The 144,179-nt window shown below is 44.4% G+C and overlaps 5 protein-coding genes and 1 pseudogene across 7 annotated transcripts in view; 4 read left to right on the top strand and 2 right to left on the bottom strand.

The window, feature by feature from the left end:
* The window catches only part of LOC129813061 (protein Daple-like), a 98,683-nt gene extending 62,496 nt beyond the window's left edge, over positions 1 to 36,187 (bottom strand). Inside the window, exons 1-3 of the mRNA XM_055865209.1 lie at positions 35,766 to 36,187; positions 30,783 to 30,883; positions 19,640 to 19,748 (exon numbers count right to left, since the gene is read on the bottom strand). Coding sequence (XP_055721184.1) covers positions 19,640 to 19,748; positions 30,783 to 30,883; positions 35,766 to 35,927 — 372 coding nt within the window. The 5' untranslated portion in view covers positions 35,928 to 36,187. The remainder of the gene's footprint in view (positions 1 to 19,639; positions 19,749 to 30,782; positions 30,884 to 35,765) is intronic.
* A 35,584-nt stretch (positions 36,188 to 71,771) lies between these two features.
* Positions 71,772 to 77,040, top strand: LOC129813059 (stathmin-4-like). Of its 3 annotated transcripts, none has more exons than XR_008753109.1 (7): positions 71,772 to 71,874; positions 73,507 to 73,567; positions 73,662 to 73,754; positions 73,991 to 74,196; positions 74,475 to 74,666; positions 75,079 to 75,280; positions 76,453 to 77,040. XR_008753109.1 is itself a non-coding variant. In XM_055865207.1 (7 exons), the coding sequence occupies exons 2-7, from the start codon at positions 73,555 to 73,557 to the stop codon at positions 76,459 to 76,461; spliced, it is 531 nt and encodes a 176-aa protein (XP_055721182.1). In that variant the 5' UTR covers positions 71,772 to 71,874; positions 73,507 to 73,554; the 3' UTR covers positions 76,462 to 77,040. The 3 variants fall into 3 exon arrangements, 2 of the variants coding, with proteins under 2 accessions (XP_055721182.1, XP_055721181.1); XM_055865207.1 differs by having other exon boundaries at positions 75,079 to 75,096; XM_055865206.1 differs by lacking the exon at positions 76,453 to 77,040 and having other exon boundaries at positions 75,079 to 76,351.
* Positions 77,041 to 77,059: 19 nt separating this feature from the next.
* LOC129813060 (interleukin-17F-like) lies at positions 77,060 to 80,642 on the bottom strand. The gene is made up of 2 exons (XM_055865208.1): positions 77,929 to 80,642; positions 77,060 to 77,571 (listed from the first exon to the last, which is right to left on the bottom strand). The coding sequence occupies exons 1-2, from the start codon at positions 78,159 to 78,161 to the stop codon at positions 77,337 to 77,339; spliced, it is 468 nt and encodes a 155-aa protein (XP_055721183.1). The 5' UTR covers positions 78,162 to 80,642; the 3' UTR covers positions 77,060 to 77,336.
* Positions 80,643 to 94,609: 13,967 nt separating this feature from the next.
* LOC129813057 (interleukin-17A-like) lies at positions 94,610 to 100,890 on the top strand. Its single transcript, XM_055865204.1, has 3 exons — positions 94,610 to 94,663; positions 95,010 to 95,173; positions 100,490 to 100,890. Exons 1-3 carry the CDS (start codon positions 94,613 to 94,615, stop codon positions 100,719 to 100,721), a joined length of 447 nt encoding a protein of 148 aa, XP_055721179.1. The 5' UTR covers positions 94,610 to 94,612; the 3' UTR covers positions 100,722 to 100,890.
* Positions 100,891 to 106,617: 5,727 nt separating this feature from the next.
* LOC129813376 (membrane progestin receptor beta-like) lies at positions 106,618 to 107,212 on the top strand (annotated as a pseudogene).
* Positions 107,213 to 113,525: 6,313 nt separating this feature from the next.
* si:ch73-204p21.2 (uncharacterized) lies at positions 113,526 to 130,955 on the top strand. Its single transcript, XM_055865203.1, has 7 exons — positions 113,526 to 113,685; positions 115,758 to 115,899; positions 128,100 to 128,166; positions 128,434 to 128,503; positions 128,617 to 128,730; positions 129,034 to 129,123; positions 129,244 to 130,955. Exons 2-7 carry the CDS (start codon positions 115,766 to 115,768, stop codon positions 130,011 to 130,013), a joined length of 1,245 nt encoding a protein of 414 aa, XP_055721178.1. The 5' UTR covers positions 113,526 to 113,685; positions 115,758 to 115,765; the 3' UTR covers positions 130,014 to 130,955.
* The last annotated feature ends 13,224 nt before the right edge of the window (positions 130,956 to 144,179 follow it).

Here is a 144,179-nt window from a genome sequence, read left to right as displayed (position 1 = left end):
CCAAGCGTCACATCTGGAGGAAACCTTGCACCATCCCTAAGGTGAAGCATGGTGGTGGCAGCATCATGATGTGGGGATGTTTTTCAGTTGCAGGGACTGGGAGACTAGTCAGGGTTGAGGCAAAGGGGAACGGTGCAATGTACAGAGAGATCTTTGATGAAAACCTACTCCAGAGCGCTAAGGACGTCAGACTGTGGCGACAGTTCACCTTCCAACAGGACAACAACCCTAAGCACAGGCAAGACAATGCAGGAGTGGCTTCGGGACAAGTCTCCGAATTTCTTGAGTGGCCCAGCAAGAGCCCGGACTTGAACCCAACCGAACATCTCTGGAGAGCCCGTAAAATAGCTGTGCAGCAACGCACCCCATCCAACTTGACAGAGCTTGCGAAGATCTGCAGAGAAGAATGGGAGAAACTCTCCAAACACAGGTGTGCCAAGCTTGTACAGTGGCTTGTGAAAATATTCACCCCCTTGGCATTTTTCCTATTTCGTTGCCTTACACCCTGGAATTAAAATATAGTTTTTGGGGGGGTTGTACCATTTGATTTACACAACATGCCTACCACTTTGAAGATGCAAAATATTTTTTGTGAAACATACAAGAAATATGACAAAAAAACTAAAAACTCGAGCATGCGTAACTATTTACTTTGTAGAGCCACCTTTTGCAGCAATTACATTATTCTTGGGGTATGTCTCTATAAGCTTGGCACATCTAGCCACTGGGATATTTGCCCAATCTTCAAGGCAAAACTGCTCCAGCTCATTCAAGTTGAATGGGTTCCGCTGGTGTACAGCAATCTTTAAGTCATACCACAGATTCTCAATTGGATTGAGGTCGGGGCTTTGACTTGGCCATTCCAAGACATTTAAATGTTTCCCCTTACACCACACAAGTGTTGCTTTAGCAGTATGCTTAAGGTCATTGTCCTGCTGGAAGGTTTGAAGACCTCTATCCCAGTCTCAAATCTCTGGAAGACTGAAACAGGTTTCCCTCATGAATTTCCCTGTATTTAGCGCCATCCATCATTCCTTCTATTCTGACCAGTTTCAAAGTCCCTGCCGATGAAAAACATCCCCACAACATGATTCTGCCGCCACCATGCTTCACTGTGTGGATGGTGTTCTCGGGGTGATGAGAGGTGTTTGGTTTGCACCAGACATAGCGTTTTCCTTGATGGCCAAAAAGCTACATTTTAGTCTCATCTGACCAGAGTACCTTCTTCCATATGTTTGGGGAGTCTCCCACATGCCTTTTGGCAAACACCAAACATGTTTGCTTATTTTTTTCTTTAAGGAATGGCTTTTTTCTGGCTACTCTTCCCTAAAGCCCAGCTCTGTGGAATGTACGGCTTAAAGTGGTCCTATGGACAGATACTCCAATCTCCGCTGTGGAGCTTTGCAGCTCCTTCAGGGTTATCTTTGGTCTCATTGTTGCTTCTCTGATTAATGCCCTCCTTGCCTGGTCTGTGAGTTTTAGTGGGCAGCCTTCTCTTGGCAGGTTTGTTGTGGTGCCATATTCTTTCCATTTTTTAATAATGGATTTAATGGTGCTCTGTGGCATGTTCAAAGTTTAGGATATTTTTTTACAACCCAACCCTGATCTGTACGTCACAACTTTGTCCCTGACCTGTTTGGAGAGCTCCTTGGTCTTCATGGTGCAGCTTGCTTGGTGGTCCCCCTTGCTTAGTGGTGTTGCAGACTCTGGGGACTTTCAGAACAGGTGTATATATACTGAGATCATGTGACAGATCATGTGACACTTAAAAAGTCCACCTGTGTGCAATCTAACAAATGCTGTGACTTCTGAAGGTAATTGGTTGCACCATATATTATTTAGGGGCTACATAGCAAAGGGGGAGAATACATATGCACGCACAACTTGTCCGTTTTTAAAAAGTATTTTTAATTTCACGTCACCAATTTGGAGTATTTTGCGTATGTCCATTACATAAAATCCATTTAAATTCCAGGTTGTAATGCAACAAAATAGGAAAAACGCCAAGGGGGATGAATACTTTTGCAAGGCACTGTAGCGTCATACCCAAGAAGACTCCAGGCTGTAATCGCTGCCAAATGTGCTTCAACAAAGTAGAATAAAGGATCTGAATACTTACGTAAATGTTATTTATTTGTATTTTTATAGATTTGCAAAATTGTATAATAACCTGTTTATGCTTTGTCATTATGGGGCATTGTGTGTTGATTGATGAGGAAAAACAATGTAATACATTTTACAATAAGGCTGTAACGTAACAAAATGTGGAAAAAGTTAAGGGGTCTGAACACTTTCCAAATACACTGTAAATGTGCCCATTTGAGGATCTGATAGTATTTCTGATTGGCTTAACGCACCATCTCTAATGAGCTGTGGAGCTTCTCAAAGTAATGTTTTCACCTCACACAGCAAGCCAATTAAGTCTGTTTATACATCCTTTTTTTAGTCATTCTCAATGAACTGTCCAGCTCTCTCCCTTTCGATAAGCACTCAGCGTGAAAAGGGAAAAATGTCATGCTCTGATCCGGTGGAAACGTCAGAAAGATTACTTCTTATCCCTTGCGCAAATAGCCTAGAGCTTTGTCTGTCCCAAGCTCACTGGCATGGGAAACTCTGAAGGCCCAGAATATTTCATACAATGTTGCAAGATTGCTAGAGCAAGCTTTGGCCAGACCCAAGTTAATAGTTGATACAATGTTTCAAGTTTGTTGCAGACAGGCCTTGTGTAGCCAATGTGATTTATAGGATATTTATTTTTAAATCAGGATATTTTCATCCTACAGGCTGCAATGTTTTGATTTGTTGGCTTTATGTAGTCTATTTTTATATAGTTGGCAATAGAAGTTAATTTTTAGGTTTGTATCATTGTCATTTAGATATCATTTTGATTAACCACATGACCACGAGTGAGATACGAAAACATTATAAATTAAACAGTTCCATGAAAATGTGCATAGGAAAACCATAACTGGCAAGCAGATCAATAGAAATGGTAAGATAAATGGTCATTCCACATGAGAAAGGACTCCTTGTGTAGCCTATTACCGGCAACTTCAGGAGAGTAAAGCCAGATTCTGAGAAAGCCAGTAGGAGTGGATGTAGGATGGTCGGGTCAGGTTATCTTGATCTCAGGCTCCCTCGACTCATGTGTCTTATTTCATCAAACAGTGCGCTTAAAGCATCAGACAAGCTCAATGCACATATAGTTGATTTTAGTGTGTGTATATGAAAACATTTCGACCAAGATTTTCATTTAGGCGGGGACAGCCCTAGCTGTGTTAAGCCAAACTTTACTCCATAACTAAATGTAGGCTTGCATAAACAAATGGGCTGAGTACTTATGCAACGACTCGATTTTAGTGTTTCTTTAAAAAAAATCTTAAATATATATATATTTTTTTCTTCCACTTGACAGAGTATTTAGTGTAAATTGCTGACAAAGTCAATCCATTTTACTCCCACTTTGTAACACAAAATGTTAAGAAATCCAAGGGTTCTGAATACTTTTGCAATACACTATACCTTAGACATATAGATAATTGAAGCACACACGCATGCACGCTCAGAGAGGAACAGCTCATGAGCTTCACCAGCAGCAGATTTCAGATAAAATGGAAAATAAATGTGTTTATGCAACAAATAGTGCATTGTGTCGCTTTGAATCAATTAGTTTCTCTAATCAAACAGAATTGTTTCAGACTAAAACGTATCGTTCCTATATCATATCGGAGCCCATGTATCTAGATACTAGATATGTATCTAGATACTAGATATGTATCTAGATACTTATCAAAATGTCTTGAAAGGGAAATATGTAGGTAGGAGCATCCTTTAACAGCCATTTCCACTCTCAAATCTACCTTTGTTGTAAATATGGAAGTAGGGAAGAGAAAGTTACATTTTGGAAACATCGTTGAGAGGAATGGCTATGAAGAACTGTTAGGTGAGAAGGTCAAAGTAAGACCTCACTGGCAAGAAATGTTGGACATTTCCCTTTGATGTCAGGGTCCATTTCCTCTTCCTCTGTTGCTATGCAGAACACTGCAATCTAGGAAACCCATAGAAATTCATTTTTGTTAAGTTTGATAGACTTCTGGCTTGATGTGTTTTGGTGAGAGATAAGCTTGTTCACATTAAGCTCAGAGAGGAGATGTAGACCGAGTATTTCAAATCCAAAATCATTAGGGTGAGATGACTTACCACTACAGATAAAAGTGAAAGGTAGATGAGAATCTCCATCACAGATAAAAGGAGAAAGGTAGATGAGAATCTCCATCACAGATAAAAGGAGAAAGGTAGATGAGAATCTCCATCACAGATAAAAGGAGAAAGAGGAGTGCTCCAGCCACACACCCCCCCTCCCTCACCAAGATCAAGGAGACAACAGCGGCAGGGTGGGTAGCTCTGCTCCGCTCCAGCGCTGGGCTCAACACAGTAACGTCAATCAGAGCATTCCCACAGGCCACACAGCCCTCAAATTGGCCACCCTCTCCCGTATCAGCACAGACCATGGAAACAGCAGGACTCCTGCTTCCATCCACTCTGCCTGGGCTGCTTCAAAGCACCACTTCTATACATACTAATTTGAGTAATTAAGCGAAAGCAGAGACAAATCTCATTCAACAGACATTTAGTTATTACACTTAAAATACAGAAATTCAATTCCCCATTCTATTCCAACGTATTGTAGTTGTTCAGTGTAAACAATGGGCTGTATATACAGAGCTCAATGAGCAGGTATTATCAGAGGTGACAATACTGAACAGTTTTCCTGAGGAGAAGGCAACACTAGTCTATAGTAAACATTGCTGCTGCAGTTGTGTTACGGGAGCCCTTCAGTGTTCTGCTCTGATACTATGGGATGATGCCCCACAGGCACATAGAAGTCTGCTAGCAGCTAGTCCTGAGCACCAGACTTCTGCAATAGCCTGGGGACACAGCTGGCGAGCTAGAGGCCCTTGAAGGTGTCACAGCTATGAACAGTCTGGCGATATGCCCAACCAGCACCCTGCAACCAACTGCTGCCACCCTAACTACCTAAACAAACAGCAGACAGAGGATATCCGGCTATACTGGAAACATAAGGACCAGACTTACAGGGAAACACACACTGGCTACCTGGGTTGTTTTTGTCACATTAGACAGAACAATTAATGAAGCATGCTAAAAAGGTCCAGGTCCCTCAATATGATTCAGGTTTTGTTCTGAAATGTGCATAATATTCTGTATAAAGATGTAATCAAATCAAATTGTATTTGTCATATGTGCCGAATACAATGTGAAATGCTTACTTACAAGCCCTTAACCAACCATGCAGAAAATAGAGTTAAGAAAAGATTTACTAAATAAACTGAAGTAAAAAATAAATAAAAAGTAAGAATAAAATAACAACAATGAGGCTATATACAGGGGGTACCGGTACCGAGTCAATGTGTGGGGGTTAGTAGAGGTAATTTGTACATGTAGGTAGGGGTAACGTGACCATGCATAGATAATAAACAGCGGGTAGTAGCAGCAGTACAGAGGGAGCTCAATGTAAATAGTCCGGGTGGCCAGTTGATTAATGGTTCAGCAGACGTATGGCTTGGGGGTAGAAGCTGTTAAAGAGCCTTTTGGACCTCGACTTGGCGCTCCGTTACCGCTTTCTGTGCGGTAGCAGAGAGAACAGTCTATGACTTGGTTGACTGGAGTTTGACAATTTTTGGGTCCTTCCTCTGACACCGCCTAGTATATAGGTCCTCAGAGTTGTATATCATTTCTGTGAAGACTGTTTGTGAGAACAATGTAAAAAGGAAAAATAAACAAGGAGATTAAGAATGATACATACATGTTTTGATCCAGGTATTGGTTGAGAGGATGAAGTCATCATGTTCAGTAAAATCACAGAGACTGGATAAATACCCATAGTAGAACAGATCAGTCTGGTGAGGATTCCAATATATTAAATGTACCAGTGACCCATTTAGAGAAAACACCCTACACCCCCTTTGGTCTGACCTCTAATCCAGGCTTGGATCAATAACACAAATCACCAGCTATGCACACTCACTGGTGGAGCTCAATCGCATGGGCTGAGTGTGTGTGTGTGTGTGTGTGTGTGTGTGTGTGTGTGTGTGTGTGTGTGAGAGAGAGGGCAAAGAGAGAAACCACTATTCAATTCCCTCCCATGTTCAAGGCCCATCCACCTTGCTAACTGTCCCACTGCACAATATTCTCTGTTGGGTAAACACCCACCATTCCCTTCCCAGAACTGACTACACATCTGTAAGCAGTAAGCACTCATACAACACTTCTGTATGTACACATTTTAACATCGATATTCAGTGAATGCTTCTGAAATAATACAGAAAGCTTCTCTGCAGTGCACTGAGCATTCCATCAGCAGAGCTTCAGTGGCTGTGTGATCAAAGCTTCACAATTCTGACCACACCGTACTGAATTATTTCTCTCCTGGGCTCCTCGGTCTAGTCTACAGGTATCTCACCAACCACAGGGTATTACCTACACTATATAAAGTGGTACATTCTGTACTAGCAGCTTCATTAAATAGTACCCGCAAAACACCAGTCTCAACGTCAACAGTGAAGAGGCGACTTCGGGATGCTGGCTTTCTAGGCAGAGTTCCTCTGTCCAGTGTCTGTTCTTTTGCCCATCTTAATCTTTTATTTTTATTGGCCAGTCTGAAATATGTATTTTTCTTTGAAACTCTGCCTAGAAGGCCAGCATCCCGGAGTCGCCTCTTCACTGTTGATGTTGAGACTGATGTTTTGCCGGGACTATTTAATAAAGCTGCGAGTTGAGGACTTATGAGGCATCTGTTTCTCAAACTAGACACTAATGTACTTGTCCTCTTGCTCAGTTGTGCACAGGGGCCTCCCACTCCTCTTCTGGTTAGAGCCAGAAGTTCTGGTTAGAGCCAGAAGTTTGCACTGTTCTGTAAAGGGAGTAGTACACAGTGTTGTACCAGATCTCCAGTTTCTTGGCAATTTCTCGCATGGAATAGCCTTCATTTCTCAGAACAAGAATAGACTGACGAGTTTCAGAAGAAAGGTCTTTGTTTCAGGCCATTTGTTGCCTGTAATCAAACCCATAAATGCTGATGCTACAGATACTCTAGTCTAAAGAAGGCCAGTTTTATTGCTTCTTTAAAATCAGCACAACAATTTTCAGCTGTGCTAACATAATTGCAAAATACTTTTGTAATGATCAAATTAGCCTTTAAAAATTATAAACTTAGCTAACACAACGTGGCATTGGAACACAGGAGTGATGGTTGCTGATAATGGGCCTCTGTCCGTCTATGTAGATATTCCTTTAAAAATCAGCCGTTTCCAGCTACAATAGTCATTTACAACATTAAATGTTTACACTGTATTTATGACCAATTTGATGTAATTTTAAATGGACAAAAATGTTTGCTTTTCTTTCAAAAACAAGGACATTTCTAAGTGACCCCAAACTTTTGAACGGTAGTGTATATATCGTGAATTGTCCATAAATCTGAAAAGAAAAATTGTAATATGATTTTCAGGCCATATCGCCCAGCCCTAGTGTGTGTGTGTACACTCCTGTGTGTGTGTGTGTGAGAGAGATCCCTCAGAGCCGATACACCCACCACTAGGCCTACCAACTCACCATTCAGTGTGAATGCAACAGCAGGCTGAAAAAAGGCATTCCTCCCTCCATGTTAACCCCACCCCCACTACTCTTCTCTCCTTTATTGACAGAGTGATGACACATCTCCTGAACTCCCCCTCCCCTCACCCTTTCCCCAACCCCTACTGTCCATTTAAGGGATGTAGTCTTGTGGAAACATCCCCTTCCCAGCTGTTCCATTCTCCTTTGCTGAGTGTGCTGTGGAGGTCTGGGGGCTGGGGTGGGTGTAGGGCTGAGGCTGACTAAGACAGGGTGACATGACCAAGCCCTTATGAGTGGGGAGTGTGGAGGTCTGGGGGCCGGGATGAGCATGAGACTAGAGCTGACAGGGATAGGGTGGCATGATGACCAAGCCCCTCTGAGGGTACAAGCAGGACTCTCCCACACACCCATGTTCCTACAGCCTTGTGGCAGCCAGGCTGCTGATATTCGTGCCTGTATCACTGCTTCTATTGCCTTGTGGCAGAAGACCCCTTTGAAGATCTATGAACACAGGAAGCAGTCACTTCTCCACAGGATGTGTGGAAGACCATACTAATGTGCTAAACCTTCTTCCAATTTCCCTAACGTTGTTCTAATGTTTGGGACCTATGCCACAGAGGACATGTTGGCAGCAAATGTTGTGCTAAAGTAAAACAGATGCCTCTCCATTACAGTTAAATAACAGACATGGCAGAACCGGCCCATATGGCAATTAAACTGTGGAGCCACGCAGACAGACGTCGTCCACTTAGCAATCTGGAGCAAAGACAAAGAGTGAGATCACGGAGATACCACACCAGACCGCTCACCCAGCCATACAAACAAAAACACACTGGCTGCCTGTGGCCTGAAATAACTTCGACAATAACTCACTCAGTCAGGATGTGGACTGGCTGAATCTAGACTAGACTAGAGGGTGTTCCTCACGTGTCTCACATGCAAACCTCACCAGACATGTTGCGTGCGCGAGCATTGCAAAATAAAAGTACACATAAGTAAAATTTTGCTCACGTGTGTGAAGGAGCGTCTGCGTAGCCAAGACCTAAAACAGAACTTGGTTCTATTTGAGATGCTCCACGCGCTTCAAGTTCAAGCCTCATTAGATATGGAAAATACAAATCCACATGGATGCTTGAAAGATAAACAAGGAGCTATTACTTAGTTTTTAATTAACTAGGTTTCCCTTTTTATTTGAGGATTAATCTGAGTAGAGAAAACACACGATTTTGTTTGACTCCGGGTCAAAATTCTACAAATAACTAGGGAAGGGAGTTTGAAATAATTTCACGATTCAAATAGTATCATACATTTTTGTAGTATATCTGGATATTCAAAATACACGTGGCTTTTTAAAAACATACGTTTTTAACCTGATCACAGCTGCGCGAAGGAGAGGCTGGTGCTCTATTGCTGCAGCTCTCATCTGTGTGATCAGATGGAGGGAGAACACGACTACAGTCATAACAGTGTTAACTGGAGTGGCCTAGAGAAGCTAGCTAGGCTTCGAGGCCACATGCTGTGCTTTCTCCCCAACCCCATTTAGATAAAACAGCCTACCCGTTGGCTGCTTGTTGTAACCAACTCGTCATTTCACAAACTTTTAAATCCGTCATTGTATTCCATCTTGCATTGCATTAATGAACTCTCACTCCACTTGCTACACATTGAGCCGCTTTGATTGGCCAACATACTCAATTAATAATTTGACATGTCATGGAATATCATTGTATGTAACAATGTCACATGGATATTTTAATTTAACAATTTGACAAAGAACCAGCTAAAAATAGGACCACATGCATGGCAGGTAAAATATACAACCCAGGACAAACTAGTTAGCAACTTTTAGCTAGCTAGTTACATTTCCATGAGTGTCTGTGTTTCGACCTGCCCCTAAATTAATATAGTTGGTTTCGATATTTTAACATGCGTGTCATGATCAATCTAGTGTGGATAGACAAAATCCTTATGCGTGCAATGGCGTACGCACGAGCATGGCCCGTGTAGTCAGCATGTCCGACCTGGGGTTCTTTATACATGTCGGATCAGACATGAGCCTCAACTATCTAGAGAGGGTTCTCCGTGTCTCCCAGACTGATGATGGAGCATCATTACAGAGATCACCATAAATGACTTGGATTAGTGTCTTGGAGACAATGGAAAAAATCTCAAATGCATACTTCTCGCATCCTCTCCTTAAAACCCATTGGATGAGAAAGCCAGAGGTCTCTCCCCTGACCACCTTCTCCAATGGGTTTTGAGGAGGAGGCGAGAGGATGCAATTGAGATTCTCCCACACGACCTAAGAACCTCATTCATCAGTTTCACACAGAGACAAAGCTGTCTTTAAAACCAACCAGTTGTGACGACCCTCCCACTCTGTCTGCCATATTCTCTCTCTTTGCTCTTGTTTTCCTTATTAGGATGTCGGTGGGTGGAGCAGGGAGGGTCGTCAGCAAAATGGGACACCTGGGCCCAGGTGTGTCCTGTTATAAATACACCTCTTCCCCATTCATTGAGGAGACTGTCTCCATGCAGATTTTGGTTGTGGCATTTTTTTTTGTGCCCGTTTTGTTTGGGCACCTTTCAACACCCCTCATTATCACATCTATGCATGCAACCACTCACTCACACTACATTCACCATTGTTCATAGGTCACTTCAGTTATTACATCTTTTTTGTTATTCCTTCTTTTTTTCAAGCCGGTTTGTGACAACTCACTTTGTCATATGACTACATTGGCAGGAAGAGGGGAACCAAGAGTAACACCAGGGCGTGAGACTGAGTTGTAACTCATAGGAAAGCAGGTGAAGATTGAAGGGCACAAGAGGGTGTGTGATGTGCATCCTGAGTGGATGCAGGGCAAGGAGTGGGAGATGTGTAGAAACCTGCTTTGGGTGCTCTACGTGTCCTGTGCCCCTTTGCAGGATGGGGCCGTGCTTCCAGAAGTTCCATGACATGTTGTAGGCTAAATGCAAACACTAAAGTGACAGTGTGAAATATGAATGTCCTACAAATCTTTTGTCTCTGAACAGTTGTTTTGTATCTTCTCTCTGTCTCTAATACTTGTTATAGTCACTGAATTGTTGTCAAAAGTAGGCTACTATTTCAACATTTTGTCAGGTCTTGTCTGTAATTATTATTATATATATATACACTGCTCAAAAAAATAAAGGGAACACTTAAACAACACAATGTAACTCCAAGTCAATCACGCTTCTGTGAAATCAAACTGTCCACTTAGGAAGCAACACTGATTGACAATAAATTTCACATGCTGTTGTGCAAATGGAATAGACAAAAGGTGGAAATTATTGGCAATTAGCAAGACACCCCCCAAAACAGGAGTGATTCTGCAGGTGGTGACCACAGACCACTTCTCAGTTCCTATGCTTCCTGGCTGATGTTTTGGTCACTTTTGAATGCTGGCGGTGTTCTCACTCTAGTGGTAGCATGAGACGGAGTCTACAACCCACACAAGTGGCTCAGGTAGTGCAGTTCATCCAGGATGGCACATCAATTCGAACTGTGGCCAAAAGGTTTGCTGTGTCTGTCAGCGGTGTCCAGAGCATGCAGGAGCTACCAGGAGACAGGCCAGTACATCAGGAGACGTGGAGGAGGCCGTAGGAGGGCAACAACCCAGCAGCAGGACCGCTACCTCCGCCTTTGTGCAAGGAGGTGCACTGCCAGCGCCCTGCAAAATGACCTCCAGCAGGCCACAAATGTGCATGTGTCTGCTCAAACGGTCAGAACCAGACTCCATGAGGGTGGTATGAGGGACCGACGTCCACAGGTGGGGGTTGTGCTTACAGCCCAACACCGTGCAGGACGTTTGGCATTTGCCAGAGAACACCAAGATTGGCAAATTCGCCACTGGCGCCTTGTGCTCTTCACAGATGAAAGCAGGTTCACACTGAGCACATGAGCACATGTGACAGACGTGACAGAGTCTGGAGACGCCGTGGAGAACGTTCTGCTGCCTGCAACATCCTCCAGCATGACCGGTTTGGCGATGGGTCAGTCATGGTGTGGGGTGGCATTTCTTTGTGGGGCCGCACAGCCCTCCATGTGCTCGCCAGAGGTAGCCTGACTGCCATTAGGTACCGAGATGAGATCCTCAGACCCCTTGTGAGACGTCTCTTGATGTACTGGCCTGTCTCCTGGTAGCGCCTGCATGCTCTGGACACTACGCTGACAGACACAGCAATCCTTTTTGCCACAGTTCGCATTGATGTGCCATCCTGGATGAACTGCACTACCTGAGCCACTTGTGTGGGTTGTAGACTCCGTCTCATGCTACCACTAGAATGAGAGCACCGCCAGCATTCAAAAGTGACCAAAACATCAGCCAGGAAGCATAGGAACTGAGAAGTGGTCTGTGGTCACCACCTGCAGAATCACTCCTGTTTTGGGGGGTGTCTTGCTAATTGCCCATAATTTCCACCTTTTGTCTATTCCATTTGCACAACAGCATGTGAAATTTATTGTCAATCAGTGTTTCTTCCTAAGTGGACAGTTTGATTTCACAGAAGTGTGATTGACTTGGAGTTACATTGTGTTGTTTAAGTGTTCCCTTTATTTTTTTGAGCAGTGTATATATATTTTAATAGTCTCTGAATAGTTAGCATTTTTATGTTGTTAAAGACGTAAGTATCGTTGTCAAAGTCTACTTTGTGTGGGTTTTGAAATACTTCCAGAATATTGTCCTCTAGTCACATTTTGGATCATAATACAAAAATGTTTAAATATTTATCAGTATAATTATACTTGGTGCAAGTTAGTCAAATTTACTACAATTTAAATACTGTAGGGTTTTTTGAGTGTTCGTGTCTACACAATGGAAGACAAAATGAGTTACTCCTATTGGCATGAATGTGGTGTCATTAAGAGGTTGTGCTCTTAAACTAAGTTAGCTAAAAAAACATTTTGTTTAAGATCTGTTTAAGACTACCAAGAAACACCCTGTGTGACCCTGATGTATCCCACGCCATTCAGGTACTCTCCCTCTCGCAGACAAACGTTACAACGGTCAACAAACCACTAGGACTCGTTATCTACAGCACAGGAATGTAAAAAAGTCGAACTCCAAGGCCTTGTTTTTGTGTTTCCCATGGCAGAAATCTCAGGAGGGCGGTTTCCTGTACTCTGGGTGAGGAGACATTCAGGCTTCAGGAGGTAAGCGAGCAAGAAGAGGGGAAGAGGGGTGTGGTAGATTTAAAAAAATCCAGTGGCTCTTGTCCTGATCTCTAGAGCTTTACAGATGTTTTGCTAACAGTGAGCAGGTTGAGAAACTGAACACCGCTGGGAACCGGGAAAGCAAGCCATTTGGGCACCTGCAAAAAAAGGAGAGAGGAAGGTTGTGTAGAGCCAGGAGGCCAGCTCAGGGATGCCCCTCCCTCTGCCCCAAGCTGCAATGCAGAGCAATACACTCCATACTGTGCCAAGCTAGCCAGACAAGCCAAAAACCGTCTGCCTAATGCGTTTGCTGGCTAGGCTGTTTTCAAAAGATGAATGCCTGTGCCATATGTAGGTCCACTTGCATGTTGATATGACCATAACATATACACCAACCTACACACAGCACAGGGGATATATAAACTCAGCAAAAAATTTCTGAAAACTTAACATGTGTAAGTATTTGTATGAACATTAGATTCAACAACTGAGACAAACTGAACAAGTTCTACAAACATGTGATTACCAGAAATGGAATAATGTGTCCCTGAACAAAGGGGCGGGGGTCAAAATCAAAAGTAACAGTCAGTATCTGGTGTGGCCACCAGCTGCATTAAGTACTGCAGTGCATCTCCTCCTCATGGACTGCACCAGATTTGCCAGTTCTTGCTGTGAGATGTTACCCCACTCTTCCACCAAGGCACCTGCAAGTTCCCGGACATTTCGGGAGGAATGGCCCTAGCCCTCACCCTCCGATCCAACAGTCCCAGACGTGCTCAGTGGGATTGAGATCCGGGCTCTTCGCTGGCCATGGCAAAATTGACATTCCCGTCTTGCAGGAAAATACGCACAGAACGAGCAGTATGGCTGGTGGCATTGTCATGCTGGAGGGTCATGTCAGGATGAGCCTGCAGGAAGGGTACCACATGAGGGAGGAGGATCTCTTCCCTGTAACGCACAGCGTTGAGATTGCCTGCAATGACAACAAGCCCAGTCTGATAATGCTGTGGCACATCGCCCCAGACCATGACGGACCCTCCACCTCAATCCCACTCCAGAGTACAGGCCTCGGTGTAACGCTCATTCCTTCGACGATAAATGCAAATCTGACCATCACCACTGGTGGGACAAACCGCGACTCGTCAGTGAAGAGCCAGCAACGGTGAGTTTGTGCCCATAGGCGACATTGTTGCCAGTTATGTCTGGTGAGGACCTGCCTTACAACAGTCCTACAAGCCCTCAGTCCAGGCTTTCTCAACCTATTGCAGACCATCTGAGCACTGATGGAGGGATTGTGCATTCCTGGTGTAACTCGGGCAGTTGTTGCCCTCCTGTACCTGTCCCGCAGGAGTGATGTTCGGATGTACCAATCCTGTGGAGGTGTCATTACACGTGGTCTGCCACTGCGAGGGCGATCAGCTGTCCGTCCTGTCTCCCTGTAGCGTTGTCTTAGGCGTCTCACAGAACGGAAATTGCAATATATTGCCCTGTCCTCATGCCTCAGGCACGTTCACACAGATTAGCAGGGACCCTGGGCATCTTTCATTTGGTGTTTTTCAGTCAGTAGAAAGGCCTCTTTAGTGTCCTAAGTTTTCATAACTGTGACCTTAATTGCCTGTAAGCTGGTTGTGTCTTAATGACCATTCCACAGGTGCATATTCATTAATTGTTTATGGTTCATTGAACAAGAATGGGAAACAGTGTATAAACCCTTTACAATGAAGATCTGCGAAGTTAATTTAATTTTTTCAAATTATCTTTGAAAGACAGGGTCCTGAAAAAGGACAGTTTCTTTTTTTGCTGAGTTTATTTGGTACAGATCTTTCCTTAAGTTCTAGACCTCAGCTGAATCTGGTAATGAATGGCGTGGCTGTTGAACAAGTTCAGGAGACTAAATTACTTAGCGTTACTTCAGATGGTCAAACATATATAGATTCAATGGCTGTAAAGATGGGGAGAGGTCTGGCCGTAATGAAGAGATGCTCTGCTTTTTTTTGACGCCACACTGCAAAAAGCAAGTCCCACAGGCTCTAGTTTTGTCTAATCTTGATATTGTCCAGTCATGTGGTCAAGTGCTGCAAGGAAAGACTTCGTAAAGTTGCAGCTAGCCCAGAACGACACGTTTTTTCCTTAATTGTAATCAGAGGGCTGACATAATTACTATGCATGCCAGTCTCTCTTGGCTAAGATTTGATGAGACTGATTGCATCACTACTTTTTATAAGAAACTGTTAAAATCACAAATTATTTGCATAGTCAACTTACATAGACTTATCCAACCAGACATGCCACCATCTTTTCAGTCCCCAAATCCAGAACAAATTCAAGAAAGCGTATACCGTAGTATTATATAGAGCCCATATTGCATGGAATATCCTTCCATCTCATTACTGAAATAAACAGCAAACCTGGTTTGAAAAACCAGACAAAGCAACACCTCGCTGCACAACGACTCTCCCCTGCTTGACCTAGATAGTTTGTGTATGCATTGATGTAGGCTACATGTGCCTTCATTTTTTAAAATGTATTTCTGTCTTTGAGCATCTCTTATCTATTGATGTTCTGTATTGTGTTTTGTGTGGACCCCAGGAAGAGTAGCTGCTGCTTTTGCAACAGCTAATGGGGATCCTAATAAAATATCAAATACCCCGCACACTGACTCGGTACCGGTACCCCCTGTATATAGCCTCGTGTTACTTTTTATCATTTGTGTTTGGTAAATATTTGAATTGTTCTTGACCTGAGCTGTTGGTTAAGGGCTTGTAAGAATTTCACGGTAAGGTCTACACTTGTTGCGCATGTGACAAAGTTTGATTTGATACGTCAGATTATGGAGTCATGTTACAGTGAGGGGGCACTGCCTGACTCTCCAGACAATAGCTGGGGTATGAGGAGGGAACCAAATAATTCTGCCCCTCCCGCCGTGTTCCCATTGTCTGTGTTCTGGTAGGACACTTTATGGTGCAGCACAGAGTGTAATTTGGGAGCTAATCTAATTTGGGGAGAGAATAGAAGGGGTGAGTCAGGGTGACAGACACAGATGATCCCTGTGAGTGAATAGGGGCCCTGCCTGCTGTCTGACCTACAGTGTGTACTGTCTATAGGGCTCAATGGGATGAGAGCAAGTCATCATAATATCTTCACATTCCCGTCTCCCATTTCTGGATGGAATTGAAGCACCAACAGCCGGTCTGGGTGGCTTAAGCAAGGAAATATGAGACAGACTTTAGCCTGGATTTAGGTCTAAACCTATGCTGGTATATGTATTAGATTTGGCAGTTATTGTTAATCTTGGATGGGATGCCACGAGGAGGACCCCATCCCTTGCCACACGCACAAATAGGGTCACATTCATTCTACACACACACACACGGCTGGCCTTTCAACTTGTAAACTGGTGTTTTAAGCGTATCATCAATCCTTACGGTGCATAGCTTAAAGCATTTATAACAGCATAGGGTCTAGATGAAAGGGAAAGATAGTACTTTTTGGTCAAGTTGCCAGGTCACCACCACTTGTAGTGTATAGTTAGGGGTTTGTGTGAGGGATTGTAACCCTGCCTTCTAGGCCATGCTTTCTCTAAGCATGTCAGACGTAAGCTGGGTTTGGTAAAGCTGTGAAACAGTTTTCGGTTTAACTCAACCTAGGCTCATTATCAAATAAATGTCCTATGTGACTAATACCCATGCACACATACCTGCACACACACAAGACTGGTGCCTTAGAGTTCTGGTTAACAAACAACCTCAATAGAGAAGTGATAGGTTGGTGAGAGATTAGTCATTATACTGCCCTCCTACCAAAATCCTTCACAACTGAGGAGTGATCTAACAGCATCCCAAATAGCACACTGTTCCCTACATAGTGCACTAATTTTGACCAGAGTCCTATGGGGGAATAGGGTGCCATATGGGACACACCCATTATATTACTTAGCAACTGTAACCCTCCCTGTCACAGCGACTAACCGTTTCTCTCAGACAGTGGCACACATACAAAAGGCCATTCTGCAGTGACCATTTCTTATCTACCCAGGCCTTCTGGGCATGCACTTGTGTGGTCATAACTCCTTTTCAATGGAAACTTGTGATCAGATCATTGTCCAGACCTCACTGAACTAACACAGGCACCCTAAGGGGATAAATGGGGGGGATGGAAGAAGAGAGGAGGCCTGTAACCAGAGAGCTGCATGATCATTCCATGGTCATTTGCTATGTATTATGCTGATTGCCATAGATCCATCTAGTCAATCAATGTCAGGGTCAATATGGAATCATGGTAAAGCACAATCAGATCTGTGTGACATATGATGGTTAATGGCAACCTGAGGTTAAAAGGTCAATGAGGTTGTTTCTGTTCACTTGCAGCTGTGTCCTGTCCTCTACTCTGCCTTATCTAACTGCGTAAACACAAAAACAGGTAAGATCCCCTTTGCACAGCTGGCATTTACTTATATTGCCTTGGCTCCAAGTCAGAGCAGGTCCACCAAAGTCATGGTGCAGTGAAACATGGGTGCCGAACCACCTAGAAAAGTCTGAGCCTTTAGGGTAAAACACTGGGGTAAATCCTCAGTGGAAATACATCAACAAAAGGGAGTTAACAGAGTTTGTGTGAAAGCAGATCAGGCAGAGTAGAGGACAGGACACCACTGGGACCAATTTAAGATCAGTCGTCTGAAACTTATGGAGAGATGCATCACGAGCACACTCACAGACGAGGCTGTGATGGGTGTTAAAACAAGAACCAGGGACGGCGTGAGCGTATCAGGGACGGCGTGAGCCAGTACAGGACTGGAGTGACTTATACCAAGAGTGTGCAAAGCTGTCATCAAGGCAAAGGTGGCTACCTTGAAGAAACTCAAATATAAAATATTTTGATTTAAAAAAAAATGGGGTTACTACATGATTCCATGTGTGTTATTTCATAGTTTTGATGTCTTCACTATTTATCTACAATGTAGAAAATAGTCAAACAAAAAAAGTTTTTTTTTTTAAATGGAATGAGTAGGTGAGTCCAAACTTTTGACTGGTACTCTATACTAAATAGTGTGACATTTGTTTTGATTTAGAATGGACCATAATCATGCACCAGTATTGAAACGGGCACGGGGAAAAAGTGTTGGTCCCATGTTTCAATGAGCTGAAATAAAAGATCCCCAAAATGTTCCATATGCACAAAAACCTTCTCTCAAATTATGTGCACAACTTGTTTACATCCCTGTTAGTGAGTATTTCTCCTTTGCCAAGATAGTCCATCCACCTGATAGGTGTGGCATATCAAAAGCTGATTAAAATGGCATGATCCTTACACAGGTGCACCTTGTGCTGGGGACAATAAAAGGCCACTAAAATGTGCAGTAGTTCACACAACACAATGCCACAGATGTGTCAAGTTGAGGGAGAGTGCAAAAAAAGTAGTAGTTCTTAATTGAATTAAAAAATAAGTTAGTTAAAATAAAGTAAAATAATTTAAATACAGTAAGACATTGTTAGTGTGGCAAAAAAAAAAGTAGATCCACTGTAGATTATTTCACATTGATATCACAGTAGCAGAGTAGCAATGTATAGTTACATTAATTTAACAAAACAGACAACCTTATTAGTGTTAGATATGTAATACTGACTGCAGGAATGTCCATCAGAGCTGTTGCCAGAGAACTTAATGTTAATTTCTCGATCAATATTATTGGCAGTACGTCCAACCGGCCTCACAACCGCTGACAACGTGTAACCACGCCAGCCCTGGACTTCCACATCATGTGTGGGATGCTCTGGAGCGACGTGTACGACAGCGTGTTCCAGTTCCGCTAGGCACAGACATTGAAGAGGTTTGGGACAACATTCCATAGGCCACAATCAACAGCTTGATCTACTCTAATAGTGTTCATACCAAATTAGGACTGCTTTTCTGGTCCACGTCCTACTTTTAAGGTATCTGTGACTAACAGATGCATATCTGTATTCCCAGTCATGTGAAATCTATAGATTATGGCCTAATGAAATTGACTGGTTTCCTTAAATGAACTAATATTTTTGTTCAGTGTAGTTGGGAAACCGAGGAGACAAAGGAGGAATGTTGTTGAAAGAGGTCAACCAAGAACCAAATGGGTCCCTCCTCTCTGCCTCACGGTGTGTGTGTGTGTGTGTGTGTGTGTGTGTGTGTGTGTGTGTGTGTGTGTAGTGGATTTCATCCACTCAATTACAGTGGATAGAAAGTGTAAGCCTTTCCTCAGGAGGACTAGTAATCATGATTCATAATGAAACTCTACTTGTCTTCTCCATCTGAAGATGGAGAGAGAAGGCCTTTCCTCACACTTTCACTTTTTCAAGATTACTTTAATTACAGGTCATGAGTAAAACAGACTACCATTGTTTTCAGTTATGCAAAGATTTCTGATGTAGGCTAATTTTCATTAATTACGGACCTACCCGCCACAAATATTGCAAACATTTCAACATCACAACATCACAACATTTTCAGTCATTAAAACACATTGATTTTAGTAGTTGTTTGAAAATCGAGATATCACTGGAAGGACAGCAGACAAAACAATAAGGAGAGAAAGAGATACCTCCAGGGTAACTACCACACCTCAGTAGCCAGGCCTAATCACCATGATCAGGACGCACACACACACGACACCGCTGTCTGATCACCAAGACCACACACACACACCTTCTGACTCTACCCGTGGACAATGTGTAAGTGAGTGAGTAAGCAGCTATATTTTCAGTTTGATATGGTGAGCATCATTCAAAGTGATCAGGAAAAAAGGAAAGATGCGTGAGGTGAGTGGGAGGGAAGTGGATAGAGAACTGGGCTCACCTGGTAGTAGTTCTTGACGTGCCTGATTACAATGTTGAGGTTCTGGATTCGTAGGTTCACATCATTGTTCACATTCTTATTCACTCTCTGGTTGGTGGGGCTGGGGTCTCTGGATAAGACGAGACAAGAAATGACAACCTAGTTTACAACAACTTTTTTAACCACAAAAACAAATAAACTACAGGATTTTCCTTCACTAAGTATTATTTTGGCTATGCATATTTTCTCCCAAAAGCTGCTTAGTCTGGCATGTGGGACTATTATGTATTTAATCCTATAGGTTCCTAGGCTATAAGACTTTCTTTTTATGTACACCAACTCTAGTGAATGAGTTCTTTTAAATCAAATATCCACACAAAGGAAAATACTAGATTACTTTTTTGGGGATTAGGCTATACTTTAGAGCGGAACGACATATACATTTTTTTTATTTCACCTTTATTTAACCAGGTAGGCTAGTTGAGAACAAGTTCTCATTTGCAACTGCGACCTGGCCAAGATAAAGCATAGCAGTGTGAACAGACAACAACACAGAGTTACACATGGAGTAAACAATAAACAAGTCAATAACATGGTAGAAAAAAAGAGAATCTATATACAATGTGTGCAAAAGGCATGAGGTAGGCAATAAATCGAATAATTACAATTTAGCAGATTAACACTGGAGTGATAAATCATCAGATGATCATGTGCAAGAAGAGATACTGGTGTGCAAAAGAGTAGAAACGTAATTAAATAAAAGCAGTATGGGGGTGAGGTAGGTAAATTGGGTGGGTAGTTTACAGATGGACTATGTACAGCTGCAGCGATCGGTTAGCTGCTCGGATAGCAGATTTTTAAAGTTGCTGAGGGAGATAAAAGTCTCCAACTTCAGAGATTTTTGCAATTCGTTCCAGTCGCAGGCAGCAGAGAACTGGAAGGAAAGGCGTCCAAATGAGGTTTTGGCTTTAGGGATGATCAGTGAGATACACCTGCTGGAGCGCGTGCTACTTGTGGGTGTAGCCATCGTGACCAGTGAACTGAGATAAGGCGGCCCTTTACCTAGCATAGCCTTGTAGATGACCTGGAGCCAGTGGGTCTGACGACGAACATGTAGCGAGGGCCAGCCGACTAGGGCATACAGGTCGCAGTGGTGGGTCGTATAAGGTGCTTTAGTAACAAAACGGATGGCACTGTGATAAACTGCATCCAGTTTGCTGAGTAGAGTATTGGAAGCTATTTTGTAGATGACATCGCCGAAGTCGAGGATCGGTAGGACAGTCAGTTTTACTAGGGTAAGTTTGGCGGCGTGAGTGAAGGAGGCTTTGTTGCGGAATAGAAAGCCGACTCTAGATTTGATTTTGGATTGGAGATGTTTGATATGAGTCTGGAAGGAGAGTTTGCAGTCTAGCCAGACACCTAGGTACTTATAGATGTCCACATATTCTAGGTCGGAACCGTCCAGGGTGGTGATGCTAGTCGGGCGTGCGGGTGCAGGCAGCGAACGGTTGAAAAGCATGCATTTGGTTTTACTAGCGTTTAAGAGCAGTTGGAGGCCACGGAAGGAGTGTTGTATGGCATTGAAGCTCGTTTGGAGGTTAGATAGCACAGTGTCCAGGGAAGGGCCGGAAGTATACAGAATGGTGTCGTCTGCGTAGAGGTGGATCAGGGAATCGCCCGCAGCAAGAGCAACATCATTGATGTATACAGAGAAAAGAGTCGGCCCGAGAATTGAACCCTGTGGTACCCCCATAGAGACTGCCAGAGGACCGGACAACATGCCCTCCTATTTGACACACTGAACTCTGTCTGCAAAGTAGTTGGTGAACCAGGCAAGGCAGTCATTAGAAAAACCGAGGCTATTGAGTCTGCCGATAAGAATATGGTGATTGACAGAGTCGAAAGCCTTGGCCAGGTCGATGAAGACGGCTGCACAGTAATGTCTTTTATCAATGGCGGTTATGATATCGTTTAGTACCTTGAGCGTGGCTGAGGTGCACCCGTGACCGGCTCGGAAACCGGATTGCACAGCGGAGAATGTATGGTGGGATTCGAGATGGTCAGTGATCTGTTTGTTGACTTGGCTTTCGAATACCTTAGCTAGGCAGGGCAGGATGGATATAGGTCTGTAACAGTTTGGGTCCAGGGTGTCTCCCCCTTTGAAGAGGGGGATGACCGCGGCAGCTTTCCAATCCTTGGGGATCTCAGATGATACGAAGGAGAGGTTGAACAGGCTGGTAATAGGGGGTGCGACAATGGCGGCGGACAGTTTCAGAAATAGGGGGTCCAGATTGTCAAGCCCAGCTGATTTGTATGGGTCCAGGTTTTCCAGCTCTTTCAGAACATCTGCTATCTGGATATGGGTAAAGGAGAAGCTGGGGAGGCTTGGGCGAGTAGCAGCGGGGGGGGGGGGGGGGGGGGGGGCGGGGCGGTTGGCCAAGGTTGGAGTCGCCAGGAGGAAGGCATGGCCAGCCATTGAGAAATGTTTGTTGAAGTTTTCGATTATCACGGATTTATCAGTGGTGACCGTGTTACCTAGCCTCAGTGCAGTGGGCAGCTGGGAGGAGGTGCTCTTGTTTTCCATGGACTTTACAGTATCCCAGAACTTTTTGGAGTTAGAGCTACAGGATGCAAATTTCTGCTTGAAAAAGCTGGCCTTTGCTTTCCTGACTGACTGCGTGTATTGGTTCCTGACTTCCCTGAACAGTTGCATATCGCGGGGGCTCTTCGATGCTATTGCAGTTCGCCACAGGATGTTTTTGTGCTGGTCGAGGGCAGTCAGGTCTGGAGTGAACCAAGGGCTATATCTCTTCTTGGTTCTGCATTTTTTGAACGGAGCATGCTTGTCTAATATGGTGAGGAAGTAACTTTTAAAGAATATATAATATGAAGTTAATTCAGAACACGCTGACATTAGAGCTGGGACGATTATCGACACCAACTACCACTATTAATACTTGACAACTTTTACTTCACTACATTCCTAAAGAAAAATGTACTTTTTACTCCATACATTTTCCCTGACACCCAAAAGTATGTGTTACATTGTGAATGCTTAGAAGGACAATAAAATGGTTTAAGTCACACACTTATCAAAACAACATCCCTGGTCATCCCTACAGCCTCTGATCTGGTGGACTCACTAAACACATACTTCTTTTGTAAATGAGGTCTGAGTGTTGGAGCGTGCCCCTGGCTAGCCGCAAAAATATAACAAAATGATGCAGTCTGGTTTGCTTAATAAGGAATTTCAAATGATTTATACTTTAGCTTTTGATATTTAAATATTTTATCAATTACATATGATACTTAAGTATATTTAAAATGAAATACTTTTACTCAAGTAGTATTTTACTGGGAGACTTTCACTTGAGTCATTTTCTACTAAGGTATTTTTACTTTTACTCAAGTATGACAAATTGAGTACTTTTTCCCACCACTGCCAATCACTTATTGCAGCCATTTTGCTGATACCGTTTGTTGTGTTAAGTGTTAAGTTGTGTTAAGTGTTACAACAGAAAAGTTAGACATGAAATACATTTGCTAATATGGGTGATTGTTAATGGGACAATTGATGGCTACAGCCATCAAACTAGTAGTAGTTTAAAGCATCACTAAAAAAGTGGTGCACATTAATGTTAAACATATCGTTCTATTTATCATTATCGCATCAATTCAGGCAATTTATCACAACATAGATTTGTTCATATCGCCCAGCTCTAACAGACATGATTTCATTCTTTCATCGAAACAAGGAGGCCAAGAATACCCGATTGTTTTGTTGAGACTTAATAATTATTATTATTAATGCACATGACTTTTAGGAATGGCATTGTTAACCTACACAATCTGGAAATACACATCAGGGTCCCCACAGGAGAGGGTTCAACCCTCAAAGCCAAACATTTAAAATACATTGACTTGACTTTATCCAAATGTTATGTTACAGCCTTACTTGAAAATGAATTAAATTGTTTGTTGAAGCACCTTTGGCAGTGATTACAGCCTTGAGTCTTCTTGGGTATGACACTACAAACTTGGCACACCTGTGTTTGGGGAGTTACTCCCATTCTTCTCTGCAGATCCTCTCAAATTCTGTCAGGTTGGACGGGGAGCGTTGCTCCACAGCTATTTTCAGGTCTTTCCAGATATGTTTGATTGGGTTCAAGTCCGGTCTCTGGCTGGGCCACTCAAGGACATTCATAGACTTGTCCTGAAGCCACTCCTGCGTTGTCTTGGCTGTGTTCTTAGGGTTGTTGTCCTGCTGAAGGTGAACCATCTTCCCAGTCAGATCCTGGGCACTCAGAAGCAAGTTTTCATCAAAGATCTCTCTGTACTTTGCTCTGTTCATTTTTGCTTCGATCCTGACTTGTCTCCCAATCCCTGCCGCTGAAAAACATCCCCACATCATGATGCTGCCACCACCTTGCTTCACCGTAGTGATGGTGCCAGGTTTCCTCCAGACGTGACACTTGGCATTCAGGCCACAGAGTTCCATCTTTGCTTCTCATGGTCAGAGTCCTTTAGGTGACTTTTGGCAAACCCCACGCGGGCTGTCATGTGCATTTGGTCAGAGCATTTGGTCAGAGTTGCTTCCATCTGGCCATTACCCTAATTTGGCCTGATTAGTGGAATGCTGCAGGGATGGTTCTCCTTCTGGAAGGTTCTACCATCTTCACAGAGGAACTCTGGAGCTCTGTCAGAGTGACCATTGGGTTCTCGGTCACCTCCCTGATCAAGGCCTTTCCCGCCGATTGCTCGGTTTGGCCGAGTAGCCAGCTCTAGGAAGAGTCTTGGAGGTTTTTTGATACCCTTCCTCAGATCTGTGCCTCGACACAATCCTGTCTCGGAGCTCTACGGACAAAACCTTCAACCTTATGGCTTGGTTTTTGCTCTGACATGCACTGTCAACTGTGTGACTTTGTATAGACAGGTGTGAGCCATTCCAAATCATGCCCAATCAATTACATTTACCACAGGTGGACTCCAATCAAGTTGTAGAAACATCTCAAGTATGATCAATGGAAACAGGATGCACCGGAGCTCAATTTCAAGTCTCATAGCAAGGGGTCTGAATACTTATGTAAATAAAGTTCCTGTTTTTTATATTTAATACATTTGCAAAAATCTAAAAACCTGTTTTCACTTTGTCAAATTTAGAATAAGGCTGTAACGTAACAAAATGTGGAAAAAGGGAAAGGGTCTGAATACTTTCCAAATGCACTGTATATAGTGTAAAACTTTTGACCATAAGGGTCCATTTCAGACGGAGCCCCGGTTCCTGGCTAGGCTGGGCTGCATGGAGGGCCTGCTCTGGATAGGCGTTGTTTGTGCCAACCTCATTTACATAATGTTGTGGGCACACCATGCAAATACTGCCAAGCTTGGCTCTGTATTCCAGTAGGTCTCTGAAAGGGCTTTAGTTTAAAAACAAGGAACAGTTTTTTTATTCAGGTCAACTTGTGTACCGCTTGCCTTTAGTTCTACCTTTACAGCCTTCTCTGACATGACCCATGCCCATTTCCAGTTCCCACTGGGCAGCTGGGAAAGCAGCACAAGGTCTGTATCCAAAACGCCCCTCAGAGTAGGAGGGCTGATCTAGGTTCAGTGCTCCCCTGTCAATCTAATCTTATGTATTATCTAGAAGGTAAAGCTTATCCTATATCAGCAAAACTAGAATACAGCCCCCAAGCATGCTTGAGTAGTGGAGAAACATTCCCATGACAAATAGAATGTATCTGGAAGAGTCAGAGGGGTCTTTAATCACATACAGTATGCACCCTCATGTACATATAAAGCTGAGAACATTGACACACATAGGAGGTCTGTGTACACATAGGAAATCCATAAGCTTGCATGTTGCCATGCAGTAGGGCAGGCTATAGCAATGGCCCTGTGGCTGATTATGGAGTCTGATGAGGTCTGGTGGGTAATAAGAATAGGCAGAGGGGCTGTGTGTGTGTGGAGTGAGTTCTGCTGCTGGAAATGCTGGCCTTGAGGATTCCAGCTCTCCACTCATCTATGGAATAGGTTTAATGTAAACAGCTCAGACACCTGTGTGCATTCGCCAGAGAGGAACTAGGCTATACACTGAGCGTTAAAAACATTGTCACCGCTGCTCTTTCCATGACAGCTTTCACCTGGATTCACCTGGTCAGTCTATGATACGTTATTGATGTCACTTGTAAATCCCCTTCAAATCAGTGTAGATGAAGGGGAGCAGACAGGTTAAATAAGGATTTTTAAGCCTTGAGACAATTGAGGGGGCCTGTCCGGTTAGCACAGCTGGGAGCAACACAAAGGGACAAACACTAGGCACGAGAAGAGAATGAGGGAAAGAAGAGAAGTGGAATTAAAATAGAGAGGAGAGAGAAGTGGTAGCCCATGTCAGAAACCATCACTTGAATTAGTCAAACTAAATAAATGAGCACATAATTGGAATATAACTGTTGAACTTGATTACTTTGAAGTATGTCAATGAAGTAAAGAGTGTCAACACTAAAGAACTTGTGGTTTATGTGATGGAAGCAGACCGAACAACACAAATACACCTGCACTTCAAGATGTCAATTGGAAAAGAAGATGTATGTCAAGCTGTTCAATGCAATAGCTCAAGAGAACAGTAGAGTCAGACCTTCTGGATTTACTTTTTCACAGGTTGAATTAAGCTTCTATGACACAGTCACAGCATTACAGGGAGTTTCTACACAAAGTGTAAATGTTCACTGACTGCACAGGCTCAGCCTGCAATTCAGAGTAGGCATAAATAGATACCCTTTGAAGTTCCAGAGCACAGGATGTGGTTCAAACCCTGAGACAGGTTTAGAGAAAGCCTGAGACCTGTGACAGGTTTAGAGAAAGCCTGAGACCTGAGACAGGTTTAGAGAAAGCCTGAGACCTGAGACAGGTTTAGAGAAAGCCTGAGACCTGAGACAGGTTTAGAGAAAGCCTGAGACCTGAGACAGGTTTAGAGAAAGCCTGAGACCTGAGACAGGTTTAGAGAAAGCCTGAGACCTGAGACAGGTTTAGAGAAAGCCTGAGACCTGAGACAGGTTTAGAGAAAGCCTGAGACCTGAGACAGGTTTAGAGAAAGCCTGAGACCTGAGACAGGTTTAGAGAAAGCCTGAGACCTGAGACAGGTTTAGAGAAAGCCTGAGACCTGAGACAGGTTTAGAGAAAGCCTGAGACCTGAGACAGGTTTAGAGAAAGCCTGAGACCTGAGACAGGTTTAGAGAAAGCCTGAGACCTGAGACAGGTTTAGAGAAAGCCTGAGACCTGAGACAGGTTTAGAGAAAGCCTGAGACCTGAGACAGGTTTAGAGAAAGCCTGAGACCTGAGACAGGTTTAGAGAAAGCCTGAGACCTGAGACAGGTTTAGAGAAAGCCTGAGACCTGAGACAGGTTTAGAGAAAGCCTGAGACCTGAGACAGGTTTAGAGAAAGCCTGAGACCTGAGACAGGTTTAGAGAAAGCCTGAGACCTGAGACAGGTTTAGAGAAAGCCTGAGACCTGAGACAGGTTTAGAGAAAGCCTGAGACCTGAGACAGGTTTAGAGAAAGCCTGAGACCTGAGACAGGTTTAGAGAAAGCCTGAGACCTGAGACAGGTTTAGAGAAAGCCTGAGACCTGAGACAGGTTTAGAGAAAGCCTGAGACCTGAGACAGGTTTAGAGAAAGCCTGAGACCTGAGACAGGTTTAGAGAAAGCCTGAGACCTGAGACAGGTTTAGAGAAAGCCTGAGACCTGAGACAGGTTTAGAGAAAGCCTGAGACCTGAGACAGGTTTAGAGAAAGCCTGAGACCTGAGACAGGTTTAGAGAAAGCCTGAGACCTGAGACAGGTTTAGAGAAAGCCTGAGACCTGAGACAGGTTTAGAGAAAGCCTGAGACCTGAGACAGGTTTAGAGAAAGCCTGAGACCTGAGACAGGTTTAGAGAAAGCCTGAGACCTGAGACAGGTTTAGAGAAAGCCTGAGACCTGAGACAGGTTTAGAGAAAGCCTGAGACCTGAGACAGGTTTAGAGAAAGCCTGAGACCTGAGACAGGTTTAGAGAAAGCCTGAGACCTGAGACAGGTTTAGAGAAAGCCTGAGACCTGAGACAGGTTTAGAGAAAGCCTGAGACCTGAGACAGGTTTAGAGAAAGCCTGAGACCTGAGACAGGTTTAGAGAAAGCCTGAGACCTGAGACAGGTTTAGAGAAAGCCTGAGACCTGAGACAGGTTTAGAGAAAGCCTGAGACCTGAGACAGGTTTAGAGAAAGCCTGAGACCTGAGACAGGTTTAGAGAAAGCCTGAGACCTGAGACAGGTTTAGAGAAAGCCTGAGACCTGAGACAGGTTTAGAGAAAGCCTGAGACCTGAGACAGGTTTAGAGAAAGCCTGAGACCTGAGACAGGTTTAGAGAAAGCCTGAGACCTGAGACAGGTTTAGAGAAAGCCTGAGACCTGAGACAGGTTTAGAGAAAGCCTGAGACCTGTGACAGGTTTAGAGAAAGCCTGAGACCTGTGACAGGTTTAGAGAAAGCCTGAGACCTGTGACAGGTTTAGAGAAAGCCTGAGACCTGTGACAGGTTTAGAGAAAGCCTGAGACCTGTGACAGGTTTAGAGAAAGCCTGAGACCTGTGACAGGTTTAGAGAAAGCCTGAGACCTGTGACAGGTTTAGAGAAAGCCTGAGACCTGTGACAGGTTTAGAGAAAGCCTGAGACCTGTGACAGGTTTAGAGAAAGCCTGAGACCTGTGACAGGTTTAGAGAAAGCCTGAGACCTGTGACAGGTTTAGAGAAAGCCTGAGACCTGTGACAGGTTTAGAGAAAGCCTGAGACCTGTGACAGGTTTAGAGAAAGCCTGAGACCTGTGACAGGTTTAGAGAAAGCCTGAGACCTGTGACAGGTTTAGAGAAAGCCTGAGACCTGTGACAGGTTTAGAGAAAGCCTGAGACCTGTGACAGGTTTAGAGAAAGCCTGAGACCTGTGACAGGTTTAGGGAAAGCCTGAGACCTGTGACAGGTTTAGAGAAAGCCTGAGACCTGTGACAGGTTTAGAGAAAGCCTGAGACCTGTGACAGGTTTAGAGAAAGCCTGAGACCTGTGACAGGTTTAGAGAAAGCCTGAGCCATATCATTTTGTCAGACAATGTCTGGGCAGTCGTTTTGCCAGAAAAGCAGCCATTTCGGTGTCAGAGCAAACTCTCTATCACATAATCATTATGTGAAAAAGAAAACATACTTCAATATATTCACATACATTTCCCCCCTCAGTGAGATGGTTGTGTTCACTGTTTTCAGTAGACAGACAATTCATCTCTGAGCTCAAAAGTTCTGACGCTGTGAGGGCCTCTTAGTCCTAACCAAACAGACAAACTAAATCAATATACCTAAAAATGACAAAAACAAATAAACTGTAAAAATCAGTGTTGTAAAAATACTTTAAAGTACTACTCCAGTATTTATGCTGCAGTAGTTTATGTGTCGGGGGGCTACGGTTAGTTGGTTATATCTGAAGTACTTCTCCTGTCTTATCCAGTGTCCTATGTGAATTTAAGTATGCTCTCTCTAATTCTCTCCTTCTCTCTTTCTTTCTCTCGGAGGACCTGAGCCCTAGGACCATGCGTCAGGACTACCGGGCATGATGACTCCTTGCTGTCCCCAGTCCACCTGGCCTTGCTGCTGTTCTAGTTTCAACTGTTCTGCCTGCGGTTATGGAACCCTGATCTGTCCACCGGACGTGCTACCTGTCCCAGACCTGCTGTTTTCAACTCTTAATGATCGGCTATGAAAAGCCAACTGACATTTATTCCTGATTATTATTTGACCATGCTGGTTATTTATGAACATTTTGAACATCTTGGCCATGTTCTGTTATAATCTCCACCCGGCACAGCCAGAAGAGGACTGGCCACCCCTCATAGCCTGGTTCCTCTCTAGGTTTCTTCCTAGGTTTTGGCCTTTCTAGGGAGTTTTTCCTAGCCGCCGTGCTTCTACACCTGCATTGCTTGCTGTTTGGGGTTTTAGGCTGGGTTTCTGTACAGCAGTTCGAGATATTAGCTGATGTACGAAGGGCTATATAAAATAAACTTGATTTGATACTTAAGTATTTGGGGGGGGTCTCTACTTTACTATTTATATTTTTGACCACTTTTACTCCACCACATTCCTAAGGAAAATAATATACTTGCTACTGCATATATTTTCCCCTGACACCCAAAAGTACTAGTTACATTTTGAATGCTTAGCAGGACAGGAAAATTGTCTAATTCACACACTTAAAGAGAAAATCCCTGGTCATCCTTACTGCATCTGATCTGGCGGACTCAGTAAACACAAATGCTTTGTTTGTAAATGATGTCTGAATGTTGGGGTGTGCCCCTGGCTATCCTAAATGTAAAAAAAAATAGTTCTGTCTGGTTTGCTTAATATAAGGAATTTCAAATGATTTATACTTTTACTTTTGATACTTAAGTATATTTAAAACCAAATACTTTTTTATTTTGACTCCAGTAGGATTTTACTGGGTAACGTTCACTTGAGACATTTTCTATTAACTAAGGCATCTTTATTTTTACTCAAGTATGGAAAAAGTACCTAATATTCACCACTGGTAGAAATGATAGTGTGAATATAGTATGAATATAAGTCCATTATAATTTCTAAACAGCTTCATTTTCATAAAAATTTCAACACATTTTCTTCCATCACAGTTTCTTGACCATCCAGCTCGATACTAATCACTAGACAGTCAGGAAGCATCAAAAATAATGAAATAAAACTACAACTAGAGGGCCTATATTTTGCCAATTTTCAGTTCAACCTTCTGGACCTCGTTGAAGACCAAATGTGGCCCGTGGGGGAAAATGAGTTAGACACCCCTAGAGGTGTGCAGACAGACACAAAGAGAGACTTTAGGATCACATTGACTCATGAGGGGCGGGAAAGGAGGTAAAAGAGTGAGTGAGAGTCCAGTCAGTGAGCCATGATGGCATGGGGAAGGTTTCTGAACAGTCAGATACCAGGGGAAGCCATGCCAGGATGAACACAGTCAGATACCAGGGGAAGCCATGCCAGGATGAACACAGTCAGATACCAGGGGAAGCCATGCCAGGATGAACACAGTCAGATGCCAGGGGAAGCCATGCCAGGATGTGGTTACGAAAGGAGGTAGATTGAGGCCACACACTCACATGTGTGTCATGATTTTGTGCAGGAAGACCCCATCCACCAGATCCATGAACATGGAGAGCTTGTCCTCTGAGCCAGAGCCCAGTGGTCCAAAGGTCTTCACCTGCAGAGAGAGAGGAGAGAAGGAAGACATGAATGGAATACTAAGAGCTCAGCTCAACTATGAAGAGATGGGTCACATCTGGTTGTTAGTACTTTCAGTTTCCAAGAATACAGACACATTTCCTGCTCTGACAGCCATCAATGCCATATACGTCTAAGACTGAGCACGTAAAGATATTTAGACTGTAGATATAGGAGCCAGGAGGTACTGTAGGTGGGAAAAGGGGACACCTAGTCAGTTGCACAACTGAATGCATTCAACCCAAATGTGTCTTCCGCATTTAACTCAACACCTCTGAATCAGAGAGGTGCGGGGTGTTGCCTTAAATCAACATCCACGTCATCATCGCCCGGGGAGCAATTCTTGTTGGGGGTTAATTCCTTTGCTGGCTCGGGGGTTTGAACTAGGGATGCACGATATATCGGTGAGCATATCGGAATCGGACGATATTAGTTAAAAACGCCAACATCGGCACGATGTCTAGTTTAACGGTGCAAAACTGATGTCAAAGCTGACGTGCATACCTATATAACGTAGATAGATGACGTAGGGACACCACATAAAATGTAGCACTACACTTGCAACACAGCATTCCTAACCTAGCCCACAATGTCTGCTGTGTGGATCGACCAGTCAACAAGTCGAGCAGTCTTTTGAAAGAGTAAGAACATTTCAGCAAGACAACTCAAAAGCGAAATCCATTAACGCCAAGATAATGGAATTCATTGCCCTTGAAAATCATCCGTTCTCTGTCTTGGGTGATGTTGGCTTTCGCCGACTGGTCGAGCACCAGTACACAGTACCAAGTACGCTATTTTTCAGATGTTGCCTTTCCGGAGTGATAAAATAATTTATATGTTGAAAGATAATGATAAAATAATTCCACTCTGAAACCTTATAATTGTATGAAATTGATTAGAATCATAAAATTATAATGTGATGATGTGTGTAGTTTTAGTCAGAATTAGATTAAACAATGTATCTTTATAGTGGAAAAACACAGACTGTCTGAGCATGGCGTAGCTTAGGATTTGAACTTGTATGTGTGTGCCGAAGAAAAAACCCAGAGAACAATTAAACTGTGTTTGAACCAACCTGACTAGGCCTCTGAGAAACTTATGATAGCATAGGGAGTACCTCTCAACGTTTCCCTAATCTCGGGGAATGGAACTGTCGGCTGGGTAGTGATACACAGTGGTGAGAACTATGGAGAAGGATAAAACTCACCTACTGTTTGTGTGGAAGTATGTGCGTAGGATACCTACTGTTTGTGTGGAAGTATGTGCAGCTATAAAATGGATGTCTTTGTATAATGGACTTCAGAACATTCTCATGAATAAACATTTTGACTATTGTAAGCTGACTCGTCTGCTTCATTCAACCAGAATCTTACAAACTCTGGGTTGCAGACTGAGTAGATTAATTGAAGTTTATGAACATTGATAACAAAATTCTCATAACAGGAGTTACACAGTATTAGCGTCACTGCTATCAGCTTCATGACTGACGTTTGGACCAACGATATCAGCCCCATGAGCATGCCGAGTCTGACAGCATAGTGGGTCTTCGAGGATTTAGTACTGAGGAAAGTAGTATTGCATGCTCATGAATGTGCTGTTCTCATACCGCAGCTGCTATTTCAACGGCATTTGAGAACATGTTTGAAACATGAACACACTAGCTAGCTCCATTCTAACAACTGACTCAAGAAATAAGCTCATCAGCTGCACCTGCAGCAGACGTGATACCCTCTGTCATGGCATTGAAACGCCTGCTCAACAAAACTGCCGACAGGCTGTGAACAAGCGATTCAGGGGCATTCTCTCTTTACTGTCACCACCATGCTCGATGCTATGTACAAGGACCGCTACTTCGATGCAGACAAGAAACAGGGTTTACGTGAAATGTTAGACACAGCTGGACAAGATGGAAATGGACACAGTGACAGTGCGCACCGAGGAAGAGAGGCCACGGACAGACAGAGCTGAAACTTCACTGCTTGACATGTATGATGAAATCCTGGTTGAGAATGAAACGACTGAACAAACAAACAACGAAACAGCAAGTAAGTGAAAGAAATAGGTTTTGATTATGTTTTACTGGTAATGGGACATATGTAAATGCCGACAAAATAACTTTTGGTCAGTGGGGTGTGTAACCTTTTAACTAGGCAAGTCCGTTAAGAACAAAATCTTATTTATGACGGCCTACCCCGTCCGAAACCCGGACGATGCTGGGCCAATTGTGCACCGCCCTACAGGACTCCCAATCATGGCTGGATGTGATACAGCCTGGATTCGAACCAGGGACTGTAGTGGTGCCTCTTGCACTGAGATGCAGTGCCTTAGACCACTACGTCCATGTGTGTGTGTTTGATCTATTTAACTGTACTAGAATGCTTAAAAGGACGCTAAAATGTAAAATATCATTATTGACCAAAAATGTGACATTGGTGCATCACTAGTTTGAACCAGCGTTCTTTGGTTACTGGTCCACACTCTTAACTGCTATGCTACCTGCCGCCCCTGAATCTGCTGTTATCAGTCTAAGGTGGGTCAGGGCTAGCAGAAAGGATGCCTGAGCCCAGTGAGAGAACACAAAGACCGTAGGAGAGCAAGTTAGGGAGGAAAAAGCAGCCGCCAGTCCAATTGACTGGCCAAACAGGAGGGTCCAGCCAGGGACCCTGACCCCCACCTGCTGCCATTACCCTGGGCCTTTCAAATGATGCTGTAGGCCTGCCATTACACTGGTCTACTCAAATGATGCACTCTCCCACCATAGCCTGGTGCCATACTATTTGTGCTAAAAGCATAGCCTGGTGCCATGGTGTATGGTACTGTAGTCGTTGACTGTCATAAATGTGCTTAATCCATAGCCTGGTGCTCTACTGAATGTGCTTTAGCCATAGCCTGATGGCACAGTGTAACCCTATGTGCTGTAGCCAACACTCCTACCATTGTCTGTCATACCATGTATCCACGTGGCCATTCCATGTATCCACGTTGCTTCATGTGGCCATGGCATGTATTCCCGTGGCTTACCAGTCAAAAGTTCAGACACACCTACTCATTCAAGGGTAGAATAATTGTAGAATAATAGTGAAGACATCAAAACTGTGAAATAACACATATGGAATAATGTAGTAACCAGTGTTAAATCCAAACATTTTTATCAAATCAAATTTTATTTGACACATGCACATGGTTCGCAGATGTTAATGCGAGTGTAGCGAAATGCTTGTGCTTCTAGTTCCGACCATGCAGTAATATCTAACAAGTAATCTAACAATTTTATATATTCTTCAAAGTAGCCACCCATTGCCTTGACAGCTTTGCACAATCTTGGCATTCTCTCAACCAGCTTTACCTGGCTTTTACAACAGTCTTGAAGAAGATCCCACATATGCTGAGCACTTGTTGGCTGCTTTTTCTTCACTGCGGTCCAACTCATCCCAAACCATCTCAATTTCTTTGAGATTGAGGGATTGTGGAGGCCAGGTCATCTGATGCAGCACCATCACTCTCCTTCTTGGACAAATCGCCCTTACACAGCCTGGAGGTGGTAGCCATGCTGGTTAAGCATGCCTTGAATTCTAAATAAATCACTGACAGTATCACCAGCAAAGCACTCCCACAGCACCACACCTCCTCCTCCATGCTTCATGGTGAGAACCACACATGCAGAGAACATCAGTTCACCTACTCCACGTCTCACAAAGACATGGCGGTTGGAACCAAAAATCTCAAATTTGGACTCATCAGACCGAAGGACAGACTTGAGATGTGTCGGTTACTTGAACTCTGTGAAGCATTTATTTGGGCTGCAATCTGAGGTGCAGTTAACTCTAATGAATTCAACCTCTGCAGCAGAGGTAACTATGGGTCTTCCGTTCCTGTGGCGGTTCTCATGAGAGCCAGTTTCATCATAGCGCTTAATAGCTTTTGCGACTGCACAAACTGACTGACCTTCATGTCTTAAAGTAATGGACTTTTTATTTGAGCTGTTCTTGCCATAAAATGGACTTGGTCTTTTACCAAATAGGGCTATCTTCTGTATACCAACCCTACCTTGTCACAAAACAACTGATTGCCTCAAACGCATTGAGGAAAGAAATTCCACAAATGTACTTTTAAACAAGGCACACCTGTTAATTGAAATGCATTCCAGGTGACTACCTCATGAAGCTGGTTGAGAGAATGCCAAGAGTGTGCAAAGCTGTCAAAGTAAAGGGTGGCTACCTTGAAAAATCCCAAATATAAATATATTTTGATTTGTTAAACACTTTTTGGGTTATACACAGTTCCATTTGCATTATTTCATAGTTGATGTCTTCACTATTATTCTACAATGTAGAAAATAGTAAAAATTAAGAAAAACCCTGGAATGAGGTGTCCAAACTTTTGACTGGTACTGTATATTGAAAGCAGTTGTTTCCACACAGGTGTTTATTAAGCAACTCATGTCCAATCATGCTTATGGTCATGTATAAAAATGCCCAGTTGCTCATTATTTTGGCTGCCATGACTAGAAGATATCAGTGACTTTGAAAGAGGGGTCTCAAACGAGGGTAGGGTGTTTAAAGTGTGTGTCAGTCACCAGATCAACCCAACTGAAATGGGAGATTCTGGATCAGTGCTTGAGATAGCGTTTTCCACCGCCATATGATGGAATCGCTCGTGGAATAATGGTATTGCATCCCTTCAATAGAGTCAGTTACTCTGCTACTGTATGTGAGAAACAGAAAAACGAACAAGTGAAACATCACCAGGACTGGTTTAGGAGATGGACCAGTTCAAAATGTAATACATTGGCTAACAGTAGGTTACTAGGACACACCAACACACTTGCTCTGAGTGCACTACATTCAGTCTAGGCTACTTACCCACACCACCAGCGGGGTATCCATGAAGTTTTCCATCAACTCTGACACTGTAATATCCATTTTAAGAAACTTCACACAATTCCTCCCAGTTCTTAAATCCGAAAATTTGTGGTCACCGCCCAAACCTTCGCAGTAACTCGTTCTTCTCAAGGGACCTTGCATGCCTGGTCAAGACGGACCAATGCCGTGAGACATCGAAGATAAACGACACGTTGTTGGGGCTCTACACATAACAAATCATCACGGCGATATATAGTTTCCCATGACCGAAAAAATACTGTGCATGTCACAGTCTTTCAAAATGTTGATTGCGTTTTCGAAGTTCATCTTAAACAGTAATAAAAGCAGAACGAAGTAAACGCGTTCACACTTGCATCAACACTTGTTTCACACACAGCAAAACCTAACTAGTGGGCGCATCATCCAACCATCCAACTATGAATAGCGCACTTCAGTGACAGCATGGATAGCCAATCAAATATGGTATACGACCCCAAACAAAGAACAGCCAATCCACGACCCCAGAAAACTGAACAAAACATTAAATATTTTAAATTGCCCAAGAGTACTCTCCACTGTCCAGAACCAATAACTGCAGTTATTGGCTATTGAGAATGGGAAACACTCTTTTCATTACACTTCGGTAATGAAGTGACTTTTTCGTAGCAGGCTAGGACACTGAGGTTAAAGTTAGAAAATGCTCTCCTAACCTGCTACGAAAATCCCTGAAGACTGTGTCCATCCCTATTGAGTGTGTCCCTGTTGAGAATATGTCAAGCAGAGGTTCTGGTAGAAATTTGGTGTCATACATTTCCAAAAATGTAGGTGTATCACACTCATCACAGCAGCAAAATAATACATGAAGGGCACACAAGACTTTTGATTCCATAACAGTGACAAAAGAACATCCTCTAAAAGTTTTCATTCTTTCCCAGACATATTTTAGGAAAACCATTTTCAAAATGGAACACAAACAATAGCAGAATAGGACCTTGCACATAAGGGGATAAACGTATTGGACGGTACAGAAGAAAAAATCAATTGTGTGAGTACATAAAACCATAATTTAGTCAACCTACCAGAATCGAATTGGAAGCACTGCTGCTATACTTTCATGTGGTGTCCATGGTGCATCTCACTGTTGCCCCCACTGTCCCGAGGTTAACATGTCAGCTAGTTTAGTAGAAGCTGTGCCACTTGGTAAGCAGTCAGTGTTATCAATAGACAATCAAATGGAAAACAAGGAAAAGAGTTGCGCTTTTACACTCACATTATTTAATGCAGTTCTCACAATGTATTAAACAACGGAGATAAAAAAAGAAAAAGTCACATTGTAACTTATTTACATTTTTGTTTCATTATATTTTATTATCAACCAAAGAATGTGTATATATATATATATATACACTGCTCAAAAAAATAAAGGGAACACTTAAACAACACAATGTAACTCCAAGTCAATCACACTTCTGTGAAATCAAACTGTCCACTTAGGAAGCAACACTGATTGACAATAAATTTCACATGCTGTTGTGCAAATGGAATAGACAAAAGGTGGAAATTATAGGCAATTTGCAAGACCCCCCAAAACAGGAGTGATTCTGCAGGTGGTGACCACAGACCACTTCTCAGTTCCTATGCTTCCTGGCTGATGTTTTGGTCACTTTTGAATGCTGGCGGTGCTCTCACTCTAGTGGTAGCATGAGACGGAGTCTACAACCCACACAAGTGGCTCAGGTAGTGCAGTTCATCCAGGATGGCACATCAATGCGAACTGTGGCAAAAAGGTTTGCTGTGTCTGTCAGCGTAGTGTCCAGAGCATGCAGGCGCTACCAGGAGACAGGCCAGTACATCAGGAGACGTGGAGGAGGCCGTAGGAGGGCAACAACCCAGCAGCAGGACCGCTACCTCCGCCTTTGTGCAAGGAGGTGCACTGCCAGTGCCCTGCAAAATGACCTTCGCGTTTATCGTCGAGGGAATGAGCGTTACACTGAGGCCTGTACTCTGGAGCGGGATCGATTTGGAGGTGGAGGGTTCATCATGGTCTGGGGCAGTGTGTCACAGCATTATCGGACTGAGCTTGTTGTCATTACAGGCAAACTCAACGCTGTGCATTACAGGGAAGACATCCTCCTCCCTCATGTGGTACCCTTCCTGCAGGCTCATCCTGACATGACCCTCCAGCATGACAATGTCACCAGCCATACTACTCGTTCTGTGTGTGATTTCCTGCAAGACAGAGATGTCAGTGTTCTGCCATGGCCGGTGAAGAGCCGGATCTCAATCCCATTGAGCACGTCTGGGACCTGTTGGATTGGAGGGTGACGGCTAGGGCCATTCCCCCCAGAAATGTTCGGGAACTTGCAGGTGCCTTGGTGGAAGAGTTGGGTAACATCTCACAGCAAGAACTGGCAAATCTGGTGCAGTCCATGAGTAGGAGATGCACTGCAGTACTTAATGCAGCTGGTGGCCACACCAGATACTGACTGTTACTTTTGATTTTGACCCCCGCCCCTTTGTTCAGGGACACATTATTCCATTTATGTTTGTCGCATGTCTGTGGAACTTGTTCAGTTTATGTCTCAGTTGTTGAATCTTGTTATGTTCATACAAATATTTACACATGTTAAGTTTTCTGAAAATAAACGCAGTTGACAGTGAGAGGACGTTTATTTTTTTGCTGAGTTTAAAATGTAGAAAAGAGTAAAAATAAAGAAAATCCATTGAATGAGTTGGTGTCCACATTTTTGACTAGTAATTCTGTTCTATATATTATATAACAAGACATAAAATGGAACACTTAACATTACATAGTCTCTCGTGTCAGCTTAACGAGTATCTGATTTGGTTATGGGTGTTGGGATTACCTGGGATAATATTCAACATAATATTTTTAACAACCACACAACCACTTACCAACAATTCTACATATTCACACACATAAAGGACTCACCTACTTGCGTACACACCTACATACTGTACATCCACAGCTCAGTTTTTTCCCTCTGCTATAGCTTTTTCTAGTTGTAGATAATATAACATCACACTCCAGTTCAAAGTATGGGGCTAAGTTAATTTCAGGTTTTGGACTATGATTTTTGACAAAACAAAGACAATTAAATGTTGTCTTGGAAAAGACACAAGCTTTTAGTGTTACTCTAAGTAATTTTTTTATTCAACTTAGTTGTGAGTGCTGTGGTGACTGAAGGCTTCACATGCTTGATAATCCTCTCCTACAGTCAGAGCAGTGTTAAAGGCTTCTTCTATCCTGTACATTTAAATTTACATTTAAGTCATTTAGCAGACGCTCTTATCCAGAGCGACTTACAAATTGTACTATCTGATGATTGGTTAGTTTACATGACGCAGTGATGGTATCTCTGATGTTTTCACTGGTGAACTTTGAGCATACTTAATTGAAAGATACTCACCTATCAGGAGTAAGGGCTTTTCTCCAGTATGTATTCACAGATGTTTTTTCAGGCTACACTCTATTGACAAACTCACCCCACAGTCAGAACAGGAGTAAGGTTTCTCTCCAGTTTGTATTCGCTGATGATTTTTCAGGCTAGACAGTTTTGAGAAACTGTTCCCACAGTCAAAGCAGGAGTTAGGTTTTTCTCCAGTATATATTCGCTGATGTATTTGCAGGCTAGACTGGTGTAAGTATCTCCTCCCACAGTCAGAACAGGAGTAAAGTGTATCTCTCAGATGAGAATCTTCGAGTACTCCAGGCAAAGCTATGGTGAACAAAACAAATGTAACAATTTGTTGCCAAATCATATTAGTATCATAATGAGATAATATCTACCTCTATCAATAAAATGGGGATATAGTAATTTGGTCAAAATATTTACCCCCTCTTGTTAAGGCCTGCTCTTACCTCGATAAACAGTTTTCCCTCCTCCTCTTCAGCTTTAATAACATTCAGCCCCAGAATTTGAATGCAGTCTTCCAGCTTCACTGATGCCATCTCTGGATCCTGCAGTGCACACTGGGCTCCACTGTTACAATCAGGACCCAATAGGTTTGGGTGTGGGAGGAGAGCAGCAGGCTGAGTTTGTCTTCACCACCCTACACCAAAGACTATATAATTACATCCTGGATTGAATTGAATTTATTTTGGGTAGCAGACATATACAACAAAATGTACAATGTGGACACAGAGGATATCACTTGAAATTAATTGCACATCATACCGATCCTTCAAATAAATACACCTGACCAGAAGTAGGGTGCACAAGGGGCAGTGGAGTGGTTTCTCTTACTTAGACAACCTTGTCCAAATGAAAATCTTTGCCTGCTTATTAAAGCTAATTTACTTTTTCTTTGCTTGATCTCCAAGGGGAGGCTATTCCAGAGACAAATGCCCGTATAGAAAAACATGCTCCTCGCAGTACTGTTTACTCTTGGGATTTTACAAGACATAACACTAGCTCTGGTATTGTGGCTGTGTTGGTTATAGACCATATCCATGTATCCTGGGGCACAATCATTTAAGATGTCAAACATATGATTAAGTTTAAGTTGGTCCACTCTGGATTCCAAATCTCTTTAATAGAGAGAGGTCTCAAATATCCCTTTCATTTGTATCCCCTGTAGCTTTAGAATTGAGGCAAAGTTGGTTCCCGTTTAAGTCACGGCTTTGTCCATGTTCGCTTGGGTAAAAGAAATTGGTCCGTGAATGCTCTGAGTACACCTCCTGATAATCTGTCTGGCCCCGCAGCCTTGTGAATGTTGACCTGTTAAAAGGTCTTGCTGAAATCCACTACAGAGAGAGTGATAACAGTCATCTGGAACAGTTGGTGCTCTCATGCATGCTTCAGTGTGGCTTGCCTCAAAGCGAGCATAAAACGCATTTAGCTTGTCTAGTAGGCTCACGTCATCGGGCAGCTCGCGGCTGTGTCTCCCTTTGTAGTCCTTAACAGTTTGCAAGCCCTGCCACATCTGACAAGCGCATACCAAAAGGCAAAAGGCCTCCTGCGGGGACAGGGACTGGGATTAAAATAAAAATACATTATAAAAAAATATAGGACAAAACACACATCACGACAAGAGAGACAACACACCACTACATAAAGAAAGACCTAAGACAACAACATAGCATGGCAGCAACACATGACTACACAGCATGGTAGCAACACAACATGACAACGACATGGTAGCAACACAACATGGCAGCAGCACAACATGGTAGAAGCACAAAACATGGTACAAACATTAATGGGCACAGACAACAGCACAAAGGGCAAGAAGGTAGAGACAACAATACATCACGCAAAGCAGCCACAACTGTCAGTAAGAGTGTCCATTATTGAGTCTTTTGAATGAAGAGATTGAGATAAAACTGTCTGAGTTTGAGTGTTTGTTGTTGTTCAGTGTAGGTTTCAGCAAATCTGTGAAAAAAAGAAGATGTGAACCAGTGTGGTATAAGTGAAGAACGTGGGTTGAGTATATGGGATATGGTACAGCTAAATTATGGACACATCATTTGATAGATTACTGTTACACGCCTTGCGCAAAATAGTAAGCAGCATCTGGATATGTATGCAGCAAAAGTTCACTATTCACCTTCTGCTACCATTTTTGTCAAGCCATCCACACATACAGTTTGATGCACACATTCGATAAATCAAATGTATGCACCACACCGAACACATTGTAACTACCTCTGCAACGCAATGCTGCAAGGGAATGAATGTACTTCTGGTGTACCAAAATGCAAAACCGGTCGTGTGATCGAAGCGTAATGGCAATAACCAGAAGTTAACTTTGGTTAAGTGACTGATTTTCTGACCTATGGTGGCGGTTTAGCTTTAAAATACGTATCTTTGCGTTGAAACAGGTTGGGTTGAAACAGCGAATTCAGGGATAGTTGACTTCTGTAAAACGGCCACCCAGTCAACATTAAATAACTTCATCATAGGGTTAACATTAGCCTAGCTATAGTAGTTAACCTTAGCTATTCTAGCTCTTGCTAAATTCGTTTTGTTGGCCAGACAAGCAATGTTACCAATGTTAAGTTAACAAATCACGTTTTTTCACAAAACAAGTAACTTTAACAGATGTTATGGCTGAGCCGATTGCTTACTTGTCAGTTTGTGAAGTCGACCGTTCCCTCAATAAAAACTGTGCACATAAAAACGCAGGCTCGCATATCTCTTCACTGAGTGCGACCGCAAGGGGCCACTGAAGGCTGATTTCAGGCTCTCAGGGCCCAAGGGCCCCACTCAGTCATGTTTGCTGGGATGGTTTGAATGAGGTCCGCAATTCCAGTCCATATAATACAGTATAATACAGTAATAGACTACATTCCACACTCAGAAATATTAGGCTACTGAAGCTTGTTTCATTTATATACCCAAGAGAGAAGGTGGATAGTCTTAAAACCTGTTAGGCTGGCTGGCCCGACACCGGTACACTTATGACAACATCCAGCTCAGGTGCAGGGCGCGAAATTCAAAATCTATTTTTTTTTAATATTTAACTTTCACACATTAATTGGGGATGGGGGCGCTGTTTAGACTATTTATGCTAATGTGGCTAATTTTTTAAACGGCTTCCCACAAAATCCTTGATCGTACAATATGCATATTATTATTATTATTGGATAGAAAACAGTCTATAGTTTCTATAGGAGTTGAAATTTTGTCTCTAAGTGGAACAGAGCCCATTCTACAGCAATTTCCCTGACATGGAGTCAGATTTGAGAAACGTTGGCCACTTTTCTGAAGTCATTTAAAAGGGCTCTGTCGTTGCTATGACTATACGGACACTTCTTACGTCTTCCCCTGGATGCCTTTACGTGATGACGATTCCAACGGGCTCGATTGCTCGTTCACAGGCCCTACAAATGAAAAAAACCTTTAGCTAGCAAGTCTTTTCTTGCTGCGTAACGCGCGTGGAAGACACCGACCCTCTCCTGTTCCAAGCGTTAGTTTAGCCTGTTATATTTCTCCGGTCATCTTTTCACTCGTTATAGGAGTTACAAACATCACAAAGTAGTTAATTTAAAGCGTTTTATAGCAATTTATATCCGTTTAGTGCGATTTTGGGACATTTATTTTTGCAACGATGTGAAAAGTTGGGCACGCTTTTCAGTTCATCCCGAACGTAGTTGACATTTCCACATGGCAAGAGGACAGCTTTCCACCAAAAGACGATTTCTCCCAAGAAAGGATCCTTTGCCCAAGATACTGATGGAAGAACAGCTCAAGGTAGGACATTTTTATTATGATAAATCGTGTTTCTGTCGAAACATTTTAGTGGCTTAGGACGCCATGTTTTTTGACGTAGCTTCGCTTGGCGCAAACTGTATTGAAAAGTAAGGATAAATTAAAAAATGTAATAACGCAATTGTATTAAGAATTAAATTGTCTATCAATCCCTGTCCACCCTATATTTTTTAGTCACGTTTATGAGTATTTATGTATAAGAGTAGATCACTGTCTAAGTGGCGCAAGGACGTTTTCTTTACCAGCTTGTCTACATTTCACATTGTCTAACCGTGATTTTGGTGGCTAAATATAAACATTTTCGATCAAACTGTATATGCATGTTGTAATGTGATGTTACAGGAGTGTCATCGGAAGAATTCTGAGAAGGTTAGTGAAAAAATTAATATCTTTTGGCGATGTTGACTTTTATCGCTCACTTTGGCTAGAATCAATGCTGGGCTGCTAATTGCTATGTGCTAAGCTAATATAACGATTTATTGTGTTTTCGCTGTAAGACACTTAGAAAATCTGAAATATTGTCTGTATTCACAGGATCTGTGTCTTTCGATTCGTGTATGCTGTGTATTTTTACGAAATGTTTGATGATTAGTAGTTAGGTAAACACGTTGCTCATTGTAATTATTCTAGTCCATTTGTGATGGTGGGTGCAATTGTAAACTATGCCATATACCTGAAATATGCACTTTTTTCTAACAAAACCTATCCCATACCATAAATATGTTATCAGACTGTCATCTAATGAGTTTTTTTGTTGGTTAGGGGCTATAAATATCTTAGTTTAGCCGAATTGGTGATGGCTACTGGTGTTGGTGGACAAATAAAAGATGGTGGATTATGCTAATGTGTTTTTAGGTAATAGATGTACATCTTTACATATTGTGTCTTCCCTGTAAAACATTTTAAAAATCGGAAATGTTGACTGGATTCATAAGATCTGTGTCTTTCATTAGCTGTATTGGACTTTAATGTGTGAAAGTTAAATATTTTAAAAAAATATTTTTTTTGAATTTCGCGGCACTGGTTTTTCAGTGGGTGGGTGCCGCTAGCGCCACGCTGATCCTAGACAGGTTAAGTCCAATACAGCATTTGAAAGATAAACATCTTGTCAATCCAGCCAACATGTCCGATTTTTTAAATGTTTTACAGAGAAAACACCACATATATTTATGTTAGCTCACCACCAAATAAAAAAGAGGACAGACAAGTAGAAGCAGCCCAAGTAGGATTCAAGTAGCATGCACAAGCCAACCTAACTAACCTAGAACCAACCTAAATAACCTAGAAAAAACTACCTCAGATGACAGTCCTATAACATGTTACACAATAAATCTATGTTTTGTTAAAAAAATGTGCATATTTTAGCTATAAATCAGTTTTACATTACTGCTCCCATCATAGCTACATCATAGCTACAGCCTGAAATCGCACGGGAGTAGCCAGAGAAAATACAGACACCAACGTCAACTACTAATTACACCTCATAAAACATTTCAGAAAAACATATGGTGGATAGCTAATGAAAGACAAAGATCGTGTGAATAGAGCCAATATTTCCGATTTTTGAAGTGTTTTACAGCGAAAACACAATATATCGTTATATTAGCTTACAACATTAGCTAGCATACGGCAGCATTGATTCTAGTCAAGCGCTAGCATAGCACAGTTCGACAGATATATGAAAAAGCATCCCAAATTGGGTCCTTATCTTTGTTGATATTCCATCAGAATGTTGTAACGGGGTCCATTGTCCAGTACAGTCTTTAGTTGGGTTCCAGAACGAACTATTTCCCTCTTTGGTTAGCAAGCACAATGGCCGTGCGGCGCTAATCTGTCTTTCTTCAAAAAATTCTTCCGTCGCATCACGTCTAAAGTCCAGAATAAATTGCAATAATATAATTAAAGTATATTGAAAAAACATACTTTAGGATGATTTTGTGACATGTATCAAATAATATCGTAGCCAGAGGTCATATTCACCTTTAACGAGCGTATTCCAGGAGCCGAGTCCAGGTTCTACCTCGCGCCCAGAAAAAAAATTAAACTGCGCAGGTCTCACTAGAAGATGTTGTGTTCAGTCCCTGGAAGAGATATTCGACTGCTTTTTGCTCTCACTTCCGCATTACACCCAGATGAAGGCGTGTGACGTGTTTCTACGGTCCTAAGTGACATGCCCTTCTATAGACAAGGTCTTAAAGAGAGACATAGCATTTTGGAAATCTCAATTCTGGATAGGAAATGGGCTGTAAAAATAGTTCTGTTCAACTTAGAGAAATAATTCAAACGTTTTTAGAAACTATAGACTGTTTTCTATCCAATAGTAGTAAATATATGCATATTGTAAGATCAAGGATTTCTTAAGAGGCCGTTTGAAAATGTGCGCATATTTTCCAGTTTTTTCAATATTCACCCTCCAGCCAGAAGAGGTTTTAAGTTCCTAAGCCTACATATCAGTGACAAACTGAAATGGTCCACCCACACAGACAGTGTGGTGAAGAATGCGCAACATCGCCTCTTCAACCTCAGGAGGCGGAAGAAATTTGGCTTACTATTATTACTGTAATAATACTATTATTATTTATTATTTCCTACATTTAGTAGGCAATTTATCAACTATAGTTAGATAGGTCTACATGCAGCTTCTCTTCTGTCATAACTTGTTGCTCCAGAAGACTAAATAAAGTAGTAATCTAGTTAACACTGGTAAAGTTGTCTGTTTCGTTTAGGGACCGGGGAGAAAGCTCATTCAACATAAGCATTCTCATTCACACCCAGTATAGCTCTAAATATATATAATTAGCTCATTGAACAATATGTATCATTTTGGCAAGTATGTGACTTTTGAGATTTATTAGTGTTTTCTGTTGAAAGAGTGAAGTATATATATAGTTTTCAAAACATATGACAAGTAAAGATGATAGATTACTAAAAAAAACTTGGAAATACATATCTACAAGCTTCAACTAAAATATAAACGCAACATGTTACAATTTCAAAGATTTTACTGAATTAGTTCATATAAAGGGAATCAGTCATTTGAAATACATAAATTAGGCCCTAATCGATAGATTTCACAAGGCTGGGAATACAGATATGCATCTGTCGGTCACAGATGCCTTAAAAAAAAGGAGGGGCTTTGATCCGAAAACCAGTCAGTATCTGGTGTGACCACCATTTGCCTCATGCAGCGCGACACATCTCCTTCGCATAGAGTTGATCAGGTTGTTGATTGTGTCCTGTGGAATGTTGTCCCACTCCTCTTCAATGGCTGTGTGAAGTTGCTAGATATTGGCGGGAACTGGAACATGCTGTCGATCCAGAGTATCCCGAACATGCTCAATGGGTGACATGTCTGGTGAGTATACAGGCCATAGAAGAACTGGGACATTTTCAGCTTCCAGGAATTGTGTACAGAGCCTTGCAACATGGGGCTGTGCATTATCATGCTGAATCATGAGGTGATGGCGGTGGATGAATGGGATCACAATAGGCCTCACGATTCGTCACGGTATCGCTCTCGATAAAATGCAATTGTGTTAGTTGTCCGTAGCTTATGCCTGCCCATACCATAACCCCACCGCCACCATGGGGAACTTTGTTCACAACTTTGATATCAGCACGGTCTGCCATCTGCCCGTTACAGTTGAAACCGGGATTCATCCGTGAAGAGCACACTTCTCAAATCAAATCAAATGTTATGGTCGCATACACATATTTAGCAATGTTATTGCAGGTGGAGCAAAATGCTTGTGGCATTGTGTTATGTGACAAAACTGCACATTTTAGAGTGGCCTTTTATTGTCCTCAGCTCAAGGTGCACCTGTGTAATGATCATGCTGTTTAATCAGCTTCTTGATATGCCACACCTGTCAGGTGGATGGATTGTCTTGGCAAAGGAAAAATGCTAACTAAAAGGGATGTAAACAAATTAATACACTAAATTTGAGAGAAATAAGCGTTCTGTGCGTATGGAACATTTCTGGAAATTTTCTGGGATCTTTTATTTCAGCTCATGAAACATGGGATGAACACTTTTACATGTTAACAATATTTTTGTAGACTATAGTTTCTCTCCTGTATGTTGTCTACTCATGTCACAATGGAGAGAATCCCTAACACTCCCACAGTGAGAGCACGGTTAGAGCTTCTCTCTATTGTGGACTCTACTGTGTACTGTCAGCTCACCTGATGCTGTAAACCTTTTTCCACAGTCGGTGCATTGGTGGGGCTTCTATTCTGTTTGTGACATTTTATGCCGTCTTAACCTGTACCGTGATGTAAAACTCTTGACACTAGTCGCATGCTATTCTTTCATCCGTATGTTTTCGCTAGTGTTTTCTTACATCTTCTGAGCTAGTAAGCAACCTCTCACAGTCATTGCAGTGATAAGGTTTTTCTCCAGAATGCACACGCTCATGTAACTGAACGTGTCCTGCAGATCGGAAACTCTTTCCACAATGAGCACAGTGGTAGGGTTTCTCTCCTGTATGTCTTTACTCGTGTCTTTATATACTGCCTTTTTATGAAAAAAACCTCCCACAGTGAAAGCAGTGGTAGGGTTTTTATCCATTGTGCACTCTACTGTGTACTGTCAGTAGAGATGCTCCAAATCTCTTTCCACAGTTGGTGCATTGGTGGGGCTTCTCTCCTGCATGTGACAATTTATGCCGTCTTAATCCTGAATGTGATTTAAAACATTCTTGACACTGGTCACATGCTATTCTTTCACCAGTATATTTTCTCTGGTGTTTTCTTAAATCTCCTGAGCTAGTAAACCTCATCTCACAGTCGTTGCAGTGATAAGGTGTATCTCCAGTATGCACACGTCCGTGTAACTGAACTTCTCCTGCAGTTCTGAAACCCTTACCACAATGAGTACAGTGGTAGGGTTTTTCTCCAGTATATATTTGCATGTGTTTCACTAAGGGTCCTTTAGATGAGAAAGTTGAGTCACACACAGTGCAGTGATAAGGCCTCTCTCCAGTGTGTAGAGAGGCATGTGGACAATAAGATGTGCAGACATAGTAAAGCATTTCCCACATTGAGAGCAGGAAAAGAGCCTCTCTCCAGTGTGTGTGCACTGATGTATTTTTAAAAGGTCCTAATGTTGAGAAACACTTCCCACAGTCAGAGCATACGTGAGGTTTCTCTCCAGTAGGAATAACCTGGTGTGTTTTATTATTATTATTTCATTTTTTAGGTGATTTTTAACCCCCTTTTTCTCCCCAATTGTTACTAGTTACTATCTTGTCTCATCGCTACAACTCCCGTACGGGCTCGGGAGAGAAGAAGGTTGAAAGCCATGCGTCCTCCGAAACACAACACAACCAAGCTGCACTGCTTCTTAACACAGTGCGCATCCAACCCGGAAGCCAGCCGCACCAATGTGTCGGAGGAAACACCGTGCACCTGGCGACCTTGGTTAGCGCGCACTGCGCCCGGCCCGCCACAGGAGTCGCTGGTACGCGATGAGACAAGGATATCCCTACTGGCCAAACCCTCCCTAACCCGGACGACACTAGGCCAATTGTGCGTCGCTCCACGGACCTCCCGGTCGCGGCCGGCTGTGACAGAGCCTGGGCACGAACCCAAAGTCTCTGGTGGCGCTGCGATGCAGTGCCCTAGACCACTGCACCACCCGGGAGGCCACCTGGTGTGTTTTTAAATGACCAAGATGAGTTTTCCCACAGTCAGGGCAATGGTGCGGTTTCTCTCCAGTATGTGTTTTCTCATGTGATGTTAGCCATCCTGATGATGGGAAACTCTTCTCACATTTAGAACAGTGGTTGGGATGCTGCTGTCCTGTATGTGTCTTGATTATGCTTGAGCGCTTTTGATGAAATTAAACTAATTTCACAATCAGGGCAAGAGTAAGGTTTTTCTCCTGTGTGGATCCGTTGGTGTGATTTTAATGCTTCTGAGCCTCCAAACCTTTTACAGTGGAATGGCTTCTCAAAGTATGACATTGAGTAAAGCTTCTCCCACAGTCAGAGCAGTGGAATGGCATCTCTCCAGTATGAACTCTCCAATGTTTTGTTAAACCTTGTGATGTCGATAGAATTTTCCCACAGTCAGAACAACAATATGATTGTTTACTTTTGTGAATATTTTGGTGTCTTTTCAGTTCTACTGAAGTAGAGAAGCTCTTTTCATTCTCAGGCTGACGTTGGCTGGAGCTCAGTCCTATATTAATTCAATGGACTTGAGTTAGACACAGGAGAAGATCATTCAGTTGTTTTGTCTTTCCCTATCTCATAACTTTGGAGAAAATGTGATATTATATAGAGTTATTGTTTATGATTCAAAACCAAACAACATAATTAAATACATACCCCTAGGCTACAATTTAAAAGTATGTATGCATTAAAACGCTGATTGCCAAGAGAATGTGCAATGAGACAATTGTTATGGCAGCAGGATTGCCCTTAACAAATTATATTTCCCCACACTTTCTACCGAGTATTACTGCACACACACACAATCGAAAACTTCAACAAACATTTCTCAATGGCTGGCCATGCCTTCCACCTGGCGACTCCAACCTTGGCCAGCAGCCCCGCCCGGCCCGCTGCTACTCGCCCAAGCGTCCCCAGCTTCTCCTTTACCCATATCCAGATAGCAGATGTTCTGAAAGAGCTGGAAAACCTGGACCCATACAAATCAGCTGGGCTTGACAATCTGGACCCCCTATTTCTGAAACTGTCCGCCGCCATTGTCGCACCCCCTATTACCAGCCTGTTCAACCTCTCCTTCGTATCATCTGAGATCCCCAAGGATTGGAAAGCTGCCGCTGTCATTCCCCTCTTCAAAGGGGGAGACACCCTGGACCCAAACTGTTACAGACCTATATCCATCCTGCCCTGCCTAGCTAAGGTATTCGAAAGCCAAGTCAACAAACAGATCACTGACCATCTCGAATCCCACCGTACCTTCTCCGCTGTGCAATCCGGTTTCCGAGCCGGTCACGGGTGCACCTCAGCCACGCTCAAGGTACTAAACGATATCATAACCGCCATCGATAAAAGACATTACTGTGCAGCCGTCTTCATCGACCTGGCCAAGGCTTTCGACTCTGTCAATCACCATATTCTTATCGGCAGACTCAATAGCCTCGGTTTTTCTAATGACTGCCTTGCCTGGTTCACCAACTACTTTGCAGACAGAGTTCAGTGTGTCAAATCGGAGGGCATGTTGTCCGGTCCTCTGGCAGTCTCTATGGGGGTACCACAGGGTTCAATTCTCGGGCCGACTCTTTTCTCTGTATACATCAATGATGTTGCTCTTGCTGCGGGCGATTCCCTGATCCACCTCTACGCAGACGACACCATTCTGTATACTTCCGGCCCTTCCCTGGACACTGTGCTATCTAACCTCCAAATGAGCTTCAATGCCATACAACACTCCTTCCGTGGCCTCCAACTGCTCTTAAATGCTAGTAAAACCAAATGCATGCTTTTCAACCGGTTGCTGCCTGCACCCGCACGCCCGACTAGCATCACCACCCTGGACGGTTCCGACCTAGAATATGTGGACATCTATAAGTACCTAGGTGTCTGGCTAGACTGCAAACTCTCCTTCCAGACTCATATCAAACATCTCCAATCCAAAATCAAATCTAGAGTCGGCTTTCTATTCCGGAACAAAGCCTCCTTCACTCACGCCGCCAAACTTACCCTAGTAAAACTGACTATCCTACCGATCCTCGACTTCGACGATGTCATCTACAAAATAACTTCCAATACTCTACTTAGCAAACTGGATGCAGTTTATCACAGTGCCATCCGTTTTGTTACTAAAGCACCTTATACGACCCACCACTGCGACCTGTATGCCCTAGTCGGCTGGCCCTCGCTACATGTTCGTCGTCAGACCCACTGGCTCCAGGTCATCTACAAGGCTATGCTAGGTAAAGTGCCGCCTTATCTCAGTTCACTGGTCACGATGGCTACACCCACCCGTAGCACGCGCTCCTGCAGGTGTATCTCACTGATCATCCCTAAAGCTAAAACCTCATTTGGACGCCTTTCCTTCCAGTTCTCTGCTGCCTGCGACTGGAACGAATTGCAAAAATCTCTGAAGTTGGAGACTTTTATCTCCCTCAACAACTTTAAAAATCTGCTATCCGAGCAGCTAACCGATCGCTGCAGCTGTACATAGTCCATCTGTAAACTACCCACCCAATTTAACTACCTCACCCCCCATACTGCTTTTATTTATTTACTTTTCTGCTCTTTTGCACACCAGTATCTCTTCTTGCACATGATCATCTGATGATTTATCACTCCAGTGTTAATCTGCTAAATTGTAATTATTCGATTTATTGCCTACCTCATGCCTTTTGCACACATTGTATATAGATTCTCTTTTTCCTACCATGTTATTGACTTGTTTATTGTTTACTCCATGTGTAACTCTGTGTTGTTGTCTGTTCACACTGCTATGCTTTATCTTGGCCAGGTCGCAGTTGCAAATGAGAACTTGTTCTCAACTAGCCTACCTGGTTAAATAAAGGTGAAAAAAAAAATATATATAAAAAAACACAGTAAAATAGTGAAATAATCAAAACCTCTTAAACCAAAATGCAACTCACGAAGAGGAATTGAAACCTCAGTGTCATCCTCCACTGTCTTGCATAGTTTGAAAGTGGAACCCGCTCCCAGGAGTTTCCTGCAGTCCTCCAGGCACACGGAAACCCATTTGATAGTTGGAAATGATCGATTGGCTTTAGGCTGGTGGAAAGGAGACACCTCCTGTCCGGAGCTGCCAGAGTCGCCCTCCTGTCCGGAGCTGCCAGAGTCGCCCTCCTGTCCGGAGCTGCCAGAGTCGCCCTCCTGTCCGGAGCTGCCAGAGTCGCCCTCCTGTCCGGAGCTGCCAGAGTCGCCCTCCTGTCCGGAGCTGCCAGAGTCGCCCTCCTGTCCGGAGCTGCCAGAGTCGCCCTCCTGTCCGGAGCTGCCAGAGTCGCCCTCCTGTCCGGAGCTGCCAGAGTCGCCCTCCTGTCCGGAGCTGCCAGAGTCGCCCTCCTGTCCGGAGCTGCCAGAGTCGCCCTCCTGTCCGGAGCTGCCAGAGTCGCCCTCCTGTCCGGAGCTGCCAGAGTCGCCCTCCTGTCCGGAGCTGCCAGAGTCGCCCTCCTGTCCGGAGCTGCCAGAGTCGCCCTCCTGTCCGGAGCTGCCAGAGTCGCCCTCCTGTCCGGAGCTGCCAGAGTCGCCCTCCTGTCCGGAGCTGCCAGAGTCGCCCTCCTGTCCGGAGCTGCCAGAGTCGCCCTCCTGTCCGGAGCTGCCAGAGTCGCCCTCCTGTCCGGAGCTGCCAGAGTCGCCCTCCTGTCCGGAGCTGCCAGAGTCGCCCTCCTGTCCGGAGCTGCCAGAGTCGCCCTCCTGTCCGGAGCTGCCAGAGTCGCCCTCCTGTCCGGAGCTGCCAGAGTCGCCCTCCTGTCCGGAGCTGCCAGAGTCGCCCTCCTGTCCGGAGCTGCCAGAGTCGCCCTCCTGTCCGGAGCTGCCAGAGTCGCCCTCCTGTCCGGAGCTGCCAGAGTCGCCCTCCTGTCCGGAGCTGCCAGAGTCGCCCTCCTGTCCGGAGCTGCCAGAGTCGCCCTCCTGTCCGGAGCTGCCAGAGTCGCCCTCCTGTCCGGAGCTGCCAGAGTCGCCCTCCTGTCCGGAGCTGCCAGAGTCGCCCTCCTGTCCGGAGCTGCCAGAGTCGCCCTCCTGTCCGGAGCTGCCAGAGTCGCCCTCCTGTCCGGAGCTGCCAGAGTCGCCCTCCTGTCCGGAGCTGCCAGAGTCGCCCTCCTGTCCGGAGCTGCCAGAGTCGCCCTCCTGTCCGGAGCTGCCAGAGTCGCCCTCCTGTCCGGAGCTGCCAGAGTCGCCCTCCTGTCCGGAGCTGCCAGAGTCGCCCTCCTGTCCGGAGCTGCCAGAGTCGCCCTCCTGTCCGGAGCTGCCAGAGTCGCCCTCCTGTCCGGAGCTGCCAGAGTCGCCCTCCTGTCCGGAGCTGCCAGAGTCGCCCTCCTGTCCGGAGCTGCCAGAGTCGCCCTCCTGTCCGGAGCTGCCAGAGTCGCCCTCCTGTCCGGAGCTGCCAGAGTCGCCCTCCTGTCCGGAGCTGCCAGAGTCGCCCTCCTGTCCGGAGCTGCCAGAGTCGCCCTCCTGTCCGGAGCTGCCAGAGTCGCCCTCCTGTCCGGAGCTGCCAGAGTCGCCCTCCTGTCCGGAGCTGCCAGAGTCGCCCTCCTGTCCGGAGCTGCCAGAGTCGCCCTCCTGTCCGGAGCTGCCAGAGTCGCCCTCCTGTCCGGAGCTGCCAGAGTCGCCCTCCTGTCCGGAGCTGCCAGAGTCGCCCTCCTGTCCGGAGCTGCCAGAGTCGCCCTCCTGTCCGGAGCTGCCAGAGTCGCCCTCCTGTCCGGAGCTGCCAGAGTCGCCCTCCTGTCCGGAGCTGCCAGAGTCGCCCTCCTGTCCGGAGCTGCCAGAGTCGCCCTCCTGTCCGGAGCTGCCAGAGTCGCCCTCCTGTCCGGAGCTGCCAGAGTCGCCCTCCTGTCCGGAGCTGCCAGAGTCGCCCTCCTGTCCGGAGCTGCCAGAGTCGCCCTCCTGTCCGGAGCTGCCAGAGTCGCCCTCCTGTCCGGAGCTGCCAGAGTCGCCCTCCTGTCCGGAGCTGCCAGAGTCGCCCTCCTGTCCGGAGCTGCCAGAGTCGCCCTCCTGTCCGGAGCTGCCAGAGTCGCCCTCCTGTCCGGAGCTGCCAGAGTCGCCCTCCTGTCCGGAGCTGCCAGAGTCGCCCTCCTGTCCGGAGCTGCCAGAGTCGCCCTCCTGTCCGGAGCTGCCAGAGTCGCCCTCCTGTCCGGAGCTGCCAGAGTCGCCCTCCTGTCCGGAGCTGCCAGAGTCGCCCTCCTGTCCGGAGCTGCCAGAGTCGCCCTCCTGTCCGGAGCTGCCAGAGTCGCCCTCCTGTCCGGAGCTGCCAGAGTCGCCCTCCTGTCCGGAGCTGCCAGAGTCGCCCTCCTGTCCGGAGCTGCCAGAGTCGCCCTCCTGTCCGGAGCTGCCAGAGTCGCCCTCCTGTCCGGAGCTGCCAGAGTCGCCCTCCTGTCCGGAGCTGCCAGAGTCGCCCTCCTGTCCGGAGCTGCCAGAGTCGCCCTCCTGTCCGGAGCTGCCAGAGTCGCCCTCCTGTCCGGAGCTGCCAGAGTCGCCCTCCTGTCCGGAGCTGCCAGAGTCGCCCTCCTGTCCGGAGCTGCCAGAGTCGCCCTCCTGTCCGGAGCTGCCAGAGTCGCCCTCCTGTCCGGAGCTGCCAGAGTCGCCCTCCTGTCCGGAGCTGCCAGAGTCGCCCTCCTGTCCGGAGCTGCCAGAGTCGCCCTCCTGTCCGGAGCTGCCAGAGTCGCCCTCCTGTCCGGAGCTGCCAGAGTCGCCCTCCTGTCCGGAGCTGCCAGAGTCGCCCTCCTGTCCGGAGCTGCCAGAGTCGCCCTCCTGTCCGGAGCTGCCAGAGTCGCCCTCCTGTCCGGAGCTGCCAGAGTCGCCCTCCTGTCCGGAGCTGCCAGAGTCGCCCTCCTGTCCGGAGCTGCCAGAGTCGCCCTCCTGTCCGGAGCTGCCAGAGTCGCCCTCCTGTCCGGAGCTGCCAGAGTCGCCCTCCTGTCCGGAGCTGCCAGAGTCGCCCTCCTGTCCGGAGCTGCCAGAGTCGCCCTCCTGTCCGGAGCTGCCAGAGTCGCCCTCCTGTCCGGAGCTGCCAGAGTCGCCCTCCTGTCCGGAGCTGCCAGAGTCGCCCTCCTGTCCGGAGCTGCCAGAGTCGCCCTCCTGTCCGGAGCTGCCAGAGTCGCCCTCCTGTCCGGAGCTGCCAGAGTCGCCCTCCTGTCCGGAGCTGCCAGAGTCGCCCTCCTGTCCGGAGCTGCCAGAGTCGCCCTCCTGTCCGGAGCTGCCAGAGTCGCCCTCCTGTCCGGAGCTGCCAGAGTCGCCCTCCTGTCCGGAGCTGCCAGAGTCGCCCTCCTGTCCGGAGCTGCCAGAGTCGCCCTCCTGTCCGGAGCTGCCAGAGTCGCCCTCCTGTCCGGAGCTGCCAGAGTCGCCCTCCTGTCCGGAGCTGCCAGAGTCGCCCTCCTGTCCGGAGCTGCCAGAGTCGCCCTCCTGTCCGGAGCTGCCAGAGTCGCCCTCCTGTCCGGAGCTGCCAGAGTCGCCCTCCTGTCCGGAGCTGCCAGAGTCGCCCTCCTGTCCGGAGCTGCCAGAGTCGCCCTCCTGTCCGGAGCTGCCAGAGTCGCCCTCCTGTCCGGAGCTGCCAGAGTCGCCCTCCTGTCCGGAGCTGCCAGAGTCGCCCTCCTGTCCGGAGCTGCCAGAGTCGCCCTCCTGTCCGGAGCTGCCAGAGTCGCCCTCCTGTCCGGAGCTGCCAGAGTCGCCCTCCTGTCCGGAGCTGCCAGAGTCGCCCTCCTGTCCGGAGCTGCCAGAGTCGCCCTCCTGTCCGGAGCTGCCAGAGTCGCCCTCCTGTCCGGAGCTGCCAGAGTCGCCCTCCTGTCCGGAGCTGCCAGAGTCGCCCTCCTGTCCGGAGCTGCCAGAGTCGCCCTCCTGTCCGGAGCTGCCAGAGTCGCCCTCCTGTCCGGAGCTGCCAGAGTCGCCCTCCTGTCCGGAGCTGCCAGAGTCGCCCTCCTGTCCGGAGCTGCCAGAGTCGCCCTCCTGTCCGGAGCTGCCAGAGTCGCCCTCCTGTCCGGAGCTGCCAGAGTCGCCCTCCTGTCCGGAGCTGCCAGAGTCGCCCTCCTGTCCGGAGCTGCCAGAGTCGCCCTCCTGTCCGGAGCTGCCAGAGTCGCCCTCCTGTCCGGAGCTGCCAGAGTCGCCCTCCTGTCCGGAGCTGCCAGAGTCGCCCTCCTGTCCGGAGCTGCCAGAGTCGCCCTCCTGTCCGGAGCTGCCAGAGTCGCCCTCCTGTCCGGAGCTGCCAGAGTCGCCCTCCTGTCCGGAGCTGCCAGAGTCGCCCTCCTGTCCGGAGCTGCCAGAGTCGCCCTCCTGTCCGGAGCTGCCAGAGTCGCCCTCCTGTCCGGAGCTGCCAGAGTCGCCCTCCTGTCCGGAGCTGCCAGAGTCGCCCTCCTGTCCGGAGCTGCCAGAGTCGCCCTCCTGTCCGGAGCTGCCAGAGTCGCCCTCCTGTCCGGAGCTGCCAGAGTCGCCCTCCTGTCCGGAGCTGCCAGAGTCGCCCTCCTGTCCGGAGCTGCCAGAGTCGCCCTCCTGTCCGGAGCTGCCAGAGTCGCCCTCCTGTCCGGAGCTGCCAGAGTCGCCCTCCTGTCCGGAGCTGCCAGAGTCGCCCTCCTGTCCGGAGCTGCCAGAGTCGCCCTCCTGTCCGGAGCTGCCAGAGTCGCCCTCCTGTCCGGAGCTGCCAGAGTCGCCCTCCTGTCCGGAGCTGCCAGAGTCGCCCTCCTGTCCGGAGCTGCCAGAGTCGCCCTCCTGTCCGGAGCTGCCAGAGTCGCCCTCCTGTCCGGAGCTGCCAGAGTCGCCCTCCTGTCCGGAGCTGCCAGAGTCGCCCTCCTGTCCGGAGCTGCCAGAGTCGCCCTCCTGTCCGGAGCTGCCAGAGTCGCCCTCCTGTCCGGAGCTGCCAGAGTCGCCCTCCTGTCCGGAGCTGCCAGAGTCGCCCTCCTGTCCGGAGCTGCCAGAGTCGCCCTCCTGTCCGGAGCTGCCAGAGTCGCCCTCCTGTCCGGAGCTGCCAGAGTCGCCCTCCTGTCCGGAGCTGCCAGAGTCGCCCTCCTGTCCGGAGCTGCCAGAGTCGCCCTCCTGTCCGGAGCTGCCAGAGTCGCCCTCCTGTCCGGAGCTGCCAGAGTCGCCCTCCTGTCCGGAGCTGCCAGAGTCGCCCTCCTGTCCGGAGCTGCCAGAGTCGCCCTCCTGTCCGGAGCTGCCAGAGTCGCCCTCCTGTCCGGAGCTGCCAGAGTCGCCCTCCTGTCCGGAGCTGCCAGAGTCGCCCTCCTGTCCGGAGCTGCCAGAGTCGCCCTCCTGTCCGGAGCTGCCAGAGTCGCCCTCCTGTCCGGAGCTGCCAGAGTCGCCCTCCTGTCCGGAGCTGCCAGAGTCGCCCTCCTGTCCGGAGCTGCCAGAGTCGCCCTCCTGTCCGGAGCTGCCAGAGTCGCCCTCCTGTCCGGAGCTGCCAGAGTCGCCCTCCTGTCCGGAGCTGCCAGAGTCGCCCTCCTGTCCGGAGCTGCCAGAGTCGCCCTCCTGTCCGGAGCTGCCAGAGTCGCCCTCCTGTCCGGAGCTGCCAGAGTCGCCCTCCTGTCCGGAGCTGCCAGAGTCGCCCTCCTGTCCGGAGCTGCCAGAGTCGCCCTCCTGTCCGGAGCTGCCAGAGTCGCCCTCCTGTCCGGAGCTGCCAGAGTCGCCCTCCTGTCCGGAGCTGCCAGAGTCGCCCTCCTGTCCGGAGCTGCCAGAGTCGCCCTCCTGTCCGGAGCTGCCAGAGTCGCCCTCCTGTCCGGAGCTGCCAGAGTCGCCCTCCTGTCCGGAGCTGCCAGAGTCGCCCTCCTGTCCGGAGCTGCCAGAGTCGCCCTCCTGTCCGGAGCTGCCAGAGTCGCCCTCCTGTCCGGAGCTGCCAGAGTCGCCCTCCTGTCCGGAGCTGCCAGAGTCGCCCTCCTGTCCGGAGCTGCCAGAGTCGCCCTCCTGTCCGGAGCTGCCAGAGTCGCCCTCCTGTCCGGAGCTGCCAGAGTCGCCCTCCTGTCCGGAGCTGCCAGAGTCGCCCTCCTGTCCGGAGCTGCCAGAGTCGCCCTCCTGTCCGGAGCTGCCAGAGTCGCCCTCCTGTCCGGAGCTGCCAGAGTCGCCCTCCTGTCCGGAGCTGCCAGAGTCGCCCTCCTGTCCGGAGCTGCCAGAGTCGCCCTCCTGTCCGGAGCTGCCAGAGTCGCCCTCCTGTCCGGAGCTGCCAGAGTCGCCCTCCTGTCCGGAGCTGCCAGAGTCGCCCTCCTGTCCGGAGCTGCCAGAGTCGCCCTCCTGTCCGGAGCTGCCAGAGTCGCCCTCCTGTCCGGAGCTGCCAGAGTCGCCCTCCTGTCCGGAGCTGCCAGAGTCGCCCTCCTGTCCGGAGCTGCCAGAGTCGCCCTCCTGTCCGGAGCTGCCAGAGTCGCCCTCCTGTCCGGAGCTGCCAGAGTCGCCCTCCTGTCCGGAGCTGCCAGAGTCGCCCTCCTGTCCGGAGCTGCCAGAGTCGCCCTCCTGTCCGGAGCTGCCAGAGTCGCCCTCCTGTCCGGAGCTGCCAGAGTCGCCCTCCTGTCCGGAGCTGCCAGAGTCGCCCTCCTGTCCGGAGCTGCCAGAGTCGCCCTCCTGTCCGGAGCTGCCAGAGTCGCCCTCCTGTCCGGAGCTGCCAGAGTCGCCCTCCTGTCCGGAGCTGCCAGAGTCGCCCTCCTGTCCGGAGCTGCCAGAGTCGCCCTCCTGTCCGGAGCTGCCAGAGTCGCCCTCCTGTCCGGAGCTGCCAGAGTCGCCCTCCTGTCCGGAGCTGCCAGAGTCGCCCTCCTGTCCGGAGCTGCCAGAGTCGCCCTCCTGTCCGGAGCTGCCAGAGTCGCCCTCCTGTCCGGAGCTGCCAGAGTCGCCCTCCTGTCCGGAGCTGCCAGAGTCGCCCTCCTGTCCGGGGGCCCGCTGTGAGGGTCCCCAGTCCTGGGTCGGCGGCGAGGGTCCCCGCTCCAGAGGTGCCACCTAAGTGGGCCAAGATTAAGGTGGAGCGGGGTCCACGTCCCGCACCAGAGCCGCCACCGCGGATAGATGCCCACCCAGACCCTCCCCTATAGGTTTAGGTTTTGCGGCCGGAGTCCGCACCTTTGGGGGGGGTACTGTCACGCCCTGACCTTAGAGATCCTTTTTATGTCTCTATTTTGTTTGGTCAGGGCGTGAGTTGGGGTGGGCATTCCATGTTGTGTTTTATGTTGTCTAGTTCTATGTGCTTGGCCGGGTGTGGTTCTCAATCAGAGGCAACTGTCTATTGTTGTCTCTGATTGAGAACCATACTTAGGTAACCTTTTCCCACCTGTGTTTGAGGGTAGTTGATTTCTGTTTTGTGTCTATTACCTGACAGAACTGTTTCGTTTTTGTTCTTCCTCGTTGTTATTTTGTTTAGTGTTCAGTTTTGATTACATTTATAACATGAACACTTACCACGCTGCGTTTTGGTCACCTTCTTCCCAGGACGATCGTTACAATATGTTCGTCAAACGAGAGATCAGGGTCCAGAGTAACGCTGAGGTCCTTCACAGTTTTATTTGAGACGACTGTACAACCATCACGATTAATTGTCAGATTCAACAGAAGATCTCTTTGTTTCTTGGGACCTAGAACTAGCATCTCTATTTTGTCCGAGTTTAAACGTAGAACATTTGCAGCCATCCACTTCTTTATGTCTGAAACACAGGCTTCCATGTAGGGCAATTTTGGGGTTTCACCATGTTTCATCGAAATGTACAGCTGTGTGTCATCCGCATAGCAGTGAAAGTTAACATTATGTTTCCGAATGACATCACCAAGAGGTAAAATATATAGTGAAAACAATAGTGGTCCTAAAACGGAGGCTTGAGGAACACCGATATTTACAGTTGATTTGTCAGAGGACAAACCATCCACAGAGACAAACTGATATCTTTCCTACAGATAAGATCTAAACCATTCCAGACCTTGTCTGTGTACACCAATTTGGGTTTCCAATCTCTCCAAAAGAATGTGGTGATCGATGGTATCAAAAGCAGCACTAAGGTCTAGGAACACGAGGACAGATGCAGAGCCTCGGGCTGACTCTATTAAAAGGTCATTTTAAAAACGGTCACCTTCACAAGTGCAGTCTCAGTGCTATATGGGGTCTAAAACCAGACTGAAGCATTTTATATACATTGTTTGTCTTCAGGAAGGCAGTGAGTTGCTTTTTCAACAGCTTTTTCAAAAATGTTTGAGAGGAATGGGAGATTCGAATATAGGCCAATAGTTTAAAACACAATCTGAGTCAAGGTGTGGCTTTTTCTGCCACTTTTAGTGAGTTTGGTACACATCCGGTGGATAGAGAGCCGTTTATTATGTTCAATATAGGAAGGCCAAGCACAGGAAGCAGCTCTTTCAGTAGTTTAGTTGGAATAGGTTCCAGTATGTAGCTTGAATTGTTTAGAGGCCATGATTATTTTCATCAATGTGTCAGGAGATATAGTATTAAAAAACGTGAGTGTCTCCCTTGATCCTAGGTCCTGGCAGAGTCCGTAATTTGCTTTCTAATGATCATGATATTTTCCTCAAAGAAGTTCATGAATTTATCACTGCTGAAGTGAAAGCCATCCTCTCTTGGGGAATGCTGTTTTTTAGTTAGCTTTGCGACGGTATCAAAAATACATTTAGGATTGTTCTTATTTTCCTCAATTAAGTTGGAAAAATAGGATGATCGAGCAGCAGTGAGGGCTCTTCGATACTGCACAGTACTGTCTTTCCAAGCTAGTCGGAAGACTTCCAGTTTGATGTAGCGCCGTTTCCATTCCAATTTTTTTGCTTCAGAATTTGGGTATTTTCTGTATATCAGGGAGCTAGTTTCTTATGACAAATGTTTTTTGTTTTTAGGAGTGCGACTGCATCTAGGATATCGCGCAAGGTTAAATTGAGTTCCTCAGTTAGGTGGTTAACTGATGTTTGTACTCTGACATTCTTGGGTAGGTAGAGGGAGTCTGGAAGGGCATCTAGGAATCTGGGTTGTCTGAGAATTTATAGCACAGCTTTTGATGATCCTTGGTTGGGGTCTGAGCAGATTATTTCTTGAGATTACAAATGTAATAAAATGGTGGTCCGATAGTCCAGGATTATGAGGAAAAACATTAAGATCCACAATATTTATTCCACGGGACAAAACTAGGTCCAGAGTATGACTGTGGCAGTGAGTAGGTCTGGAGACATGTTGGACAAAACCCACTGAGTCGATGATGGCTCTGAAAGCCTTTTGGAGTGGGTCTGTGGACTTATCCATGTGAATATTAAAGTCACCAATTTTTTTTATATTATCTGCCATGACTACAAGGTCCGATAGGAATTCAGGGAACTCAGTGAGGAACGCTGTATATGGTCCAGGAGGCCTGTAAACAGTAGCTATAAAAGTGAATGAGTAGGCTGCATAGATTTCATGACTAGAAGGTCAAAAGACGAAAACGTCGGGGTTTTTTGCCAATTGAAAGTAAAGTAAATGTAAAGTAAATGTTAGCAACACCTCCGCCTTTGCGGGATGCGCGGGGGATATGGTCACTAGTGCAACCAGGAGGTGAGGCCTCATTTATTAACACAGTAAATTCATCAGGCTTAAGCCATGTTTCAGTCAGGCCAATCACATCAAGATTATGATCAGTGATTAGTTAATTGACTGTAACTGCCTTGGAAGTGAGGGATCTAACATTAAATAGCCTTATTTTGATATCACAATCTCTTTCAATAATGGCAGGAATGGAGGAGGTCTTTATTCCAGTGAGATTGCTAAGGCAAACACCGTCATGTTTAATTTTGCCCAACCTAGACCGAGGCACAGACACGGTCTCAATGGGGATAGCTGAGCTGACTACACTGACTGTGCTAGTGGCAGGCTCCACTAAGCTGGCAGGCTGGCTAACAGCCTGCTGCCTGGCCTGCACCCTATCTCATTGTGGAACTAGGGGTGTTAGAGCACATTCTATGTTAGTAGATAAGATAAGAGCACCCCTCCAGCTAGGATGGAGTCCGTCACTCCTCAGTTGCCGGACAGGACGGAAACCGCTCTGGGAATTCACCATAAGGCTAATAGTGACTTTGAAACAGTTTAATGTCTGTGATAGGAGAAAACTTAAGATGGATCAACAGCATTGTAGTTACGCCACAATGTTAACCTAATTGAAAGAGTGAAAGGAAGGAAGCTTATAGAGGATAAAAATATTCCAAATCATGCATCCTGTTTGCAATAAGGCACTTAAGTAATACTGAAAAAAATGTGGCAAAGAAATTCACTTTTTGTCCTGAATACAAAGTGTTATGTTTGGGGCAAATCCAATACAACACATTACTTAGTCCCACTCTCCATATTTTCAAGCATAGTGGTGGATCGATCATGTTATGGGTGTGCTTGAAATCGTTAAGGAAAGGAAAGTGGGATACCTAGTCAGTTGTACAGCTGAATGCCTTCAATTGACTTGGCAGTTGAAATAAAAAATGGAACAGAGCTAAGCACAGGCAAAATCGTAGAGGAAAACCTGGTTCAGTCTGCTTTCCACCAGACATTGGATGATTAATTCACCTTTCAGTAGGACAATTACCTAAAACGCAAGGCCAAATGTACATTGGAGTTGCTTACCAATAAGACAGTGAATGTTCCTGAGTGGCTGAATTACAGTTTTGACTTAAATCTGCTTGAAAATATATGCCAAGATTTGAAAATGGTTGGCTAGCAACAACCAATTTGACAGAAAAGAATAATGGCAAATATTGTACAATCCGGGTGTGCAAAGTTCTTAAATACTTACCCAGAAAGACTCACAACTGTAATCACTGCCAAAGGAGATTCTAAAATGTATTTACTCAGGGTTGTGAATACTTATGTAAATTAGATATTTTCTCAAAACATGTTTTCACTTTGTCATTATGTGGTATTGTGTGTAGATGGGTGAGAAAACAAAGCTATTTAATAGATTTTGAATTCAGGCTGTAACACAACAAAATGTGGAATAAGTCAAGGGGTATGAATACCTTATACACTTCCATTCATTTTTTCAACTGGTACCAGGGGACCATTCGATGAGTCTTGTGGGGCCTGTGGACATCCTAGAGCAAAACAACCAACATTGGATGAGAAAGCCAGAGGTCCCTCCCCTCTGACCTTCTCCTCCAATGGGTTTTGAGAAAGAGGCGAGAGGATGTGATGAGTATGCAATTAAGATTCTCCCCAGGACTACAACCAATATATTCTTTATCATATCCAGATACCATACAGTGCCTAGTGAAATTCTTCACACCCCTTACACATTTGTCATATTTTGCTGACTTACATTTAAATCTAAAAACATTTTTACACTCCTGATCTACACAGCCTACTCCACATTATCAAAGTGAAAGAAAGAGATTTTTTTCTCATATCGATAAAAAATATAATAAGTCTTGATTGTGTAGATCTTTCACACCCCAGAGTGAATACTTGTTTGAAGCACCTTTGGCAGCAATTACAGCTGTGAATCATGTTGAATAAGATTCCACCAACTTTGCACGACTCTTTCAGCAACATACACTGAGTATACAAAACATTAAAGACAGACTGACCAGATTAATCTAGGTGAAAGCTATCATCACTTATTGATGCCACTTGTTAAATCCACTTCAAATCAGTGTAGATGAATGGGAGGAGACAGGTTAAAAACTTCTTGTCTATAAGGGGGCGCTGTTTTCACTTTGGAAAAAATCGGGCCCAAATTAAACGGCCTCGTCCTCTGTTCTAGATCATACAATATTCATATTAGTATTACTATTGGATAGAAAACACTCAGAAGTTTCTAAAACTGTGAATTATATCTGTGAGTAAAACAGAACTCATTTGGCAGCAAACTTCCATACAGGAAGTGAAAAATCTGAAAACGAGGCTCTGTTTCAGGGCCTGCCTATTCAACTCGCTTTTATTTATCGTTATGTATGCAATTCATACGCCTTCCACTAGATGTCAACAGGAAGTGGAAGGTTGAATGGGGTGTCTAGCTTGATCTGAGGCCGAATAAGAGCTTTTGGAGTGACAGGTCCGGTAATTTCTTTGTCTTCGACGGCGCGCGGGGAGCTCAACATTGTCTTCTGAAAAGCGTTCGGTGTACACGCCAATATCTCCGGCTCTGATTTTATTTGATACATATGATAAAAACATCATAAAGTAGGTTTTTTCAACCGAGTTTTATCAGTTTATTCAACGTTTATTGGGACTTTTGGAGTTTTCCGTTCTTTGCGCCAAGAGAGGATGGGAATGTTAGCAACCTTGGCTAGCATTGTGGCGCGAATTCGACAGAAGAAATGGACATTCTAAAACCAAACAACGATTTATTCTGGAAATAGGACTCCTTGTACAACATTCTGATGGAAGCTCAGCAAAGTAAGAAAACATTTATGATGTTATTTCCTATTTCTGTGTAATATGTTGATGCCTATTCTCCGCCGTGTTGGTGAGCGCTGTCTCACAATAACCCAAGCTGTATGTTGTGGTAAAGTTATTTAAAAAAATCTAACACAGCAGTTGCATTAACTTCTTGAGAATACAGGGGGTGCTGTTTTTGCATTAGCATAATTTCCTCTACAGATTAAACTGCCTCTTATTCAATTATTGCTCTTACTATATGCATATAATTAATACCATTGGATAGAAAACAATCTATAGTTTCTAAAACCGTTTCAATTTTGTCTCTGAGTGAAACAGAAGTCATTTGACAGCACTTTCCCTGACCAAGAAGAACTATGCAAGATGTGTATGCTCGCTTCAACGCTCTGCCTATATATGGTCACGCCACCTATGACCCGAAACACACTTCATTCGTCTTCCTCTGGGTGTCAAGAGGACGTCAGAGGAGAAATTTTTTGTTTATCTTGTACTGACGTGAAATAAGACCTATTTCTTTGGCGTGACCGACAACTTCCGGTTCTCTGAATCGCGCGATTTGGAAGTGCGATTGTCTACAGTTTTGCTGCCGTTACGGATGAAAACTATCTCCGTCTCGAAGTTTGTTTGATACATGTGACCATATCATCTTAATGTATGTTTTTTCAATATAGTTTAATCAGATTATTTGAATTTTTTCGGGAGTTTTGCCGTGTTCCGTTCTGTGAGTTTTTTTACTTTGGACAGAACCGTGCCAGTCGACCAGTACCTATGCTAAATGAAGAGGGAAAGTTGCCATTATGAATGGATTGAACGACTCATCAGGACTAAGGACACCTTGATCAACATTCTGATGAAAGATCAGCAATAGTAAGACCCAATTTACGATGTTATTTCATATATCTGTCGTGCATGTGAACTGGTCGGCGGCGCCCAGCTGGTTCTGGCTGGCGTGGCTATGCTAATTTAGCGCTACATTTTGTTTTCGCTATAAAACATTTAATAAATCAGAAATATTGTTTGGATTCACCAGATGTTGGGCTTTCAATATCTGTACGCTGTGTATTTTTTCTGAAATGTTTTAAGACAAGTAATTAGTTATATGACGTTGGTCTCTGTAATTGTTCTGGCTGCGTCGGCACTATTTCAGATTGCAGCTGCAATGTAGAACTGTGATTTATACCTGAAAAATGCACATTTTTCAAAAAAAAACTATGCTATACCATAAATATGTTATCAGACTGTCATCTTATGAAGTTGTTTCTTGGTTAGTGGCTATATATATTTTTATTTAGTCGAATTAGTGATAGCTACTGACGCAGGAAAAAACTGTTGGAGTAAAAAAATTGTGTCTTTTGCTAACGTGTTTAGCTAATAGATTTACATATTGTGTCTTCCCTGTAAAACATTATAAAAATCTGAAATGGTGGCTTTATTCACAGGATCTGTATCTTTCATTAGGTGTCTTGGACATGTGATTTAATGATATTTAGATGCTACTATTTAATTGTGACGCTATGCTAGCGATGCTAATCAGTGTGGGGGGGGGGTGGGGGGTGCTCCCGGACCCGGGGTAGGTGCTCGGTAGAGGTTAAGAACCAGTGTATCTTTCATTTGCCATACAACAAGTATTTTTATGTAAAGTTTATGATGAGTTCTTTGGTCAGATTAGGTGAGTGTCCAAAATATCTCCGGACATTCTGGGGAATTGTTGCTACGTATTCACAATGTATAACCACGATTTGCAGCTCTAAATATGCACATTTTTGAACAAAACATAAATGTATGGTATAACATGATGTTATAAGACTGTCATCTGATGAAGTTGTCCAAAGGTTAGTGATTAATTTTATATCTATTGCTGGTTTTTGCTAAAGCTATCTTTGCGGTGAATAAATGTGATTGTGTGTTTGGCTATTGTGGTAAGCTAATATATTTCTATATTGTGTTTTCGCTGTAAAACACTTAAAAAATCTGAAATATTGGCTGGATTCACAAGATGTTTATCTTTTATTTGCTGTACACCATGTATTTTTTCATTAATGTTTTATGATGAGTATTTATGTATTTCACGTTGCTCTCTGTAATTAGTCTAAAACTATGATTTATACCTCAAATATGCAAATTTTTCAAACAAAACATAAATGAATTGTGTAACATGTTATAAGACTGTCATCTGATGAAGTTGTTTCTTGGTTAGTGACTAATTATATCTATATTTTGTCGGTTTTTTGAAAGCTACCTATGCGGTGGATAAATAGCGTTGTGTATTTGGCTATTGTGGTGAGCTAACAAATATATATTGTGTTTTCGCTGTAAAACATTTTAAAAATCGGACATGTTGGCTGGATTCACAAGATGTTATTCTTTCATTTGCTGTATTGGACTTGTTAATGTGTGGAAGTTAAATATTTCTAAAAAATATTTTTTGAATTTCGCGCTCTGCGAAGGCAGCGGAATGTTATGGGTGTTCCGCTAGCGGAACCCCGGGGCGAGAAAGGTTAAGACAAGGTCAGTCAATACAGAACATTTCAAGAACTTTGAAAGTTTCTTCAGGTGCAGTCACAAAAACTGGCTTTCATGAGGACCACCACATGAATGGAAGACAGAGTTACCTCTGCTGAAATGGATAAGGTCATTAGAGTTTACCAGCCTCAGAAAATGCAGCCCAAGTAAATGCTTCAGAATTCAAGTAACATACACATCTCAACATCAACTGTTCAGAGGAGACTGCATGAATCAAGCCTTCATGGTCGAATTGCTGCAAAGAAACCACTACTAAAGGACACCAATAATAAGAAGAGAATTGCTTGGGCCAAGAAATACGAGCAATGGACATTAGACCGGTGGAAGTTTGTCATTTGGTATGGAGTTCATATTGGAGATTTTTGGTTCCAACTGCCATGTCTTTGTGAGACGCAGTGTGAGTGACCGGATGATCTCCGCATGTGTATTTCCCACTGTAAAGTATGGAGGAGGAGGTGTTGGGGTGCTTTGCTGGTGACACTGTGATTTATTTAGAATTCAAGGCACACTTAACCAGCATGGCTACCACAGCATTCTACAGCAATACACCATCCCATCTGGTTTGCGCTTAGTGGGACTATCATTTGTTTTTCAACAGGACAATGACCCAACACAACTCCAGCCTGTGTCAGGGCTATTTTACCAAGAAGGAGAGTGATGGAGAGCTGCATCAGATGACCTGGCCTCCACAATCCCCAACCTCAATGAAATTGAGATGGTTTGGGATGAGTCAGACTGCAGAGTGAAGGAAAAGCAGCTAACAAGGGCTCAGCAGATGTGGGCTACAAATTCGCTCCCCTCACAGCTCGTGGGCTACAAATTCCGCTAGACACAGAACAAAAACAGGATATGGAGAGTGGCAGAGGAATTCACAGCTGAGCAGGAAAATGCCAAAACGCCTACAAGTGATCACGTCTACAAGGAAAAAGCCAAAGCTGTATGAGGAGGATGGTGTAACTACAATCTACAGAAATCTAGTTTGCACGACAAGTTGACACAACTGAACTCTTTTTGGGGACTAGAGAATGCGGTCAAATGTCATATAAGCTTTTGTCTGTGCACAACATAGCGGACATATCTTTTTCATGCAATAACATTAACTTTGTGCTTCCTATTTCATGCATTAACTTGCCTTCACGTTTAATTTCTCACGTTGTAACAAAGACCTAAGCTTTGTTTTCAGTGAAGAGGATATATCTGTGGTGTCCAATGACGACATGCATTCTGCAAGATGACATCATTATATTGTCCCGCTGGCATATTAGAAATATGAAATAAGGTTTACGTCATAGAATTGATTTCATCTGATTTATCGTTAAGGTAACTTTGGTCCAGCAGTCTCCCTTAGCCGGATGACTCATGCCGCCAGTACAATATTGAGTCTTACCTTATGACATAATACTCTGGGTTTGGAGTGTGAGGAGTTTAAGTAGATTCAGGAAGTGTGTTGACCTGGCCCTCTGGAATACAGCATATCATCCATTCGTACTGTATCTGATGGAGATGAAAGGAATGATATGCATTGCTGCGGCATACATATTACATATTACTTCTGTTCTGTCCTCTTCTTCTATTTCCTGCCCTAGGCTCTTTCAGATAATAATTTAATTGATTGAAACCCTGAATTCTATTGTCACTGCAGAGCTGTATAATGAGAGAGAGAGAGGAATAATGAAGACAGTCTAATGAATAGTGGATGGAGTTTGGTATGGGTGAGTGGTCAACAACACGGGACTGAAGCAGTGAGTTCATCATCCCACTACACAGAGGCTCGCTACAGACCGACAAGCCCCCCACACCATCTCCCCAAACAGCACTTATAGATTTACTGCAGACCTCCCCACCCCTTCACACAAACAAGAGACTTGTCCCACCATACCAAGCTAAATTAATATCTTTATCGTAAACCTATGTCCCCTTTGTGCCAACCCCTTACAAACATGTTATAGCACTGAAAACCTCTGTCCCCCTTCTCCCCTCACAACCCTTATATAGATTTACTGTTAAACCACGTGGGTCTCCACTCCACCCCATGCAAACATGACTGTTGTTGCATCATCTGACGTCTGGTGTATATGATTATTACGTTTAAATTAAATAATGCCTATCTTTCCTTGTGACATTGTCCTCATTGTTTGCTGTGTCATTATGTGATCTATGTGGATGAGGGGTCAGATACATGCACTGCATCTGCAAAGATAAGAAGAAGCATCCGTGATTGGCTGGAAATGACATAATTGGAGTGTTACTGGTGATGATTAGGCTTTCCTTGCAACACATCGTCATCGACCCTAGCCTCCTCCTCTTCCCATCCCCCTCTCCCCCTTCTAGGAATGTTTATGTCATTGTTTTACACTGAATAAATGTGTATGGGTTTCCTCTGTCACTTCTGCAGGGGTAAGACTGCATAGTCCAACGCAGTGATAGACAATGGAGATGTGTAATAAAAACAATATCATCCATCTTCTCGCCATCAATCTCTTTCTCTTTCTTGCCTCCAATTCTGTGGCTCTGTTCTTCCGCACATAACCGCTCCCACTCTCTTCCTCCCTCTCTTTCTTTCTTTCTTTCTTTCTTTCTTTCTTTCTTTCTTTCTTTCTTTCTTTTCTTTCTTTCTTTCTTTCTTTCTTTCTTTCCTTCCTCTTCTTTCTCTCCGCATCCTTTGAAATGCACTGTATCTCTCTCCTCTGCTCATAACCCACACAGGCGCATTCTCTCATCAGCATCCAAGCCTCATCCCCTCCTCTCTCTCTGTCTCTCACATTCTCCCCTCTGCACACGACTCTCCTGCTGGCATGAAGCTGCATGACATCATCTGGGCTGGTGCAAGCAGAATAGGAGATGAGGACACCGTGTGTGTCGGCACCCTCCCTTCTTTGCACCCCCAACACTGTGTGTCTAATTACAATGCACCTTGAGATGATAAAACCACCTCTCTCTACTGCGTGCTGTGTTAATGGGTTTGATTCATTTGCCTCCTGAATCCCTGCACTCTGCAGTGCCTGCCCTCCACCCCTGCTTTACAACACTCATGTATTATGACATCATTCGAATGCAGCCGACTTCTCGCCCTGAGGGCACAATCATCAATATTAATGTTGCCTGCTATTGATGCTTGTTAGTCTTCACACAGAAATGTAGGTTTAAATTTTTAGATATTTTAATTGATGTAAATTGGTGGATGGCTCAGGTTCCTTTCATCCTATTGTATCAAATTCTCCCTCTTTATCTCTCATATCCTGCCTTGATCTGTTTTCTCTCCAGCTAGTCTCTCCCTGTTTGTGCTGTGAACCCTGAGTGATGACATGGTCATGCTGGGAGTCTGTGTTCCTGATGTGACTGGGATGTTCTTAGAGCACTTAGTGTTCTGTTCCTAGGGTTGCAATATTCCAGGAACTTTCAATAAATTCCCTGGTTTTCCAGAAATCCTTGTTGGAGGATTCCAGATTGCCTGCTTATTCCCTCTTGATTCCGGGAATCCTCCAAAAAGATTTATTGAAAGTTCCTAGAATTTTGCAACCCTATCTGTTGCACACACCGCTTCCAAGCATGGCATCATGGAACATGTAGTTTTGAATGGGATCTAGCGTTGTGGTGTCTCACTGTCAGTACAGGGCTGGACAGTCCTGGTCCCACAGTGCTGCAGGGTCTGCAGACTTTTGTTCCAGCCCAGCACTAACTAACACATCTCATTGATAGTGAGGCAGGTGTGTTAGTGCTGGGCTGGAATAAAAACCTGCACACCATGCATGTTTTCTAGTGTTTTTCATTAAATTATGGAACCAATAAAAGTACTTCAATGCAAGAAAATTACACTGTGTACAAAACAGAACACCTTCCTCATATTGAGTTGCACCCCCTTTTGCCCTCAGAACAGCCTCAATTCATCGGCGCATGGACTCTACAAGGTGTCGAAAACATTCCATAAGGTTGCTGGCACACGTTGACTCCAATGGTTTCCACAGTTGTGTCAAGTAGGCTGGATTTCCTTTGGGTGGTGAACCATTCTTGATACAGATGGGAAAATGTTTAGTGTGGAAAAACCCAGCAGCAGTTCTTGAAACACTCAAACTAGTGTGCCTGGCACCTACTACCATACCCCCGTTCAAAGGCACTTAAATATTTTGTATTGCCCATCCACACACTGAATGGCACACATACATAATCAATGTCTCAATTGTCTCAAGGCTTAAAAATCCAGGCTTTAACCTGTCTTTTCCCCTTCATCTACACTGATTGAAGTGGATTTAACAGGTTACATCAGTAAGGGATCATAGCTTTCACCTGGATTCACCTGGTCAGTCTGTCATGGAAAGAGCAGGTGTTCATAATGTTTGTTACACTCAGTGTATATATTGATCACTATTTAAAAAGTCTATTTACATCTCAACTTTATTTAAATACCATTAAAACTGAGACACTTGGAGGAGAACCAGAGGAACAGATGGACCGTTTTAAATAGCCTTTGACAGGCCGCAGTTGATCCAGACACAGTGTGTCTGTGCGTGCACACATGAGCTTGTGTGTGCGGTAGCTGATCCAGACAGGGCTGTTGGCAAGGTGATTGTAGCCTAGACATCAATATCTCTGGGACTGAAGATGATGAGACATAGATCCATCTGTGCTGACAGTAATAGATCTGACATTTACTGCTAAAACCTGACTGACTCAAACCAGCCACAACCAGCTCTTCATTCAACATTATTCTCATTCTGATTTTGCAAATAACTTTTTGTACAGAGTGCATTGTATGCGTTGCATTGCTTGGGCAGGAGCTCACTGGAGCTGGATACCGGCACCTCAAATGTTCTACTGCTTATTCTCCTGTTGCTCAAAGGTATTGTGGATCTCCTGCACCTAAATATAAAGAGTACCGGCACCCAAAATTAGTACTAGCACCTATTTCAGTCCAGGTCAAGCCCTGATGCGTTGCAAAGGAAAAAGTACATGCAACGCTCATGCAAAATCACTGATACATGTCAGTCAGTGCCCTCCATCAGACGATCTACCAAAGTGCTAAAATAGTAATTACCCTAATTCATGCGTTATATAAATACCTTTATCTTGTTTCTCTCACTATTTAGGATGTTGCCATCCTTGCAGCTTGCCTCCACTCAGCAAAGGGTTAAAGAACATCCCCTTAACCCCTGCCTATTCCTCCCCCACATTAACCCCGCTCCCTCCTCTCCACCAGCTCTCCAGCCAATCAGGAGCCTGGATTCCTCTGGGCCAATGGGATGGCTAGGAGGTGATGTCATGCAGTAATAGCTGGTTGTGGTGCTGATGCTGCTGAGAGCACAGCCCAAACAGTAGAGAAAGAGGGAAGCAAGATAAAGACATAGGAGAGTACCACCAGCATTGCTCAGCACAGGGTGAGTCCATCTAAACTACCGAAACAACAAAAAAGTATGGCAGGTTGCATTCTGCATCCAGGATAATTGTCCTATTATATTAATTTCAACAATGTTATATTAATTTCCAAAGCTCTTTTCTTGTATATTTTGCTGATTTAAGTCTGTCTGTTGTTCACTAAATATTGGGCTGTTTCATATTTGAAAAGGCTTTAGCTATCTGAGTGTATGTATGAGATGCCTCTCTGCTGCAGTCAGATGATGGACATTCTCTGTGCAACACTGACTATGACATCCCCCGAGATACACAGGGAGTTTACATCACCTCTGCTGTAGAGGTGTGTGCTCAGTGTTAGGCTGAACAGATTAACCACAGGTGGAGATAATACATTGAAATGTAGTGATGCTTACAAGAAACAGTCTGCCCTAGATGATTTTGTAAAGTGGCTTTAATTCACATAAATGCAGTTTATGCAATCATACCTCGTGTATTGCTTATTATGCATTTATTAAAAAGTACTTTACTTGTTGACAAAACAGTTTAAACTGAGAAAGCTGACGTTGATGATCAGTACAAGATGACTGAGATGACTTTATGCATGTTGTTATGCAATGAGGAGATTGTGAGTCTGCATAGTGGAGAGAAATCTCAGTGTATGTGTGTGTGCATGTTCACTCCTGTCTGTGAGATAGTGTGGGGGCCTTTGGTTTGGAAGCCAGTGTAAGTCAGAAAAGCATGTTGATTTCAAGGATTTACTTCTCAGTCAATGCTCACAGTAGGCAGGCTCAACAACAGCAATGTTCAATATGGAACAGTATTCCTACAGCTAGTCGTGACTGAAGTTTTTTAGGGGGTATTTTATTAGGATCCCCACAAGCTGTTGCGAAATCAGCTGCTACTCTTCCTGGGTATGAAGGGGGGAATGTATTGTGTGGCCTAGTGGCCTAGCTACTGTTGCGAGGTAGCTTTGTAAGTATGTGAAATGAGAGGGTCGTGATAAAGAGAGTGGATGGAGAGAAAGAGGAGAAAAAACAAATAGAGAGCGAGAGAAAATATTCAGATTCTCTGTGTGGATTCTTTTGTTGTTTTTGTGGTGAAATGAATGTACCACAAGTGAGTCACAGTGATTGCTTGAAGAGCAGGAGCCAACATAAATGGAAATATTTAAGTTATTATCAAGAATTCAATAGATGTATTTTTCTCTTCTTCCATCACTCTCTTCTTTTTGCTGTAGACAATAAGGCCTGTATGTTATGTGAGCAAGCTAGGTAGGCCCCGCCTTGTTTAATCAAAACAATACAGTACCATCATGCTCTGATAATGAGTGTGATCTGTCCATCTGATTATCACGAGGAGAGACAGAGGGCTTGAGAATGGTTAGGTCACTTCTGCGGTAGAATACAGATGGTACTCACACCCATTCTCCCTCCACCCCCCTATCTCTTTCACACCCCTCCCTCTCTCGTCTCATGACAAGTTCAGGGCCTCAAATGCTCTTGATGAGTGGGTTTGAATGAAGGCTTCACAGTAGCTCACTATGGGCCAGTTTTATTGTAATGGTAGTGGGATTCTATAGCAATACAGGGATTTAACATGTGTTTGCAGATTTCAGGATCTGATGATAAAGCAACTTTCTTTGTCTCGCCTTTCAGAAATATCTGATTCACCACAGTGTCTTTAGAAGAAAAACAAGAGGCAGAATGACTCTTGCAGGTACTGTGTGTGTGTGTGCTTGCGTGCTCGTATGTGAGTGAGAGACATAGAGAGAGACTAATGCTGATCTCACTTAATATTCTCACCCCTGCAGCGTACAGAGACAAGATGCGGGAGCTCCCTCTAGCTTCCATCTTCTGTTCCTGCATCCTACATGAACCCAAAGAAAAGCCCACCAAGAAAGAAGGTAAACGTTTTTTCACAATTCTAACACAATCATCAACCTACCATTCCCACAGCACATCATATAAGCCAGTTCAGTCAATGAGCCAGTGATCAGATAAATATAATATTGTTTTTTGAGGACGCTAAAAATGGCAGCTACACAAATGGCAACCCCCCCCTTCATTGGTCCCCAATTTCCTTTGGGTTCTTCCTTTATATAATCTCACACTTTGCTTCATCTCTGCCTGCCCTCTGCAGGTGTGGTGGACCTGAACCTGTGCATCATCAGGGATATGGAGGTGATTGAGCTGAACAAGAGAAGGTCCGGCCAGGCCTTCGAGGTAATCCTGAAGCCACCCTCATTCGACGGGGGTCCGAACACCCTCGCCATCACACCCCCACGCAGGGAGCCCTCCCTGGAGGAGATCCAGAGGAAGCTGGATGCCGCGGAGGAGAGGAGAAAGGTGAGGGGTCAAAGGTCAGGGGTCAGAAAGGAAAGAAAGACAGACAGACAGAAAGACAGCATTGACTGTTTCTAGATTGGTATGGTGGAATGCTCACAGAATGTTGGTCAGAATTGTCTGTTCCCAGTTTGTTGGGGTAGAGATGGAAGATCTTGAAGTGTTAATTGGGACTGCTTTGTTTTATCGAAGGGATAGGGATTGTGGTGGGGCTCTCTGCCCACTCTGGTCTCTGTTTATCCACTCACCCCTCTCTCTTCCACCCCTCTATCACCCCCTAGTGCCAGGAGGCTGAGTTGCTGAAGCACTTGGCAGAAAAGCGGGAACATGAGCGTGAGGTGGCCCAGAAGGCCCTGGAGGAACACAACAGCTTCATCCGGCTGGCCAAGGAGCGTCTGGAGCTGCGCATGGAGCACAACAAGGAGAAACGGGAGGCACACCTGGCCGCCATGCTGGAACGCCTGCAGGAGAAGGTAGAGTTACACTCAGCTGATACCCTAGGCAGGGTTGGGGTCCATTCCATTTAAATTCACTCAATACAGGAAGTGAAATTAAGTGGAATCAACTCCAACCCTGACTCTAGCTCTCTTTTTTTATTCTGTCATGGATATCATCTATATTATGGCAGAATAGTTCTAGTCAGTTGAGATATGTTCTTTTTTGTGATATTAAAGTTCAGAATGAATACTGTGTAACATAATTGAAACTATTATTGTCCCTATCTAATGTAGCTTGTTTGAGAAACAATCAAGACATACACATGTAATTGAGATACACTCTACTGACTAAACATCCATAGATCATCATTACTTTTAACCAATATTTTCTTCCCTGATATGAAACGGAGAGGAAATCTAAAGGGTGGTTTCTGTGTTTCTCTTTCAGGACAAGCACGCTGTGGAGGTGAGGAAAAACAGAGAGCACAAGGAGGAGAGCGGGTAGAGAGAGAGATGGAGAGAGAGCATGGGGCCTCTGTTTTGTTGAGTGAGAAAAGGAGAGAAGAGAAAAGACAACAAAAAAAGACAGTTTCTTAAAATGGAAATGGGATTTGTTTGACAGACGAGAATTCACAGTGATGGAATAGGAGGTGTGCATACAATCTTTTTGTGCTTATAAGTCAACAAAAGCCAAAAATGGAAGTTGGTTATTTTCAGAGCAGGCAGAGGTGGTTTCCTCAGAGCAATGCTGGAGAGACAGAAAATCAAGTTGTAGTTTTGTAGTGCGGAGTATAAGAGCGCTATGCACAATTTATAAACCACACTGAGTGGATATTGGCACATTTTGTAGGCTTGGCATTTATAATCGACCATGAACCCAGGACTCCCTGGAAAACAGTGGAAATTGTAACTGAGTGGACTATCCTGGTTAAATAAAATGAAAATAAAATGAATACATAATTATTTGCAAGAAATGGAAATATAATTCTGGTCAATAAAATCACTGACACACATACTTAAATTTAAAGCATTCTACACATCATGCTGGATCACACTTTTCACCACTTTTTGGCATGTCAGCTTATGTACATAAATAGGTGAGTAGTCTAGTGTTCATATTTTGTACAGATTAAGGATCTTAATTTGATCCCTCTTTTGTTGCTGAGAATTTACATTAAAATATGGGTTTTTAAGGAGAGTATTCTCTCTCTGGAGTAGTGAAAGATATAGGCATGATATGGAATAAATATATGAATTAACTCAGCTGACCTGCATAATACAGTACTAGGAGCAGAAAAACAAGTTATTGCCTCTGTCATTTTTCTTAGAGGTTGATGTTTTAGTTAACTAAAACTCCTAGTAATGTAATACGCCAGCTAAAACATGCTGAAATGCAAACTTGAGATGTGTTTGAGGTTTCTAAAGTTTGTAATTTCCACTTTGAAATGTCAGACTTCATTTGCCCGAATGAAAAATATATCAACACCCACAAAATCTCTATGAATTATAATCACATTAATTATAATCACATTTCCTGTTGCTGCAAGATTATTTTCCTGTTGTGGCAAACTAAGATCCTACATCTGTACTGCTAGTTTCTTTGTATGTTTGCAGACATAGTAGTTGTGATTAGTCGTAGAATAGACTGTATTGCACGTATATGTACTACTTACAGATGTATGTGATATGTCACTCTATATCAATTAAAAAAGTAAAAGTCAGTATAAGAGATCCTTGTTGTTTGTATGTTTACTTACATGTGCACTAGTCACGTGTGCGCATGCTTGTGTCTTAGCTAACTGCCCTGAACTCTGTGTTGTAGGTGTCATGACGGCCTGATCACAACACAAGCTGAACTTATTTTGGAAGCCATTTTGGGAGGCCATTCGCCAGCCTGTAGCCCTCTGGGTTCAGTTGTTTGGAGAAAAGACTCTGAGACTATGAGATGTTAATGATGACACGTGAGAGGTGGTCAAGTCAACGACTGAAGCGGAATGTTTTAGGATCTGACCAGTACAACAAAAAAGATTGAGCTGAAACAGAGTTCTGCTCAGGATTCTCACTAATGTGACGACAATGCCATTGGTGTGTGTGTGGAGTTTGTGATTGGAGGGCCGGGGGAAGTGGGGGCATGTGCGTGAGTGTAAGTATGAGCATGAGCCTGAGTGTGTATGTTTCAGTAAAACCACTTTGATATCACACATTGTGCTTTGAGCTCACACCTTCAGGAAAGGTTTTAACTCAAATTTCATTAATGAGTTTGGTTGGTAAACTTGAGTCTGTCTGAGCCAACATCATTGTAACTCTACTGAGATGAACAGAGGTCAGGGTATGATGTGGTTGTTTGTTACTGTACAGAAATTGTGCTCCATTTTAGATGACAAAAAGGAATAAAAATAGTTGTTTTGAATTGATTATGTGAATTTCTTTATTTAAATAAATACGAACATATTATCCAATACATTAAATAACCCAAAATAAACAATACATAATCAATTGTGCGATTTAAAGCTCAATAGAAAATATATCCATATTTTATTATTCAAATCAATCTTTTAATGACACAGCCAAAGCTACATAAAACTAACACACAAATACTTTCAATACATTCTACGCATGTAGGGATTGAGCCTTCAACCTTGATATTGCCAGCACCATGGCCGAACCAGCTGTGCCACCAGGCTGGACCTCGTCACTCTAATAGCATTACTGTTTGATGGTAGGCCTGACACAGGTGCAGCCCACCGAGATGACCTTTGACTCCAGCCGGTAGTGGCATTTCTTCCCACTTCCCATCACCTTCCTCAGGACCAGGATCTGGTAGAAGATGGGTTTGGACTTCAGGCTCCAGTCCTCCTTACCCTTGATGTTCAGACATCCCTTCAGAGAGCACCTGACCTCCGAGATGATGGGGGGAAAGCGTCTATCGTCATAGGTAGTGCTGGAGAGAGAGGATGATATTAGAGATCAATGTATTCAACAGAGCACAGTCTCATACTTATTTCAAAGCAAGCATCTTAAAGGTATGAAAGGTATAAAAACAGTGTGTGTGGGGGGGGAGGGAGGTAGTAAATAGCCCTCCCCATGAGGACAAAGGCTATTTTAAGCTTTTAAGGGATAGGTTTAGAATTATGGTTAGGGATAAGGAAAATAGGATTTTGAATGCAAATACATGAATACATGAGTTCCCCACGAGGATAGAAGAACAAAACGTGTGTGTGTCTTGGTGTTGGTATCGATGTCCCCTTGTATTGTGATTTTTGCATTGTGTATGTGTAAGCTACTTGTTGGTTCTTACTTGTAAGTCCATGGGGAGATTGAATGGTTCCAAATGGGTCTGATGGAATGGAAAGGAACCAAGTAATTTGGGTCTAGGTGCAAGGGGAGAATTACTGTGACGGGACCTGTAGACTCTGACTCTGTAGGCTTCTTGTGTGTCTGCAGTGTGGTTCGTGTGTGGCTCTCTGTCTTCTCTGGATGGGCACGGGGGGCCGCCTCTGCCCCCATCATCATTACCAACACCCCCTTCATACACAGCACCTGAGAAAGCGAGGGACTGTTAGTAGCCTGGTATCACCTCTGAAATGGATCTTTACCCCAGGTTTCATTGGGACTCTTACTTTTCAAACAGCACACATTTTAATGTCTTCCCCAGCTGATAGACACCAGTGGCAAAATCCAGTAATATCTTGAAGAAACTAAAGTCATCACTTACCGTCAAAGACTGGAAGCTTAAAGTAGATAACATGATGCTGCTGTGTTGTACTGTGGTCTGGTTGTTCTGTTGCTGTGTTGTGGTCCTGGTCTGGTTGTCTGAGGTGATGCTGTTAGTTTTATACTGTAGTGGCCTGGTTCACTTCCTGTGACGCTGCAATTGATTTTCATCCTGTGCTTAGTAAGCACTAAGTAACCACACAGCATGGAAAGTAGTGCACATAGTTACTGCTGACATAAATGGAAAAGTTTGGCACGGGGGTGGCAGCATCATGTTGTGGGGATGCTTTGCTGCAGGAGGGCCTGGTGCACTTCACAAAATATATGGCATCAAGAGGTAGGAAAATGATGTAGATATATTGAAGCAACATCTCAAGACATCAGTCAGGAAGTTAAAGTTTGGTCGCAGAAGGGTCTTCCAAATGGACAATGACAACAAGCATACTTCCAAAGTTGTGGCAAAATGGCTTAAGGACAAAGTCACGATAATGGAGTGGCCATCACAAAGCCCTGACCTCAACCCTATAGAAAATTTGTTGGCAGAATTGAAAAAGCAAGGAGGCCTACAAACCTGACTCAGTTACACCAGCTCTGTAAGGAGCTGGTCACCCAACTTATTGTGGGAAGCTTGTGGAAGGCTACCCGAAACGTTTGACCCAAGTTAAAACATTTAAAAGACAATGCTACCAAATACTAATTGAGTGCATGTAAACTTCTGACCCACTGGGAATGTGATGAAATAAATAAAAGTTAAATAAATGATTCTCTCCACTATTATTCTGACATTTCACATTCTTAAAATAATGTGGTGATCCTAACTAACCTAAGACAGGGAATTTTTACCAGGATTAAACGTCAGGAATTGTGAAAAACTGAGTTTAACTGTATTTGGCTAAGGTGTATGTAAACTTCCGACTTCAGCTGTAAATGTGATATGAGTAATGTAAGATAGGTAAACATTATTAAAGTGCCATTATTTAGAGTGCATTGTATAAAGTGACTAGTGACCCATTTATTAAATTGGCCAGTGATTTGGTCTCAATGTAGGCAGCAGCCTCGAGTTAGTAATTGCTGTTTAACAGTCTGATGGCCTTGAAGCTGTTTTACTCTGGTACAAGCTTTGATTCACCTGTACTGACCTCACCTTCTGGATCGTAACGGTGTGAACAGGCAGTGGCTTGGGGGGGGGGTTGATGTTCTTGGTGATCTTTTTGGGCTTCCTGTGACATCGGGTGCTGTAGGTGTCATTGAGGGCAGGTAGTTTGACCCCTGGTGATGAGTTGTGCAGACCGCACCACCCTCTGGAGAGCCTTGCGTTTGATGGTGGTGCAGTTGCCGTACTAGCCTGACAGGATGCTCTCAATTGTGCATCTGTAAAAGTTTGTCAGGGTTTTGGGTGACAAGACAAATTTCTTCAGCCTCCTGAGGTTGAAGACGCTGTTGCGCCTTCTTCACCATACCGTCTGTGTGAGTGGACAATTTCAGTTTGTCTGTGATGTGTACGCCGAGGAACTTTACACCTTCTCCACTGTCCCTTTGATGTGGATAGGGGGGTGCTCCCTCTGCTGTTTCCTGAAGTCCACGATCAGCTCCTTTGTTGTTGATGTTGAGTAAGAGGTTGTTTTCCTGACACCACACTCAGAGTGCCCTCATCTCCTCCCTGTAGGTTGTCTTGTTGTTGTTGGTAATCAAGCCCACTACTGTTGTGTTGTCTGCAAACTTGATGATTGAGTTGTAGGCGTGCATGGCCACGCAGTCGTGGGTGAACGGAGTACAGGAGGGGGCTGAGCATGCACCTTGTGGGGCCCCAGTGTTGAGGGTCAGCGAAGTGGAGATGTTATTTCCTACCATTACCATCTGGGTGCGGCCCATCAGGAAATCCAGAACCCAATTGCACAGGGCCAGGTTGAGACCCAGGGCCTCCAGCTTGATGATGAGCTTGGAGGGTACTATGGTGTTGAATGCCGAGCTCTAGTCAATGAACAGCTTTCATACATAGGTATTCCTTTTGTCCAGATGGGATAGGACAATGTGATGGTGATTGTGTCGTCTGTGGACCTGTTGAGGCGGTATGCAAACTGAATTGGGTCTAGGGTGGCCGGTAAGGTGGAGGTGATATGATCCTAGTCTCTCAAAGCACTTCATGATGACAGAGGTGAGTGCTATGGGGCGGTAGTCATTTAGTTCAGTTCTTTGCCTTCTTGGGTACAGGAACAATGGTGGCCATCTTGAAGCATGTGGGGACAACAGACTGGGATAGGGAGCGATTGAATATGTCCGTAAACACCAGCCAGCTGATCTGCATGCTTTGAGGACAGATTTCCACCAGTAAAATGTCCATTGCTTGTGTTTCTTGGCACAAGCAAGTCTCTTATTATTATTGGAGTCCTTTAGTAGTGGTTTCTTTGCAGCAATTAGACCACGAAGGCCTGATTCACGCAGTCTCCTCTAAACAGTTGATGTTGAGATGTGTATGTTACTTGAACTCTGAAGCATTTATTTGGGCTGCAATCTAAGGTGTGTCGTGGAAAATTGCAAGATTATGTTATAATGCTTGTATTGCATTGTAATGGTTGTTTTACTCGACAGAATAGAGTCTTTTGTTAACTATTGTGTGTGTGTTCTACTGAGAATGGGCCTCTATGAGATAGCACTGACAGAGAAGATTTATGATGTCTTTGGGTGATTAAACCTAAAGAGCATTCCAGATAACATGAGCTAATGGTTCTGTTCTATGCCGTACCAGGGAGAGACGGTTCTAGTTTGGAGTAGGAGGGCCAGACACTGGTCTTTACAATTAAAACTATTGACACATCAGTAACTGTCTGCTATGTTTTATAGATATCTTTCATACAAATCTTAACCTTTGTGAACTGTTCGTAAGTTCTGTCGTTTGTCAGTGTAAGTGGAGAGGGGTGTATCTTGGCTATAAAAGATCTTTGTACTTTTCTGTAGGTACTTTCAATGGTTCATTAGAGATAGCGCATCATTGAAAGTCAAAATTGCTATTGCAAAGATAATTATTATTATTATTATTAAAGATGTAGTTTAAGTATAACTCTGACTGGTGTGTGAAGTTTGTAACTCTCCTCATTTGGGAAAGCAGAAACATGCCACCACAGGTGCAGTTAACTCTAATGAACTTATCCTCTGCAGCAGAGGTAACTCTGGGTCTTCCTTTCCTGTGGCGTTCCTCATGAGAGCCAGTTTCATCACAGCGCTTGGTTTTTGCGACTGCACTTTGCGACTGAAACTTTCACAGTTCTTGAAATCTTCCGGATTGACTGACCATCATGTCTTAAAGTAATGATGGACTGTCGTTTCTCTTTGCTTATTTAAGCTGTTCTTGCCATAATATGGACTTGGTCTTCTACCAAATAGGGCTATCTTATGTTGCCCTATTTGGAATAAGCACGAATTACGAAGAAAATAAATTCAACAAATTAACTTTTATCAAGGTACACCTGTTAATCGAAATACATTCCAGGTGACTACCTCATGAAGCTGGTTGAGAGAATGCCAAGAGTGTGCAAAGCTGTCATCAAGGCAAATGGTTGCTAATTTGAAGAATCTCAAATATATTTTGATTTGTTTAACACTTTTTTGCTTAAAAGATTCCATGTGTTATTTTACAGTTGTGATGTCTTCACTATTATTCTACAATGTAGAAAATAATACAAATAAGTAAAAACCCTTGAATGAGCAGGTGTCCAAACTTGCGATTAAGGTACTGTAATATGTACAGTACGAATTATCATCTCGACTAGCCCGTACCCCTGCACATTGACTCGGTACAGTTCCAACTTGTATTAAGCCTCATTATTTTATTGTGTTACTATTTTTCCTTTATTTATTCAGCAAATTTCCATATTTACTTTTTAAAAACTCCACATTGCTAGTTAAGGGCTTGTAAGTAAACATTTCACGGTAACTGTTGTATTCTACACGTGACAAATAAAAATGTAGTTGATTTTATTAGTCACATACACGTGATTAGCAGATGTTATTGCGGGTCTAGCGAAATGCTTTTGCTCCTAGCTCCGACAGTGCAGTAATATCTAACAAGTAATATCTAACAAATTACACAACATATACCCAATACAAAATCCAAAGATTTTCTATCGGGTTCAGGTCTGGAGACTGGCTAGGCCACTCCAGGACCTTGAGATGCTTCTTACGGAGCCACTCCTTAGTTGCCCTGGCTCTGTGTTTCGGGTCATTGTCATGCTGGAAGACCCAGCCACGACCAAGATCTCGCGATACATGGCCCCATCCATCCTCCCCTCAATACGGTGCAGTCGTCCTGTCCCCTTTGCAGAAACGCATCCCCAAAGAATGATGTTTCCACCTCCATGCTTCACGGTTGGGATGGTGTTCTTGGGGTTGTACTCATCCTTCTTCTTCCTCCAAACACGGCGAGTGGAGTTTAGACCAAAAAGCTCTATTTTTGTCTCATCAGACCACATGACCTTCTCCCATTCCTCCCCTGGATCATCCAGATGGTCATTGGCAAACTTCAGATGGGCCTGGACATGCGCTGGCTTGGGCAGGGGGACCTTGTGTGCACTGCAGGATTTTAATCCATGACGGCGTAGTGTGTTACTAATGGTTTCCTTTGAGACTGTGGTCCCAGCTCTCTTCAGGTCATTGACCAGGTCCTGCCGTGTAGTTCTCGGCTGATCCCTCACCTTCCTCATGATCATTGATGCCCCACAAGGTGAGATCTTGCATGGAGCCCCAGACCGAGGGTGATTGACCGTCATCTTGAACTTCTTCCATTTTCTAATAATTGCGCCAACAGTTGTTGCCTTCTCACCAAGCTGCTTGCCTATTGTCCTGTAGCCCATCCCAGCCTTGTGCAGGTCTACAATTGTATCCCTGATGTCCTTACACAGCTCTCTGGTCTTGGCCATTGTGGAGAGGTTGGAGTCTGTTTGATTGAGTGTGTGGACAGGTGTCTTTTATACAGGTAACGAGTTCAAACAGGTGCAGTTAAAACAAGTAATGAGTGGAGAACAGGAGGGCTTCTTAAAGAAAAACTAACAGGTCTGTGAGAGCCGGAATTCTTACTGGTAGGTAGGTGATCAAATACTTATGTCATGCAATAAAATGCAAATTAATTACTTTATCATACAATGTGATTTTCTGGATTTTTCTTTTAGATTCCGTCTCACAGTTGAAGTATACCTATGATAAAAATGACAGACCTCTACATGCATTGTAAGTAGGAAAACCTGCAAAATCGGCAGTGTATCAAATACTTATTCTCCCCACTGTACATATGAGATGAGTAATGCCAGATATGTAACATTATTAAGTGAATGAGATTTCGTAGAATAGTATACACATGAGATGAATAATCCCAGATATGTAAACATTAAGTGAATGAGATTTCGTAGAATAGTATACACATGAGATGAATAATCCCAGATATGTAAACATTAAGTGACTAAGATATTGTAGAATAGTATAGAATACAGTTCAGTATATACATATATGAGTAATGCCAGATATGTAAACATTATTAAAGTGACTAGTGTTCCATTCCTTAAAGTGCCCAGTGATTTCTAGTCTATGCCTAGAAATCACTTATGTAGAGCTCAACAAAGTGTTTGCCAAATCATTTTATACTGACATTAGCCAACCAGCCAGCTGTGGCAAGATGTATGGTTATGGGCCAGAGTTTGTCATGAATAGCTCTGATAGGTATGAAGATATCTATGTCACAGCAACAGTATGTCAGTTTAAACAGCTATTGTCAAGCCATTAGAGTCAGACTTTTTAGAGATCAGATCAACTTTATTATCCCACCAGGGGGAAAATTAATTTGGTCATATGCTTCAAATGATGATGTATGTCTGTCTGCAATTTGATATCAAAATATTTTTGGGGACTCAATGTTCACTGGGAAAATAGCAAAGTTAAAATCGTATCACAGTAATAATACAACTATGCAATCATAGACACCATACGAATCCTCGCTCTTGATACTCCCACGCGTCAACACTCAGAACATAATAAAACCAGCCCCTGACCTGGATTGTCATGCCGATCACTAGGACCGCACTGTGAGTTTCCATCCTTACATTTCACATTGCTTTGTCATGGTTTTGCACTCCCGGATCGTGTTCAACATGATATCGAGACAATGTAGTTATTATTTTGGTATCAATTGGCATTTACGAAACGGTAAGGGTAGATTCCCAACTATTCATGATAGCTAATATCTAGATGCGTTTTGGATGATTCAGTTCACTGTACAGAGCTGAACCCTAACACAGTGTGTCCCAAATAGTGGGCCTGGACATGACTAGTTCCCCTTTGGTCACAACAAAGGACTGAGTTCAGGCCAGACACATTGGTTTGATTCAGTTACAAGAAAAATCCAAAAGCTTTAGGCGAGTAATTTACAGCCCTTTCTGAAGTAAAAGTTAATATTCTCATAGTTGCAAAACTGTAACTGGTTTGACATTCAGTTCGCGACACATAAAGTAATGGAAATCGAGAGATCTTGGAGTGACAGTTCAGGTACTCCAGAAAGGCTTGCCTGTGTTTTATGTGGCTCAGACCTTCTAGGACTTTCTACTTGTTATGTCAACACAGTGTGACAATCTATGACACCACCGTCAGAGGAAATATGGACGTCAGGCCCAGGGTTAAGCTACATGGGGGTTTCTAAACATCCAGGAATCTCTGAAGTTGCTTCTTCTTCCTCCACTAAACCTACCAGTGTGGGCTAAGTAATATCTAGGAACCACTTCACCTGACCCCAAAAATAATTGTAAAACATATTTTTGAACTATTGCATTTTATATCAATTATATGGATTTAAAACCTGTTTATCTGTGGCTTACACTGGTCAATCAAGAGCTGAGAACAATTCACAAATATCTCTTTACTTTCCTGACTTCTCTAAGTGGATAGCAGCTGTCTTACAGGCTCCTGACCAAATCCGCTATTTTATGTTTTCATTAAGCTGATCTTAACGTTTTTTGTACACAATGTCTCTGCCATAATTTCCTATGACCGAAAACAGCTTCTGGACATCAGACAGCGATCACTAACCTCAATTTGGATGAGAATTTCTACTTCAACGAGTTGGCAGCTCTGGATGTTCTGCTTACTCCAGACCAGGCCCTAATGCCCGGGACTTAAAAGAGGAAGTAGCGGCAAAAAAAAAATAGAGGGAGGCAAAATGGCATCCTGCCGAGACTACGTCATCAAACAAATAGACGCCATTAACCTCCGTTCTGTTGGCAAATGTGCAGTTACTGGAAAACAAACTGGATGAGCGTTGTTCAAGAATATCATATCAAAGGGACCTGAAAAACTGTAATATCAAAACCGGGAGGACTAGTAAAATAGAATTGAAAAAAGCATGAGCACTGGTTGACTTGTAACATACACCACGAACTGGCACAGAGAGACAGGAAACACAGGGATATATACACCAGGGATAACAAGCGACACCAGGGATAACAAGCGACACCTGGAGGGGGTGGAGACAATAACAAGGACAGGTGAAACTGATCAGGGTGTGACAGGGGTTGTACGAGATCTTCAGTTTCTTGGCAATTTCTCGCATGGAATAGCCTTCATTTCTCAGAACAAGAATAGACTGACGAGTAAGAAAGTTCTTTGTTTCTGGCATTTTGAGCCTGTAATCGAACCAACAAATGCTAATGGTCCAGATACTGGACTAGTCTAAAGAAGGCCAATTTTATTGCTTCTTTAATCAGAACAACAGTTTTCAGCTGTGCTAAAATAATTGCAAAAAGGTTTTCTAATGACCAATTAGCCTTATAAAAACTTGGATTAGCTAAAACAATGTGCCATCAGAACACAGGCGTGATGGCTTCTGATTATTGGCCTCTGTAGATATTCCATAAAAAAATCAGCTGTTTCCAGGTACAATAGTCATTTACAACATTAACAATGTCAACACTATATTTCTGATCAAGTTGATGTTATTTTAATGGACAAATCATTTGCTTTTCTTTCGAAAACCAGATAATTTCTAAGTGACCCCATACTTTTGAACGGTAGTGTAGTCTCACTGGTTTCTCTATGCATCGCCAAGACCAAATGGCAGACTGGGATAAGACAAAGGGAGGAGGGGTGTGTCTCTTTGTTAACAACAGCAGGTGCACAATCTCTAATGTTAAGGAAGTCTCAAGTTTTTGATCGCCTGAGTTAGAATGGCTCATGATAAGCTGTAGACCATACTATTTACTTAGAGTTTATCTATATTTTTCGTAGCTGTCTATTTACCACCACAAACCTGGTGCTAGCGCTAAGACCACACTCAACTAGCTGTATATGGCCATAAGCAAACAAGACTATACGCATACAGATGCAGTGTTTGTGATTTTAATGCAGGGAAACTGAAATCAGTTTTGCCTCATTTTTACCAGCATGTCACCAGTGCAACTGGAGGCGAAAAAACTCTAGATCTCCTTTACTCCACACGCAGAAACGCATGCAAGGCCTCTAACTCTATCCTCCTGCTTCCTGCTTACAAGCAAAAACTCAAAAAGGAAGTTCATCGGATGTGGTCCGTTGAAGCGAATACTAAGCTACAGAACTGTTTCACCAGCACAGACTGGACTATGTTCTGGGATTCATCCAATAACATTGAGGAGTTTACCACATCAGTCACCGGCTTCATTAATAAGTGCATCAACAATGTCATCACCACAGTGACTGTACGTACCCCAACCAGAAGCCATGGATTACAAACATCTAATAAAAGCACATTTTATTGGTCACATACACATATTTAGCAGATGTTATTGTGGGTATAGCAAAATGCTTGTGTTCCTAGCTCCAAAAGTGCAGTAGTATCTAACAATTCACAACAATACACACAAATCTAAAAGTAAAATAATGAAATTCAGAAATATATAAATATTAGGACGAGCAATGTCTGAGTGGCATTGACTGAAATACAGTAGTACAGTATATACATATGAAATGAGTAAACAGTATGTTAAAATTAATTGTTTTCCATTTAAAGTGCCCAGTGATTCCATGTCTATTTACATAGGGCAGCAGCCTCTAAGGTGCAGGGTTGAGTAATCGGGTGGTAGCCGGCTAGTGATGGCTATTTAACAGTCTGATAGACTTGACATATAAGCTGTTTTTCAGTCTCTCGGTCCCAGCTTTGATAGACCAGTACGGACCTCACCTTCTGCATGATACCGGGGTGAACAGGCCCTGGCTCGGGTGGTTGATGCCCTTGATAATACTTTCGAACTTCCTGTGACATCGGGTGCTGTAGATTTCCTGGAGGGCAGGCACTGTGCCTCTGGTGATGCGTTGGGCGCTGCAGTTGCTGTACCAGGTGCTGATACAGGCCGATAGGATGCTCTCAGTTGTACATCTGTAAAAGTTTGTGAGGGTCTTAGGGGCCAAGCCAAATTTCTTCAGCCTCCTGAGGTTGAAGAGGTGCTGTTGCGCCTTCTTCACCATACTGTCTGTGTGGGTGGACCATTTCAGATTGTCAGTGATGTGTACGCCGAGGAACTTGAAGCTTTTCACCTTCTCCACTGCGGTCCTGTCTATGTCAATAGGGGAGTGCTCTATCTGTTGTCTCCTGAAGTCCACGATCAGCTCCTTCGTTTTGTTGACATTGATGGAGAGGTTGTTTTCCTGGCACCACTCCTCCAGGGCCCTCACTTCCTGCCTGTAGGCTGTCTTGTCATTGTTGATAATCAGGCCTACTACTGTTGTGTCATCTGCAACCTTGATGATTGAGTTGGAGGTGTGCATGGCCATGCAGTCAAGGGTGAACAGGGAGTACAGGAGGGGGCTGAGCATGCACCGTTGTGGGGCCCCTGTGTTGAGGGTCAGCATAGTGGAGGTGTTGTTTCCTACATTCAAGTTCAGACCCAGGGCCCGAGCTTAAGGATGAGCTTGGAGGGTACAGTACTATTGTGTTGAAGGCTGAGCTATAGTCAATTAACAGCATCCTTACATAGGTATTCATCTTGCCCAGATGGGATAGGGCAGTGAGCATCCTCACGGAGCTAAAGACTAGAGCTGCCGCTTTCAAAGAGCGGGATGCTAATCCGGACGCTTATAAGAAATGCTGCTACAACCTCTGATGAACCATCAAACAGGCAAATCAGTACTGAGATCCAATCCTACCACCCCGGCTTTGACGATCAACGGGTGTGTCAGGGCTTGCAAACTATCATGGATTACAAAAGGGAAACCCAGCTGTGAGCTACGCAGTGACACGAGCCTACTGTACCAGACAAGCTAACTGCCTTCTATGCTTGCTTCGAGGCAAGCAACACTGAACCATGCATGAGAGAATCAGCTGTTCCGGACTACTGTGTGATTTCGCTCGATATGAGTAAGACCTTTAAACAGGTTAACATTCGTAAGGCCGGGGCGCCCAACGAAATACCAGGACGCATACTCAGACGCTGACCAACGCTGACCTATGCTGACCAACTAGCAAGTGTCTTCACTGACATTTTCAACCTATCCCTGGCCCTGTTTGTAATACCTACATGTTTCAAGCAGACCACCATAGTCCCTGTGCCCAAGAAGCCAAGGAAACTTGACTAAATGACTAACGCCCCGTAGCACACATCAAATAGCCATTGAAATGCTTTGAAAGGCTGGTCATGGCTCACATCAACACCATCATCCCAGACACCCTAGATCCACTCATTCGCATACCGCCCCTACAGATCCACAGATGAGGCCATCTCTATTGCACTCCGCACTCGTCTAGTGTTTTGTTTTCTCATGGGTAGCAGATAAATAAGCCGCATTTTATTTATCGACATAGCACACATCCTCTCTCCAGACAAAATGGGGTCACAGAAGTGCTGATACGCTTCCAAGCCGTACAGGCCCTGAGCAACACGCAAGACTCTTACCAGTCACTGCAGCAGACTCAGAATGACACCTCGACACCTTCTGACAGAGACCTCAACAGGGGACGCTAGGAACCACATCACACAGGGTGACAAGGTGGCATCACAGGAAGAGGCAGGATCAGCAGGAAAGGCAAAGAAAGTTGGCGAAGTCCATAAAGGAAAGTACTGTATAGTAGAGTACACGTAAGAGCTCTCTCTCCATCTCTCGCTCTCGTTCTCTTATGTGGGTGGTGGTAGATGTAGCCTGTTCTAAAATAGGACAGTGGCTGGATGCAGTCAGCCTCTCACTCATCTGTGTGATGTCGTGCAGTGGTTGAGTGGTAGAGAGCACATGGGGAAACCATATCATTGGAGGCATCTATCTAGAACAGAGTTTTGTCTAGATGGAGAGATAGATAGCAAAGCTGTTTTGTAGTTCATAGCCTAGCGTGTAAGGGAATGACTAGACAACAACCGTGTAGGAGGAGGAGGTAGGAGTATCACACAACCGTTGCTTCTCTGATATGATCTTTTCAACCTATGTGGTTGATCACTGAGATAAGAGGATAGATGCATGCAACTGTCTACAGGAACGACCATCCATAGTACTATCCATAGTACTATAACCGCTGTGTGTGCAGGTTTACGTTCCAGCCCAGCAATAGTACACGATTTACCTTAACAAGATCTTGATGATGAGTTCACTAGTTGAATCAGGTGTGTTTTTTGCTGAGATGGGCCCGGTTCCCCAAAAGCATTTTAAGGCTAAGTTCATAGTTAGAAACTTCATAAGAGCATAATTTCATCTCCCAAAACCATTGCTATTAATATTTCACTTGAAAACACTCTAAATTTACTGCCTGCCTCAGACCACTCATAGAACAGTGCATCGTTAGATGCTTTTTTGCCCTCCCGTGTCACTTTATACATAGAAGATCTCTGCTAATCATAGAATCACATGGTTTATCCAGCTCTCTGTGACAGCTGATAACTTCAGAACAAAATGTACTATAAATACAGTTGCCAATGTCTTTGCAATTGATACAAACATGAATGAAGTGAAAACCGAGATGACTGCGTTAAAATATAAATATAGTAGGCTATAGGCCTATTTCAGTCCTATCGAAATACATTTCATGTTCAATCAATTGAGTTCTATTTCCCTACTTGTAGGCTACTGTCTGTAATTTGTCTCAATATATTTAATGATGTGTAATGTGTAGCCTAATGGTCACTTAGTACATTTTATTAGGTACGCATTAGAATAAGCGCCCTCAATATTTGCAGCTGTAGGTGGTAATAGGAACTGATCCATATTCATTATTGTGAAATAATGCTAATGTTAAGGTAACATTTAAATTGAGAACTTTCTTTCGATCTGACTTTCTTTCGATCCTATCAGTTTCGAGACATGCTGCAATGATGCACTTAGCAACTGTCATCTCTGTGTGGTGCTTTGGGAAACGCATGTTACATCTTCGGCCATTGTAGGAAAGATGCATTGTTAAAACACTCCTAAACCTAAATTCCACCGATATCGTGAAACTGGGCCCTGAGCTGTAACTAAACCATGGACAAACTGTAGGTCCCCAGGACCAGCAATCAAGAACGATGCACTAGGAGAAGCAAACAGAGCCACACAAGAGATAATATAATCTAGTCATCCCTTCTAAGAATCACTGCTCCTCTAATTTACGCAATGCACACAAAGCCCTCCCTCCCCCACCCTCCCTTCGGCAAATCCAACCATGATGCCATCTTGATCCTACCGTCTTATAGGCAGAAACTCAAACAGGATGTACCAGTGACAAGAACCATTCAATGCTGGTCTGAGCAACAGTAATCCACGCTTCATGATTGTTTTGATCATGTGGACTGGGATATGTTCCTGTCAGCCTCATAGAACAACATCTATCTATACGCTGACTCGGTGAGTGAGTTTATAAAAAAGTGCAAGGCAATCAAACAAGCAAAATGCCAGTACAGGGACAAAGTGGAGTCGCAATTCAACGGCTCAGACACGAGACGTATGTGACAGGGTCTACAGGAAATCACGGACTACAAAAATAAAACCAGCCACGTCACCGATATCACGCTTGAAGACAAACTAAACACCTTTGAGGATAATACAGTGCCACCGTCGCGGCCCGCTAACGTGGACTGGCTACAGTGCCACTGTCGCACGCACCCCCCCCCCCCCCCTCTCTTTCTCCGTGGCCGATGTGAGTAAAACATTTAAACGTGTAAATCCTCGCAAGGCTGCTGGCCCAGACGACATCCCCAGCCGCGTCCTCAGAGCATGCGCACACCAGCTGGCTGGTGTGTTTACAGACATATTCAATCACTCCTTATCCCAGTGTGCTGTCCATACATGCTTCCAGATGGTCACCATTGTTCCTGTACACAAGAAGGCAAAGATAACTGAACTAAATGACTACCGTCCTGTAGCACTCACCTCTGTCATCATGAAGTGCTTTGAGAGACTAGCCATTAATAAAAGTGGAATAAGCAGACAATGAAAGCTCTTACAATATCCAATGATTACATTTCTCTAACCTGTTTTAGAGAAATGTAATCATTGGATATTGTAAGAGCTTTCATTGTCTGCTTATTCCACTTTTATTAATGTGCACCACGAAGTCAGAACAGTTGGCAAAATTAAGAGGGGTAAATAAACCAAATTATTAGAGGCACATGGGCTACTAACATCTTACTACACAACATACACTTAGTATTACACTGGCATGTTACATCATTTATGCAGCAGCATACAAGACATTTTTAGACTCACCTTGTTGTGTTGTGCTCACTTGAACAGGAAGGTGGCGCGACAGTCCTTCATGGGAAAATATTGTCATCAAAGTCTGGCATTATCTGGATTTATGTGCTTTCAAAACAACTGGGAACTTGGAGAATAACAAAGTCGAATCTTGATGACGTCATTGGTCATTGGTCATAGCTCTAGAAAGGGGACGGATTTACAAGTCCGAGTTGGATGACCGTTCAAAATGTATTTTCCCAGTCGGAGTTTGTTTATTTTCCAACTTCCCAGTTGTCTTGAACTCACTGAAGTCAAGTTTTCGCAGTTCCGAGTTAACAGTCGTTTTGAGCGTGGCACAAATCATGCCTCATTGACAGCATGGCCAATGTCTATGTTGTTGTTTATAATTTTAAATTTGGTAAAGAGCCCCTTAATCCCACATTTGGGACCACACAGCCACTGTCACTGATTCCTTCCAAACCACTCGTTGTTGAATTTGTGATTTCCACCTTGCTGTGTAATGTTTACGTCCAATGGCTGATGAGCACCAACACATTTTTTCTATAATTTCTCTTCATTATTTCTCTTCATATGACAAGGATTAAAAAGGATTTGCCAGTAGATTGTCGACTTGATTCATGATGATGACTGCTAGGTAAGATTTTGAAAGTATGACGTTGACATGTCAGTCCAATCAAAGCTACTGTCGATATAACGTGATTTGATGTCATTTTATCTGTGGCCAATGACCTTGAGCCTTCTTGGATGGGCACTTCTAATGTACCTCTATGGCAGCACCCAAGGGCTACAATTTTTTATGTCTACGTTTACACGGAACCCAAACCGACTGCGCACGGGCGCCATCGTGCATACATTTAGTTTGTCCCCCTACACCAAACGCGATCTCGACACGCAGGTTAAAATATCAAAACAAACTCTGAACCAATTACATTAATTTGCGAACAGGTCAAAAAGCATGAAACATTTATGGAAATTTAGCTAGTTAGCTTGCACTTGCTAGCTAATTTGTCCTTTTTAGCTAGCTTGCTGTTGCTAGCTAATTTGTCCTGGGATATCAACATTGAGTTGTTATTTTACCTGAAATACACAAGGTCCTCTACTCCGACAATTAATCCACACATAAAACGGTCAACCGAATCGTTTCTAGTCATCTTTCCTCCTTCCAGGCTTTTTCATCTTTGAACTTATATGGTGATTGGCATCTAAACGTTCATAGTATTACTACACCGACCGGCATCACAGTTCGTCTTTCAATCACCCACGTGGGTATAACCAATGAGGAGATGGCACATGGGTACCTGCTTCTATAAACCAATGAGGAGATGGGAGAGACAGGACTTGCAGTGCGATCTGCGTCAGAAATAGAAAGGAGTTTTAGCCCTTGGCAAACTGTCACGTTCTCACCTTAGTTCCTTTTTTATGTCTTTATGTTAGGTTGGTCAGGGCGTGAGTTGGGGTGGGTAGTCTATGTTCTTTTTTCTATGTTGTTATATTTCTGTTTTTGGCCTGGTATGGTTCTCAATCAGAGGAAGCTGTCGATCGTTGTCTCTGATTGAGAATCATACTCAGGTAGCCTGTTTCCCCCATTTTGGTGGTGGGTGTTTATTTTCTGTTCACCTTGCAGAACTGTTTCGTTTTCTCCTCGTTGTTATTTTGTGTAGTGTTCAGTTTTCAATTAAATTATGACGAACACTTACCACGCTGCATTTGGGTCCTCTTCTCCATCACCAGACGAGAATCGTTACACAAACGCAGATGCTCGTTGACGCGCGCGAGCAGTGTGGGTGCAATAATTGAATAACATAGATTTCTACATTTATTTTGCAATGCTCGCGCACGCGACGCGAGCGGTGTGGTCAGCCTATTAGTCTTGGCAGTGATGTGGTGTCCCCATGAGTGACAGAGCACTGAGCTAATCACGGCGTAACGCTCCGTATTTTCTGCTGGCTTGCCCCACCACCACAGAAAGCCCTGAGCTAGGCTGAAACACCTGTATTTTGGAGATGCCTTACTCAAGAAAACAAAAAAGAGATTATGTTTGTATGCGGCTTTATTAACTCAATTAAATATATATATTCTGCAAAAAAAAAGAGATATATATATTTTTACATTGTTTTCAAACTTATATGTGACATGTATTAATGCCAAAATAACATGCAAAACAGGCAAGCCCTCCCACAAATTGTATTTTATTTTTATTGTATTTATTTTTTGCTAAATACTATGTGGGGCTCAAAACAGGATGACCGGTCGCCACTGGTTACAGAGAAGCATTTTTGATAAACTTTTTAAACACAGATCATATAAACGCGCCATTTTCACATATGTAGACACTGGTACGGTGCTGGAGATAATGAATATGAGGTTGAAAAGTAGCGGAAATGCCCTTTAACACCCTTTTCTATGGTGTTTCCACACCCAAAGACGTCGGTAGTAGATTAGATAAGGCCAACTAACTTAGATCTGCAGAATCTCCCGTTGTTTCCAATGGTCTACCGCCGATATGCAGGTCAAAGATAATATCTAATTTTTATCACTTTTCTAATCAATAGTACTTGCAGTTCTTCCACTCAAGACAATAATATAAATACACCACTCCGGGAGACAGAAGGATGTGGAAGACATCAGAGATGGAGCTCAAAAACAATGCGTTGAAATACCTGGTGAGTAAAATAGACAGCATGTATGAGAAAGCAACTACTAAGGTTTTTTATTATACTGAACATCATATGTAACAATTGATTAATTTGCCATCCTTTTGTTGCCATATACTTCTGACGTGCTGGTTGATTTAAAAAAAAAATGTTTGCCTCATGTATTCATTAGTACAGTGCAGCATCACATCCGATTTGGACAAATATATTCATTTAATTGATGAAAATGCAAGTAGAATAGTTTCTGTCCCATGGTGTTTGATTATCCGGTCTGTTTCTGCTTAAGTTTCAGCACTATTAATTTGTTACATAACTTGTAATATTTACTTGTATTTCCATCTCTTCCCATCCTCAGGTTGTGTGTTGTGTGTCTATGCTGCTGGGCCTGACTATGGCCAAAGGGAAGAAGAGGTGTGAGGACACACTGACCATTCCTTCAGACTACTACAAGACTCCTTCAGAGGAATCAGAGGGAAACGGGAACATCAACACACGCTCCCTGTCCCCCTGGACCTGGAAGTAAGTTTTTTTTTTTTTTTTTTTTTTTTTTTTTTTTTCACCTTTATTTAACCAGGTAGGCTAGTTGAGAACAAGTTCTCATTTGCAACTGCGACCTGGCCAAGATAAAGCATAGCAGTGTGAACAGACAACAACACATAGTTACACATGGAGTAAACAATAAACAAGTCAATAACGGTAGGAAAAAGAGAATCTATATACAATGTGTGCAAAAGGCATGAGGTAGGCAATAAATCGAATAATTACAATTTAGCAGATTAACACTGGAGTGATAAATCATCAGATGATCATGTGCAAGAAGAGATACTGGTGTGCAAAAGAGCAGAAAAGTAAATAAATAAAAGCAGTATGGGGGTGAGGTAGGTAAATTGGGTGGGTAGTTTACAGATGGACTATGTACAGCTGCAGCGATCGGTTAGCTGCTCGGATAGCAGATTTTTAAAGTTGTTGAGGGAGATAAAAGTCTCCAACTTCAGAGATTTTTGCAATTCGTTCCAATCGCAGGCAGCAGAGAACTGGAAGGAAAGGCGTCCAAATGAGGTTTTGGCTTTAGGGATGATCAGTGAGATACACCTGCTGGAGCGCGTGCTACGGGTGGGTGTAGCCATCGTGACCAGTGAACTGAGATAAGGCGGCACTTTACCTAGCGTAGCCTTGTAGATGACCTGGAGCCAGTGGGTCTGACGACGAACATGTAGCGAGGGCCAGCCGACTAGGGCATACAGGTCGCAGTGGTGGGTCGTATAAGGTGCTTTAGTAACAAAACGGATGGCACTGTGATAAACTGCATCCAGTTTGCTAAGCAGAGTGTTGGAAGCTATTTTGTAGATGACATCGCCGAAGTCGAGGATTGGTAGGATAGTCAGTTTTACTAGGGTAAGTTTGGCGGCCTGAGTGAAGGAGGCTTTGTTCCGGAATAGAAAGCCGACTCTAGATTTGATTTTGGATTGGAGATGTTTGATATGAGTCTGGAAGGAGAGTTTGCAGTCTAGCCAGACACCTAGGTACTTATAGATGTCCACATATTCTAGGTCGGAACCGTCCAGGGTGGTGATGCTAGTCGGGCGTGCGGGTGCAGGCAGCAAACGGTTGAAAAGCATGCATTTGGTTTTACTAGCATTTAAGAGCAGTTGGAGGCCACGGAAGGAGTGTTGTATGGCATTGAAGCTCATTTGGAGGTTAGATAGCACAGTGTCCAGGGAAGGGCCGGAAGTATACAGAATGGTGTCGTCTGCGTAGAGGTGGATCAGGGAATCGCCCGCAGCAAGAGCAACATCATTGATGTATACAGAGAAAAGAGTCGGCCCGAGAATTGAACCCTGTGGTACCCCCATAGAGACTGCCAGAGGACCGGACAACATGCCCTCCGATTTGACACACTGAACTCTGTCTGCAAAGTAGTTGGTGAACCAGGCAAGGCAGTCATTAGAAAAACCGAGGCTATTGAGTCTGCCGATAAGAATATGGTGATTGACAGAGTCGAAAGCCTTGGCCAGGTCGATGAAGACGGCTGCACAGTAATGTCTTTTATCGATGGCGGTTATGATATCGTTTAGTACCTTGAGCGTGGCTGAGGTGCACCCGTGACCGGCTCGGAAACCGGATTGCACAGCCGAGAAGGTACGGTGGGATTCGAGATGGTCAGTGATCTGTTTGTTGACTTGGCTTTCGAAGACCTTAGCTAGGCAGGGCAGGATGGATATAGGTCTGTAACAGTTTGGGTCCAGGGTGTCTCCCCCTTTGAAGAGGGGAATGACAGCGGCAGCTTTCCAATCCTTGGGGATCTCAGATGATACGAAGGAGAGGTTGAACAGGCTGGTAATAGGGGGTGCGACAATGGCGGCGGACAGTTTCAGAAATAGGGGGTCCAGATTGTCAAGCCCAGCTGATTTGTATGGGTCCAGGTTTTCCAGCTCTTTCAGAACATCTGCTATCTGGATATGGGTAAAGGAGAAGCTGGGGACGCTTGGGCGAGTAGCAGCGGGCCGGGCGGGGCTGCTGGCCAAGGTTGGAGTCGCCAGGTGGAAGGCATGGCCAGCCATTGAGAAATGTTTGTTGAAGTTTTCGATTATCGAGGACTTATCAGTGGTGACCGTGTTATCTAGCCTCAGTGCAGTGGGCAGCTGGGAGGAGGTGCTCTTGTTTTCCATGGACTTTACAGTATCCCAGAACTTTTTGGAGTTAGAGCTGCAGGATGCAAATTTCTGCTTGAAAAAGCTGGCCTTTGCTTTCCTGACTGACTGCGTGTATTGGTTCCTGACTTCCCTGAACAGTTGCATATCACGGGGGCTCTTCGATGCTATCGCAGTTCGCCACAGGATGTTTTTGTGCTGGTCGAGGGCAGTCAGGTCTGGAGTGAACCAAGGGCTATATCTGTTCTTGGTTCTGCATTTTTTGAACGGAGCATGCTTGTCTAATATGGTGAGGAAGTAACTTTTAAAGAATGACCAGGCATCCTCAACTGACGGGATGAGGTCAATATCCTTCCAGGGTACCCGGGCCAGGTCGATTAGAAAGGCCTGCTCGCAGAAGTGTTTCAGGGAGCGTTTGACAGTGATGAGGGGTGGTCGTTTGACCGTGGACCCGTGGCGGATACAGGCAATGAGGCAGTGATCGCTGAGATCTTGATTGAAGACAGCAGAGGTGTATTTGGAGGGCAAGTTGGTCAGGATAATGTCTATTAGGGTGCCCATGTTTACGGATTTCGGGTTGTACCTGGTGGGTTCCTTGATGATTTGTGTGAGATTGAGGGCATCAAGCTTAGATTGTAGGACTGCCGGGGTGTTAAGCATATCCCAGTTTAGGTCACCTAACAGAACAAACTCTGAAGCTAGATGGGGAGCGATCAATTCACAGATGGTGTCCAGGGCACAGCTGGGAGCTGAGGGGGGTCGGTAGCAGGCGGCAACAGTGAGAGACTTATTTCTGGAGAGATTAATTTTTAAAATTAGAAGTTCAAACTGTTTGGGCATAGACTTGGAAAGTATGACAGAACTTTGCAGGCTATCTCTGCAGTAGATTGCAACTCCTCCCCCTTTGGCAGTTCTATCTTGACGGAAAGTGTTATAGTTGGGTATGGAAATCTCAGAGTTTTTGGTGGCCTTCCTAAGCCAGGATTCAGACACGGCAAGGACATCAGGGTTGGCAGAGTGTGCTAAAGCGGTGAGTAAGGCAAACTTAGGCAGGAGGCTTCTGATGTTGACATGCATGAGGCCAAGGCTTTTTCGATCACAGAAGTCAACAAATGAGGGTGACTGGGGACATGCAGGGCCTGGGTTTACCTCCACATCACCCGAGGAACAGAGGAGCAGTAGGATGAGGGTGCGGCTAAAGGCTATCAAAACTGGTCGCCTAGAGCGTTGGGGACAAGGAATAAAAGGAGCAGATTTATGGGCGTGGTAGAATAGATTCTGGGCATAATGTGCAGACCAGGGTATGGTGGGGCACGGGTACAGCGGAGGCAAGCCCAGGCACTGGGTGATGATAAGAGAGGTTGTATCTCTGGACATGTTGGTCTCAATGGGTGAGGTCACCGCATGTGTGGGGGGTGGGACAAAGGAGGTATCAGAGGTACGGAGAGTGGAACTACGGGGTCCATTGCAAACCAAAACAATGATAACTAGCCTGAACAACAGTATGCAAGGCATATTGATATTTGAGAGAGACATACAATAAGGCATAAAGTGATTGCAGGTCATGATTGGGAGAGCTAGCTAAAACAGCAGGTCAGATAACAGCAGCTAGTCGGCTAACACAGCAACAGAAGGTAAAAATGGCGACGACTGGGCAGAGAGGGTCGGATTAACTACACACAGATCCTGAGTTAAGGCACAGAGCCGACAGATAAAACACAAATAAACAGAATGGAGTACCGTGAATTAATGGACAGTCAAGCAGGCATAAGCTATGTAGCCAAGTGATCATAGTGTCCAGGGGCCAGCCGTAGATGAAGTAGTGAGGCCTCCACTAAGCTAGCCCGCGGCGTTTAAAGTTAGTAGCCCGGGGGGGTGGTCTGCTCAGACGGAGGGGGTCTGCTCAGACGGAGGCCGGTTGAGGGCACAGCGGATGGGGTATTTGTCTGCAGACCAGACGTGGTCGTGTCGACAGAGAATCCAAGCCGGATGGCGGTGGCGAAAGAGAGGTTGTGAGTTGTAGAATTGTGTTTGCTAACTGGTGCTAGCTTCGTGATTCAGACAGCTAGTCATGGGTAGCAAGCTAGCAGAAGATGGAGGTCTGTTTTTAGCCACGCCGTGCAATTCTGTCGGTAGATTAGTGGGGTTCCGTGTGGTAGAGGGGACCAATCCAGTTGTCAAAATAGTTATAGTGGCCTAAGAAGATTGTTCGATAGACCTGTTCAGATAGCAGCCGATATGCTCAAGACAGCTAACGATTAGCGGGCCGCAGTTAGTATATGGACGTTCAGGTTACGTCGCGATGGAGGGGCCGGTTGAAATACTCCCTCGGGCAGATAACGTCGGTATCCCAGTCGTGAAGGCCCGGTGGGGCTCCGCATCGGCAGTAAAACGGGTCCGGATAGGTGATTGTAGCCCAGGAGTGGCTGATGGCACTCTTCAGCTGGCTAGCTCCGGGATAATTGGTGTTTGCTCCGGAATTGGTGTTAGCCGATAGTCACTCGGATAGCAGCTAGTTAGCTGCAAGATCCAGGTGTAAATGTCCAGAGCTTGAGGTAAAAATCCGGGGATATGGAGAGAAAAATAGGTCTGGTATGCTCTGGTCTTAGTTGTACAAAACTGGCAATAGTTTTCCGAGCTAAAGGATAACTGATGAGCGCTAGCTGTGGTTAGCTGAACTATTAACGTTAGCTACTAACGTTAGCTTGTGAGCTGGCTAACTTCTGGTTAGCTTGTTAGCTTCTGTTGTAGATTTCGGATACGAGGTGAATAATACTTTTGAGGAAGAAAAAAAAACAGATCCGCACCACATTTGGTGAGGTGGGTTGCAGGAGAGTGTTTTGAAGTTGAGTTTTTAAGAAGAAAATAATATATATATAAAAAAGATATGCGAAGAAAAATATATATACACGGGACAAGACGAGGACAATGGACATCTGACTGCGACGCCATCTTGGATTTTACAGCAACACATACACTAAAGTATTTGATACTGTTCTTAAAGGGATAGTTTTCAGAAATGCTGACCTCGGGAGGAGTTATTCGACCGCCTTAAAATGTTAATTTCAAGATCTAAGGAAAGCCTGTGAAAACTATCCCTTAAAACAGTATTTAGTAAGTTTTACTGTTTAAATATTTGTTGTTGATTTATTGCTTAAGTGGTTTTCCTCTCTTTCATCTCCAGACCCTTTACAGTGGAGAACCGTATTCCTCCGACCATTTGGGAAGCCAAGTGCAGCTCTATGTACTGTGTCTACCCCACCAACAGCAGCCAGGCCGCGGGCTACCGGCAGAACTCTGTACCTATCTACCAGCAGGTCCTGGTGCTCCATATCTCAGCCACTAGGAAGTGCTACATCGTCTCCTTCCTGTCCGTGGCCGTGGGGTGCACCTGTGCCTGGGCAAGAACCTCTTGATGTAGTCTGCAGAACAGTATATATATGGTCTTTCTTTGTTTGGCTATTAATTTAATTCAATCAAAATGTTATTTAATGTATTTTAATTTAAAGCTTCCAAGGAAGTCCAATATTTGTTGATCCCACAAAGCCAGAAGAATTGACTGTGAATAATTGAGTAGAATTCAAGAAAAATATCACCATTAAAATGTTATGTATTTATAAATGTTTTCCACTTGAGCAATAAAAGCATTTTAAAACCCCACTTGTCTTACACTTTTTGAACCATATATATGTTTATAATATACTATAATAGTATTGTATTGTGGAATCTACATGGAAAATACACTGGATTTTATTCACGTCTCCATCGCAACCAAAAATCTATGTTGTTTTGAGGGTGGAATTTCAACCACAGGATTACAGTATGTCATCATTGTAACCAGTGCTGTGTGTAAGTTTATTATGCAAACAATTTGGAATTTCGAACACATTAATGTTTCTTATAAAAAACAGAAGTAACGCAATCAGTCTTTCCTCAACTCTTGGCCGAAAGAGACTGGCATGCATAGTATTAATATTAGCCCTCATATTACAATGAAGAGCAACAAGTGCCGCTCTGTACTGGGACAGCTGCAGCTTTACTAGGTCCTTCTTTGTAGCATTTAACCATATACCTGGACAATAATCAAGATAAGATAAAACTAGAGCCTGCAGGACATTCTTTGTGGAGTGTGGTGTCAAAAAAGCAGAGCATCTCTTTATTATGGACAGACCTCTCTCCATCTTTACAACCATTGAATCTATATGTTTTGACTATGCCAGTTTAGAATCTAAGGTAACACCAAGTAATTTAGTCTCCTGAACTCGTTCAATAACCACACCAGATTCAGCTGAGTTCTAAAACTTAGGGAATGATTTGTACCAAATACAATGCTCTTGATGTTCAGGACTAGTTTATTACTGGCCACCCATTCCAAAACAGACAACTCTTTATAAAGGGTTTCAGTGAATTCATTAGCTGTGGTTGCTGATATGGTTGAATGAATCATCAGCATACATGGACACACATGCTTTGTTTAATGCCGGTGGTAGGTCATTGGTAAAAAATAAAAAGAGTAGAGGGCCTAGAGAGCTGCCCTGCGGTACACCACACTTTACATGTTTGACATTAACAAAGCTTCCATTAAAGAAAATCATCTGAGTTCTATCAGATAGATAGCTCTGAATCCATGATATGGCAGAGGTTGAAAAGCCATAAAACATACGTTCTCTCAAGAACTATCAGGTTTGAAGGTAAGACCCCAGGTGCAGATGGTGTCGAAGTAACAAAAGTTTATTAAATCGAACACAGGCAGGCAAAGGTACAGGACGGCAGGCAGGCTCAGGGCAGGCAGAAAGGTAAAAACTGGGAAAATAGGAACTATAGACAAGACAGGAGCAAGGGAAAAGCAGGAGACAAAGGGCCGTGAGACGTGGATTTAATCTGGACACATGAAAGGTAGGATTTATACAAAGGGTCTGGGGCAACAGAAAACGAACAGCAGAGGGGCTAATGATTTTGGAGATGGGAAACGGGCCGATAAACCGGGGGGAGAGTTTGCGGGATTCCACCCGGAGGGGTAGATCCCGGGTGGACAGCCATACCCGCTGCCAGAGATGATACCGGGGAGCCGGGGACCGGTGGCGATCCGCTTGTCGTCGAAACCTGGATGTGGTCTTGAGGGGGGCTGACCGGGCTCTCCTACAGGTATGATGACAGTGGCAGACAAACATCTGGGCAGAAGGTATGCCAACCTCTTCTTCCTGCTCAGGGAAGAGTGGGGGCTGATACCCCAGGGAACACTCAAAGGGAAATAGACCGGTGGCAGAGCAGGGAAGGGTGTTGCGGGCGTATTCGACACACACCAGCTGCTGGCTCCAGGTGGTGGGGTTGGCGGAGACCACGCAGCACATAGTAGTCTCTAGGTCCTGGTTGGCTCGCTCCGACTGGCCATTGGACTGGGGGTGAAACCTGGAGGACAGACTAGCCGATTACCCAATGAGGGTGCAGAACACCTTCCAGAACCGGGACGAGAACTGAGGGCCCCGGTCAGAGACCATGTCGACTGGTAGTCCATGGATCCGGAAGACATGCTGCAACATGAGCTGGGCCGTCTCTTTGGCAGAGGGTAGTTTGGGGAGAGGAATGAAGTGGGCTGCTTTGGAAAACCGATCTACCACCGTCTAGATGGCCGTGTTGCCATCAGATGGGGGAAGACCCGTGACAAAGTCCAGGGAGATATGAGACCAGGGATGGTGAGGGACAGGCATAGGTTGGAGCAGACCAGCCAGAGCTTGTTGAGGAGTCTTGTTTTGTGCACAAACTGTGGAAGCGGCAACAAATGCGGAGACGTCAGGGACCATGGTAGGCCACCAAAAGCGTTGTCGCACAAGAGCCAGGTTCCGACGGGAGCCCAAGTGCCAGGCCAGTCTGGAGGAGTGGGCCCTGGAGCGGACCACGTCAGCCACAAACATCAGGTTATCTGGCCCCCCCCCCCCCCCCCCAGGGTTCGGCTGGTAATGCTGTGCCTTCCGGACCGGGATGCATGGGCACAGGGTCTTGTCCTTCTGCGCTGGCGGGAGAGGACAAAGGACAGATAAATCCTGCAGCTAGGGAGTCCCCAATGTAGGTCTCCATAGCCTTGGTCTCCTGTCCCGACAGTGAGTACAGTCGTCCCCGGGGCAGAGTGGTGCTAGGGAGACGGTCAATCCTGCAGTCATATGGTCGGTGCAGGGGAAGCGAAGTGGCCCGGGCCTTGTTGAACACTTCCCGAAGGTCCTGGTATTCCGCGGGAATGGCGGACAGGTTGCGCTGACTTCAGACAATGGGTGTGGCAGAACGGACTCCAGCCCATGATGGCACCAGTAGATGAGAGGATTGTGTCGCTGGAGCCAGGAGAATCCCAAAATCACGGGAATCTGAGAAGACTTAATAAGCAGAAATTGAATAGTCTCCCTGTGATTCCCTGACACCAATAGGTTGATGGGAGTGTTATTATGAGTGACCCGGCCTATAGAGCGCCCGTACAGCGCTCTAACATCAATGGGAATGGAGAGGGGCTGAGTGGGGATGTTCATCTTGGAAGCCAGGGTAGCATCCTAAAAGCTCTCATCGGCCCCAGAGTCTATGAGGACCCGAAGAGATTTAGCCTGGTTTCCCCACAGCAGAATGGCATGAAAAGGGGTGCGAGCAAGGGAAGCAGAAAAGTTCTCCATATGGCCCACCAGAATACTCGCTCCTACCGGCGAGCCTGGTCTTTTAAAGGACAAGAGGGCCCTAAGTGACCAAGAGTCCCGCAATACAGACAACTCTTTGTGTTGATCCTGTATTGCCAGTTCCCCTGGCGACAGCCCAACTCTGCCTAGCAGAAGCGGTGACTCAGCCATCTTCGGCTACTCTCGGGGGATGTTGGGAAGTTGGGAACTTCCGGGATGACTCGAAGGCAAGGTGGAATCCCTGGACGTGAGAGCGAAATCGAATTTCCTCTCCTCTGTCATTCCCGTAATCGCCAATCGATTCGGATGTTCAAAGCGATGAGGGATTCGAGATCCGTAGGTAACTCCCGAGCAGCAAGCTCGTCCTTGACCTCCTCCGAGACGCCGTGCAGGACCATATCAAACAGCGGTCCTGGTTCCAAGCACTCTCCGCTGCCAACGTGCGGAAATCCACTGCATAGTCTGCCACACTGCGGGAGTCCTGCCGAAGCTGGATTAGCTTCAGGGCAACTTCTCTCCCGGAGAACGGTGCATCAAAAACCTTCTTCATCTCTCCCACAAACCACTCCAGGCTACCGCATATGACCGGCAGTTGTTCACCACAGTAGCCCAGGAGAGAGCCATCCGGATGTGTGATGAGGTAGGCTATCTTGGAGAGATCCAAGGGGAAGGAGGAGGGCTCGAAGATGAGGGCACACTGAGCTAGAAACGCCCGACAGGTTCTCGGCTCTCCATTGAAATGTTCCGGGGGAGGTAAGCGTGGCTCCAGAGAAGGTGGAGTGATCGATGAGACGGCGCTGCTAACAGCTGAGTTACTGAGGGGCTGCGGGGTTACCACCATGGTAGGCTGCCTCCCAGACAACCCGCGGAATTGCTCCAGCAAAATGGCCACTGCCACACAAACAGACAAACAGAACACAGGTATAAAGACCCCAGAAATGTTCCATATGCACAAAAAGTTTATTTCTCTTAAATTGTGTGAACAAATTTGTTTACATCCCTGTTAGTGAGCATTTCTCCTTTGCCAAGATAATCCATCCACCTGACAGGTGTGGCATATCAAGAAGCTGATTAAATAGCATGATCATTACACAGGTGCACCTTGTGCTAGGGGCAATAAAAGGCCCTTCAAAAATGTACAGTTTTGTCACACAACACAATGCCACAGATGTCTCAAGTATTGAGGGAGCATGCAATATGCATGCTGACTGCAGGAATGTCCATCAGAGCTGTTGCCAGAGAATTGAATGTTAATTTCTCTACCATAAGCCTCCTCCAACGTCATTTTTGAGAATTTGTCAGCAACCGGCCTCACAACCGCAGACCTTGTGTAACCATGCCAGCCCAGGACCTCCACATTCGGCTTCTTCAACTGCAAGATTTTCTGAGACCAGCCAACTGTACAGTTGATGAAACTGAGGACTTTTTCTGTCTGTAATAAACCCGTTTTGTGGGGAAAAAATCATTCTGATTTGCTGGGCCAGGCTCCCCAGTGGGTGGCCTATGCCCTCCCAGGTCCACCCTTGGATGCGCCCCAGTCATGTGAAATCCATAGATTAACGTCTAATGAATTTATTTCAATTGACTGATTTCCTTATATGAACTGTAACTCAGCAAAATCCCTGAAATTGTTGCATGTTGCGTTTATATGTTTATTCAGGACATCTAAAAGTATGTTTACTGCTAAATGTTAGCATATTCTACAATATTCACAAAGTTGACTTTCTTGTCTGTCTTTGTGATGTCACTGTTGAGAAGATGTAACCTGATTAATCAGTAGCATGTGTCACGATCGTGTGGGGGATTGACGGACCAAAACGCAGCAGTTGGAAAATAAGCCATCTTCTTTTATTTTAAAAGATGACAAAAATAAACACGAAACACTTTAACAAAACGAACAAAACAACAAAACGACCGTGAAGCTACAAACGTTGTGCACATACATACAGGCTACAAACGTTCTACATAGACAATTACCCACAACCAATGAGAGCCTATGGCTACCCTAAATAAGGCTCCCAATCAGAGACAACCGAAATCAGCTGTCTCTAATTGGGAACTCATTCAGGTAACCATAGACTCTCCTAGACAACTAAACATACATAGACAACGCTAGACATCTACACTCAACACAAACCCATATACTACACCCCATAACCCCTTTACCATATAAACACCCAAAACCAACAAAACATAAACATTCCCCATGTCACACCCTGACCTAACTAAAATAATAAAGAAAACAAAGAATACTAAGGCCAGGGCGTGACAGCATGTTGATGTTGTTGATGTTGTTTTGAGCCGGTTGCGGGGTTACCCGTGCTTGTTATGAAAAAGGAGCATTGTATGCCAGAGGATAAAATGTAGAGATCATGTACAACTCTTATTGTGTTAACAATGTTTTTGGCAAAGCAACACCTCAAAAAACGCTACCTAACTCAGTATGTCACAGCATTTCCCAAACTCGGTCATCGGGACTCCAAGGCATGTTTTGGTTTTTGCCGTAACACTACACAGCTGATTCAAATGATCAAAGCTTAATGATTAGTTGATTATTTGAATCAGCTGTGTAGTGCTAGGCCAAAAAACAAAACGTGCACCCCTTGGGGTCCAAAACGTGCACCCCTTGGGGTCCTGGCGGCCCTGTCCATGCTGCTGCTGCTTTGCCAAACTCTGTTACCGCCGACCGTACCCGCTCCGCTGCAAGCTATTCCAGGTTATGAAAACCGGTCTGGCGTACATGCAGACTTCAGTCCCCTGACCAGCAGGACCTGGGGAGACGACTCTGCTATGACCCCACACGCAATTCAGGTGAGAGAGAGAGGGAGGGGAATGAGGGAGAGAGACAGAGAAAATTGAGGTTAACGAGAGGATTCTGCCTGTAGAGTGCATTTGTTGACACTGATATCACACACAGGTGTTGCTGTTCCTCTTGGCAGCATTCTGCTTTTCCTCTCCATTTCTGAGTGTTCCTTCCCAGGGCGTCATCGGCCACGGACACCAGCGCTTCCATTTCCTCCTCTCCCTCTGCACGCTGACCCAACAGGAAGCTGTGCTTGAGGATTTCTTTTCCCGACGGGTGTCCCTGATGAGTGAGCACGTGGAGGGCCGCCTCCTGATGGCAGCCATGTAATTTCCTGTACAGGTGTTTCTGTAGTGCGCTGACAGCTGTGGTCAGGAGGAGACGGGTGAAGTGGAGGCTGAGGAAGGAGGACACGGAGAGGCGGGAGGGAAGAGAGGGTGGAAGGAGGTAGAGAGCAGAGGAAGAAAGGGTAAAAGAGGAAGGATACCGACATTTGGGAATTGTAATACATTGGTAGGCCTTCTTACGATGACTTGATATCTTAACTTTAAGCTATTGATGATCATAGGCTTACATGCTGACCACACCGTGCCATCGCATGTTGATTTTATCCACCCACACCAGACGCGATCAGGACACGAAGGCTGAAATATCAAAACGAACTCTGAACCAACTATATTAATTTGGGGACAGGTCGAAAAGCATGAAACATTTATGGCAAATTATCTAGCGAGCTTGCTGTGGCTAGCTAATTTGTCCTGGGATATAAACATTGGGTTGTTATTTTACCTGAAATGCACAAGGTCCTCTACTCCAACAATTAATCCACAGATAAAAGGGTAAACTGAGTTAGTTTCTAGTAATCTCTCCTCCTTCAGACTTTTTATTTTTCTTGGGACTTTATGTGGCTGTTGTCAACCAACTTTACAGTGCATTACCACCACCAACTGGACTGGAGTGTGGACCTCAGTTCATCTTTCAATCACCCACATGGGTATATGCTCCTAAAAACCAATGGGGAGATGGGAGAGGCAGGACTTGCGGTGAGTCAAGCGTCACGAATAGAAGCAAGATCTATTTTAGCACCTGGCTATGCAGACACTCAATGACGTGCGCGAGCAGTGTGGGTGCAATGATTGAATAACATGTATGTGTACATTTATTTTGCAATGTGAGCGGTGTGGTCAGCATGTTAGAAAATGTTGAGGTGGTTGAAAAGGTTGTTTAATTTGTAGTGTGCACCTCTGACCACAGGGAGGCTGTGTCTACTGTCATTACTATCTACTGCAGGGAGCGGTGTGAAGCAAATATAAATACTTTTTCACCAAGAACAATGATTCTGTGACTACACTGGGCACAGCCAGAAGAGGACTGGCTAACCCTCGGTTTATTCCTATGTTCCTGCCTGTCTAGGGAGTTTGTATTTAGCCACTGTGCAATGCGGTGGTTTTAGGGTGGGTATCTGTACAGCACTTTGTGACAACTGTTGATGTAAAAAGGGCTTTATAAAATACATTTGATTGATTTACTATGTTTCTCCTCTACAACATTCTACCTTTGCCTCAAACACACAGTCACTGTATTAACCTCTCACATAATGGTACACTGACACTAGATGGGTCAGCTGCAAAGTCAGAACTGTCTATATTGTAAAAATTCATGAAAGCTTCTTGGTCTTAATTTAGGGTTAGGCATTAGGATTAGCAGTGTGGTTAGAGTTAAGATTGAGGCTAGGTTTAAAATCAGATTTCATGACTTTGTGGAGCTGCCTCCAGGTCAAGATTCATGACAATAAATGCCAACCTGCACACTGTATTCACCTCTTACATAATGGCACTGGGCTTTTACTGCTTTTTAAGATGTACTTACTTTTCACTGCTGTAAGCACAGTGCAACAATACTTAATGAACTCGTTGCACTGTTTAAGAGTAAGACTTATCCAGTAATAAAAACACACTAATGTAAGGGTTGAACGTAAAGTGTTTCATAAAATTAAAATATCTGTGCAGGTCTTAACATATAAAATATACATAAACTTAACGTAATAAAGTTGAGCTGTGATAGTTGTGATTCTGAAAGCTAAAGGCAGACATGTTAATTCTTATCAGGAAGGTGATAAGGGTGAGAGAAAGGGATAAAGCATGCCAGAATATGACAAGTGTGTCACATTGAGTGAGAATGAAAGTTGGGAATGAGGAAGTAAAGTTCAAAAGTTACTTGCTGCTGAACGACACATGGAATCAGATATCAGTGAGAAGCGAACAGAGACAGAGACAGACAAAGAGGGAGAGAAGTTGTCACGTTCCTGACCTGTTGTCTGTTATTTTTGTATGTGTTTAGTTGGTCAGCTCGTGAGTTGGGGTGGGCATTCTATGTTTTGTGTTTCTATGTTTAGGCCATTGGTAATTAGGCTTATATGGTTCTCAATCAGAGACAGGTGTTTGTTGTTTCCTCTGATTGGGAACCATATAAAGGTAGGGTGTTCACACTGTTTGTTTGTGGGTGGTTGTCTTCCGTGTCTGTATGTATGTTTGTACCACACAAGACTGTAGCGTTTTGGTTTGTAGTCTATACCTGTTCGTACGTTCTTCGTGTTATTTGTAAGTTCTCTAGTTCAGGTCTGTCTTCGTTCGTTTTGATATTTTGTAATTATTCCAAGTGTTGTTTCGTGTTCGTCTTCGTCGTTTAATAAATTCATTATGTTTTCTAAACCCGCTGCATGTTGGTCTGATCTCTACTCCTCCTCTTCGGACGAAGAGGAGGAGAACAGCCGTTACAGAAGTGGTGGCTGTAGTGTACCATATATAAATAAAATCAGATTTTATTAGTCACATGCGCCGAATACAAAAGGTGTAGACCGTACAGTGAAAAGTTTACTTACAAGCCCCTAACCAACAACACCGTTTAAAAAAATACATATAAGAATAAGTAATAAAAGTAACAAGTAGTTAAAGAGCAGGAGTAAAATAAAAATAGTGAGACTATTCAGGGGGTACCGTTACAGAGTCAATGTGCGGGTGTAACAGTATAACTTTAAACCGTCCCCTCGCCCCGACACGGGCGCGAACCAGGGACCCTCTGCACACATCGACAACAGTCACCCACGAAGCAGCGTTACCCATCGCTCCACAAAAGCCGCGGCCCTTGCAGAGCAAGGGGCAACCCTACTTAATGTCTCAGAGCAAGTGACGTAACTGATTGAAATGCAACTAGCGCGCACCCGCTAACTAGCTAGCCATTTCACATCCGTTACACGGGGGCACCGGTTAGTCAAGGTAATTGAGGTAATATGTACATGTAGGTAGAGTTATTAAAGTGACTATACATAGGTGATAACAATAAATAGTAGCAGCGGTGTAAAAGGGGGGGGGGGGGTGCAAATAGTCTGGGAAGCCATTTGATTAGATGTTCAGGAGTCTTATGGCTTGGGGATAGAAGCTGTTTAGAAGCCCCTTGGACCTAGACTTGGCGCTCCGGTACCGCTTGCCGTGCCGTAGCAGAGAGAACAGTCTATGACTAGGGTGGCTGGAGTCTTTGACACTTTTTAGGGCTTTCCTCTGACACCACCTGGTATAGAGGTCCTGGATAGCGGGAAGATTGACCCCAGTGATGTACTGGGCCGTACGCACAACCCTCTGTAGTGCCTTGCGGTCGTAGGCCAAGCAGTTGCCATACCAGGCAGTGATGCAACCAGTCAGGATGCTCTCGATGGTGCAACTGTAGACCCTTTTGAGGATCTGAGGATCCATGCCAAATCTCCTGAGAGGGAATAGGCTTTGTAATGCCCTCTTCACGACTGTCTTGGTGTGATTGGACCATATTAGTTTGTTGGTGATGTGGACACCAAGGACCTTGAAGCTCTCAACCTGCTCCACTACAGCCCCGTCGATGAGAATGGGGGCGTGCTCGGTTCTCCTTTTCCTATAGTCCACAATCATCTCCTTTGACTTGATCACGTTGAGGGAGAGGTTGTTTTCCTGGCACCACATTGCCAGATCTCTGACCTCCGCCCTGCGGCCTTGTGAATGTTGTCCTGTTTAAAGGTCTTACTCACATCGGCTGTGGAGACCGTGATCACACAGTTGTCCGGAACAGCTGTTGCTCTCATGCATGTGTCAGTGTTACTTGCCTCGAAGCGAGCATAGAAGTATTTTAGCTCATCTGGTAGGCTCGTGTCACTGGGCAGCTCTCGGCTGTGCTTCCCTTTTGTAGTCTGTAATGGTTTGCAAGCCCTGACACATCCGACGAGCGTCGGAGCCGGTGTAGTACAATTCAATCTTAGTCCTGTATTGGGACTTTGCCTGTTTGATGGTTCATCACAGGGCATAGCGGGATTTCTTAGAAGCTTCCGGGTTAGAGTCCCGCTTCTTGAAAGCAGCAGCTAACCTTTAGCTCAGTGCGGATGTTGCCTGTAATCCATGGCTTCTGGTTGGGGTATGTACGTTCGGTCACTGTGGGGACGACGTCATCGATGCACTTATTGATGAAGCCATTTACTGATGTGGCGTACTCCTCAATGCCATAGGAAGAATCCCGGAACATATTCCAGTCAGTAGCTTAGCATCTACTTCATCTGACCACTTTTTTATTGACCGAGTCACTGGTGCTTCCTGCTTTAATTGGGCTTGTACACAGGAATCGGGGGGATAGAATTATGGACAGATTTGCAAAATGGATGGCGAGGGAGAGCTTTGTACGTGTCTCTATGTGCGGACTAAAGGTGGTCTAGAGTATTTTTCTGCTCTGGTTGCACATTTAGTATGCTGAAATTTGGTAAAACAGATTTAAGTTTCCCTGCATTAAAGTCCCTGGCCACTAGGAGCGCCACGTCTGGTAGAGCGTTTTCCTGTTTGCTTAATTCGGAATACAGCTCATTGAGTGGGTTCTTAGTGCCAGCATTGGTCTGTGGTGGTATGTAGACAGCTGCGAAAAATACAGATGAAAACTCTCTAGGTAGATAGTGTGGTCTACAGCTTATCATAAGATACTCTACCTCAGGCGAGCAAAACCTTGAGACTTCCTTAGATATCGTGCACCAGCTGTTGTTTACATATATGCATAGTCCGCCACCCCTTGTCTTACCAGACACCGCTGTTCTATCCTGCCGATACAGCATATAACCAGTATGTTGATAATGTCGTCGTTCAGCCACTACTCCGTGAAGCATAAGATATTACAGTTTTAATGTCCCGTTGGTAGTTTAATCCTCCTCGTAAGTCGTCGATTTTATTTTCCAATGATTGCACGTTAGCTAGAAGAATGTAAATCGCCTAGGAATTCTCAGAAGGCAGCCCGACCTCCGTCCTCTTTTCCTCCGTCGTCTCTTCATACAAATTACGGGGATGTGAGCCTGTTCCCGGGAAAGCAGTATGTTGTTCATGTCGGGCTCGTCGTACTCGTTAAAGAAAAAAAAAGCTTCTGCCGTTTGACATTGACATGGCACATTTGGGTGAGGAGGTGTCGCTCTCTGTTGACCGTCTGTGACAAGGTCAGAGGTCAAGCGTTCTGACCCTGCAAAAGATTTTTAATCTGTGAGTAATAATTTCTCTTCACCTGTATGTTAGTTTTTTTTATGTGTGTGTGTGTGTGCTTGTGGAACTTTGTGTAAATACTGTATATACTCCATGAACACTGTATATGCTTTTTCGCATTTTAAATCTCCTCAAACTGTCGTGTCATACACAATATCAACTGGTATTTTTCATCTCCTTTCTCTCCCTCTATCATCTCAGTGGCACACACAGCTGAGGTCACAACACACTACGCACCACCAGTGATCAAAGGTTAAACGTCAGTTGGTGGCTGCTGTGCACTGATAAAATAGTTATATAGTTAAATAGTCAGTTTGATATCATTGTACAGTAACCCTTTATCTGTCCCAAATACATGCACAGCAAGAGATACTCTGTCGGTCTTGTACGAGAACATCAACAACTGCTTGATCACAATTCCCAGAACACAAGACACACAACAAAACAAGAGCCTCTTGAAAGAGATGAATGAAAGAAATAGAGAGAAAGATGGTGTGTTTCAGGATTACAGCATTCAGTCTGTACAGTGAAAGTTAGTCATGTCCCTTTAACACGTACAAATGCCAGTATTGTTCAGTATTTGCCTTCTGTCCTGTGTGTTCAAGGCTGTTCAAGTGGCGCGGTCACATTGTGAATTGTAAGATTGCCGTAGGCTACAGTCAAAGCTTTAGGTGTCAGGGAATACCTGTTCATTAACACTGATCTTTGAAGTGGGAGTTTTCTGGTGTGGTCGAAACAACCTGCTCCTTCGTGCAAGGATTACAGTATTTGCTCATAAAAATGTTGCATTTCAATATTATTTAAAGATTTATCTGCAATACACTGTATGTTGTTTGGATTTTGTGATTGTTTGGATTGTTCCCATCAGGGGTGTAATCATTAGTCCAAACTGTTGAAAACAGTTGGGTTTTACAACAAAAACGTTCTATTTTACAAATGTATGTAGGTCCTTCCCCCATTTTGTTCCCTTTGGTTCTGTTTGGTTCCTAGTTAATACACCCCAGGTACAGAGCGAGGAGTCAAACGAGCGCCCTCATTTTTATGAGCACCGGCTTTTGTATCATCCTATAAAAATGTGTTTCAATGAACAGCATCCCATTTTGATTGGCTCAAATCAATGGGTCTTTGATTGGCAGAGGCAGTGAGACCCCTCCCACCAGGTGAAAGTGTTTCAGAGAACACAGAATGGAACTGACATTAGGTCACACTTGGAATGGTAGAATAGAATATAAACAATCTTAATGATATCAGTTGTCAGATGTTTATTTGATCTGAATGTTAATAACTGAGTATTTTTCTTTCTGCTATTGGACACGGGATGTTGACAGATGGCCTTGGGTTATGCGTTTGATTGGATTGTAACAGTCAAGACGTTGTCCCTTTGAATCACAAGGTAAATTACTTTGTATGAAATACTGTAACTTTGTTACAAGCTATCTGTAGAAGCCATGCATATAATGAACATGTGTTTATCACCATTTCAATTTGTTTTACTTTGATTAGAAGGATTTGCACACTTGTTGATAACACTGCATTTACCTACAGACATTGTTTTTGCTGGTATCACATTCACTGATTGAGCAAGTGCAGTAAGGGATTGGAAAAGTCAGCTACTCTTGCTTAATCATCAGTAAGGGATTGGAAAAGTCAGCTACTCTTACTTAATCATCAGTAAGGGATTGGAAAAGTCAGCTACTCTTACTTAATCATCAGTAAGGGATTGGAAAAGTCAGCTACTCTTACTTAATCATCAGTAAGGGATTGGAAAAGTCAGCTACTCTTACTTAATCATCAGTAAGGGATTGGAAAAGTCAGCTACTCTTACTTAATCATCAGTAAGGGATTGGAAAAGTCAGCTACTCTTACTTAATCATCAGTAAGGGATTGGAAAAGTCAGCTACTCTTACTTAATCATCAGTAAGGGATTGGAAAAGTCAGCTACTCTTACTTAATCATCAGTAAGGGATTGGAAAAGTCAGCTACTCTTACTTAATCATCAGTAAGGGATTGGAAAAGTCAGCTACTCTTACTTAATCATCAGTAAGGGATTGGAAAAGTCAGCTACTCTTACTTAATCATCAGTAAGGGATTGGAAAAGTCAGCTACTCTTACTTAATCATCAGTAAGGCATTGGAAAAGTCAGCTACTCTTACTTAATCATCAGTAAGTGATGTATTTGATGAGGTCCGGAGGTAATAGGGTGTGACAGGACTGTTTTGTTGTCTCTGCTCTCATAATTACAGGCTTATTTGTTGGATTGTATTCCAGCAATCTTCAGTGCCCTCTTGTTTATACAGTGAATCTGTCTATCCTGTCCTTTTTTTGTTCATGTGCACGTTTATTCTTTTATGCCCATTTAAAAAAAATAATAATAATATATATATATATATATATATATATATATATATATATATATATATATATATTTATTTATTTAAATATATATTTATTTATTTATTTAAATATATATATATATATTTATTTATTTATTTAAATATTGGTGCTGATTTACTGCCAGCAATATAAATCCCTCACTATTTTGTTTAAAATAGTGGCAATGTTTTTGCTGTCTTACCATCTACTGTAAGGGGCTAAGCAGGCCTCTCACCCTCAAGTGCATAAGCAAGCAGCCAGCACCTTCTTAAGTAGATATGGGTGCAGACAGAGGTGGGTTTTGCATGAAATAGGGTGATTCCTTACTAAACTAGGGCAAAAAAAGTCTTTCACTCTGTTACTTTTTCCTTTGGGAAAATATTTGTCATTTGTATCTGGAAATTTGAAATGTCTGTAGAGTATATTCAAAAATTTATTGAAAATAAGCCAACATTTTGTTTTTATATATTATGTTTATATTTTTCAATATTCATAACTTACTATAAGGAAATTTTAATTGAAATCAAAATACTACTCATTTTAGAGCAAGAGGTAAATCTTCACATGACACCAATTTTTGCTTTGTAGCAGCTACAGGTGAAACATTATGGAGTTTTAAAGGAAGCCTGGGTAAGGCCCGATGTCAGAAATATGACAACTTTTATTATTTCTTAATTATACTTTTAGATATGTCAACAATCCTTCATCCAAATGACCATTCTTGGATTACATTTTGTGAAAATCCTCAACATGGTATTTTTGTCCTATAGCTTCGTAAGGAATCACCCAATGAGAATTTAGTCAACATTGTGAATATACAAAGAACTCTAAACATGACTTTAATAATATTATGTGCAAACTGTACATGGGTAGGGTGTAGCTAGATCCTCTGTGTACAGTTGTGTACTCTGCTCTATTTTGCCAACTTTTCTTTAATCATGTAACCATAAGTACATATTGACATCAAACTAAACAAACGAAGCACTTATTTCAGTAGATGAAACGCTTGTATTTCAACCAAGCCCAAGAAAGCATGTATTCACCTACCCACTTTCTCTCCACCTCGCTCACTAACGTGTCTCCCTAAAACAGCAGTTGCCATGGTGCAGGTGAGAGAGATCATGGGGCCATGGGCAGCTCCAGGGTTGGGGTCATTCTCTTCAGATTTCGTCGTGTTCTCTCTGCTCTTCCTCCTCCTCTCCATCATCCTCGCCCTCTGCACTAACTGTAGAAGGTCAGTGATCAACTATTTTGCATTTCTGAAGGAACATATTTTGTTGCATAAGAGAGAGCATTTGATGCCTGAGTATATGACCATACATGGCAGGATTACAGGTATGAATTGTAGGTTAATGTATGAATGAAACATGCATGGAGTTCAGTGCTCCAGGCTAAAACCAGTTCACCCCTCCCTACACTACATGATAGACTCAGGCTAAAATAACAGAACACTTTCTCCTACCCACTGTGGCTATGGCGAGAGTGGTTTTACATGTAAACCATGACTAGAAAAGTAATGTATATGTAGGAATGCTCACTGGGTACTTATGAATCATTATCAATGTATGCTTGATCAATGTCATGATACTCTACGCCGCAGGAGTATCATGACATACTCTACGCCGCAGAAGTATCATGACATACTCTATGCCGCAGGAGTATCATGACATACTCTACGCCGCAGAAGTATCATGACATACTCTACGCCGCAGAAGTATCATGACATACTCTATGCCGCAGGAGTACGCATCCTCTCCAGGGGTGAACTGGGGAGGATGGGCTTGTGGTAATGAGTGGAATCTAGGGAATGGTATCAAACACATTTTTGTTCATGTTTGATGCCATTCCATTTGCACCGTTCCAGCCGTTACTACGAGCCGTCTTCCCCTCAGCAGCCTCCTGATGCTCTACAGCTGATAGGGACATTAAGTCTTTGAATGCCATATTGAGTGGTTTTGTCTTCTAGATAATCATAAACCTATATCTCTCTAATGCATGCACTAATATGCTCGCACACACACACTCCAGGAATTCCTCTGGTATCCCTCTGGCGATACATTATGAGACAACACATTTCACATAATGTAATGCGTATATGTTGATGCCACCAGTAGATCACTCATTGTCTGAAGGAAAAAATCAATTTCTCTCTTTTTGAGAGAGAATACACATACCTTCAAACACTGCATTCCATGCATGTCTCCAATGATTTGATAGTGTCCGTGCAAGAGTTCACACTTCACCTTCCCTGTGTTACAATCAGACTAATGGGTCATTCCTCACGAAACTATAACAACAACAAAAAAGACCATGATTTTCACTAAATTGTATCCATAAAAGGGTCCTTTGGTGGCAGGATTGTTGACATGTATTTGACATTTGTATCTGGAAGCATAATTGAGAAATAATTAATCAAAGTCGGCATATTTATGACATTTTGGCCTAACCCAGGCTTCCTTTAAAACTCCACAATGTTTAATCTGTAGGTGCTACAAAGCAAAAGTTGGTGTCACACGAAGCTTTACCGCTTGCTCTGTAACATGAGTATTATTTTGATTTCAAAAACACATATCTTACATGCATTTATGAATATAAAAAATGTAATCATGAATATTGAAAATATAAATTGATTTGGATAATTTTTCAATATATTGTTGAACATAATATACTTTACATATCAAAGTTCCAGAGGGTGATCTCTGCTACTTTTAGTTATCACCGTGCCTACCTATAGCTCCATGACCCCGGCCACAGCAAAGTTCGATACTAGCCTATGATAGATTTTATGACTAGAGAGAGACTGTCAAATTATACAGCAAATAGCTGCGGTTTTTATGAGTGAGTTCATGTCTAAGTTTTATTCAGCAATGTCAACACTGTTTTTATTCAACACTACTACAAAACATAAAACAAGCTTCTTTCTACGTCTGCTTGCGCTGCAACTGCAAGGAATTAGTAGCCGATAGGCCTGTGGTTTTATTATTATTAGCAGCAGCTAGTCCTGTATTTTAATATGGAGGAATATTTCACTCTATCTGGTCATAGGAACAACATGAATTTGTTCCTGAGGCAGTTGCGGTGCGACAGGAGATTCGCTATCAGGTGGAAGACTGTCCCCTCTTTCTGGTCAGCCTTGCTGGAGGAAAGGAAGGAGAGAGTGGGACCGTGAGAGGCAGATCTTCTGCTGCCCTCGCCCTCTCTCTGCTGAGACTAATGCTGTGTTCAAAACAACTGGGAACTCAGAAATCTCAGACTTCCAACTTCAGTGAGTTCAAGACCCTCGGGAACTTGGGATTTAAAAAAAAATATATCGCAATCTCCATAGGAAAGCATTGGTAGTAGATTGGCCTTGCTGAAGAGCTCAGTGACTTTCAACGTGGCACTGTCTTAGGATGCCACCTTTCCAACAAATCATTTTGTCAAATTGCTACCCTGCTAGAGATGCCCCAATCAACTGTAAGTGCTGTTATTGTGAAGTGGAAATGTCGAGGAGCAACAGCTGCGAAGTGGGTCTCACAAGCTCACAGAATGGGACCGTCGAGTGCTGAAGCGTGTAGCCTGTAAAAATCGTCTGTCTTCGCTTGCAAAACTCACTACTGAGTTCCAAACTGCCTCTGGAAGCATCGTCAGCTCAAGAACTGTTCATCAGGAGCTTCATGAAATGGGTTTCTATGGACGAGCAGCTGCACACAAGATCACTATTTATTTTTTATTTTTATTTTTATTTCACCTTTATTTAACCAGGTAGGCTAGTTGAGAACAAGTTCTCATTTGCAACTGCGACCTGGCCAAGATAAAGCATAGCAGTGTGAACAGACAACAACACAGAGTTACACATGGAGTAAACAATAAACAAGTCAATAACATGGTAGAAAAAAGAGAATCTATATACAATGTGTGCAAAAGGCATGAGGTAGGCAATAATCTGCTAAATTGTAATTACTCGATTTAACATTGGAGTGATAAATCATCAGATGATCATGTGCAAGAAGAGATACTGGTGTGCAAAAGAGCAGAAAAGTAAATAAATAAAAGCAGTATGGGGGGTGAGGTAGGTAAATTGGGTGGGTAGTTTACAGATGGACTATGTACAGCTGCAGCGATCGGTTAGCTGCTCGGATAGCAGATTTTTAAAGTTGTTGAGGGAGATAAAAGTCTCCAACTTCAGAGATTTTTGCAATTCGTTCCAGTCGCAGGCAGCAGAGAACTGGAAGGAAAGGCGTCCAAATGAGGTTTTGGCTTTAGGGATGATCAGTGAGATACACCTGCTGGAGCGCGTGCTACGGGTGGGTGTAGCCATCGTGACCAGTGAACTGAGATAAGGTGGCACTTTACCTAGCATAGCCTTGTAGATGACCTGGAGCCAGTGGGTCTGACGACGAACATGTAGCGAGGGCCAGCCGACTAGGGCATACAGGTCGCAGTGGTGGGTCGTATAAGGTGCTTTAGTAACAAAACGGATGGCACTGTGATAAACTGCATCCAGTTTGCTGAGTAGAGTATTGGAAGCTATTTTGTAGATGACATCGCCGAAGTCGAGGATCGGTAGGATAGTCAGTTTTACTAGGGTAAGTTTGGCGGCGTGAGTGAAGGAGGCTTTGTTGCGGAATAGAAAGCCGACTCTAGATTTGATTTTGGATTGGAGATGTTTGATATGAGTCTGGAAGGAGAGTTTGCAGTCTAGCCAGACACCTAGGTACTTATAGATGTCCACATATTCTAGGTCGGAACCGTCCAGGGTGGTGATGCTAGTCGGGCGTGCGGGTGCAGGCAGCGAACGGTTGAAAAGCATGCATTTGGTTTTACTAGCGTTTAAGAGCAGTTGGAGGCCACGGAAGGAGTGTTGTATGGCATTGAAGCTCGTTTGGAGGTTAGATAGCACAGTGTCCAAGGAAGGGCCGGAAGTGTACAGAATGGTGTCGTCTGCATAGAGGTGGATCAGGGAATCGCCCGCAGCAAGAGCAACATCATTGATGTATACAGAGAAAAGAGTCGGCCCGAGAATTGAAACCTGTGGTACCCTCATAGAGACTGCCAGAGGACCGGACAACATGCCCTCCGATTTGACACACTGAACTCTGTCTGCAAAGTAGTTGGTGAACCAGGCAAGGCAGTCATTAGAAAAACCGAGGCTACTGAGTCTGCCGATAAGAATATGGTGATTGACAGAGTCGAAAGCCTTGGCCAGGTCGATGAAGACGGCTGCACAGTAATGTCTTTTATCGATGGCGGTTATGACATCGTTTAGTACCTTGAGCGTGGCTGAGGTGCACCCGTGACCGGCTCGGAAACCGGATTGCACAGCGGAGAAGGTACGGTGGGATTCGAGATGGTCAGTGATCTGTTTGTTGACTTGGCTTTCGAAGACCTTAGATAGGCAGGGCAGGATGGATATAGGTCTGTAACAGTTTGGGTCCAGGGTGTCTCCCCCTTTGAAGAGGGGGATGACCACGGCAGCTTTCCAATCCTTGGGGATCTCAGATGACACGAAGGAGAGGTTGAACAGGTTGGTAATAGGGGGTGCGACAATGGCGGCGGACAGTTTCAGAAATAGGGGGTCCAGATTGTCAAGCCCAGCTGATTTGTATGGGTCCAGGTTTTCCAGCTCTTTCAGAACATCTGCTGTCTGGATATGGGTAAAGGAGAAGCTGGGGAGGCTTGGGCGAGTAGCAGCGGGGGGGTAGGGGCTGTTGGCCAAGGTTGGAGTCGCCAGGAGGAAGGCATGGCCAGCCATTGAGAAATGTTTGTTGAAGTTTTCGATTATCATGGACTTATCAGTGGTGACCGTGTTACCTAGCCTCAGTGAAGTGGGCAGCTGGGAGGAGGTGCTCTTGTTTTCCATGGACTTTACAGTATCCCAGAACTTTTTGGAGTTAGAGCTACAGGATGCAAATTTCTGCTTGAAAAAGCTGGCCTTTGCTTTCCTGACTGACTGCGTGTATTGGTTCCTGACTTCCCTGAACAGTTGCATATTGCGGGGGCTCTTCGATGCTATTGCAGTTCGCCACAGGATGTTTTTGTGCTGGTCGAGGGCAGTCAGGTCTGGAGTGAACCAAGGGCTATATCTGTTCTTGGTTCTGCATTTTTTGAACGGAGCATGCTTGTCTAATATGGTGAGGAAGTAACTTTTAAAGAATGACCAGGCATCCTCAACTGACGGGATGAGGTCAATATCCTTCCAGGGTACCCGGGCCAGGTCGATTAGAAAGGCCTGCTCGCAGAAGTGTTTTAGGGAGCGTTTGACAGTGATGAGGGGTGGTCGTTTGGCCGCGTACCCGTGGCGGATACAGGCAATGAGGCAGTGATCGCTGAGATCTTGATTGAAGACAGCAGAGGTGTATTTGGAGGGCAAGTTGGTCAGGATAATGTCTATTAGGGTGCCCATGTTTACGGATTTCGGGTTGTACCTGGTGGGTTCCTTGATGATTTGTGTGAGATTGAGGGCATCAAGCCTAGATTGTAGGACTGCCGGGGTGTTAAGCATATCCCAGTTTAGGTCACCTAACAGAACAAACTCTGAAGCTAGATGGGGAGCGATCAATTCACAGATGGTGTCCAGGGCACAGCTGGGAGCTGAGGGGGGTCGGTAGCAGGCAGCAACAGTGAGAGACTTATTTCTGGAGAGATTAATTTTTAAAATTAGAAGTTCGAACTGTTTGGGCATAGACCTGGAAAGTATGACAGAACTTTGCAGGCTATCTCTGCAGTAGATTGCGACTCCTCCCCCTTTGGCAGTTCTATCTTGACGGAAAGTGTTATAGTTGGGTATGGAAATCTGAGAATTTTTGGTGGCCTTCCTAAGCCAGGATTCGGACACGGCGAGGACATCAGGGTTGGCAGAGTGTGCTAAAGCGGTGAGTAAGGCAAACTTAGGGAGGAGGCTTCTGATGTTGACATGCATGAGGCCAAGGCTTTTTCGATCACAGAAGTCAACAAATGAGGGTGACTGGGGACATGCAGGGCCTGGGTTTACCTCCACATCACCCGAGGAACAGAGGAGTAGCAGGATGAGGTCTGGTCGCCTAGAGCGTTGGGGACAAGGAATAAAAGGAGCAGATTTATGGGCGTGGTAGAATAGATTCTGGGCATAATGTGCAGACCAGGGTATGGTGGGGCACGGGTACAGCGGAGGCAAGCCCAGGCACTGGGTGATGATAAGAGAGGTTGTATCTCTGGACATGCTGGTCTCAATGGGTGAGGTCACCGCATGTGTGGGGGGTGGGACAAAGGAGGTATCAGAGGTACGGAGAGTGGAACTACGGGGTCCATTGCAAACCAAAACAATGATAACTAGCCTGAACAACTGTATGCAAGGCATATTGATATTTGAGGGAGACATGCAGTAAGGCGTAAAGTGATTGCAGGTCTTGATTGGGAGAGCTAGCTAAAACAACAGGTGATATAACAGCAGCTAGTCAGAGCTAGCCAAAACAACAGGTGATATAACAGCAGCTAGTCAGCTAACACAGCAACAGTAGGTAAAAATGGCGACGGCTAGGCAGAGAGGGTCGGATTAACTACACACAGATCCTGAGTTAAAGCACAGAGCCGACAGATAAAACACAAATAAACGGAATGGAGTACCGTGAATTAATGGACAGTCAAGCAGGCATCAGCTATGTAGCCAAGTGATCATAGTGTCCAGGGGGCAGCCGTAGATGGGGCAGTGAGGCCTCCACTAAACTAGCCCGCGGCGTTTAAAGTTAGTAGCCCGGGGGGGAGGTCTGCTCAGACGGAGGGGGTCTGCTCAGACGGAGGCCGGTTGAGGGCACAGCGGATGGGCTATTCGTCTGCAGACCAGACGTGGTCGTGTCGACAGAGAATCCAAGCCGGATGGCGATGGCGAAAGAGAGGTTGTCTGTTCAGATAGCAGCCGATATGCTCAAGACAGCTAACGATTAGCGTGCCGCAGTTAGCATATGGGCGTTCAGGTTACGTCGCGATGGAGGGGCCAGTTGAATAACTCCCTCGGGCAGATAACGTCGGTATCCCAGTCGTGAAGGCCCGGTGGGGCTCCGCATCGGCAGTAAACGGGTCCGGATAGGTGATTGTAGCCCAGGAGTGGCTGATGGAACTCTTCAGCTGGCTAGCTCCGGGATAATTGTTGTTTGCTCCGGAATTGATGTTAGCCAATAGTCACTCGGATAGCAGCTGGTTAGCTGCAAGATCCAGGTGTAAATGTCCAGAGCTTGCGGTAAAAATCCGGGGATATGGAGAGAAAATAGGTCTGGTATGCTCTGGTCTGAGTCGCGTTGTACAAAACTGGCAATAGTTTTCCGAGCTAAAGGATAGCTGATGAGCGCTAGCTCTGGTTAGCTGAACTACTAACGTTAGCTTGTGAGCTGGCTAACTTTCGGCTAGCTTCTGTTGTTGATTTCGGATACGAGGTGAATAATACCTTTGAGAAAAAAAAACAGATCCGCACCACATTTGGTGAGGTGGGTTGCAGGAGAGTGTTTTGAAGTTGAGTTTTTAAGAAGAAAAAAATATATATAAAAGAAATGGGAAGAAAAATATATAAAATATATATACACGGGACAGGACGAGGACAAAGGACATCTGACTGCTACGCCATCTTGGATTCACTATGCGCAATGCCAAGTGTTGGATGGGTGGTGTAAAGCTCGCCGCCATTGGACTCTGGAGCAGTGGAAACGCGTTTTCTGGAGTGCTGAATCTTGCTTCACCATCTGGCAGTCCAATGGGCAAATCATGGTTCAGGCTAGGCCCCCATGCACAAAGTGAGGTCCATACAGAAATGGATTGTCGAGTCTAGTGTGGAAGAACTTGACTGGCCTGACCTCAACCCCATCGAACACCTTTGGGACGAATTGGAATTCCGACTGCGAGCCGGGCCTAATCGCCAAACATCCGTGCCCGACCTCACTAATGCTCTTGTGGATGAATGCTGCGGGGACTTGTTTCCAATGTTCCAACATTTTAGATGAAAGCCTTCCCAGAAGACTGGAGGCTGTTATAGCAGCAAAGGAGGGACCAACCTTATATGAATGCCCATGATTTTGGAATGAGATGTTCGACGGGCAGGTGACCACATATTTTTGGTTCATCAGTGTACCATCAGTCCCGTAACATAAAGCGAATTATTAAAATGTATGCTCAGCTGTGCCTTGCAAGTGCTACACCAACGGATCTATTTTGTTATCAAAGTTAGACTTGCTTTTTAAATGCAAAAGTAATATTGACTCAAAGTTAAACCACTGCTGTAGAGTACATGTTCAACAATACACTGAGTGAACAAAAAATTAGGAACACCTTCCTAATATTGAGTTGCACCCCCTTTTGAGAACAGCCTCAATTCGTTGGGGCATGGACTCTACAAGGTGTCAAGTGTTACACAGGGATGCTGGCCCATGTTGACTCCAATGCTTCCCACAGTTGTTGAGCATTATGGAGTCTTCAAGGTAATTTTCCTGTGTTTTTCTATACGTTTCAACACTGAGGTTGGAATAGTACTGTGAAAATTAGGATAATTCCTATTTAGTGTAAGAGCATTTAGTGTAAGACCACCTGAATTTCAGCCTGTTTTGGTGTGCCTAGTGACATCGCCAGGTGGTAAATGAGTTAGTAGAGCAATAAGAAAGAGATCGAATCCTCTCTGCCAATACAGCTAGTTTTCAGTTTTCCCCTCCCCACTCACACCATTCCCAGACATTCCTGACTAAATTCTTGCTTGAGAAATTACTCTTTGCTAAGAAGCTATTTTTGTTTTTCATTTCTTTTGCATTTGAATTGAAAACAATCACTGTAAGGTACTTAGTTGTTACCCAGAAATGATTTGATATTAAGAACGACTGCATTGGACCTTTTTTAAAAGGCAATTGCACTTCCTGATTTGGTGTCGTTTAGATTTGGTTCATTAACAAATTATAGCGGCCATGACTGAATTCAAAAAGGAGTTTGTTTCGGGGTGGCAGGTACTGTAGCCTACAATAGTGGTTAGAGCATTGGGCCAGTAACTGAAAGGTTGCTGGATCAAATCCCTGAGCTGACAACGTAAAAATATGTCGTTCTGCCCTTGAACAAGGCAGTTAAACCACTGTTCCCCAGTAGGCTGTCATTGTAAATAAGAATTTGTTCTTAACTGACTTGCCTAGTTAAAAAAAAAAAAAATCCTTTGGGGTATGGTTTGTGGGTTTCTAGGGGCTAGTTAGGGACTGTCAATAAATTACACACTGTTCACGTTGCACACCTTTTAGTTTTTTCATTAAATCCTGTCAATATTGGTATATGAATTAATACAATTTAGTTTGTTTGATGTTTTTAAGTAATTTTGAGCTATTGGGATTTTAACATATTGTCCCATGTGTAATTTACTGACTATCCCGAAATGACCCCATAGGGATATCCAAAGTCTACACAAATTTACCACAGCCATTACGATTGGGTCGTGTGCAGCAGCACTCTGTATTGATGGTTACTTGTGCCAGACGTTGTCAGGTTGAAACATACCCAACCTTCATTTATTTTGTGAAGTCTCACAACTCTGATTTGCACTAGATTGACTTTATGAGCAAAATTATCTTATTTACACTTTGTAGTCAGTGTAAATACTGATACCAAAGGCTGTTTTCTAAATGAAGTTGTTTTTTAGGGGAAGTTGCTCTTCAACCCCCTAAGGTCGATGCCCTTATGGAAATCTAATTAGCATATAATAAAAATCTGTCCGTTTTAAGCTAGAGATGTTTTTTTTTGCATTGGATACATTTCAGTCCACTGCATGCGCCTGTCGCGCTTCCGCATCTGTGGTGAAAGGTGACAGAGCTAGAGTGTGTTTGTCAGACCATGAGACATCCCAAAAAGCAGTCTTCTCACAATTGTCTGTCGCGTCCGATTTGGCCTACTAATTATGACCCATCTATGGACCGATGAGACTCTCATGAACACAATCTTGCTCTGTTTAGCTCTACAACCCCCACATGCGTCTTGGGACTTGTCTGAAGTCGGTACAGCCGATCTGCCAACTTTCTGTAGCATCTGAACAGTTTTGGCTACACGGCACCAATTTAACAGTATAACTTTACGGCGTCCCCTCGCCCCGCCCCGGGCGCGAACCATGGACCCTCTGCACACATCAACAACAGTCGCCCAAAAAGCATCGTTACCCATCGCTCCACAAAGGCCGCGGATCTTGCAGAGCAAGGGGAACCACTACTTCAAGTCTCAGAGCAAGTGACGTCACCGACTGAAACGCTGCTAGCGTGCACCACCGCTACCTAGCTAGCCATTTCAAATCGGTTACATTAACATGACCCCATCTGTGGAAAGGTATATGTCAGTTGCTTTGCTCTAGGATGCCCACAGGCTTCCAAAAACTCGTCTGAAGGTCCCCCGGTACCAGCTGCAAAAATGTATGCATTCGGAAAGTATTCAGACCCCTTGACTTTATCTATATTTTGTTAAGATTCAGTCTTATTCTAAAATGTATTAAATAAATGTTCTTCATCAATTTACATACATTACCCCATAATGACAAACCGAAAACAGGATTTAAGAATTTTTGCAAATTTATAAAAAATAAAAAACTTCTGTAAATAAGTATTCAGACCCTTTGCTATGAGATGTGAAAATGAGCTCCATTGCATCCTGTTTCCATTGATCATGCTTGAGATGTTTCTACAACTTGATTGGAGTCCACCTGTGGTACATTTAAACTGATTGGACATGATTTGGAAAGGCTCACACCTGTCTGCTGAAGGTCGCACAGTTGACAGTGCATGTCAGAGCAAAAACCAAGCCATAAGGTCGAAGGAATTGTCTGTAGAGCTCCGAGACAGGATTATGTCGAGGCACAGATCTGGGGAAGGGTATCAAAAAATATCTGGAGCATTGAAGGTCCCCAAAAACACAGTGGCCTCCATTCTTAATATAAGAAGTTTGGAACCACCAAGACTCTTCCTAGAGCTGGCTGTACGGCCAAACCGAGCAATCGGGGGAGAAGGGCCTTGGTCAGGGAGGTGAACAGAAACTTGATGGTCACTCTGACACAGCTCTAGAGTTCCTCTGTGGAGATGGGAGAACCTTCCAGAAGGACAACCATCTCTGCAGCACTCCACCAGTCATGCATTTATGGTAGAGTAGTGAGATGGAAGCCACTCCTCAGTAAAAGGCACGCAACAGCCCATTTTGGAGTTTGCCAAAATTACATTAAGACTCCCAGACCATGAGAAACAAGATGATCTGGTCTGATGAAAACAAGATTGAACACTTTGGCCTGAAGGCCAAGTTTCACGTCTGGTGGAAACCTGGCACATCCTTACAGTGAAGCATGTTGGGCAGCATCATGCTGTGGGGAAGTTGTTCAGGGACTGGGAGACTAGTCAGGGTCGAGGGGGAAAAATGAACGGAGTAAAGTACAGAGAGATCTGGGATGAAAACCTGCTCCAGAGCGCTCAACCTCAGACTAGGGCAAAGGTTTGCCTTCCAACAGGACAATTACCCTAAGCACACAGCCAAGACAATGCAGGAGTGGCTTCAGGACAAGTCTATGAATGTCTGAGTGGCCCAGCCAGATCCTGGACTTGACCCGATCAAACATCTCTGGAGAGACCTGACAATGGCTGCGCAGCGATGCTCCCCATCCATCCTGACAGAGCTTGAGAGGATCTGCGGAGAAGAATGGGAGAAACTCCCCAAATGCAGGTGTGCCAAGCTTATAGCGTCATACCTAAGAAGACTTGAGGCTGTAATCACTGCCAAAGGTGCTTCAACAAAGTTCTGAGTAAAGGGTCTGAATACTTATGTAACTGTGATATATATTTTATTTTTTATACATTGGCAAAAAATTCTTAACCTGTTTTTGCTTTGTCATTATGGTGTGTGTGTGCTGAGGATTTTATATTTTTTAAATCTCTTTTAGAATAAGGCTGTAATGTAATAAAATGTGTAAAAAGTCAAGGGGTCTAAATACTTTCCAGATGCACTGTGTGTGTCGCTTAGTAGAAGCAGAACGCTCACCACACATCAGTTAGTATGGTGGAGAGGTGAGGAGTGATATATGCCAATTAGTAATGAGTAGGATTATTAGGTGGCTATTATGGAAATGCGATCAGTGTGGGAATTTTGCCAGAACACCGAGGTTAACAGCCCTACTCGTGCGACACGGGCCATGAGAATTTTAATGACCACAGAGTTAGGACACACGTTTAACGTCCCATCCGAAAGATGAATGTGCAATGTCCCCTTCACTACCCTGGGCCATTGGGATCTTCTTAGACTAGAGGGGATAGTGCCTCCTACTGGTCCTCCAACACCACTTCCAGCAGCATCTGGTCCCCCATCCAGGGACCGACCCTGCCTACCTTCAGAGGCAGGCCAGCACTGGGATGCAGGGTGGCATGCTGCTGGCTAAGCATACTGTAAGCATTGGTAGATATTTCTTGTACAAGTTCTGATTCTCTAGTTTGTGTTCCACAGGCATTCCTATACGCTGCGGGATGGTGGTGAGGAAGTGGACAGAACCCAGTCACAGCTGGTCAGAGTGGTGAGATGGGACAGGCAACAACAATGATGACCGCTATGTCCTGTCCAGGGTTACACTTGGGGTGGGGGTAGGCGCTCAGAAGTCGGTTAGATTGGAGGTAGGGAGATACGGAGGAAGCAAGGAATGAGTAGAAGGGGGGAAGGGAGGGATGCAATGGATGGAATCCTTTTGTGAGTACTTTGTCTAGAGACCAGTGGTGAGAGATGGGTTATTCTGAAACCAGTATAGCTGTGATGTCATTTGCTGATGATGATATTTGATTGACAGGTGAAGCTAGAGGATGCCTTGGCCGCCAGGGAGAACTCAATGATCAATGACATCAGAAAAGATGAGAGTGGTGGGAAACCCAACTGTTCCACTTTTTTTCAGGTGTTATCTAATTACAACAAGCAGAGAGGAGAAGAGGTTGTTTTATGGTGTGTGTTTGGTTTTCATCTCCTCCTTGGTTAGATTTCAGTCCCAGACCTGAGGACAGTGTCATTGGTGTCCCAGAGCAGCCTCCTGCTGAGCAGGATGTCACCTGGTTGAAACCCTGGAGGAGCCACAGGCAGGCACCTGATCAAGGTGCTACCTTCACCAATCTCTGTTTCACTCTCTCTAAGTTTCTCTCCCTCTGTATTTCTTCCATGTGTCTGGTTGCATCCCAATCTCTCCTACCTCCCAACATGTTCACTTCCCTTCACTGACTTGAAAGGAAATAACTGGCACAAGGAATATTGATATAAACTTCCTTGCCTCCACCAATCCAATGCTATTAGATTCATGGGAAGTAGAACAAGTGAACATTTTTAGAAAAAGTTATATATTATTGGGACACAGCACAAGTGTAGTGGGTGAGTTTAACAGGTGTGTTTTGATGCCCTGCAGGTGATTCTCCAAGTGCCTTTCAGATTGCCAACAGAACCCACATGGCCATGACGATTATATCTCCTTCGCCTCGCACAACCGTCGACATTGGTAGGCTATCTCAAATCACCCATGTGCATTTCCTCAAACTAATGGGGCTCAATCTCTCTTTGGCCAAGCTTAAGGTCAAGTGAAACATCTCAATTATTTACTACTTCTCTCACCTTGTAGGTGACCTGAGTGATGTCCTGAACTTCACACCTGAGCTCCACTTTATCCCAGCCCCCATTGCCATGGTGGAAGTCGACACCCCCCTTGAATCTTTATCCCCACCTGTCTATTCAGAGGACACCCTAGATGCCACCATCGTGAGCAGCTTCGAACCTGTTGCTGTCCCCATCCTTGAACCTCTGGTTGTCCCCATCGTGAGCATTCTTGAACCCGTGGAAGTCCCCAATGTGAATGTCCACATCGTGAGCAGTTTTGAACCTGTGGAAGCCCCCATCGTGGATCTCCCCATCATGGATGTCACCATTGTGAATAGCCTTGAACCTCTGCAAGCCCCAATTGTGGATGCACCCATCGTGAGCAGCCTTGAACCTGTTGAAAATGCGGATGCCACTGTCATTAATGACCTTGATATCCCGAATGCTCCAGTTGGCTTAGAGAACCTGGATGCCCCAGTCATCAACAGTCTTGACACACTGGTGCTGGATGCCCTCATTGTAAACAGCCTTGAACCTGTGGACATCCCTGTCATCAATGACTTTGACACTCCAGATACCCCCATGGTAAATATTCTTGACACCCTGGAGCTGGATGCTCCCATCATAGACGTCCCCATCGTGGACAGCCTTGCACCTGTGGAATTCCCCATCATGAATGACATTGACCTCCTGGAGGCCCCTGCGGAGTTCAGTTCCAGCTTTAACCCTCAGCTTGAAGTAGAGGTTCATGTGGATGGTGAGGACCAGAACCAGGGGCTTTCCCTGTGTGTCTGACCCCAGCATACCTATGAGATCATTGGGGAGCCCAATCCTGATGAACACTCTGTGGAAGTGGACCTGGCAACCCCAAGCTCTCAAACCATAGCTGAACTGGTCAATAAATCCACCACACATTCTGACGATGACACAACCACAGTCACCGAGCCAGCGGACCTGGCAAGCACAGGCTATGAGACTATAGCTTAACTGGTCCAGGATTCGAGTGCAACCACACTGCCTGACGATGACCCTATCACAACCCCAGTCACAGAGCCAGGGGATCTGATAACCCCTGGGTATGAAACCATAACTGGTCCATAAATTAAGCGCAACCACACTGCCTGACGATGAGCCAATAACAACCACAGTCACAGAGCCAGAAGGGCTTGACCTTACAAGCCCTCTCTCATTGGTAGAGGGTTTCTATGACAGGGGGTGGAATCCAATGTACGCTAGAGTGAGAAGGAAGCCTAGTAAAAGTACCACGCCACCCCCTGTGCTTCCATCGGAGGATGAGGAACCGGAGGGATTTTCACCTCCATTACGAGAGAAGTGGAGAGATGGAGGGATGATCATCGTAGAATATCTCATAAGACTTCAAATGTGTGTTACATCATAAATTATATTTATATAGACTCAACTGTGCCATTTCTAGATGTAACATGTCTCAGATGATGAAGATAAGGGTTGTACCCAGTCCACATCTTATACGATCTCATGAGACAGGTATCCATCTCACTGTCCTATCCTTCTTATACACCATTTCCAGTCCTTTCATTAGCTTTGCATTAAACTCCGTACAATGCTATGCTACATATTCCATAAGGAAGGACCCTAAGCCCAGAGTAGAACTGGGTCACCTAACATGTTCCAGAGTAGGCTTTATGTTTGTATTTACTAACACATTACAGGGTGAAGTGGCAATTACACAGTAATAAAGCATTGAGTTACTGGTTTCTTTGAGATTCATTCAACTTGGTCCACTTACGACTCGTTCCCTCTCTAGAATTACAAACATTATACTTTAATGACAATAGTGGTGCATTCTTAATAAATAATTCATGTATATCAACAAATTAAATGGACAACATTATGGGTGTGTCTGAATACCCATACTTAAATAGAAGGCTTTTTGGGTATGCAATTTTTATTTATAGTATGTGTCATTTAGAAAATGTAGTATGCTTTAAGTGCAAGAATGTCATACTAATTTTGGCTTTAAATCAATTAGAATTTGCGCATAGAGAATGACAGAGGACTCCAGTGGCCAAAAACTTGTTTTATCATGGGCATTGAGGAATTTCACCATTTTGAAGTAGTTAACTGGGTGGGACTTCCTGTGGGTTAAGGAAGGCTCATATAATTCCATCCAGGTCCAAGGATGGATCAGCCATTGAATTTTACTTGTGTGCAAACATTCCATAACTGTAGGGGCAGTAAATCGCCAACCTTGGCTTTATACCTTTTCAGACAACACACTCCGGGTGGCAGTACGCAACCTTTCAGTTTGTTTACCAACTGCACTAAAATGTACTACTTTAAAATGGAGATGGCCATTTATAGATGGCCATAAAATGGCGCTGCCCATGCTCTCACAGACGCTATAATGGGACAGGTACAATGTTGTGTCCTCTAACTATCTCTATGAATTTGCTGCACACTATTGAGGAAGATAATTGTCTTTTCACACAAGTATTTGACAACAGCTGATAAACAGAATAGGGGACACGCTCTACAAAAATGTACAAATAGCAGGGAACAAGCGCGTTTGAGCATTAGATGACGCCATTTCAGTATGGCTGAGTGGTATGTTGATATTTGTTGCTTACTGCATACATTTTTACTAAACAGTACATTGTAAATAGTATGTTGTACTATTAATACACAGTATGTAGTTTTAGTAAATAGTAGGCATTTCCATTTATTTATTCAAAGCTTTACAGGCGAGGGGTAAAACCAATCATTTAGAATTTATGTACAATATAACTATAAATTCAGTGTTATAAAATGTCTATTGTCATTGTTAGAGCATATAGGCTGAGCAGAATGAAATACAAGGACAGATGTAATACACCATTACAATATCACATTAGAAAATCTGTAACCTCATTCATTACAACAATTTAATTTGAAATTAAACATATCAGAATTCCAATTCAAAATATTGTGTAAGCGCTTCTGTGTGCAGATGCAATTCATTTTTCTCACCACTATCTCTTACTGGATTTCTCTGTCAGTGGAAAGTGAGATGCCAAAGAATGTGCCACATTCAGCCCCTCTAAAACCCTGCTGGATACTGTGCATTCCTTCTGAGGAAGGGTGGGGACACTGCTAGAACTGTGGTCAGGAAATGAAACTTAAATACACATCCCTAGCACATACCTTTTAAAAGTAGGCATTGAGAGAAAAATATGCCTTTTGTTCAACTATTATAGCATGCCCATAAGCCTTGTTGAAATAAGTGAAGTCTTTGAGATGTGTAACTCTAGACAACTGGGAAATCGGGAATAAATTAGCTCCGACTGGGAAAATACATTTTGAACGGTCATCCAACTCAGAATTGTAAATCCGGCCTCTTTCTAGAGCTACGACTTGAAGCTCAATGACGTCATCATGATTCGGCCTTGTTTGATTCCGAGTTCCCAGTTGTTTTGAAAGCACCATAAATCCAGAGAATGCCAGACTTTGAATTTCGCAACATTAAGACTACAAAACTACAAGGACATTGCTCAATGACAAATGTTTTGTAAGACCGAATTGTTTCTGCAGCAATTTTGTGGGCTGACACGATGTTGAATCCCACATTGGAATAGACCACTGGATGATTCTGTATATTACCCATTGACAGACATATCCATGGAGATAATTAATAGTTTATTAGATTGGTTGGTGTCTGTAGCCCTGCATGGTGCTGCAAATGCAGTATTTAATTATATATTATATATATACAGTACCAGTCAAAAGTTTGCACACATCTACTCATTCAAAGGTTTTTCTTTATATTTGGTATTTTCTCAATTGTAGAACAATAGTACAAACATTAAAACTATGAAATAACACATGGAATCTTGTAGTAACCAAAACAGTGTTAAACAAATCAAAATATACTTTTTCAAAGTAGCCACTCTTTGCCTTGATGACAGCTTTGCACACTCTTGGCATTCTCTCAACCAACTTCATAAGGTAGTCACCTGGAATGCCTTTCAATTAACAGGTGTGCCTTGTTAAAAGGTAATTTGTGGAATTTCTTTCCTTCTTAATGCGTTTGAGCCAATCAGCTGTGTTAGCCCTATTTGATAAAAGACCATGTACATATTATGGCAAGAACTGCTCAAATGAGAAAAGAGAAATGACAGTCATCATTACTTTAAGACATGAAGGTGAGTCAATTCGGAAAATGTCAACAACTTTCTTCAAGTGCAGTCGCAAAAACCATCAAGCGCTTTGATGAAACTGGCTTACCTCTTCTGCAGAGGATAAGTTCATTAGAGTTCACTGCACCTCAGATTGCAGCCCAAATAAATGCTTCACAGAGTTCAAGTAACAGACACATCTCAACATCAACTGTTCAGAGGAGACTGCGTGAATCTGGCCTTCATGGTCGAATTGCTGCAAAGAAACCACTACTAAACACCAATAATAAGAAGAGACTTGCTTGGGCCAAGAAACATGAGAGATGCACATTAGAATGGTGGAAATCTGTCCGTTGGTCTGATGAGTCCAAATGTGAATTTTTTGGTTTCCAACCGCTGTGTCTTTGTGAGACGTGGAGTAGGTAAACGGATGATCTCCACATGTGTGGTTCCCATCGTGAAGCATGGAGGAGGAGGTGTGATGGTGTGGAGTTGCTTTGCTGGTGATAATGTCTGTGATTTATTTAGAATTCAAGGCACACAACCATCATGGCCACCGCAGCATTCTGCAGCGATACGCCATCCCATCTGGTTTGCGCTTAGTGGGACTATAATTTGTTTATCAACAGGACAATGACCCAAAACACACCTCCAGGCTCTGTAAGGGCTATATGACCAAGAAGGAGAGTGATGGGGTGCTGCACATTTTTACTACATGATTCCATATGTGTTATTTCATGATGTTTGATGTCTTCACTATTATTCTACAATGTAGGAAATAGTACAATGAAAGAAAAACCTTTGAATGATTAGGTGTGTCCAAACTTTTGACTGGTACAGTATATATATATATACACTGCTCAAAAAAATAAAGGGAACACTTAAACAACACAATGTAACTCCAAGACAATCACACTTCTGTGAAATCAAACTGTCCACTTAGGAAGCAACACTGATTGACAATAAATTTCACATGCTGTTGTGCAAATGGAATAGACAAAAGGTGGAAATTATAGGCAATTAGCAAGACACCCCCAAAAAAGGAGTGATTCTGCAGGTGGTGACCACAGACCACTTCTCAGTTCCTATGCTTCCTGGCTGATGTTTTGGTCACTTTTGAATGCTGGCGGTGGTCTCACTCTAGTGGTAGCATGAGACGGAGTCTACAACCCACACAAGTGGCTCAGGTAGTGCAGTTCATCCAGGATGGCACATCAATGCGAGCTGTGGCAAAAAGGTTTGCTGTGTCTGTCAGCGTAGTGTCCAGAGCATGGAGGCGCTACCAGGAAACAGGCCAGTACATCAGGAGACGTGGAGGAGGCCGTAGGAGGGCAACAACCCAGCAGCAGGACCGCTACCTCCGCCTTTGTGCAAGGAGGTGCACAGCCAGAGCCCTGAAAAATGACCTCCAGCAGGCCACAAATGTGCATGTGTCTGCTCAAACGGTCAGAAACAGACTCCATGAGGGTGGTATGAGGGAACGACGTCCACAGGTGGGGGTTGTGCTTACAGCCCAACACCGTGCAGGACGTTTGGCATTTGCCAGAGAACACCAAGATTGGCAAATTCGCCACTGGCGCCCTGTGCTCTTCACAGATGAAAGCAGGTTCACACTGAGCACATGTGACAGACGTGACAGAGTCTGGAGACGCCGTGGAGAACGTTCTGCTGCCTGCAACATCCTCCAGCATGACCGGTTTGGCGATGGGTCAGTCATGGTGTGGGGTGGCATTTCTTTGTGGGGCCGCACAGCCCTCCATGTGCTCGCCAGAGGTAGCCTAATTGCCATTAGGTACCGAGATGAGATCCTCAGACCCCTTGTGAGACCATATGCTGATACATGCACATTTGTGGCCTGCTGGAGATCATTATGCAGGGCTCTGGCAGTGCACCTCCTTGCACAAAGGCGGAGGTAGCGGTCCTGCTGCTGGGTTGTTGCCCTCCTACGGCCTCCTCCACGTCTCCTGATGTACTGGCCTGTCTCCTGGTAGCGCCTGCATGCTCTGGACACTACGCTGACAGACACAGCAAACCTTTTTGCCACAGTTCGCATTGATGTGCCATCCTGGATGAACTGCACTACCTGAGCCACTTGTGTGGGTTGTAGACTCCGTCTCATGCTACCACTAGAGTGAGAGCACCGTCAGTATTCAAAAGTGACCAAAACATCAGCCAGGAAGCATAGGAACTGAGAAGGGGTCTGTGGTCACCACCTGCAGAATCACTCCTGTTTTGGGGGGTGTCTTGCTAATTGCCTATAATTTCCACCTTTTTTTAATCATAGATACCTATGATATCTGCATCAATATGGCACTAATCAAGAGCTTAAAGTTCCTCTGTGCCCACATCACTAAAGAATTAATTAACATGGTTCACACAGACCAACATTCGTGAAGAAGGCTCGACAATGCCTCTTCGATCTCAGGAGGCTGAAAATATTTGGCATTGGCCCTCAGATCCTCTAAAATTTCCACAGCTACACCATTGAGAGCATCTTGATTGGCTGCATCACCACTTGGTATGGCAACTGTTTGGCATCTGACCGCAAGGCGCTACAGAGAGCAATGCGTATGGTCCAGTACATCACTGAGTCCGAGCTCCGTGCCATTCATGGCCTCTATATCAGGCGGTGTCAAAGGAAGGCCCTAAAAATTGTCAAAGACTCCAGACACCCATGTCATAGGCGGTTCTCTCTGCTACTGCACGGCAAGCGGTACCGATGCACCAAGTCTGGAACCAACAGTACCCTGAACAGCGTCTACCTCCAAGTCATAGGACTGATAATTAGTTAAACAAATCGCTACCCGGACTATCTGCATTCACCCTTTTTGCTTTTTTGCCTTTTTGCTCTTTTTGCTCTTCTTTTCACCCTTTTTGCTCACATACGCTGCTGTACTGTTTATTATTTATCCTTTGGCCTATAGTCACTTTACCCCTACCCGGTGTTGTAGTATTCAAGACCAGATATTAAGTCTCTTCGTCTAGTCTCTGTGTCCGATACTTATTTCTTCGGTCTTGACTTGGTCTTGGACAATGAGGACTTGTAATTTTTTCCTGAGACCAGCCGAGTAAAACCTTCAGAATTTCGGCTCCCATTCAGTCAGCGCACAAAGCCGCTTTGCCAGGCCAAATATCCACACCCCTTTTATGACAATATCTTATCACCTATCGAAACCAGGGCTTCCTACTTTACTCATGACATTACTGTCCTTAACTTTTGTTGAAAAATATCCTCAAATTTCGTCGCGCTCGTCAGAACTTCCTTTATTCGCTGTTAGGGAAGAGTGGGGGGAATTATTTAAAGTTGCGCCCTCACTATTAGTAAGGGGAGACCGGAGGAAGTTGTATTTTTATCTATTATAGATCTGTTTGGGTTAGTGATCATTTGTAGAGTGGCTCCCTATTTGCACTCAGCAGGCATTTTTTCACCATTCTGAATGTCTAAAGCAGCCTTTCTTAAAGTATGGGTTGCAGATGTGTTTTTTTTATTAGCAACTTAGTCAGGGTCTCAAATTAATGTTGAGAGTTAGAAAATATGCCATTTAGCAGAAGCTTTTATCCAAATTGACTCACAGTCATGGGTGCATACATTTTATCTATGGGTGGTCCCGGGAATCGAACCGCCTACCCTTACAAGCCCCATGTCCTACCAACTTTGCTACAAAGGACCACACATTTCATGTCGAATACACAAGGTGCAATTTTGAAATTTGGTTGTGCATCAGCAGTTTTTCTCTTTTTATGTTTGTCACTCAATTAGCCATCTCAGTTAACAGTTTTTAGATTGGTAAGTTAGTCTAGCCAGCTATCTAAACTTGGACGAATACCGACCAGACAAGCAGGACATGTGACCATGGGCCCTGACCTACTGGACCCACATTGATTTTGTTAGTCACTCTCACTCAGATATCATATTAACAAGGCATAAGTCATGGCCCAATGTGTAGAATTGCAGGAAATTAGCTTTAAAAATGCAGTTTTCTTTTCTCTGACCCATGGCAAAATGAGTAGAATTGCATGAAATGTTTTATAAAATTGCTAAATGCTCTCTCCCTCTCATGGCAAAATGTTCAGACTTGAGGAACACGTGCTTTAACACTGCAGCATTTTCTGTCCCAATTGCCGAATGTGTATAATTGCTGGAAATTAACTTTAAAACTTTTTTCTCTATGCAGTCAAGGGCCACTAAAAATGTCTGCCCGTGAGGTGGGGTGCCCCCCCCCCAAAACAAATCTCACTCAGGACCCCCAAAAGGGGGTATGTTTTCGTAAGGTTGGGTCCCAGGAAAACACAGAATTTCTCATTTGGGTCCCAGGCTGAAAAGGTTTACGAATCCCTGGTCTAAAGAATCCATATGTTCTTCTGAAATATGAACACAGAAGTACTGGATATTTTTTGGTCCCAATTTTACACAATTACAATCATGGTCTTGAATTGAACTGTCATTTATCTGGTCTCGGTCTTGACTCAGTCTCGAATAAAACACTGACCCTATATGAACTGTACATATCTACCGCAATTACCTCATACCCCTGCACATCGACTCGGTACTGGTACCCCATGTACAGTGGGGCAAAAAAGTATTTAGTCAGCCACCAATTGTGCAAGTTCTCCCACACAATTGGTGGCTGACTAAATACTTTTTTGTCCCACTGTATATAGCCAAGTTATCATCACTCATTGTGTATTTATTCCTTGTATTATATATTTTTCTATTTTTCTCTCTGCATTGTTGTTTTTACGAAACATGTGAAAAATACAATTTGATTTGATCAATAGCAGACATGCATAAAGAGTTTGCTATATTGTATAATGCTTTCTATTACTATATTTTTTTGTATCTGCTTTAGCACAGTAAACTTGATCCCGATTTTAGCTCCAAGATGGAAAAATGGCGGCAATTGGAAAAAACTAAAAAGTAGATTGTGCTGATTTATTGGCACATTGAACCATGTCACGTATCCTATTATAAACTATCCTGTGATAATCTCACTTTTAAAAGTTAATATTCTCTTAACTCAAATGTTTTTGACTCATTCTATACTCTTATTTTTGGCAAAAGCATAAATTGGAGAGAAAAAAACACCTAAAAAACCCCACCTACTATTTCCTCATAGAGGAAGATGGCAGCTGGGCAATCAGCAGTCTACTCGCCTTAACATTTTTAATGAATGGTATATGCCCACACCATTCTGTTGTTGTAGTACGCCCACACCATTTCAACACAGAAAAACTGCTTTTCAACATACTTAATTGCCAACTTTTTTAAGGACAATTATTAAATTCATATTGTAGTTAATTATAGGTCCTATTTCATATATATCTGGAAACACTTGGCCAGTTACTTAAAAAAAATATGTGGATAGTGCTAAAACAATGGCATCATATCTGAATTCCTCCATCATTATGCACCTTCACCATCCATTCAAAAACACGAATATTTGGTTTAAAAGTTATCCTGCTATTTTAGTCTCTCCTGTGAGGTCAACTAAACTCTCTCTCTATGGTCTCCATCAGGTCCACTTCTGATCCATCATACAGAATGACAGGCATGGAGAGAGAGGGACCATTGCCATCGTCCAGGACTCTGGGGAGGAACCGATAGATATGTCAATAATTGTAAGAACAATAAAATAACTGGCAGAGAGAGGGTTTCAGACATAGCCTAAAGAAATAGGTTGAATGAAACTGTGGACCAAATTCTGATGCGCAAATGGGCTCAGTCAGTGTGCCATAGAGGCAATATATATATATATATATATATATATATATATATATATATATATATATATATATATATATATATATATATATATATATATATATATATATATATATAGCCACGGTCTATTTCCAAATTATAAAAAATTACAATTAGATATGTTATTACAGTCTTTATTTACAGCATATTTCCATGTTTTAAAGAATATAAATAAATGAGCCACAATAAAACACCTGTTTGTTTCCAAGTTGTTTGCTGACGTGGAACTAATCTGATCTGCCCAAAGCACAATGGCTTGGTATTTTGATATGCTCAAGGTGAATTTGATCTTGCCCGATCTTCAGTTACTACAGAAATCGTGTGTGTGTGACACTGAGCTAAAAATGAATAATTTATGAAAGAGCAGGATAGGCTACTTACGAGTCTGTTTCTGCTCGAGGCACTGACTCCACACAAGCTGACCCCGTTGTCAACAAGTCCTGTTAAGAGTTTTGACAACAGAGTTGGCAGAAAACAATATAGAGTTTGCAGATAACTTAAAACATACAAATGCTTTAATCTGTTACCCATAACATTGGTTAAGTAATTTTAAAACAGGAAATCGTAGCTCAACATGCTGTCAATTTGATTAACCTTGTCCAGCATAACTGACCAGAACTAGATAAAATAATATTCTTACATTTTCCTGAGTGCCGCTTGAGAACTGAATTTGTGTAATTTTGCAAAACTGGTTGAAGACCGGGATGCTTTTCTTGTCCTCGACTCCAACAGAACCGTTATATGGACAACATGCCCCAGGCCCCTCCGACAATTCAGAACTCTGCCAGTGAGGGGTTGAATTGAAAACGCTTTCATTGTGGACTCGACTGGAATGACATAACCCATATCTATTAGACCTGATGAAAGGTTTCGTTTGATACGTTTTCCTCTTGGAACGCAATTCCCGATTGTCATATTCCTGTAGAACTCGATTCAGTTCCCCATCAATGTCATCATCCTCTACGGACAATTCAGAATCGTGTCCTTCACTGTGGCATTCTTGTTGCGCTCTATTTCGTGACTGACTTAAATTCGTAGATTTGGTTATTTTCAATGGTTTGAACACGTGTCTTTCCTCTTTCAAAACGTGGACTGTGTTGTCATCTCTTCTGAATGAGTTTATCTCGTTGACACTGGCAGGAGCAACCTTCTTTCCTCGACTACTACCGCTACCCATTTTGTTGTTGTTGTTCCTTGGCACCAGGCTGTAAAAACTTACAAGGCACAGCAAAGGCACGTTCCCATTTCCAGTTCGCGTTGGCCCCCCACCAAGAAATCTAAGAACTCAGAAGTTAAACATTAACTTGTCTCCACGCAGTAGCTTGTACATACAATAATTAGGTTAATTTATGCACGGGGTGAAAGCGGTCATTATCTCTGTGGCACAATGGAATCATGAAAAAAACGAAATCTAAAAATGTGAGGCAGAATTGCCTAAATTAAAAAGTCCTCTGAATACCGAGAGGGCATTTGGTGAAACTTTCCAAATGTTATTGTGTCCCTCTGAGGTGCATAACGTCTCCATCCATTTAAGGACACTGTCTAAAAGCGCACTGTTTACAATCCTACAATTGCATCGCCGAGAGTCGTCACCATCAGAAGTCCTGTAGATAGCCTTCTAGCCTACTGTGAAGCTTTTACAGTGCCTGTCTGAGTCTCATGGGTGTCCGGATGAGAACAGCTGGACTGGACCGAGACGCTCAACAACAACCGCTCACAATCCTATGGCGAGATGACTGAAAACTCCTCCCTCTCCATCACGTTTTATAGAGGACAAATAAGATACCGCACAGTTAGAAAATTCCAGTTGGATAAAACCCCTCCTTTTAAATATTTTTTCCAACTTTTCTAAATAGCCAAACCAGACCTACAGCGAAGTTGATAACCTCACCTCTAAATTGGCTTATTAACATGTATAACCAACAATTCTGAAGCAATTGATTGTTTTATTCCAAAACTTCAAAAGAAAAATGTATATCTTGATCAAATGTGTTGCAGTGGAAAACGTGACATGAGAAAAGTCCATGTAGCTGAACGGCATTAGCCAAGAGGAAGCTATGGCCAAACAGATACTACCCACCGGTGGCCCTGACTCTTTCCCTAACTCGGAGCACAATAAAATGGGGATGATTAGTGACAAAAATAATGGAGAAATTAGTTTGATATATATTTGCCATGTCTTGACAGCAGCAGTCTGTGTTCGACTAATAGGTTTTATTGAGGCAAGTGCGGACAGTACACAAAGGATGTGAGGCTCTGTCACAGATCAGTAGTGTCTAGTAGAGACTCAGAGACCCTATAGTGAGTGATTGGAGGTCCAGTGCTGAGCCACACAAGAGAGGGGCATTCCATTCCAACATAACGGGCTTCCCGGAGATTCCTCAATAAGTCATTGTTTGGAGTTGTTCTCTCTCTCTCTCTCTCTCTCTCTCTCTCTCTCGCTTCCCCTCTCGCTTCCCCTCTCGCTTCCCCTCTCGCTCTCTCTCTCTTCCCCCCTCTCTCTCTCTTCCTCTCTCTCTTCGCCTCTCTCTCTCTCTCTTCCTCTCTCTCTCTCTCTCTCTCTCCGCTCTCTCTCTCTCTCTCTCTCTCCAGACTATGCAACCTGCTCATGCTGGAGAGCTATCAAGTCAAAGACACCTGGCGTAGAGGCCTTTTGCTGGGTTCTCATCTGTTCGGAATCCAATAAAGAAAATGTTGGGCGTTTTCTTCACATGAGAAAGTTAAAGAACATGAATGCATTATCACAAGTGTGACATAAAACAGTATCCTTTCCAGACCTTGCACCCGGCCTGGAATGTCACAGAGAGGATTCATATGGTTGCCTATCTAACATTCCTCCTACTGTATATCATTGAATGTTATTTTCTAGCTGTGTTTGCGTTCCTGAGCAGACCCCTCTCTGTTATTTACTGTTACATTCGCATGTCCCAGAAGGGTTGAGAACATCTGGATCTCAGCTCAACAGCTTCCAGACCAGAGAGAGAGAGGGGAGTCACTTCTGCAGCTGTGGCATCCAGTGAACAGACCAGCTACATAACTGTGGTTTTCCTCTACTCTACTCTAGCCATGCTAGAAATAACCCCTACATGGAGTTTTTTATTTTTTAAAATGTTATTTCACCTTTATTTAACCAACAACTGCGACCTGGCCAAGATAAAGCAAAGCAGTGCAACAAAAACAACAACACAGAGTTTCACATGGGATAAACAAACATACAATCAATAATACAATAAAAAAAATCTTTATACAGTGTGTGCAAATGAAGTAAGGAGGTAAGGCAACAAATAGACCAGTAGTGGCAAAGTAATTACAATTTAGCAAATTACACTGGAGTGATATATGTGCAGATGAGGATGTGCAAGTAGAAATACTGGTGTGCAAAAGAGCAGATAAACAAATATGGGGATGAGGTAGGTAGTTGGCTGGATGGCCTATTTACAGATGGGCTGTGTACAGCTGCAGCGATCGGTAAACTACTCTGACAGCTGACGCTTAAAGTTATGGAGGGAGATATGTCTCCAACTTCAGTGATTTTTGCAATTCGTTCCAGTCATTGCCCGCAGAGAACTGGAAGGTAAGGCAGCCAAAGCAGGTGTTGGCTTTGGGGATGACCAGTGAAATATACCTGCTGGAGAGCATGCTACGGGTGGGTGTTGCTATGGTGACCAGTGAGCTGTGATAAGGCGGAGCTTTACCTAACAAAGACTTATAGATGACCTGGAGCCAGTGGATTTGGTGACGACTATGTAGCGAGGACCAGCCAACGAGAGCATACAGGTGTATTTGGTGACAAAACGGATGGCACAGTGATAGACTGCATCCAATTTGCTGAGTAGAGTGTTGCAGGCTATTTTGTAAATGACATCGCCGAAGTCAAGGATCGGTAGGATAGTTAGTTTTACGAGGGTATGTTTGGCAGCATGAGTGAAGGAGGATTTGTTGCGAAATAGGAAGCCGATTCTAGATCTAACTTTGGATTGGAGATGCTTAATGTGAGTTTGTAAAGAGAGTTTACAGTCTAACCAGACACCTAGGTATTTGTAGTTGACCACATATTCTAAGTCAGAACTGTCCAGAGTAGTGATGCTAGTTGGGCGGGCCATAAACTCCTCAGGTACACAGACAAACCCCACACTGAAACACATTACATACACTATATATACAAAAGTATGTGGACACCCCTTCAGCCACACCCGTTGCTGACAGGTGTATAAAATCGAGCATATAGCCATGCAAACTCCATAGACGAACAATAGCAGTAGAATGGCATTACTGAAGAGCTCAGTGACTTTAAACGTGGCACCGTCACAGGATGCTACCTTTCCAACAAGTCAGTTCGTCAAATTTCTGCCCTGCTAGAGCTGCCCCCATTAACTGTAAGCGCTGTTTTTGTGAATCAAATCAAATTGTACTGGTCACGTACACATATTTAGCAGATGTTATTGAGGGTGTAGCAAAATGCTTGTACTTGTGGAAACGTCTATAAGCAATAACAGCTCAGCCGCGAAGTGGTAGGCCACACAAGCTTACAATATGGGGCCGCCGAGTGCTGAAGCACGTAAAAATCGTTTGTCCTTGGTTGCAACACTCACTACCGACTTCCAAACTGCCACTGGAAGCAACCTCAGCACAATAACTGTCCGTCAGGAGCTTCATGAAATGGGTTTCCATGGCAGAGCAGCCGCACACAAGCCTAAGATCATCATGCGCAATGCCAATGGTCGGCTGGAGGGGTGTAAAGCTCGCTGCCATTGGACTCTGGAGCGGTGGAAACGTTGTCTCTGGAGTGATGAATCATGCTTCACCATCTGGCAGTCCGACGGACGAATCTGGTTTTGTCGGAGGCCAGGAGAATACTATTTGCCCCAATGCATAGTGCCAACTGTAAAGTTTGGTGGAGGAAGAATAATGGTTTGACCCTTAATTCCAGTGAAGAGAAATTTTAACGCTACAGCATACAATGACATTCTAGACGATTCTGTGCTTCCAACTTTGTGGCAAAAGTTTGGAGAAAGCCCTTTCCTGTTTCAGCATTAAAATGCTCTCGTGCACAAAGCGAGGTCCATA

The sequence above is a fragment of the Salvelinus fontinalis genome, chromosome 16 (assembly GCF_029448725.1).
Source record: "Salvelinus fontinalis isolate EN_2023a chromosome 16, ASM2944872v1, whole genome shotgun sequence".
Classification (NCBI taxonomy): Eukaryota; Metazoa; Chordata; class Actinopteri; order Salmoniformes; family Salmonidae; genus Salvelinus; species Salvelinus fontinalis.
This window is presented reverse-complemented; position numbering and strand designations above follow the sequence as displayed.

Bases quoted from the DNA above. Each gene is read 5' to 3' on its own strand.
- LOC129813059 (XM_055865206.1), top strand. The intron at 73,755-73,990 runs GTAAACGTTTTT...TGCCCTCTGCAG, and splicing joins AAAGCCCACCAAGAAAGAAG to GTGTGGTGGACCTGAACCTG. The intron at 74,667-75,078 runs GTAGAGTTACAC...TTTCTCTTTCAG, and splicing joins TGGAACGCCTGCAGGAGAAG to GACAAGCACGCTGTGGAGGT.
- LOC129813060 (XM_055865208.1), bottom strand. From the start codon at position 78,161: ATGAAGGGGGTGTTGGTAATGATGATGGGGGCAGAGGCGGCCCCCCGT. The intron at 77,572-77,928 runs GTAAGAACCAAC...CTCTCTCTCCAG, and splicing joins ATCTCCCCATGGACTTACAA to CACTACCTATGACGATAGAC.
- LOC129813057 (XM_055865204.1), top strand. From the start codon at position 94,613: ATGTGGAAGACATCAGAGATGGAGCTCAAAAACAATGCGTTGAAATAC. The intron at 94,664-95,009 runs GTGAGTAAAATA...TCCCATCCTCAG, and splicing joins ACAATGCGTTGAAATACCTG to GTTGTGTGTTGTGTGTCTAT. The intron at 95,174-100,489 runs GTAAGTTTTTTT...TTTCATCTCCAG, and splicing joins CTGTCCCCCTGGACCTGGAA to ACCCTTTACAGTGGAGAACC.
- si:ch73-204p21.2 (XM_055865203.1), top strand. From the start codon at position 115,766: ATGGTGCAGGTGAGAGAGATCATGGGGCCATGGGCAGCTCCAGGGTTG. The intron at 128,167-128,433 runs GTGAGATGGGAC...TTTGATTGACAG, and splicing joins AGTCACAGCTGGTCAGAGTG to GTGAAGCTAGAGGATGCCTT. The intron at 129,124-129,243 runs GTAGGCTATCTC...CTCACCTTGTAG, and splicing joins TCGCACAACCGTCGACATTG to GTGACCTGAGTGATGTCCTG.